Source organism: Populus nigra, chromosome 11, assembly GCF_951802175.1.
Source record: "Populus nigra chromosome 11, ddPopNigr1.1, whole genome shotgun sequence".
Classification (NCBI taxonomy): Eukaryota; Viridiplantae; Streptophyta; class Magnoliopsida; order Malpighiales; family Salicaceae; genus Populus; species Populus nigra.
The window spans coordinates 3,880,561-4,002,802 of NC_084862.1; the positions used below are offsets into that span (position 1 = coordinate 3,880,561).

At 32.4% G+C, this 122,242-nt stretch overlaps 16 protein-coding genes and 2 long non-coding RNA genes across 36 annotated transcripts; 8 read left to right on the forward strand and 10 right to left on the reverse strand.

Annotated features, from left to right (window-relative positions):
• Positions 1-716: 716 nt before the first annotated feature.
• LOC133706297 (agamous-like MADS-box protein AGL11) lies at positions 717-6,491 on the reverse strand. The gene is made up of 7 exons (XM_062131804.1): positions 6,310-6,491; positions 2,196-2,277; positions 2,010-2,071; positions 1,512-1,611; positions 1,151-1,192; positions 1,015-1,056; positions 717-878 (listed from the first exon to the last, which is right to left on the reverse strand). Exons 1-7 carry the CDS (start codon positions 6,489-6,491, stop codon positions 717-719), a joined length of 672 nt encoding a protein of 223 aa, XP_061987788.1.
• A 14,616-nt stretch (positions 6,492-21,107) lies between these two features.
• Positions 21,108-22,345, reverse strand: LOC133668053 (uncharacterized). Its single transcript, XM_062087794.1, has 2 exons — positions 22,158-22,345; positions 21,108-21,613 (listed from the first exon to the last, which is right to left on the reverse strand). The coding sequence occupies exons 1-2, from the start codon at positions 22,234-22,236 to the stop codon at positions 21,378-21,380; spliced, it is 315 nt and encodes a 104-aa protein (XP_061943778.1). The 5' UTR covers positions 22,237-22,345; the 3' UTR covers positions 21,108-21,377.
• A 2,934-nt stretch (positions 22,346-25,279) lies between these two features.
• On the reverse strand, positions 25,280-29,128 carry LOC133668610 (elongation factor 1-gamma-like). 2 transcript variants are annotated; one of them, XM_062088566.1, is made up of 8 exons: positions 28,969-29,128; positions 28,799-28,862; positions 27,696-27,845; positions 27,551-27,611; positions 27,410-27,462; positions 27,196-27,297; positions 26,551-27,076; positions 25,280-25,912 (listed from the first exon to the last, which is right to left on the reverse strand). In XM_062088566.1, exons 2-8 carry the CDS (start codon positions 28,805-28,807, stop codon positions 25,533-25,535), a joined length of 1,281 nt encoding a protein of 426 aa, XP_061944550.1. In that variant the 5' UTR covers positions 28,808-28,862; positions 28,969-29,128; the 3' UTR covers positions 25,280-25,532. The 2 variants fall into 2 exon arrangements, with proteins under 2 accessions (XP_061944550.1, XP_061944551.1); XM_062088567.1 differs by having other exon boundaries at positions 28,799-28,888; positions 28,969-29,119.
• A 2,872-nt stretch (positions 29,129-32,000) lies between these two features.
• On the reverse strand, positions 32,001-35,886 carry LOC133668582 (uncharacterized). Of its 3 annotated transcripts, XM_062088526.1 has the most exons (5): positions 35,566-35,886; positions 35,303-35,482; positions 33,624-34,255; positions 32,904-33,419; positions 32,001-32,342 (listed from the first exon to the last, which is right to left on the reverse strand). In XM_062088526.1, exons 2-5 carry the CDS (start codon positions 35,430-35,432, stop codon positions 32,184-32,186), a joined length of 1,437 nt encoding a protein of 478 aa, XP_061944510.1. In that variant the 5' UTR covers positions 35,433-35,482; positions 35,566-35,886; the 3' UTR covers positions 32,001-32,183. The 3 variants fall into 3 exon arrangements, with proteins under 3 accessions (XP_061944510.1, XP_061944508.1, XP_061944507.1); XM_062088524.1 differs by having other exon boundaries at positions 33,624-34,246; positions 35,303-35,886; XM_062088523.1 differs by having other exon boundaries at positions 35,303-35,886.
• Positions 35,887-49,783: 13,897 nt separating this feature from the next.
• Positions 49,784-53,790, forward strand: LOC133668791 (agamous-like MADS-box protein AGL12). Its single transcript, XM_062088798.1, has 7 exons — positions 49,784-50,206; positions 50,486-50,579; positions 52,403-52,464; positions 52,657-52,759; positions 52,886-52,927; positions 53,338-53,379; positions 53,473-53,790. Exons 1-7 carry the CDS (start codon positions 50,025-50,027, stop codon positions 53,563-53,565), a joined length of 618 nt encoding a protein of 205 aa, XP_061944782.1. The 5' UTR covers positions 49,784-50,024; the 3' UTR covers positions 53,566-53,790.
• A 6,376-nt stretch (positions 53,791-60,166) lies between these two features.
• LOC133706331 (GDSL esterase/lipase At1g71691-like) lies at positions 60,167-62,641 on the forward strand. Its single transcript, XM_062131837.1, has 4 exons — positions 60,167-60,506; positions 61,096-61,217; positions 61,626-62,118; positions 62,216-62,641. Exons 1-4 carry the CDS (start codon positions 60,236-60,238, stop codon positions 62,449-62,451), a joined length of 1,122 nt encoding a protein of 373 aa, XP_061987821.1. The 5' UTR covers positions 60,167-60,235; the 3' UTR covers positions 62,452-62,641.
• A 6,151-nt stretch (positions 62,642-68,792) lies between these two features.
• LOC133667871 (B3 domain-containing protein At2g31720-like) lies at positions 68,793-69,860 on the reverse strand. Its single transcript, XM_062087557.1, has one exon. It carries the CDS (start codon positions 69,853-69,855, stop codon positions 69,088-69,090), a length of 768 nt encoding a protein of 255 aa, XP_061943541.1. The 5' UTR covers positions 69,856-69,860; the 3' UTR covers positions 68,793-69,087.
• Positions 69,861-70,841: 981 nt separating this feature from the next.
• Positions 70,842-74,316, forward strand: LOC133667927 (uncharacterized). Its single transcript, XR_009833592.1, has 3 exons — positions 70,842-72,802; positions 72,936-73,054; positions 74,078-74,316. It is a non-coding gene; the product is annotated as an uncharacterized LOC133667927 (long non-coding RNA).
• A 444-nt stretch (positions 74,317-74,760) lies between these two features.
• LOC133667925 (uncharacterized) lies at positions 74,761-76,475 on the reverse strand. The gene is made up of 3 exons (XM_062087637.1): positions 76,069-76,475; positions 75,836-75,950; positions 74,761-74,952 (listed from the first exon to the last, which is right to left on the reverse strand). Exons 1-3 carry the CDS (start codon positions 76,297-76,299, stop codon positions 74,879-74,881), a joined length of 420 nt encoding a protein of 139 aa, XP_061943621.1. The 5' UTR covers positions 76,300-76,475; the 3' UTR covers positions 74,761-74,878.
• Positions 76,476-78,995: 2,520 nt separating this feature from the next.
• LOC133668830 (glucuronoxylan 4-O-methyltransferase 3) lies at positions 78,996-80,118 on the reverse strand. The gene has a single exon (XM_062088845.1). The coding sequence runs from the start codon at positions 79,996-79,998 to the stop codon at positions 79,093-79,095; it is 906 nt and encodes a 301-aa protein (XP_061944829.1). The 5' UTR covers positions 79,999-80,118; the 3' UTR covers positions 78,996-79,092.
• A 5,352-nt stretch (positions 80,119-85,470) lies between these two features.
• LOC133668186 (uncharacterized) lies at positions 85,471-91,510 on the forward strand. Its single transcript, XM_062087933.1, has 10 exons — positions 85,471-85,760; positions 86,503-86,677; positions 86,787-86,945; positions 88,059-88,152; positions 88,812-88,882; positions 89,311-89,362; positions 90,068-90,116; positions 90,213-90,347; positions 91,060-91,179; positions 91,265-91,510. The coding sequence occupies exons 1-10, from the start codon at positions 85,552-85,554 to the stop codon at positions 91,398-91,400; spliced, it is 1,200 nt and encodes a 399-aa protein (XP_061943917.1). The 5' UTR covers positions 85,471-85,551; the 3' UTR covers positions 91,401-91,510.
• Positions 91,511-93,130: 1,620 nt separating this feature from the next.
• LOC133668719 (uncharacterized) lies at positions 93,131-93,825 on the forward strand. Its single transcript, XR_009833774.1, has 2 exons — positions 93,131-93,313; positions 93,407-93,825. It is a non-coding gene; the product is annotated as an uncharacterized LOC133668719 (long non-coding RNA).
• A 606-nt stretch (positions 93,826-94,431) lies between these two features.
• Positions 94,432-96,063, reverse strand: LOC133668718 (cytochrome c-like). The gene is made up of 3 exons (XM_062088665.1): positions 95,852-96,063; positions 95,275-95,408; positions 94,432-94,753 (listed from the first exon to the last, which is right to left on the reverse strand). The coding sequence occupies exons 1-3, from the start codon at positions 95,961-95,963 to the stop codon at positions 94,658-94,660; spliced, it is 342 nt and encodes a 113-aa protein (XP_061944649.1). The 5' UTR covers positions 95,964-96,063; the 3' UTR covers positions 94,432-94,657.
• A 3,009-nt stretch (positions 96,064-99,072) lies between these two features.
• Positions 99,073-100,763, reverse strand: LOC133668717 (cytochrome c). Its single transcript, XM_062088664.1, has 3 exons — positions 100,520-100,763; positions 99,942-100,075; positions 99,073-99,384 (listed from the first exon to the last, which is right to left on the reverse strand). Exons 1-3 carry the CDS (start codon positions 100,629-100,631, stop codon positions 99,289-99,291), a joined length of 342 nt encoding a protein of 113 aa, XP_061944648.1. The 5' UTR covers positions 100,632-100,763; the 3' UTR covers positions 99,073-99,288.
• An 8,178-nt stretch (positions 100,764-108,941) lies between these two features.
• On the forward strand, positions 108,942-112,955 carry LOC133668573 (putative pentatricopeptide repeat-containing protein At1g53330). 13 transcript variants are annotated; one of them, XR_009833757.1, is made up of 4 exons: positions 108,942-110,528; positions 110,633-110,686; positions 112,118-112,229; positions 112,333-112,955. XR_009833757.1 is itself a non-coding variant. In XM_062088506.1 (3 exons), the coding sequence occupies exons 1-2, from the start codon at positions 109,048-109,050 to the stop codon at positions 110,637-110,639; spliced, it is 1,488 nt and encodes a 495-aa protein (XP_061944490.1). In that variant the 5' UTR covers positions 108,942-109,047; the 3' UTR covers positions 110,640-110,686; positions 112,118-112,955. The 13 variants fall into 13 exon arrangements, 8 of the variants coding, with proteins under 8 accessions (XP_061944490.1, XP_061944495.1, XP_061944491.1 ...); XR_009833758.1 differs by having other exon boundaries at positions 108,942-110,533; positions 112,118-112,955; XR_009833759.1 differs by having other exon boundaries at positions 108,942-110,533; positions 110,640-110,686; positions 112,118-112,955.
• A 319-nt stretch (positions 112,956-113,274) lies between these two features.
• LOC133668667 (protein DETOXIFICATION 14-like) lies at positions 113,275-115,439 on the forward strand. The gene is made up of 5 exons (XM_062088622.1): positions 113,275-113,472; positions 114,113-114,657; positions 114,770-114,856; positions 114,940-114,996; positions 115,106-115,439. The coding sequence occupies exons 1-5, from the start codon at positions 113,275-113,277 to the stop codon at positions 115,413-115,415; spliced, it is 1,197 nt and encodes a 398-aa protein (XP_061944606.1). The 3' UTR covers positions 115,416-115,439.
• Positions 115,440-115,454: 15 nt separating this feature from the next.
• Positions 115,455-116,095, forward strand: LOC133667932 (protein DETOXIFICATION 8-like). Its single transcript, XM_062087646.1, has 2 exons — positions 115,455-115,757; positions 115,993-116,095. The coding sequence occupies exons 1-2, from the start codon at positions 115,507-115,509 to the stop codon at positions 116,042-116,044; spliced, it is 303 nt and encodes a 100-aa protein (XP_061943630.1). The 5' UTR covers positions 115,455-115,506; the 3' UTR covers positions 116,045-116,095.
• A 69-nt stretch (positions 116,096-116,164) lies between these two features.
• On the reverse strand, positions 116,165-121,308 carry LOC133667931 (protein WVD2-like 7). Of its 4 annotated transcripts, none has more exons than XM_062087642.1 (11): positions 121,167-121,308; positions 120,793-120,894; positions 120,433-120,595; positions 119,064-119,768; positions 118,025-118,396; positions 117,873-117,931; positions 117,704-117,799; positions 117,464-117,557; positions 117,010-117,105; positions 116,755-116,804; positions 116,165-116,510 (listed from the first exon to the last, which is right to left on the reverse strand). In XM_062087642.1, the coding sequence occupies exons 3-11, from the start codon at positions 120,532-120,534 to the stop codon at positions 116,465-116,467; spliced, it is 1,620 nt and encodes a 539-aa protein (XP_061943626.1). In that variant the 5' UTR covers positions 120,535-120,595; positions 120,793-120,894; positions 121,167-121,308; the 3' UTR covers positions 116,165-116,464. The 4 variants fall into 4 exon arrangements, with proteins under 4 accessions (XP_061943626.1, XP_061943627.1, XP_061943629.1 ...); XM_062087643.1 differs by having other exon boundaries at positions 120,793-120,889; positions 121,167-121,300; XM_062087645.1 differs by lacking the exon at positions 121,167-121,308 and having other exon boundaries at positions 119,064-119,765; positions 120,793-121,145.
• Positions 121,309-122,242: the final 934 nt, after the last annotated feature.

The following is a 122,242-nucleotide window of genomic DNA, read 5'->3' on the forward strand; positions in this document are numbered from 1 at the left end:
AATTTATAATCCGGTTAAAATCTAATATGATTTTTTTCGTAGATTTTATTGAAGTCATTTAAATTAATTTAAATAAACACATTAATCAAGTTACCCTAATCATGGATTAATCTGGGTGTAATTACAATGGAATTGACTATGATATAGGCAGGTATTAAGATTGGATGTTCCCATTTCAGATTGACCTGAACTTTTTCTGCGGCAGTATCATCCCTCAAAGAGCTTCCTAGATAGTTTTATATGACTGAAAACCTTCAAACAAAACAAGATAAAACTAGCATAATCAATAGCCTTTCAGCAGTGATTAATATTGAGCTAGCTGTTTATTAGTAGATTTCATAAAAAACCACACAAATTAAAGCAAGTACCAGTAATGTTCACATCTTATCTAGGCAGATAATAAATCCAGTTGACAATGATCAGGTAATTAAGGACTCTTAAACATCAATTCCAAATTAAGCAGGGCACACATGACCACAATATTACCAGATAATATCGTAGTATCTTTATTTTCTGGATTGAATTACATATATATATCAAAATACCACTTGCACACCAGTTCTCCAATATTTCTTTTTTTACCTGCATGAATAAAGCAAAAAAAACAAGTCAATACTGAACATTTAGTCCTCTTACTTGAAGGAGCATGCCTCTTCAGCATTCAGTAATAGATAACATGCAATGCAAAACAAAGAGAAGATAAAATGGAAAGATGATTACCCAAGATGGAGAATCTTCTTGTCATTGTGTGGGTATGCAGTTCCACCCTCAAGCAAATGTGGAGCAAAGAAATTGCGAGAGGCTGCTAATGCCTGGATTGCATTCAGCTCTGCTCCAGTCACCATGTTGGCTTGTTGAAGCCTCTCAACTTCTGCTATCTGAGATTGTTAAGAATAAAGATCAAGTTAACCATTTAAGTCAAATACGTGGTGTTATATTTGTTAAGGATATGGAAATATCAAGAAGAGCCTCATCAACATTTGATACGTAAGAGAATTTGGTGTTCTTCATTACCTTGGTCCTAAGACAAACACTTTCATTTTCCAGCTCAATCTCCTAAAAAGAAGTGTTTAAATCAATTTGGACATGAATTAGACAAAAGAGAGGTTCCTATAGTATAAAATGAAAGTGATAGCAAGCTAGAAATTACCCTTTTCTGCAAGTACTCAATTTCGGCTAGCAGCAACTCATGCTGTTGCAAAAGACAAGTAGAGGAACAAAAATAATTGAGGACATATAAAGAACTGTGATACAGCAAAAAATTTGAGATCCATTACAGTGATGTACATGATTAATTCTATATGCATGTATAAAACAATGGAAAGATATAATTGTTGAAGCAACAAAGACAAGAAATTAAGATCATAAGCAAGCCCTATTCATATAGGTTAAACTGTGGCTTAAAATACTACTACTGCAAATTGCAAATGATCATATCAAGAGGTGATGATATATTAATTAAACGTGACTGAACATTTACATAATTGCTTCCAGTTGTATGATCTTTTTACCTTCTTTGACCTGATTCTAGTAATGCCTCTCTCAAGCCTATTCTCCAGCTGCTTAAGCTCTTTCACAGATAAATTACTTACAGCATCGCCCATTAAGTGCCTACAAGCAAGAAGGGAAAGCATGAGCAGCACCGAACTGTGATGAAGAGTGTGTAAAAGAAAGGACCATTCAAGGCATGTATGAGTTTCAAAGTCTTAGTAGAGTCATTCAGTACTTTTTTAGAGGTCATGGATGATGGATCAAATCTCATTACACCTAGAACGAGAGGGGCTATGGAAGGGGATCATAGTCTGACAAAATTATTTAAGCTAAACTTTGCATCACAAATTCACATGTTCAGCTAATATTGTGCAGATTAAGTTAGATATTTGTACACAAATCTGCATTAATTTTCTAAGAACAAAATCAAGAGGACGGAAACGTCCCATAGTTTAATAGTTTAATAGTTTTTCCATTATTAGGTTATAACCTTAAAAAGGATACAATGGAGATCGTACCTGTTAGAATTCTGTAGCATTTGAATTTGTTGCCGCAGCTTTGCTGATTCTTGTTGATAATACTATATTTCATAATACAGGAAAAGTAAGCTAGCTAATGAATCGAGAGAAATTCAAGCACCTGAAACTTAAAACAACTTGGTATAAATTGATAAAGATTAAAATTTAGAGGAAGAAAAAGCATACCTGGGCATTGATTTCTGTGATAGAGGATGCATTTGAACTATCTGAACTGGCCTTTTTATACCTATCTATAGTGGATCTTATGCTGCTACAAAAAATAAACAAAAGTTCTAAGTTCAAACAACAATGGAACAGGAAAGGATCAATGCAAAAGGATCTGAGATCCATATTTAATTTTTACCGTTTCAAACATTTTTGTAAGCAGCATTAGGGTTTCATAAACATAATGTTTGATATACATTTGAAAATCAATTAACATGAAAAAAAATCGAGATATAATGTAAAGATGTTAGTCGAATGAAAACAAGTGCATGAAAAAGTTGCTTTTACAGCATTTCCTTGGCAACCCACCTAAACCTAGTATATATCAATATCATAGTACTGTGTCGTGTGAGATTTTTATATGGAGAAGATACATCAAAAGAACATAACAATGAAACATCGACCACTGCAGTTGTCAACTTTTCAGGACAGCTAAGTTCATTTGTATAGAGAACAAGATACTTTCTTGCACCTCGCGCGCCCAGTTAACAATAGCAGAACCTTTCCTTGACTTTCCACTTGCCATTACTACAAATGAAGAAACCATTGCAAAATCTCTCTCTCTCTCTCTCTCTCTCTCTCTCTCTCTCTCTCTCTCTATATATATATATATATATATATATATATATATATATATATTCATTTATTACACCAACATAAGAATGGAAACACAAAAGACAACTATGGAGAGTAAAACATGCTTTTAGGGCGAAGAGAACTCAGAGTAAAGGAGATTTTAGATTTGCTATGGGAAACAAGCAAAGGATGGGGAGATTTCCAAAGCTGAAAATGGAAACAGGAAGATCAAAAGAAGATGGGATATATAAGCCATGAAAGAGTAAAAGATCAAGATTAAAGAATGTGCTGTGTGAAGAATAGATATTGTAATCAATCACACCATTAAAAGAAGAGAAAGGAGTTACCTGTACGTGAACTGGACACCAAATTAACCAATCCTGCATCAGTACTTGGCATCTTTTTCTAAGTTGCAAGTCCGGTTGTGAGTTGAAATTTAGAATTTTTGATCATAGCTAGTTCAGCAGAATTATTATTTTTTAATCATTGAGAGAGGATAGGCTCTCAAACCCAGCATCTCGATCGTGGGTATAAAGCTGGATTGATTGGCTAAAGAATGATCAAGGGAACTTGTTGTTAAGATTTATTTAGTGCCTAATTAATTAGTAATCATCATTATCAAGATTATTAATTAATGTTCAACCAATTGTATTTGAATTTTTAGAATTTAGAAGAATTTAAAACGTTTATCTACTTATAAGAAACATAGGACATGCACTTATTTATTTATTTGTTGAATTGTTAATGCATCTTATTCACAAATATTCTTTGAGAACTCCATAGTTAATAAGAACTTAAGCTGTTGTTGAGCTTAGATCAAAAGAGAGCTTACAGTTTTTTTGTAGTTGAATAATTATTGAAAAGACAATTACAACACAATTCAAAAAGAAGTATAACAAAATGACGACCAAACCACCAGCACTTGGAGCACACCAAAACCAAAGCTAGGAGCAACAAAAGCAACAAGGTAACAAGTAAGAAGATGTCGAAAAACATGAAGAGGGAAAAGTAGGGATGCTTTTTTAATCCGAGCCGGAAAAATACTGATTTAATCTGAATAAATTGATAATAAATAAAATATAAATATTATCAAACTTGATTTGAAATCTATCTGAACCTAACTCAAAATATATATTTATATTATATAAATATATTTATCAAATATTTAGATTTTGTTTAATACAATATGATAAATACATATTTTAATATTGATATAAAACACAGACACACATGTATATGAATTTTTTTGTATGTATATTAATTATTTTATTTTTTATTGATTAATTAATAATATCAGGTAATGGACACTCAAAACCCAATGAATAATTTATAGATATTTAAATTTTTTATCCGATAAATAATGAGTAGGGTATGAATATCAAGAAATCCATCCATTTTCATCCCTAAAGAGAAGAGCTATTTGTAATTTCTAGATCATGTGAAAAGTTAAAAATTTTTATTTTTATTTTTATTTTTTTATGATTAGCTTTTTTTTAGGTAGAAAATTAAAAATTAAGTTGGATAGAAGTGAATTTGGGATTGAACATAAGCTTATTATTAAAAATTAAATTTTTATTATGATATGATATGAGCTTGAGGTTAATTGCATTTCAATTTCAATAGTTTTTTTTTCTCAAAAAAAGTTTTAATAGATTCTGTATAACACATAGAGCTTTTTCAAACTTTGGAGCTATGATCAACAAAGATACTAAAAAAGATTGAACAAAAAGGTTATCATGGGACTGATCATGGAAATTCAGTTCATGTTCTTTGGAGGAAAGACAATGGCAAATGAATCTCCCCATGTGCCTTTTCACAAGGACTTGAAATAGATTTGCTCTACTTTCTACTTCGTTGATAACCTTTTCCTTGCTAGAGCATTCAATCCGTAAATAAAGTTAAGAGGGAGGAAGAGAAAGGACCATTAATGAAGCTTTTGAAAAGAGTTAGAAAACTAAAGAATACGTCTAGGTTTGTCTCCAGTACCTTGAGCTTTCATTTTTAACTTGTTCGTCTTCTCTGACTTGTTTTAAAATCTCTGATCTTATGGAATGAATAAGAGCTAGCAAAAGATAAAAGTCTAAACTGTTGTCAGTGAAAGCTCGAAGTGGAAACAGAAGGTACTGAAAACCGAGCACCCATATTAGCAATGGAATGGGAAAAGGGCCAGGCTTAATCACTCGGAGTGCCGAGTCCCAGCTACACAGTATGGATCCTCAAATATTGCAGCACCAAAAAGGTAAAAATGAGAATCAAGACGATAGCTAGGGCTTGCTTTACAATCCGAGGTCTTAATGGAGGGAAGAAGATCAGTTCTGTTGAGAGATCAGAAAGAACTTGTTGCTTTCTTTGCAACTGTTACTGTGATAATTATTACTATCATTACTGTACTCTAAATGTTTTTTGTTATTGATGTTGATAAATCTGTAACTCTTCCTCAACAGGATAGCTAATATTTTAATTGAATTAAACAAAATTTTTGTTGTTAAATTTATCTTATTAATTACTTAGAAATATCTAATCTACTTAGAACTTATTTGTTTTTACATTTTAAAAATATATTTTTTATTTGTTTTAAATTAATTTATTGTTGGTGTTTTTATAATGTTTTTGTATGTTAATATTAAAAATAAAATTTTAAAAAATATAAAAAATATTATTTTAATGTATTTAAAAAAAAAACTTCAAAAATTAACTATGGAATTCACTATACTTGTCTGTGGAAGCCCTAAATGCACTCTGATTTCTAGCTAGCATACCTATGTTTGCTTAATTAATTGCCTAGATGGGGAAGCCCTACAGTGTGTCTAGGCAAATCAATATCATCTTTAACACCTATAATGGTAGTGAATACTCACTATATAGGGCAAATCTAAAATCAGGAACACTTCAAATCTTTAAAGCATCTTTCTTATCGTGATTTATAATTAGATCCCATTAGACATGTTAATGAATGCATGGATACTAGAGGAAGAAAAAAATCATGAAATAAAAGCACTTCAGATCATATGAACCAGCAAAAGGATCAGCAAAAATAAGGAAAGAAAGCACACTGGAAGATGACAATGAGATCATGATTTCTTGATATGGTCAATTCTTATTTCACTTATAGAAGGCATGGCTTTATACTCTCGTTCCCGTGATAATTAGGAATTTAAAGAGATGGCTTTTATGCTGCCATTCCTCTGCTAAACTTCCAGTAAAGTCGAGATAATATCAGTATAAAGAAGAAACGAGCATATCAGTGTCGGTCAACTGAGATCCAAGTCAAATAGTCTGATCTGACAAACAACTCCTTGGAAAGCCAAAAATCATGGACAGTTTGCATAATTTAGGATATACTCTCCTAATATTTCACCCTTCACTGTCTCTTGTTCTATGAAAGAAGCACTTATTATGACAAAAGAAACATCAAACAAAGTCCTAGTGATCTGTGAGAAAGAAAAGGAGGTTCCATCAAGATCCAAAAGAAAAGACAATAAGGAGAAGGTAAAATTACTTGTTGTTGGCGTACTCATAGAGACGGCCACGGCTAGAGAAGACGATGAGAGCAACTTCAGCATCACATAGAACTGATAATTCATAAGCTTTCTTCAAGAGCCCATTTCTCCTCTTGCAGAAAGTAACCTGACGATTGGTGGTGTTCTCGATCCTCTTGATCTCAATCTTTCCTCTTCCCATGTCTACACAAAAGATCGTTTCTTTCATAACCCAAACAAGCTTATGTATTATATATGCGCCAGTTTTCTTAACTTAATAGCTAGCTGATCTGACCTTACATGTCATGCCAACCAAAAAAGCATGGAATAGCTAGGTAATTGCAACAGTCTGAGAAAGACTGTAGAGAAGTAAATGGTAAAAAAATCTTTTTTTAAAGAGTAAAATAGAAAATGGGAAAAAAATTAAGAACAAAAAAAAGTTTGTATTACTGAAGTTTAAGGGTGTGCAAATCTGTTTCTTTGCATTCTTCAGTGAAATATTTTTCCTTTTGGATGAATTAATTCAACAAGTTAAAGTTGAAACCTCCCCAGAAGACAAAGAAAGCAACTTAATTTCAAGAAAAAGGTGAGATGAGGAAAGAATGCTCGATAAAAGTGTCTATAAGAACTACGAAGAAGGATAGGTTGTTCAGAAAAAAATGATGGATCTGCAAAAATGATTAAGGAGAGAAAGAGATGGAAGGATATCGCTTTATCAATGAGGTTTAGCTCAAAAGATCTTGGTGTAGAAAGATGTAAACCACTAGGCAATATATGCATTAAGTGCTTAGACTAACAAAAATCTCCAAAAGAAGAAAGAAAGAAACTTGATTTCAAGAAGAAGATGATCATGAGGCGAGAAAAGATGTTCAAGAAGGTTGCCAAAAGAAACTACCAAGAAAGAAATACCAGAAGGACAGGTTGTCTTATATATTCAAGATCTGTAAGAATGATTAAGGGGAAGAAAAACAAATGGGAGGGGAGCTTGAGCATTGAGGTTTATCTCAAAAGATCCAGGTTTTGAAAGATGTAAACAACACTAAGAAAAATGGAGAAGGGCAACAAGAAAAATGGATATATATATGTATGTATGTATATTGTATACCCTTTGATCTGATGAAAATGAGAAGGGAATCTAGCATGAGTTAAACATGATTTATGTACTAATTATTTTACTACTATTGGGAGAGTGTCCCATTTTCTTGCACTTGTCTTTCTCTTCATGTCTCTCTTCTCAAATATCTATCCACAGTCTTGATGGGACAACAATAACTCAGATCAGCAGAAGTTGATGGTGATTATACATGTGGCTGAAGTGAAAACGACATGAACTGCCTCAAAAATAAACCTCAAGTGCATCATCTTAAGATCAGCTGATCAAACTGCTGTGCTGAAGAGAAAGAACTTCAAAACACATGAAAGAAGAAGAAGAAGAAGAAGAAGAAGAAGAAGAAACCCTTGTCTTTAAACTTTTCTCCCATTCATAACAGTGTATTTCTTCAAACCTTTTACATAAAAGAAAAACAAAAAAAGGGAAAAAATCAGATGAAGAAAGCTTGAAAACAAGCCTAAGTAAAAAAGAAGAGAAACACATGAATTTTGTACAGAAGAGAAGGAATAATGTTAAATGAAGGAAATCTAGGGAATGGGCACTGAAGCAAAGAAGATGAGAAAAAAAAAAAGAGAAAGAGAGAGAGATGTTCATGTGCAAGGCAAGGAAGAAGATTCTTTTCTTGTTTTTTCACGGGCAGCAAAATCTATGATAAAATCTTTGCTTATTTGTGCAAGAAACCATGCAATTATAACAACAAATGCATGTTTTTAGAAGAAAGGAGCACAGACCTGCAGGCTTAATTTGGTCACACTCCGACCTCTTCAGCTTTCGGAAAATTTATTTTGTAGAATTCTGAAAGAAATAGAAGTGCTTATTATGACTTCACTCTTCTTCCCTATTTATAGCCTTTACTTTCTTTGTCTATCTAGACAGAGAAGCAATGAAGAAGAGAGATTAAATGAATAATAATTTATTTTTCTTGTTACCTTTTTTTTTTAAAAAGGGAAGGTGGTGGTGAAAGAGTGAGAGATTGGGGTTATCGTAAAGAAAGGGACATGGGAATTGTTGTGTTTCCAAAAACCTACATGAGATGTTGCTGTTTTAGCTAAAATAAACAGCTTTTGCGGTGTAAATTCGTACCATATACTGCAATTTTTGTTTTTTATAATTAAATCACCATCTTCTTCCTGTGTTTTCCTTGATTTTTATGCCCTCCCAGAACCTGTCTACTGTGGTAGAATCTCAATCTAATGGTTGGAGATTGATCCAACGCATCATGTCAAAAGGAAAAATGTCTATTTACAGCTTGATAGATTAGGGTTCGGTGGTGCTTTTCCACGTCTTATGTGCACTAGGTAGGGCGTGCAGATGAAGACTATAATGGTGTAACCGAAAAACCAACAAGAACGTCTACAATTTTGATGCCTTATAAATTTTGTTCAGTCTACAATTTGATTGTTTCTCGTCCAAGAAACTGTGATCTAAGCTTTGTCAATTTGAGGTTTAATTTTCTTGACTCATAAATGATGGGGAAGGTCATTTAGCATACGGATGTTTAATTAATTATAGCTATTGGCTAATTTGAAATATTAGAGTTGTTGCAAGAAAACAATAATTTATTTATTTATTTATTTATATAAAGACATAAAGACACGATTAAAAAGAAATAAAATCGAATATAAATATATAGAATTAGCTTTAAAAAGGAATTGAATTTAGATTTATGAAAGTCTAGGATATAATATTTTGCTAAACAAAATTAAAGCAATAAAGAATTTAGATTCAAATTGTGTAATTGAGGGCCACAAAAATATTTAGCTATATATATCCAATTCAATTGAACAATGAAGAATAGATTGCCTTGGGAATCTAGAGCCCTTCTTGCCCGATAGAAGTGGTGCAGCTCAATCCACCTCCCCTGGGCTGCTTTGCTTAGCAGGGGGAGCTAGCTATAATTGTTCCCTAGTTTGGTTGTGGCCCTCCATTTTAAAGTTGCAAAGACGATCTCAGATTGTATTCTATCGAAGCTCATGGTGATATATAGTTGCTTTAACTTCTCTTACAAATACGGGTCCATATTTATTAGGTTAACTGAATATAGTTTTCTCACATCTGTGTCCTGTTTGTCAAAGAAGTATCTTATTTCATAGTTTAAACTTTTAGATAAAATTTTAAAATATAATTTATATTATTTTCTAATATATCCTCTCAAATGAAAAGCTTTTGGGTTTGAAACTTACACAGATCCACATTACATGTGCTTTATTTTTATCAAATAAATGAGGATGATGAGATTTAAACTCGTAACCGCCTGGTCATCAAGACTCTGATATCATGTCAAAGAATCATCTTACCCAATAGCTTAAATTTTTAGGTAAGATTTCAAGGTATGATTTATATTATTCTCTAACATTGTTCGGGGATATTTACTTAGAGTTGATCACGTCTAATGTTTCGATAGTGGATTGGTAGTTGATCTTGATTGACCCTGGTCAATTTAAATATTAAATTATTTTTTGAAAAAACTCTTTAAACTATGTTATTTTAATAGAAAATCTAGTTTTTTCATTCCCTTAGTTTGGATTATATCTCTTCAATTCTTGAAAACGTATAATCATTAAATAGATTAATAATCAAGGTATTCAAATGAACAAGAATGCTATGAGAAATGAATCTACAAGATGTGAACATGGGATTAGAATATATTATCTTGGAATCATGAAAGGGGTGTTGTGCTAAGATTGAGATTGCTAGAAGGAAATAAAAATACTTGTTAAATTAAGAGAGGTGTAAGGATATTTTTTTTGTATCATGTAAAAAGTTGGTGCTGCCTAAATCTTGGGTTTCAGTCAACAGATTGTCTGCTTATCATGGGCATGGAAGCTGGCTGAGAATTCCAATTAAATATATCCCAAAGTCAAATGTACGTGGAAGTCTAATCGCATTGTTATTTACATGCATGTAAATCCACATGACCTGAAAAGGTCTATGAGGGCATGCTTAATTGTAATTAGAAAGCCTCTGCACAAGCATCAAACAAAATCCAATTTTCACATTCAATTCTGTAATTAGAACCCATCTGGCATGAGATATATAGATTTGTGTTTGTATATTCTGTAATTAGAACCCATCTGATGACATGAACAAGTTGTTGTGACTAAGAAACAAGAAAAAAAAACATAGAAAAAAAAAAGAAAGAGAGAAAGAAATCAAGGTTCTCTCATGGAAGAATGAAGACAAGGGGAGTCGGCAAAATGTGTCCTCAAACTCGGGAAAATTGATACCTAATTTCTGAGAGTTCAAGCACCAAACCGATTGTTGGCATGCTTGATTTGCTCTTGTAGTGAGAGCAGCTGGTTATTGCGTGCTGTTTGACGGTCGGTGGACGGAGGGCGGTCCTCCTCGATATCTTTCTTTTAGACATAAAAGATTGCCTTAGAAATAGTATGAACAATTGATAATTTTTCTTTTAAATATAAATGTTGTTAATATTTTTTTTAATAGAAAAAAATTTAAACAATGTGGGAATTAATTTGAAGTGACTCAATTCTCTTAGGGGTTCTAAAAACAACTCAGAAAACTGGTAAAAAGTAAAAATATAGGTTAATCTGTCAACTCAGAAGACTTAAAATAAATATTAAGATTAAATTTTTTTTAATAAACATTAAGATAATAACATATTAGATCAATGCGGGTTAACCTTGTTAATCTGTCATTTCAAATATCAAGTTATGAGATCATGATGATCTTATAAAAAGTAAATAAAAACAAATTATAAAACTCAATTTCCAATAAACTCAATGTTAAAGGATAAAATTAAAAAAAAAAAAAATGACCAAGTCAGTCAAGCCTAACCTACCAAATCCGAGATTAATTTGGGTTATAAGACCAAGATAATTCAATAGAAAACAAATTGTAACAAATTATAAAACTCAATTGTTAAACAATCCATTGCTGAGAATTGAAATTGAAAAATATATCGATTAAAAAAAGACATAAAAAATATTTGAGTTAACCAGGATTAACCTGACAAACCTGTGAACCACGTTATGAAATGGGAATAACCTCTTAGAAAATAGACTAAATTTTTTTCACGAAGTTTAATTTTCAATCAAATTAATGTTGAAAGATGAGTTTGAGCAAAAATAACAATTATAAAAAAAAAACTCGAGTCAACCAAGTTTACGTATTAAACCCGTGGTCCAGGTTATGAGTACATGATAACCTCATAAAAAATAAATTGAAAAAAAATTTATGAAACTAAATTCCTAATAAATATAATGTTGAAGGATGGAATTAAAAAAAACATAGATTAAAAAAAAACAACAACAAAGAAAAGAAGGGAAAAAAACTATTATTCTAGTAAATAGTATTATGTGAGGAGGAGTACAGTAAAAACCACTCTTCCTTTAGTTCAATTTTTTTAAAATAATAGGAATGCAATTGTCTACGCGATATAAAAAAAATATCATATATCAAACTATTTTTTTCTTTCTCAAGTGATTATAATGAATTCGATTATATTATAATCAATTTGATAAAGAGAGTAAGTGTTAAATTATTAATATAAAATTATTCTTGAAACTTTATTTAAAAAATTTTAGGTTGAAATAATTATTTTGATATGATATCAAAATATTTAACTAAACAATCATAAGTTTTAATTAATCTTACCATTTTTATTTTATTTAATTATTATTATTTTAAAAAAATAACATGAGATAGTGATTGGTGGTGCAAGTTTGGAGCTAAACAAACTTTTATTGAAAAAATATATTAAAAAATTCATATAAAACCATTTTTGAAAACTTACTTAACAATTTTTTTTAAAATTTAGATGGTTATTCAACCGTAAAAACAAGTAAATAAATTGGATGATTTATTTTTTTAAGCCTTTTCTTGTAGTAACTACAAATATGTAAAAGTATATAGCTATGTTATTTTGGAGGAAGGTACCCACAAAATTAAATATCTATGGATATTTTAGAATGGAAGGATTGTAATTGTCATAAATCAAAATCGTAAGAACCTCGAATTCCATTAATTAAACCCATTGTGCATGTATAATTTCATATGTTACTAGTGGTAAATAATATGGCTATGCTCTTGTTAAAAACAAGGAGTGAGGTCTTTGTTGCTCGGCTATGATGAGTTCCTTTTGAATTTCGGATTCTTCCTCATCTTCAATAATGGTCTGGCCAATTTCTGGTCCTGCTGAAGTCCTCTGATGTTTCTTTTGGCTGATATGAACTTCTAGCTCTTGCACCTGATGAATTCTTATGAGTTTTGGATTTTACTTCAGCTTGGGGTGATCAGGTTCCTATTTTTAGACTTATATGCCGGGTATGTGTACTGAAAGGAGCTCGGAGAAATTATAGGTATAGATGAATTCAAGAATATTTGGGATCTCTTTTTGTTATTTAACTTTTAACTTAAAGATAATTTATATTTGATTTTTAATTAGTGTTTGTGTAGATAAGAAATAACAAAAAAGATTAAAAAGAAAAACCATATTATTTCCTCATGTTTTGTACAAAATAAACTGATTGATAAACACTTAAATTAAGAAAATCACTTTATCTATATTGTAAAGCCCTTTGAACTTGAAATTTATATATAGACCCACATTACCTTGTACTTGATTTTTATCAAATAAATAGGATGGTGGGATTCGAACTTACGACCACTTGGTCATCAAAGCTCTAATACCATGACAAAGAATCATCTGAACCTAATAACTTAACCTATTAGGTGAGATCCCAACATATGATTTATATTATTCTCTAACATACATTAACTAACTAGATTTAATATTGACTAACTAAATTTAATATGAAAATGAAACCCTAATGCTTATGCTTACATTCACTCTTATGGTGAAGGGGGTATTTTTCCATGGGTTATCTGATGCAATTCGAACCTTAAAGAGATTGTAAGAAATTTTTTTTCTTCTTAAATACATCAATTCAAATGTTAATAATATATTCAAGACATAAGAGGAGAGCTTGTTTCCCTATTATCTTAACAAAAAAGAAAAAAAAAACTATGGACATTTTCAAAGGTGTGGATAAAATCAAATGCCACCGGTCAATCTGCTCAGATTTTAATACTTTATCAAATCGAGTCAATTAAATCTAACTATCGTAGCAGATTGGCTCCAAAATGATTTGGTGATCTTGCATGGAGATGGTGGTAATTACATTTTGAGCTGTTTGTCCTGTGGCTGCGAACGAAGTTCCTACAATGCCTAGGTTTTGGGCATCGACAATAGATTTAAATACGATATTAAAGACATTAGTAATCGATATAGATATTGACAACAACATCGATGTCCAAAACATATGCATAGACTTACCTCTTTTAGAAATGAAGAAGCACTATAGAAAGAACCGGAAAGGAGTGAAATAGTTATGAAAATACTTACAATTCGGAATTTAATGTATATATATTAACTTGATCCAAGAAAATGTAAGGATATCTTATGGTTTGTTCAGTTAAATTAATTCAAATTAACAAAAAAAAATACAAACATAAAAGAGAAGAGTCTAAAATTTTTATTAATCTATTTATTCACAAATACTTGAATCAACTTAAATATAAAGAGATTATATATAAATAAAATTGAAAATATTATTCTATTCTTAATAAATAAAACAAAAATAAATATATTATTTAACATGTTCCACACCCCTTGATTAAAATTAATCTCTTTTGTAGTATCGTCGGATACTTTAAAGCGGGTTTCACTATCCGTGATGATTCGAACCGGAGGACTAGCCCCTTACTGCTAGACTCAATCCTTTCGTTGCTACTACAAGTATTACTTGTTAAATAAATTTTATTGTAAAGAATGTGATTTGTAAGAGTCGTCATACAAATTATTATAGGAAACCAGCCAAAGTTCAAGAACATGGTTTAATCTTTTTGTCGCTAAATTAACATAAATTAAAGAAAATGGAAAAGTGAGGGAAAAAAGAATCAGATGAAGTAAAATTGAAAATTTGAAAATCATGATAGATAAGAGTTAACGATGACGATATCTAATTGAATACATGCTATAGAAGACAGTAGTTTTAATGGCATGAAAATGACGGCCATGTGGAAGTCAATTACAACCCATAACTTAGATTACATTTTAGGAAAACTTGCAGATCAACATGGAAGCTTTCTTTTTACTACTTCTGTACCAGGTTTCGTGTATGGTGTTTAGTGTGTGTATGGTGTTCTGTGTCTCCTCCTCCACTCTCGGTGAAAAGTACTGGGATTAAATACATGTCCATTTATGTACACTTGATGATAACTCAATATTTAATAGATTTATGCAAATCTTGTTGAACTTGGTTGGTCAAATTAGTTAAACAATTGATGTTCTTAACTGTATATGTGCGTTATAGGAAAAGGTTAAAAATATGGAAAGATTTGCTCTTTTTTTTGGTCAATTTCATATTCCCCAAAAATTTATATGGTCTCTCAGAGAGTTTCTACCATCCACTACCAAATCCTGACATTTCACCCACTTACAAATTTCGTCCACTTATAATTTCAATTATATACATGTATTAACCATTTAATAAGTAGACTAGTGATAAGAGTTTGGGATTAAGAGGTTTGTTTCCCTGTGGTTTAAAGTTCGAGTCCCTATGGTTGCTAATATGATGGTCACTGGAGGCTTACATGGTTATTAACTTCAGGGCCCGTGGGATTAGTAAAGGTGCATGCAAGTTAGTCCAGATACCCACATTAATAAAAAAAAATTATACACATGTATCATGTGTAAATTGTTTAGACAATTAATTAATGGATAAAATGGAATGTGGATAGATCTTCTACTGAAAACCTGTAATGCTAGTATTGGGGTGATTTTTCAAGAATATAAAGGTGTGGTGCACTGTTTGTTCCCTATACCAGTACGAATTAAAGATTTCAATGAAGCAAAGCTAATTGCAGTGATTAAAAGGCACTAGAACTATCATCTACTAGTGAAGAATGTATAGGGAAGAGAATTATAATTGAATCAGATTCTTCCAACGTGATCAACTGGATGATTAAAGAGTCTAATAGAAATTGTGAACTGGTGGCTTGGTTTTAACAATCCTTTCTTCAGATTGCTTATATATATGCTATAATCACCATGGAGATTTTCAGGTTTCTAGCTTTTTTGAAGCTCAGGCTGATATTTTGACTTCATTAGTTACTGAGAGATATAAAGTTCATGGTTTAAAAAAGTAGACTGTTGGTAGTTTGTAAGAGATAGAATTAGGCATGGGATGGATCTCTAAGTACAGTACTCGACCACTACTGCCATGGTTGATGCTTCCTTTGGCTTGTTCTTTTTGACTTATGATGTAATTGTTTGCATGTGTCTTTATGGGCTATGGTTTGTGCCTTTCTTAGGCTTTATTACTTAATTTTGCTTATATATATATATATATATATATATATATATATATATATATATATATATATATATATATAAAAGATAGTTAATTATACAGCAACAAAAGGCATATTTTGTTAGAAGGTAAAAGGAACTAATTGATACTTACTGCCCTTCACAAATATAAAAAGATATAAAAATATGGATTTTAGATGGTAAAGGCCACTACACTGTTAAGTTGTGTTCTACTATTCTTGATAAACTCTTTTACTCGAGTTTAAAGACATACAATGCAGTCATTTTGAAGGGTGTTTCTCTCCAAAACTTGAGTTTTTACTATGGTTAGCTATGCACAACAGGTTATGCATTCACTTCTTTTTAATTAAAAGAAAAATTATCATAATGCAGGAAGAGATATATGTCCATTTTGTATTTCTAGGGTTTTCTTTTAATAAGCACTATAGGTAAAGCCAAAGGTGGCAGGAAATAGGGACCCAAGTGGTCATCATATGAAACAGATCCAAAAAATGAAAACATTCAAAGAAAACAGAGTCAAAAGAATCAAAACCCAGATCTCCAGCCCTCGCCAATTCCTTTCCCAGAAAACTAGTAACAATCTGCTTCATTTATGCTTGAATTGTATGTATGCCATTAGCTTTCTGCATCATATAACCTCAATGATGTATCTAATGATGATCATTCCAACCCAACCAGAAGTGAGACTAGCAACAAGCAGATACAACATAGAGAATATATCTGAATTAGAGATTGTCATAGTCATGCCATAAACTCTTCTACTCTACGGACTGACTTCTTGGTTAGCAACAATATCTGCATAGTGATTACCGTCCTTCTTATTTTTTATAAGTAAAAGGTTACAATGTGAGCTTTCAATCAATCTGTTGTTACATGGGCTTTGGTGGCCTTCGGTTAATTTGCTGTGAATGTGGTATAAGTGGCGTGGCTGTTGCTAGTGAGAGGCTGGTCTTGGATGAGGGAGAGAGGAAAAACTGCTGTGTTCGGTGAAGATAAAGGAGATGGGTTGTATTTCGGCTGGAAAAAAGGGCAACTGTGGGGGTGTAAGAGGGGTCGGCGGTATAAGAGGGGTCGGCGGTAGTGAAACCGTCAGGGGAGATGGAGGAGAATGGTAGATAGGGGTAGCAAGGATTTCTTAGTGTCTTTTTTTTTAAGCTCAGCTAACAGTTTGTTTCTGGCTTTTTTTCCGTCTTTTTTATAATGTTCTCTACGTGTTTTAATGTGTTTGTCTCTTTTAACATCGACATATCATAATTATTGAAAAACATCTTAATATTTTTATAGATAAAATCACATTGAAAATCATGTTGGACACAAAAAACAAAACAATCTTTTCCTCTTTATAAAAAAGAACTTAAAAGTCATATTAGTTTAAAGTAATTTATTTTCTTTTTTTAAAATCATATTCTAGAGATTATAATGTCCTAATTAAGAGCTTCCAGTTAGAATTGGACTCCTAGATCGGTTATTATATATATATATCATTAAATGAGATCTTAAAATCAGTATATAAAAAGATTTTTCTTCATTAATTATATTTTTTTGGCCTGCCTTCGTATCACAATTTCAAGGAGAAACAAACATGGGCCAAGGTCAAATTTCAATGTAAATGTCAAGGTTTCCTATTTAATTTAAACATATATAATTGTTTAAAGCTCAATTTGAACAATCAATATGGCCTCCATGACTTGTTATTTAATTGAACATGGTTTGTTGCTTTTTTGAACTTTGTATTTTAATTTAAATGCAATGGTGTTACCTGAGACCCAAACAATATTTGTTTGTAATTTAATGGGTTATTAGTTTATGTTTGTTTGAATTGATGTAATTTTAACTAGAATGGTGTTTTGTGCTACTTCGCGCGGGCTGATTTAAATTTTTTTAATATTAAAAAATAATGTTCAAACAATGATAAATTAAAATAAATCAAGTTAAATTTACTAAAATACAACTCATAATATAAAACTGAAATAACCTACAGAAAAAAAAGCAAAAAGAAATCGCAAGCTTCAAGACCTAATAACCTAATGTCAAAGATAAAAAAAAAATTAAAAAATATAATGCTGAAGAAGTAAACCCAAGCCAACTTGGCCTGAATTGATAAATATTTCATAACCCGTGATATGAAATCGAGATAAAAAATAAAAAAAAAATTCAAAAAAAATATTTAGAAAAAAAAAATTCAACAAAAAAAACCTTTATAAAAAACCTGAGCTAATCCGGGTTAATTTTATCACCCTGCTAATTAATTTATGGTTGTTTGAACTGATTTAGTTTTAATTTTATGTAGAGCTCACACCGTGCATGCATGGGGCATATGTAACACAAGCTTGTCGAGAGAAAACATGGGCCAAAAAGATCAAATTAATCTCTTGTTCAATTGGTCGATCGATCATGAAAATGTTAATTACCATTCATTATGTTTGCGTGTAAATTTATAGGCGTTTACTTGTTCTTCATGGTTTCTCCATCGTTGTCATATCAGAGGACCACCCCTTCCTTACTTTTGGTGAGCTTTGGATGCTGAAATAGTCGGTTTACATGCATTTATACCTATTTAGCTAGTTAGTGGTGTTTATAATTGTACCCAGATATGGTATTAGTTTCCGTAGCAAGGTAGAATTGTTCATGTAGAATCTTCTTCTACAAATAGCATCCCGCTCTGTGGTCCAAAGGCTAAGTCATTTCCTGCAGGTGAAGCTTTACGCACAACCACCCCCTCACACACACAGTTAATTACATGGCACAGGTGTGATGATTTCTTTTTTCTTATGATAGATTTAGTTTCTGCGTAAGAAAACGGTTGGTTCTTGTTATGTTTAGTTAGAGTATATCAGTAGTTGGAGGGTTAGGCATAATTAGCCGTTAATGGGACAAAGGAATGGCTTCAGACGACTTATTAGACGCAACAGCATAAATAGGGAGTCAACTGCTACCACCATAGATGGAGTGCAGAGGCTGCTTAGGCTACAACTCATACCATGTAGAGATTCGAAGGCCGAAAATCTAGTTATGCTTTGATCAGGGCATTGATGCATCCTATCTTCCTCAAGCTCCCCATATACAGCGGTGATTCTAGCAGAACATATACAGCATGTAGTCATAGGCGTCTCTGTTTGAATACTCTAAGAGACTTTCGCTTCAAATCAAAGATTAGGGACTAGAATGGAAGAGGTTCGAAGTTTAGGTGCCAAGGATAGCGAACCGAGCGCTTAAAGATGTTCAGAACAACTTGAGCACAGAGGATTGCCAACTTTGCCAATCAGTTACCCTCGACACATTTACATTCAGATTGTATATATCATCAGAGGTGAAATGTTAGTTACACCAGATTGAAAGGTTGCGAGAAGAACCATTTAGAGTTCCTCGTGGATTGAGTTGCATATTAAGTAAAAAATAAGAGGTCAGATTAATAGTTGAACTACAAAGGTAGAACGCTTTGATAGAGAAAGAACATGGTTAAGAAATGGAATGTGAAAGGTCTAGTCAAACATAGAAGAAGCTTCTGAGCTCGCACAATGGCCAAACTTGCTCTTGCACGCATGGTCAACATAGGCACCTCGAGGAATTTTTCAAAGATTTTAGTCGTCTTGTTAGCTGCAACCGCTGAAACAATGCCCCCTTTAGTGCATCAGGTTTGTTTATATATATATAAAAATAAAAAAGTTGCATGATTCTTTTGCAGTGCATAAAAATATGCAGTATTTTCAATAGTCAAGGTTGTTGTGAGAACGGCCTTGATGCAGAACCTGCCAATTCGTATCGATCTGGTTCCAATCCAAATTCAACTTAATTAATTGAATTTCAGAAATGATTTATAAGATTCAGCGACATACACAAGATTATGCAATCTGTGACGGAGGAGCGATTCTAACTGGCATCATGCATTTTCGCCGGAGTTTTACTGGGACGAATCAAATCTTGGGAATGAATCCATAGGTCTCACCTTTTCGGCCAGAAGATCTGGCCTTTTCAAACTACAATAGCACCCTTCACTAATATAATAGATTGCTCCAACCACTATATACATGTCAAGGCACCATTTCTTGTTTTTCTTTTTTGAATTAATAGAGAAGTGAACGATCCAGAATGGGCTTGAAGGAAGAATGTTCGAAACACTAAAACAACATTATCAGAACCCTAAGAGTACGTCAGATCTGTAAGCATCCATAAAATAAAGTTCAGGGGAGAACTGCTGCCGACCGAGGCGACAAGACTTAAAATCTCCGCTTTAAATAAACCATTAAAAGGGTGTTTCTTGTTTTTTTATCAGAATTTGAAAAAAAAAATTGTTTTTAATTAAATTTTTTAATATTTGATGTGGTGATATTAAAAATAAATTTTAAAAAATAAAAATATATATATTATTTTAATATATTTGTAAATAAAAAAAAAAATATTTAAAAGATAATTATGTTTGCTTTCTATCCAGTCAAGAAATAAAGGCCATCTCCAAGGAAAAATATTAAAGAAAAAGGTCAATTTTGGCTTTCACCTCTCATTGAGCTCCAAGAGGCGAGCTATATTGAGAAGTAGTCAAAAATAACTTTCAGGTTGAAATGGTATTCCTATATATGGGTTAGAAAAGCCAAAAATTTATTTCATATATTTTTATACAAAAAAAAAATATGATTGAAATTGTATTAATTAGTTACAATTAATAAATAATTATATCAATATCAAATATATTATAATACAATTAGTTTTTTGAAATAGCTTTTTTCTATTAAAATGCATCTATATAAAAAAAATACTATATTTACACTGTTTAAAAAACTATATTACTAATTTAGCTCTTCTTAATAGCTTCTCCCCCAACATCCATTCCAGCTAACTGGATCTACACTCTAACCCTCATCTCTGAATGAAGCTGTCAAGACAAACTTGCTTCGAAATGCTAAATTTTGTATAGCAGTACTGGGCAGATAGTCACTTTTTAGGCTAACAAGTGGTCTGGATAATGAACCCTATCTTTAAAAAGGAAAATCATTTGCCTCAAAACAAGACGACATAAGGGTAAAGCATTTGCCATCACAACTTATCCAAACGAAGTTTTAAGAAGGAAAAACATTTGCCTCAAAACACGAGAAACCTTGCATCATCTTGAATGTATGAAATTTATTAAAAATATGACTACTAAAAGCCCAGCATCATCTTGCAGGTATTTTCTCCGATTACATTGTTGATAATATAATTACACCTATGTGAGTTCATCATTTTCAGGGCTGGCAACTGGATTTTCATGTTGTTACAAGGAGACTTACTAATGGGAAGCAACTACAAGATGAAGACCATTTACAAATAGAAAAGGGCAAGGTGGAGAACAAAATAAAATCACATAAACAAAGCACTTGGAAGGGGAAATGCTAAACCACTTTAGCTGAATCAAAACTGTTTGATTTGCAAAAAGGAAAAAATAATTCCATGGACTTTAAGATTGCCTATTAGCATAATCGGTATATATGACCTACAGTATAATACACAACAGGGAAAAGTTATGCACCACCAGACTAAAATTTTCCCGAACCTGTAATTATAAGATAACAAATTGTATAAGAGATCAAAGTTGCGATGCACACCTCAACTAGATACAGTCAAAGCACCAAAACAAGAAAGTGATCTCAATCCCTGATGCCAAGTTCAACCTCAAGCTCATCATCATCTTCGAAAAGCTTTAGAAGACGGGCATGCTGCTCTTCCCTCTTCTTCTTTTGCCAAATCTTAAACAATAACATGGTAAATCCAATGATCGCCACGACACTGAGACAGGCTATTACCACCTTAATTCCCACTGAGCTTTTTGAATGACTCGCAGGTTTATTTGTATCTTTAGGATTCGCCGGGTCACTCGCTAAACCTTGAAACAGACAAGAAAATTTTGAAACCCAACTTTAATTAGTGAAATAAATGTTGCCTGTCCTGACTAAATACAATACAAAACTCAAAATCAAGGTTCGTCATGCTTTAAGACAGCAAAAACTACACAAATAGAATCATGAGAATTACATCTTACGCAATTAAATTTCAGGTCAGGTCACAAATTGATAAATACAAGAAGAAAAATCGGGTCTTGAAACCATTGAACAAATATTATTCCTAAGAAATTGATTTTGTTAGCTACCCATTAGAGCTTAGATCCAAAATTCTCTAACTTTCTTGAAAGTGGGAAAAAAATGAACTAACCCCAACTAAAATTCATTATTTAGCATCTGTCTGTTGTCCTTCCTTAGTTTTCCCAGAAACCAAACAGATAGATTATCGAAAATTCAACAATTCAACAAGAAACAGAAACTAAAAACTAAAGAATCATAGCAATCCTGAAATTCCAAAGAGTGGGTATCGCATGTATCAAGTCAATACAAGTAAATCAAGAAAGAAAATGAAAAACAAAATGGAGGTACCTGAAAGAAGATGCAGAGAAATTGACAAGAAGAAAATAACAAAAATCTGTAGAGATCCAAACCCACAACAACTCCTCATTTTTTTCCTTTGTAAAATTAAGATTGTTGTGATAGAGAGGGGGGGAGAGACAGAGAGACAGTAGCAGCAGTTTGGTCGGAAGTTGAAAAAATGAATACTTGCGTTAGTTGGGGGAGACCTTTTATTACAATTTACACGTCTCTGGCATGCGACTGCTCTGATGCTTCCGGTTCGATGTTCACGTGAGCCTCACGTGACCAGTCATTGATTTTATTTTATTGTTATTGTTATTGTTATTTTTATTTTTAGTTTTTATTTTTTGATATTTAAGTGATTAATTTAATTGATCATATTATCAGGTGAGTTCCAATGGTCTACAGCCATCGAGCAAAAGAATATTATATAACAAAAAAAGTTAAAATGGAAGGTGAAAACAATGTAGTTATAGATTTATTTTATTATTTATTGTGATTGTATAATTAATTTTTTATACTTAAAAAAAAAAACAAAGATCTTGGTGTCAAGAGCATTAGTTTTCAGACCCGACCGGTTCAAGTTCCAAGTCTTAGGTTTTGACCTGGTTTCGGATCAATTCTTTTTTTTTTAAATCAAAACAATGTTGTTTTAGTAAAAACAAAAAAAAATAAAAGTCAACAGGTCGCAACCGGGTTTTTGACCGGGTCACGCTGGATTTTTCCTTCTCCTATTTTTTCTTCAACCCGATCCAGTTCCAGTCCTAGATCAACTCGTCAGGCTGGGTTTCAAAACTATGGTCAAGAGTGTACAAGGCTTTCTGCATAGTCTAACAGTTCTTATAAGAACGATCAGGAATAAATATATATATATATATATATATAACCTGTTATTTTGTATTTTGTTTTTTTGTTGTTTTATATGTTAAATAATAATATAAATTATATACTAAAATTTAATTTAAAATTTAATTTTATTTAATTAAAATAGTTATTTAACATAATAAAAATATTCACATTATAGGTTTGGTGTGGAGAATTCATAAGCTTGATTTAGAAATATATCTCGATTGAATCTTCAAACAAATCAACTCTTTGGAAATCAAGTTGTACCGATGGGATACAAGAGAAGACCAATGCCATAGATTGTTCATGAAGAATGAGTGAAGAAATCAAATTAACAATAATGAAAACAATGTGCATTGCGTCCTTAATATGTAGTCCTACGGAATGCCAAGCTTTATTCTTGGAATTAGGAAGTACTAATTTTGTGTTTCTAAATAGGTCAAAGTACTTCAAAATTAGAAAATTAAAATTGCAAATTTTTTCAATTAGTATTTTTTTTTAATATTTTTTCAACAATTCATTCTTCAAAACTAAATTGATTAAGAGTTAAGTTTTTTAATTGAATTCAAATCCTTTTTTAAGCTAATTTTTTCTTATTTTTTTTATTTTTTTTAGAAAGTTTTGCTTTGATATTTTTTACGATTTGTTTTTTATTAGGTTAGCTCCAGATTCATGATTATGATCACCGGTCTCAAAGGTTAGCATGGATTCATTTTTTTTAAAAATTAATTTATGTCAATTTCACCCATCAAACTTTTTTCCATGATTTTCTGTTATGAGATTATCACAATCTTATGTCCATTGTCATAAGGTTTCCAAACTCACTTGATTTGATAGGGCTTTAAAAAAAAAAAACTAACAATAAATCTAGTTAACAAAAAACTAAAAGGGGTGGTGTTTTTATTATACACCACCTCATAAAATATTATTCATTCCAATAATTTTTTTAATCTATGTGTTTTTTAATTTTATCATTCAATATTTGATTTATTGGAGATTGAGCTTCATAATTTATTGTGATTTGCTTTCTATATGGTTAGCTCATTCTTATGATCCTTGTCACAAGTTTGACAAGTTAATTTGATTGACTAGAGTTTTTTTCTTTTTTTTCCCTCATTGATCAACATTGGGTTGATTAAGAATTAGGCTTCGTGATTTATTTTAACTTTCTTTTAATGAAATTATCTCAGTCTCATGACTTGAGTTGCGGTTTGAAGGTTTGGCTAACTAACCCGATTGACTCAAGTTTTTTTTTGTCTTTTTTTAATTTGTAGTTTTTCAATTTTATCCTTCAACTTCAAGTTGGTTATGAATTAGCCTTCATGATTTATTTTGGTTTTCTTTTTGTGAAGTTATCTTAATCTCATGGCTTGAGTTACAATTTGCGGATTTGGCTGATTAACCCGATTGACTCAAGTTTTTTGTTTTTTTTATTTGGTAGTTTTTCAATTTCATTCTTTCAGCTTTGAGTTGATTAGAAATTAGATTTCATGATTTATTTTGGATTGTTTTCTATGAAGTTATCCTGGTTTCATTACTCGAGTCACGTGGTTTGCTGGTTAACTCAGGTAAACTCGGGTCGTTTTATTATGTCTTGTTTTTATATTGATTTTTTTTTAATTTCATCTTTTAACAATGAATTTATTGAAAATTAACCTTCATAATTTGTTTAAAATTTCTTTATATGAGGTTATCCTAGTTTCATAACTCGTGACAAGTTAACCTGGGTTGACTCAAGTTATTTTTTATGTGTATTTTCTAAAAAATTATCCCGACCTCATGACCTGAATCATGAATTTAATAAATTAACTCATGTCATTTTTTATTTATCTTTTCTTTAATTTTTTTAACTTTTTTTTCAAAACTAAATCAAAATTAAACTTCATAGTTTGTTTCAATGTTTTATTTAGAATTATCATGTCTCACGATCCAATTAAAAAATTTGATAAGTTAACTCAAAATTAATACAAATCAATCCAATATGTTTTTGTTTTAATATTTTTTTTTATATAAAAAAAGTTGTTTTCTTTATTCTTCAACACCAAGTCGATAAGAAATTAAACCTCATAATTTGTTTTATTTAAAATTTTAATGATCTCATAATCTGAGTTGTAAATTTAATAAATTAACCAAAATTAATATAAATCAATCCAATATATTTTTATTTCAATACTTAAATGTTTTCTTGAGTTTTTACAAGTTAAATTATATTTTTACCAGTCATTCAGGTTGTTTTTAAACTCATTAAATCAATCAAGTCAAGTCAAATCAAATAAACCTCTACATTATTTAAAAGATTTTTTTTTTAACTAAAATATATTGGCAACACCTGAATATTTCTTTTACATGTTAAAAAAAAATTTAATCTAACCAACGACAGCTTAATTATTCCAGACTACCATCACAAAGCTGCTATTGGTGTCACAAAAAGACCACTGCAAACAAAAATTGAAGACCAAAGACAGAATTTAGAAAAGTTTAAACAGCAATTTAGGAGAACCCTGAGCTTTGTAACTAACAGAGCAGGCAGAAACTTGATCACTTGAAGCATTTGGCATCCAATAGAGGCTCCCCCTCAAAAGGCTCATAATCTTCAATCATCTGACTGGCTCGCTCCTTCTGTTCTTCATCTGTGATGTCAACCTTCTTCCACTCATAAAGCTCCATGTCATAACACTCGTCGATCACAAACTGGGGAATCTCTTGTCCACGGAAGAGCCACAACCCCTTCACCTTGAACGGTGGTCCTGAGCCAACCACCAGCATCTTCCCAAAAGCATACTTACGAGCCAAGTCCATTCTCTGAAGGAAACCACCTACCTTGTTTAATGTCACAAATGACACTGTATTCTCATCATTGTACTTGTAATCACAAAACCAAAGGGAATAGCCCTCAGGATCATACATTTCCCAAAATCCTGCAAACAAAGGCAATAAAAAATCTTATTACCTAGAAAGTCCACTAAGAGAACCTGAGTTTCCTATTCTGAAAGGAGGATGAATTTTTTTTTTTCTTTTACAATGAAAAAGCAATCACAAAAACTTAATTTATGAACTTCTTTTCTTCCCGGGAAATTACAAAACCAACAAAGGGATTTTTAGGGGTTTTGTTATAACTTAATCATGAGGAAGCTACCCAGTCTAACAATAAAAACAGGACAACACCAACCCATGAACTGGAAATGACTCGGAAGAAAGCTAGATGGGATTCAATTGGGGAAAAAAAACCCCCATGTAGGTATGTAATTTATGGAGGAAAACAGAACAGAAGCATGGGCAATTAGTAAACATGAAAGATCTAAGGCATCTCTAAAGTGCATGCAATCATTAGCCAAACATTAACAGTCTTAATTTCTCATTTATCACAGGAGAGAATCATTAGCCAAACTGTGTATCTGCAATCGTCAAATAGTTTAACTACTAACGGGCCAGAAACACAGGCGAATTCAAAGGGCAAAGAATAGTGCTAGATTTTAATGAAATCTATATTATGTGAACAAACTTAATAATCATATTCATGCGAAGAAAAAGGGGGGGAAATGTTTTGCAGAGCTACCTTTAATTGCAACCTCACGGAAGTTGGTCTTTGTGTTAGAATAAAGCCTCTTCCATTCATCAAGGATCATCTTACTGGGAGGCAAAAGATCAAGAGGATTCTTAGGCTTGGGCTTGGGCGCCTCTTCTGCTTCACCAGCCTCTTCTGCTTTAGGCTTTGCTGATTCTTTCTTGGTTTCCTTCTTTGGCTCCTCCTTTGCCTTGGGAATTGCAGGTTCCTTAGGTTTTGCAGGTTCCTTTTGTTGTGAAGGCTTTTGCACAGGAGGAACAGACTCTGTTTGTTTCACTTCACCCAATATCTTGCGGAAATTCGGCTGATTAACCATAGTCCAGAAGTATCTCTCAACATGGGGAAATTCTGAAGTGAAGGTTTTTGTCAAAAGACGGCTAAATCCCAAAGTCAGGTTACAGGTCAAAACGATATCAGCCAATGTCAAAGAATGTCCAACCAGATAAGTGCTGGTGGAAAGATGGGTGTTCAAAGCTGTGAGTGCTCTCTTCAATGCAGCAATTGCAGCTTCCTCAGCCTTTGGTAGATTAAAAGTAAAATACAAGAATAATGAAACAATTGTTGCCAGTATATAAAAATATATTCCGAATAACAATATTCAACTCTAGTTCCATAGAGAAGAAGAATTTGACTAACCGGAGGAAGGTATACAGCAAAACCAATTCTTGGTATGAACCAGCGCAAAATATTGGCATCAATCTCCAATGTTGCAAAATCAATCCATTGCTCAATGCGAGCCTGCAAAGCCCAGTTTAGAGAGCAATTTTGGGAAACATTAAAGGTCTATTTGAATGGACAGCATGCCAAACACTTCTCGAGTATGAAAATCACCAACCCTAGCATCACTTACATATTCGATCAATGAAGAGCCATAGAGGGGATTATCAGCCTTCAGGCGAGTAACTGCACCAAGAAGTAGCTGACAACTGAGAACATATCATACTGCTGTGGTATATAAACAGAGAGAATATAATTTTTTATTCTGCCTCACCATAGCGTGCAATAGCATTACTCTCAAATATGGGACCATCTGGAGTTTCCAACACAGGAACCTACAGACAAAACAACCATATATGTAAAAATGAACACAACAATCATGGCACGCCTTAAATAATTTCTGATGGTACACAACAAACCTTTCCAATGGGGTTCATCTTAAGAAACTCTGGTGTCTTATTTGATACACCCATCTCAAAATTCTTGACCAGTTCAACTTGGACACCACTATACTCAGCAGCAATGAGTGTCTTCAAAGCATTTTTGTTTGTGCTGCCCGCATGTAATACCTTGAAGCAAATAAACAAGAATGTTTAAGATTCAGAAACAGATCTGTTAAAGAATTTTTAAGGAACGACAATTTCGAACACCTCAAACTGTTCCATGTGCTTTGGTCAAATAAATCATAGTGCCACCAACCAGTTAACCATAACAAAAACATCATTGCTAAAGTCCAAGAAAAAAAGAATAGTCTAATCTTGTCAGCATGAAGGATGTGTTGGAATACGGGTCTAAGCCCCTTCTAAATACAAAGGCTCAAACTTCATTACATTAGGCCAAAAACCCCACTTTGCATTTCCAACTTAGCACTCCATAAATCAACAAAGGAAAGGCACTAGTCATATGCACACATGAATAGGCATGTAAACCGTGACAAAGCCAACCAAAAACATCCAGACCTACTGTAAACATTACCTAAGAAATTAAAATCCAACAATTTGAATAAAATAAATAAATACCAACGTCAAAAAGTCCATTTCCACATCTAGATTGAAAAAGAAACACAAAAAGGGTCAATCCAGAAATTAACAGCAAGTTGATCATCTGAATTTCAACATTTTCGTTTCAAGAACTTTTCGAAGGATAATACTAAAGATAACCATCTAGTCCCTACATCTGTGCAGCAAAAATAAGTGCAATCCCTCATTTTCACCAATTTCGACACCTTTAGTTCATGTAGACATACGAAATGCATTATCCATATACATCCTAGCTTCAATTGAACGTATAATTGTAACTAATCATGATAACACACCATCTACAAGTAATCGACTTTACCATCAACTATACTACACAATAAATAAACATTAATAAATTCAAGTGTGATTTTCCTTTCCTTTCCATTCCTCGCTGTTTTTCTCAATTTTCAATGCAAGACAACCTGATCAGTACACCAGATCTAAACACTAAACTAAATAAAAAACAAACTAAATCCCAGAAAGTAAAAATGCTCATTACTTACCAGAGCCATGACTTAACAGAAGATTGTTCAGTTGCTCCAGAAAGATCAGATTAGCAATACAGAGCTAGGAAAACAGACCCCAAAAGAAAACTGTCATTACTATCTACAAAATTATTGCAGTAAACATTAAAAAACGTTAAGTTTGATCTGCAATGAAGAGTGGAAGTTACCTTTTGTAAGAATAAAGTCCAGCTCTTGTGATAAACAGAGAGCGAAGGTAAGGTGAGGAAGGGTAAGGCTCAGACAAGCAAGCAAGAAAGCGTGGGTTTAAGAAGTTAGCAGTAGGGTTGGAACTGTGACATGAGCGTGGTGTGCGGGTCCTAATCTTTAAGACCGGCTCAAGGCCGGGTTATAACTTGGACGGGTCAATACCTGGATTGCCAAGTTAAGTTATAGATATCACTAGATTTGTTAGTCCATGCCATGTTTTGGGTTTGATTGAAAAAAAATCATAAAAAGAAACATAGGTATAACTAACATTTTTTTATCAGGAAAAAAAAATACTCAAATCATACGGGAGTTAACTTGATGAGTCTAAAAAGAATTTGAATGATTGATAAAAATATAATTTGATTAAAAAATTCAATCTATAATTCAGGTCATGAAATTATGATAACTCCATATAAAACAAATCAAAATAAATTATGACGCTCAATTCTCAATTAAATCAATATTGAAAGATGAAATTTTAAAAAAACGATTCAAGTCAATCTGAGTTAATCTCCAAATCCACGACCCGGATCATGAGACCATGATAACCTTATAGAAAATAATTCAAAATAAATTATAAAATGTAATTCTCAATCCACGCAAAGTTAAAGGAAGAAATTGAAAAAAAATATATTTAAAAAAAGACACAAAAAAGCCGAGTCAACCCAAGTTAACTCAGCAAACTCATGACTCAAGTTATGAAAATAAAATAACCTCATAGAAAGTAAATAAAAAAAAAATCCAAGTCAACCAAAATTAAATTAACAATTTCATGACTCGAGTTATGAGACTATGATAAATTTATAGAAAGCAAATCAAATAAATTATGAAGTTTAACTCCCAATAAACTCATTGTTGAATGATGAAATTGAAAAATATCCAATCTAAAAAAAACACAATAAAACAGTCTGAGTTTATCCGGATTAACTCGCAAAACCCATGACCTAATTTATGAGATCGAAATAACCTTATGAAAAATGAACTAAAACAAATAACAAAGTTTAATTCTTAATCAACTTAATGTTAAAATATGTAACTTAAAAAAAAAAACTTGAGTCAACTAGATTAACTCATCAAAACCATGACATGTATCATAAAACTAAGATAACCACATAAAAAGAAAACTACAATAAATTATAAAGTTCAATAATTAATAAATCAAATATTAAAAGATAAAATTAAATAAAAAAATATTTTTTAAAAAAAACAACAAGTATCAATACCATTACAATAACTAGTGTTTTATAAGGTGGTGCTGGCATCTTTTAGTTTTTGTTATATATAAAAAAATTATTCTAATCTTATTAAAGTTTTCACTGAATTATTTAAATTACAAATTATTTATATTTAATTGGGTCAAATTTCTAAATAATTTAAAATTAAATTTAACCCGAATTAAATTTCAGATAAGCAAATCACTTAATCAACATCCTAGATTAGGTTAGGCTGACATGGGTTCGATTTAATATCCACAATTCAAATAACATATTCCTTAGCTTACGTTTGGATGTTTCTACATCTACTAGGCTTTTTGGCTTTAAAGTTTATTTATTTTTTTATTTTAAAAATATTTTTGATAAAAAAGATTTTTTTTTTTTTTTTAATTTCAGTTAATTTTAATGTGTTTCTGTTAAAAATAAATTTTTAAAAATAATAAAATATTATTTTAATATACTTTTAAACAAAAAAAACATTTTAAAAATTAACCACTATCATATTATCAATATTACCAATAACGTTATTACATATTAGTATAAAACAACACTCTGCACAAGCATAATTTGGTTTGTTTATTGAAATTAAATTAAAAAAAATATAAAAAATTCATTTTGAAAGATATGTAAATACCTATCAATAAGAACAAATATATTTACAATAAATAATACACACACACACATAAAATTCTAGTGCTATTAATGTAAATCAATTCTAAATTAAGTGATAGATAATTTGGTAATTTTATCAAAACAGTTATAAGTTTATTGCTTAATCAACATATTATCAAATGCTACAGTTCTTCCCATCCTTTTCAAATGGAATCAAATAAAAAAAGGCTTAATTAAAATAATATAAAAAGTTTGAGAATTTAAAGATGGATTTTTTAAAAAATAAAATAAAATAAAAATATGACCCTCATGGAAGTGGGAAGGATGCAAATCTAAGTTCCTCAACATCAAAATCATTTGTAAAATCAAAAGTATAGACAATGGAATATTGCTCTTCAGTCAACTCGAGTTTACTTCATGTTTTCTTCTCTTAGTTGAGCTCTTATTCGTCTGACTCACCTTTTGCTCTAATGTCCAGCCTTCAAGTTTGTAGCAAGAATCGTCTATGTACCTTCTATTTACAAGCAGAGGTTGTCTATTTTGATCTTTTAGGAATTCTGGCAAACATTCGGGGTTGACACTTTTTTGGATCTTGGAAAATGAAATGGATACTTCTATATGAAGGATTGAGCAATCGTTTGTAGTTTTGATTCACAACTATATATATAGAAATATCATGGTGATTTCTAGACTTTCATGTTATGAAATTGATGGAATAACAGTTCTTTTCAACTGTGATGGTATTCTCTTTTGTAATATAAATCTTATCTAAAAACTTATTAAATACTATGATACTTTAACATCATGAACTTTACGTTAGATGTTTGGTGTGGAGGATTCATTCGTTTGATTTAGAAATATGTCTCGACTGAATCTTCAAACAATAGGAAATTTCGACAATTGTTGTTGCTATTTTATACATTTCGGCCATGAAATCTGTTTATCATGATGTTCATGTTAGACATCAATTATGGTTGATCGAAGAATGATTTTCATAGAGATAATCTATTATCTTATATCCTGATTTATGTTGAACTATATGAAATTATCATCAATTATGCTGATGCCTACATATCCTAGTAATCTCAGAAATATGAGGTTGATACTTGATGGCAACATGGTTCTGTGACACTCAATTTCTCAGAACCAGATTCGATCCTTCCATCAAAGGCAAAAGGCTATCTTTCTTCATTTACTGAATAAAAGGGGACAAAACTTGAAGAAGTGAAAGCATAGTGTTCTGTAACATTTACCAAAAATATATCAAACGCAAATATACAACAAATAACCTTATAATGTATTCACTTGTGTTTCGCCTGAAGAAGAGTCAACATACTGGCTAGAAGAGATCAGTAAGAGCTATGACCATCATTCGCAATATCTTCTGGAACCAGCACATCGAAATCACTCACAGTCCACTCAGCAGTTTCCCCTGCCCGGCTAACGTATATCTCAGTCCCAACATTAATTGAAGACCATACCCGCCGTGCTGGTTTTGTTCCTGGATCCTGCAAAAAGAAATGGTCTTGGAGTGCCTTTTCCAAGTCTAAATAAAAGTTGTTCAATATTAGCAACCACTGCTTAATACTTTTGCTTGTGAATACTGCTAGCTATTAGGGACTATATCTTCAGTACAGACAGGGAACTAGTGTATAACAAACATGAAGAATCTTTCAAAAGATACAAGAATTGTCACGCTGTCAACTATAGCTCTCAAGATGCATAGGCCATGTTCAGAATTGCTGGACCTACTGTCCCTTCAACTTATTTAAGAATCACCAAACCTAAAAGGTCAAAGTGACTAAGAAAAATATATGAAATTCAATAAAATATATGAAATTCAATAGACCTTGAAACATCACAATGAATTTCCTGTAAGGACAAATTTTAATGTCTTGAGCACACCCAACCAACTAATGAAAAATGCCAAGTGGCAACCAAGAAAAATTTACCAGCAAAACACCAATTCCTCCTCCTGTTCTCAACCATATAAATATTCAAAGGGATAAATAAGATCACTTCCGTGTAACAAATTCAGTGCATTACATCGGGTAAGATCAGAAACATACCTGGTAGAAGTATAGACGACTAGAAAGGGCCCCCGTATCTAGCTCCCAAGTCCTAGGGTCCCCAATCCATCCATCTCCTTGCTTCTCTGGATAGCCATGCACAGACCATTCACGATGTGGAAGAATTTGCACCAATTCTTGTGCTTGTGGATTGCTATATGGGTCGCAGATATCATATGGCTTCTCCAGATATTTGGCATTTCCTGGGCTGCAGTACAGATGGTAAGCAGAATATGGAAATCGAGATGTCTCATTCCTATATATTTTTTCACCAGTCAGACTAACATGATAAGGTGGGCAAGAAACTTGGTTATCTGGGCGGCACCAGCTTGATGTCGCTGGGTTAATTATCATCTCACTGTATCTAGTCACATCTGTCAGAACATCACCATCACATGGATCTCCATTATTCTTCCAACAGCTACCTATATCAATTAGGTAAAATTGACTGTTCCCCCCTCCTCCCCGTGTAATGTTAAGTGTCAACTTTACTTTAAAGTTTGGAGAATCTGGCAACTGAGATAAGAAAATGATAGAAATATATCATGATTTGGTTTTTGCTTCAAACTGTGCAGACACAAAAACTATGACCGAAGAGAAACATATCTGTGATCCAACAAGGCAAAAAGCTTCTGTATTTCTAGAGGGTAATAAATAAGCATGTGTGTTTTCAGGTGAAATTTGCCGCTACCAATTCAGAAGGATGTCAAGTGAACAAACCTTTCGCATGATACCACTGCCGTTATAGTGATAGCCACCATTAAATCCCTCGGTAGCATCTGAACGTAGATACAACATAAGCCAGGGATACTTCGCAGATGTTGTCAGTTTGTGGGTGAAAATCCAACTCCCTGTGCTCAAATTCTTCTGCCAAAAGACTGAAAAGAAGGAGTTGTTTCCTACACCTTTGCTCAGGTCAGCATCAAGGTCATATGTCCCGAAATATCCTCCACTCAAAGACACCATTTGTTGCCCAGAAAAAACTAACTGCGAGTAGTTATGGTACACAAGTGGTTGATTCATACATCCTTTACCGAAACATGGAAAGTTTCTGCCTGTTATTATTTTACTGACTCTCTTTCCATTTTCAGGACAAAGAGTCGTGTTTTTATCAAAGTTTCCATTCTTGAGCATAACCATCCAAAATTGCCATGGTTTTGGGGGTTCATCAACTGCACATAAAGTAGCAAGATATAGTTCCTTTTGCACTGCAAACAAGTCAGGGTCTTCAGAGGATTCAAAATCTGATATAGGAAACTTATCACCAGCACTTAAGCTGTTGTCAGAATTCTTCACTTTATGATGTACTTCACACCTGCTCCTATTATCCAAAAGTTTGGCACCTAAAGAATCTGAAATTTGAGACATAAAGCTACAAGAGACAGTTGAAAAGCAAGAAATTTGTAACTGCTGCTATGTTACACCCAGCACAGTCATTCATGTGATTTAATGTATCCCAATTACATCAAGGGGCATAATTTGGTTAATTTGCATGTCATGTTCATGTGTCAAGGAGCTGATTATGCTGAACATCATTATCAGAAGCACAGTGAAGCAAGTTATGCATACAACATGGCAAAAATAAAGCCCTCTGACAGTGATTAAGGGTAGCAAGAAGTGAAAATTGGGAGTTTAATTGAGAAGCCTTCATTTGGACAAACTGGAACCAGAACGTGAAGACAGTTTGTGCAAATCTGTAAGGAGATTGAGCTCGGAGAAAAGGTGCTAGATTTGACAACAATTAAATACATTGATAGAACGTCATCGGATAAGATATCAGATATGAACTTAAGAATTAGGCCTGTTAAAATGCGAAATTAAAGTACGTATCCACAGACAGACATTGCAACCCCTTAAAGCCTAGAGAAGAAGAAAGTCCATTGCAATATAGATTGAACAAATACAGCACGGAAAGTAGATGAGGAGGTTGTTCAGCAATACTCCCCCATGAAAAGCTATAAATACACAAAAAAAAAGGAAAATAAAAAATAAAAAAGTGTAGGGAACTTGACAGGATTGATGCAACTAGAAAAGATGACCAAAGCAGGACATAGAAACGTACAAAGATGGAAACAATTTGCTGGAGTCAATCATAGCTAATCTTTCAAAGGACATTACCATAAGCAACCCCAGAAAAGAAAGTAAAATGAAATTTCATTTAGAATACAAAAACACCACAAGAAACACGAAAAGAAACGCCTGCCAATTGCAATTTACAAGCACATAACAATCGGTGTTACGATCGAGCAAGGATTCAACTTCATTTAATGACTAAACAATAAATGATTGACATGACCTTCTAATACCAAGAAAAAACGTTGAACATGGCATCATTCGACTAATCAATCTTTATGTAATAATTGAAAAGTAGGAATTGAAAAGAGAGTATATTTATATACCAGAGGTGACTGGACAGTACAAATCAGCACAATCAGCCAACCTTGGGCTGCCCATACTAGGAGCTTCAAAACCAACTTCATTGCAGAAGTTCCAAGCTTCCAATGCCACTCTCACATTCGGACTCTTCATTCCAGGGTCACCTATTGCCGATACATACTTCTTTGCTGCTGCTGCTGCTGCTGCTGTTGATGATGATGATAAAAATGAAAAAGACGACGATCCATTTGTCAATGTAAAACCCAAATTCAAGATCAGAACTAACAGTGACAGAGTAGAACCCAGAAAACAACAACAGCCCATGTTGTCTTGTTCCTTGAGAAATTAATTGCAGCGGTCTTCTCTTATAGTTTGAGGGAGGGAGGGAGTCTGTAGAATGGCAAACAAGGTAAGCGCGTAACAAGTACGCGGGAATATCAGTTTTACAGGAGCGTGGTAGAGGGTGACTAGGTTTTGTCAGCTTGAATTTCTGGTAAGTTAATCCATGAGAGATTTTTGGCTTTCATATTTGTCTTCTTCGTGCACGGCCGCTGCTGTTGCTTTGAAGCAATCTTTTAGATGTATGGGGGTTTACGGTAACTTGCTAACCAACTTCAGACTTCAGACACTTACCTTAAATTAATATTTTTTTTTTTTTTTTTGATATTCTAATATTAAAAATAAAAAAATATTATTTTGATATATTTTTTTTTAAAATAATCTTTAATATACTCTTAAACAAGCTATAAACCATCCCTTGAATTAAATCAATTTTGAATACTCTAATTGATTAAATCAATTTGCATATTGGTAAGTTGACTATGGCGTTTTGGTTTATTAATTATATCATATTTTGAATAAATTTTTTAACTAAAATTAAGTCCTCTAGATAAAATTAAACAAATTATTAATTGTGTCTTATATGAATAAATTTATCGAATCACTTGAATTTAATCAAATTAATTCTTTTTAAAGTCATTTTGGATAATTTTTTTAATCAAAATTGAGGCCTCTAGATAAAATTAAATAAATTATAGATTATCGTGTATCTTATATAAATAGATTTATAGAATCACTTGAATTTAATTAAATTAATTCTTTATAAGATCTAAAAGCAAATCTAGTTAGAATCAAAACTCGAATTAAGACAAATTCACATGACAGAGTTAATTGTTGAACAAAACAAATTGTTCAAGTGAAAAATGATCATGGGATCATTACAGAACTAGCCAGGGCTTCATTTTTCTTTAGCTTCGATCAAAAACCCAACAATCTCCTCTCTAATTCTTATTGGGTGCCTGTTGTTAAGTTTTGATTCTTCCAAAACTTCTCTAGTTTTTGTTTGTGTTTGTGTTCGAGCCCAGCTCTTAACATGCTCTGCCCCATAGAGATAAGATCGATTCACAGTAGACTAGCTTAGGTCAGGCTCTTCGGTCTCTTCTTCTCTGTCTGTGGGCTCATAGCCTAGCTCTACACAGTTAGTAGGTCAAGCTGGGCCTGTGGTGCTAACTGTCTCTTCGGCGGTGGTGTGGAGTTCTCTTTGGTCTCTTCTTCTCTGTCTGTGGGCTCGTAGCCTAGCTCTACACAGTTAGGCCTTTCAACTGCTGTTTTACAGCCTTTTCTTACTTTTTTTTTTTTAAAAAAAAAAAGTTTCAAAAGAAAGGCTGCAAGGGGTAAAAAACGATAGAACCCGTGAAGGCCTTAACTACATATTTATAACTTTGTGCTGGATTTTTTTTTTGAATAATGGTTGGTTTTAAAGTATATTTTATTAGAAAAAATATTAAAATAATATTTATTTTATTTTTAAAATATTATTTTTATATTAGCACATTAAAATAAAAAAAATATAAAATATTAATTTTAAATAAAAAATTAATTTTTTAGAAATACGATTTCAACTTTATTCCCAATCACTAAGATGAAAAAATAATAGTAAGAAAAAATAAAGCAAATAATTATCAAGTAATATTATTTTAAAAAACAAAAGAACACATGAAGGCCTTAACTGCACATTTATAATTTATAGAAGGTATTATCGATTGTTTTTAAAAGTATTTTTTATTTAAAAATATATTAAAATAATATTTATTTTATTTTAAAAAAATTATTTTTGATACCAACACATCAAAATGATAAAAAAATAATTTTAAATAAAAAAATAATTTTTTTTGAAAACATGATTCCAACCTCGATCCTAAACACCAAGCTAATATGCAATCAAGATGAAAATACAACAATAAGATAAAAATGAGGCAAATAATTATCATGTAATTTAAGATATTCTTTGTTCTTAAAAGTATAACCTAAATAAACTGATGTCAAATGCGGTCTTGCTATAAATTTACCACAAACTGTGCAAAGGTTCACCTGGTCGGTCTGACAATTAATGTCCTTAATTAAATGCTTCAATACCATATAGTATATAGATAAATATAAACAAATATAGATTTGTTGGAAATGAAGATTAATGGTATTGTTATACTATCAATGACAAAGAATCTAATCTATAAAGTCTATTCGCTAGATATGATAGTGCATGTAAAGCATGGATGCTTGTCTGAAAATTTGGTATCCCTTTGAGAGTTGAGTCTTCATGTTTTCCGATTTTCCTACCTGTTTCTGTTTCTCGATCCCCTGCTTTTGGTTCTGGTTGCTGAGGTAAGCTCTTCACATCCTTAAAGGATTACGATATTCTTCTCAATAATCATCTAAATCTCCTGAACTTATCCACAAATTTCCTAATTATTATTTGTGATATATATATGCTTGCTTTAGGCTAGTGAATTTGATGCTAAAAGCACTTCCATCCTCTGTTTTGATAACCAAAAGTTGAACGAGCATCATTAATTCATTTATGGTTGTAAAACTTGACCTAATTTAATAGGTTAACATGGAATTCAGTCAACTTGACTGTTAATCTAGATGGAGTTTAAAAAAAATCAACATGATTAGTTAACTCATGACTCAATCAAAACCTAGTTTAATATTTAAATTTTTTTCTAAAAATTTGATGTTGCTTTGATTTATCTTTTAAAAATTAAAAAAGTATTATTTTACCATTCAATAACCTTAGCATAACGAAGATGCATGGTGGCACTTGAGAGACAATATCCGTACTTATTAACTTTATTTTTTTTGTCATTTTAGATAGAGTGGAGGTATCGTCCATGGGGTCCTGGAGGTGATCTTCAATTTTCGTGATTGGTTCTTCATGAATATTAGTCATTTATTCGCATGTCTGTCCTTTGGATGATCTCAAATATCGACCTCCATCGATCGTTGTTTCAGAGGATCCAGAGGCTAGCTTTTCACGAGTAATCGATGACTAATATTCATGAAGAACGTCAAATCATCGAAATTTGATATCCTCTTAGAGCCATGCTCAATTCCATAGACGCATGGTCCCCGAGTGCTTAACCATGATTAGCTAGGGTTTCGAAGCACCCATGCTCAGAATATATATACCTTTGTGTGGTTTGCTACATTAAAGAAACGGTCACCGTCACACAGATTAACGATCGAAGTAAAGCCAGTTGACATGCATGAGTATGCACGAATCAAGTGCTGAGAATTGCAGGAAACAGTCCTAGCCATCATTTTTATACAAACTCCATTAAAACAGCATTACTTTCTTTAAAAAAACTGAAATCTAATTCTATATCGTGTAACTTTCTATTGCTTATGGGATAGGATTCTTGATATCATCAAGTTGAGTGTTTTAAAAGAGAAGCAACTCTTGGATGTGGTTGAGAATTGAGAAGGAAAACATTTTCTAAACCTGACGCTAGCTGCGGGATTCCAACCCGTACCAAGTTGGATTAATTAAAAGCTAAGCGACCAGGAATCCTATATATTTCCTTGACATAGTACTTCACTATTGGAACGTACCAAATTTGCTACTTAAAAATATTATGTTGCAGGAGATTAAAGCGGGTTCATATAGATAGAACGTCTTTGATTTAATTGGCTCATGGGTTCTTATGCCCTCACTTTCTTTTCTTTTCTGTAAAGGTTCTTATGCTTTAGGTTTTCTGTATTTTATAGTCAGAAGGGTTGGGAGAATCTAGATTAGTTGAAAAGCCTGATCGTGCTTTAATGAGTCTTAACATGCTCCTTTACTGAATTTACTTTTTGCCAACCACGCACCAGAGAACACAAAATATTATGGTGATGCTGTTGTTTCTTGTTAGAAGGAGAACCTCACAGTCTTCTTTCTGTTTTCTTTAGGTTTTAGTATGCTCAAACCGGCGAGACTATATATATTCTTTATTCCAATATTCTAGTAAAAAACAAGCTATCTTTGTCGTGATTAAGAAATTTATGAGAATTTAACATCCTCCAAAGTCAATTTTTACATTTTTAACAAATAAACACAAATAAAAAAGAAAAAATAAATTATCCTATTTGATCTAGATTCTTTTGTGTTAGTCTTAAGTGATAGAACTTTGCAACTTAAAATGGAAGTTTCAAGTTAACTAGTTCTAACTCTAGATTTAGTGCTAGATCTACTCACACAATTCTAAATTTGTATTGTAAAGTTACATGAGTATCAATATAATTAAATCTACTTTATACAAACAATAGCTCAACTAAAGAAGTAATCAAAGAATTAGAACAATTCGAATGTAAAGTAAATTCAATGACTTATAAAATGAATATTTACATTCATAGACTCTGATTACATCCACGAATTGGAACTCCTAGATAATGAAACATCTTTTTGATATTTTTGGTTTATGGAATTGAGATTGTAAGCCTACTTGATTATCACTTACAGAGTTATCGCCTATAAGCTATCGCTTACTGGTTTTAGGTTTGAAAGGTCCTAGGAATTTGATAAAACTGCAATGTAGTGATTTGAGTTTTTTGTTAAGTTGTATGTGTCCTTTTATTTTCCATGTCATCTACCTTATGAAGTCAAGTGATATCAATTACCAGTAACCTTTCATTTCCTGTATGGCAATTGCGAATAACTTTCATCTTTCAGAGTTATTTCCAAGATCTCATAGTGACAGGAGTTATTATTGCCTTTTAATTTATATGGTTTATTATAACTGCTCACGTTCTGCTTATGTACACGCTTTTTTTTTTTTATATAATTTTATTTTATAAATTTCTCTTGATTATCTAATTATCAGATAATTATCTTTAAACCTTATTTATATCTCATAAAATTTATGGTATAACATATCTTTCCACCTATAGTTTGAGCATAGTAATGCCTTATCCTTTGATTTTTTTTCACAAATCACATTCCACATGTATATCTTTTCATGTAAATCTTTATTTTCAATTCATAATACTTTTCACTTGATAGTGGTTTCCATCCAACTTAAATTATTTTTTAATTTTTTACAAAAATGACAAGGTTATAGTAAGAATAGATCCCCCCCCTTTAGATTAAGAAATTTAAAAGAAATCAAATCCTATTTTATCATATTATATTATATATCTAATCTTACAAGAAAATTGTATGAATAAAACAACCCAGAAACTAACCTTAAATCCAACCTAATTTTTTATATCTAAAACTCAAATTGAAACTAGCTGAGCCTCTGCATCCATTATGTGCTAGTAAATTGTCTCTAAAATAATAATAAAAAAAGTCTGTATAGGTTATAAAAGAATTGAAATTTTGAACTCAAAGGATCATTTCAAGTTTGACATCTCATATTGATATTTGGATCTTTATGGAGTTTGCAAAGAGTATGAAGAGTTGGCATATGGGTATGGAAGTTGACATTGGATTTGCTTAGTGTTTTTTTTTAAGGAATACCTAATGTTTTTTTAAAAGTGTATTATAGTAGTGGTTATTTTTCAAATTATTTTTTGCTTGGAAATGCAATATTGAAATTATTTTTTTATTTTTTAAAAATTATTTTTGACATTAACATATCAAAATGATCTGGAAACACCTAAAAAAATAAAATTTTTTCAAAAACACTTTTAAAATGCAAAAACAAATGAGCTCTTAACCAATTCCTTCTATGGCCTCTCACCCCTAATTCTTCCAACATTTCAATTACTATAAATCCATTTAACAAAATCCCACAATCAATTAATAAAATAAAATAAAATATTAAAATTATCATAACAATTTTTTGAGTAATAAAACTTGTTATGTAATTATCAATAAGTCTTATTTTTTAGGTAAATAGAAGAGCAATATATATAAAAGGTGAAAAACTATCTACATGAGCTTCACTTCTTCTTCAACCCCTAATAATTTTTACATATTTTGAGTGTAAAGTTCAAGAGAAAGCATTGTTGAGAGTGCGCCGCTGATGGAGACAACCTCATGATGACAACGCTACATTAACGATGATTGAGAATATTAATTTTATTAACTAGCTAGTTCTTCTTCTTAACCATAAAAAAACTTTACATAAAGGTCATTTGTCATAAAAGAAGAAGAAGTAAGAGTAATCAGACAAAACACGAAATTAATTTCACCAAAATTATCAATGGAGGGTTCGATCCTATGATTTTTAGCCCTTGAATAAAGGGTTCAAAAAGGATATAGATTAGGCCTTGAAGGTCTTCATAGGTCTTACATATGCTTGTATTTCTTTTTCTTCTTTCTAATTCAAGAAGGTTTTAGCTTTTCCACCAAGCATTTAAAGGTTCAAAGCAAAAAAAAAAAAAAAACAGGAGAAAAGGCTGTGCTTTGGAGTTGCAAAGCTAGTGGGATCACTTCTGTGATTTTGAATCTCTCCTGAAAGATTGAAAAAGTGAACACCATCCTCTTTAAAATGTGGTCCGAAATTGCAGTTACTCTAAACCAAAAAGGTTGTGTCCTCGATAGTGGAAGCCAGGAGGGAGAGAAAATAAGTTTCTTGTTTTATTTGAAACTCTCCACATACATGCCAGGAGGGACAATTTAATTTATTTTAGTTCTAGATTTTTATTTTAATTCTTGCGATTACATATGACCATTAACCAACATCAGCTAGCTCGTCCTCCTCTATACTCGCATCCATTAGTATAGATATATGTAGGCCTTTATGAAACAAACCTTTGTTGTCATTCCTAATTTAGTAATGTTTTATAATCACATTGTAAAGGAGAAGAGATACAAAAATCCATAAATGTAAAGCTTAGCGGATTATTCTCGTGAGGAAATCAACTTTGTTTGTATGTCCTTTATTTGAAAGACAACCATGTTTCTGTCATTTTAGCATCCCTTTGACCATAATCCCTTTTATGTTTGATGGATGAGAAAGGCAAGGAAAGATTTTCTACTTTTTTAATTCCTATTCAAGGTCATTAGTCATCGTTGAATGATTTGCAAGTATGGTTTAGACAATATTTCCCAATAAACATTTTGGTAAACTATTAAAACAAAAGGAGATAAAATTAGGAAAAAGTTGCCACCTAATAGATTCAAGAGGTTTCTAGGTTTTTAAAGATTCTAGATAAGAGGCTAATTATGTAATGTTATACCCTAAATAAAAAAAATAATCTTTTCGTATGACAACGCTGCATGCCTTATAGGCATGCAAAGTATCTAAACTCCAATTAAGAAATTATACTTAAAATAATACCCCGTTAAAAAAATACATTTATCTTGAATCATAAATTAATTAAATCATCTCACATCAAATAATTTAAGTTCAAAGTCAAATAAAATCAAATGTACTACAAGTCTAATATCATAAATCGATCTAGTTATTAAAACATTAAAGTCTATAAATCAACTATAAGTTTCCAAAATAACCACTTCACATTGTGTCATATACTCAATAAATAACAATTCATCTCTCTATTTGGATCAAGCATGCAAAAACTTATTGACACATATTGCTTACAATCAATTCATTTATTATACCAAAACTTCAATACTTTCAAAGACTCAAAAAGATCTAAAGCACATTTATAAATCATACATAAACTTAAATATTTCAAACCTATCATTTTGAACACAAACAAGGATTGTATACTCATATTCAAAGTCAAAGAACTATGATTACTCTAACCACAGTAACGATGGATCATATTTTGTCTAATGACTAGGCATCAAATTCTAAATAAAACATGTTTACAACTACAAGTGCCAATGTATAGCCTTAAAAAATCAGGTTCAAAGCGTGTAATTACTCTAACCATAATAATAATAGATCATATTTAACCCTATGACCAGGTATCAAATTCTAAATAAACATGTCTATAAGTGCTAATGTATAACCCCTAAAGGCTGAGTATAAAGAGTACAATTACTAAAACCACAATAATAATTGGTCATATTTTGCTATATGACTAAGCTTCAAATTCTAAATAACCATGTCTATAAATGTTAATGTATAGCCCTTAAAAGCTGAGTCTAAAGTGTATTCAATCAAATTCAAATTCATATTCAATCCATGAATGGGTTTAGAAAAAAATAATAATTTTAAAGTACTTTTGAAATCATAAACATACTTTCTCAAAACACTTAACATTATTTAAAAATTATTCATCATGTCCCATCCATCTAATTTATAAAACAATAAATATTTTAGTAAGAAAAGGTCATTTAGTATGTAAATATATATTTTCTAACTCAAAATAACTAACCAATAAGATGAATAGTTACTTATGTGATATGCAAATCCAAGATTAACGTTAGAGACAACCTAGCATTTCTAAAAACAACAATTATCATAAATTATATATTCACTAGTATCCAATGCAATACATGAGATTATTTCTAATTTATAGTTTAATCAAAGTTTAAATATATCACTAACTTAAATTACCCTAAAATTCTCTAAAACAATCACTCAACTAGAATCTTGTTACTATAGCCCCTTGTTTTACTTATAACATATCTATTTTTTCAATAACTAAATACCAAAAATAATTATAAAAAACATATGGCAATTATGGTTCAAAAATATTAACTTTATAAAATATGATTAGAAAAGGATAAGAAACATTTTTATTTTAAGTAAAGTAGTATTCTAAAAATAATTAAAGTGAAGCTGTTGAAAATTATTAACTGCATCTATTTTTAGAAAAATAGTTTATTATATAAATAAATTAATTCATATAGAAATAAAGTTCTATATGAAAAACATTCAACATATTCAAATTATACATAAACATCAATTAATTTTAGTATATTGAAACGTTTAAAACCAAATTATAAAAGTTGTTTACTCTCCAAAACAAATTTTAATTATTTACTATTAAATCTCAATAAATTCTTAAAAAAAATTTAAACACACTGAAAGTCTTTGATAACATATTAAATAGAAACAAGATACTTTGGACCCATAAAACATTTGAGGTGAATCACAGTACTCTCTAATTAACTAAGAGTGAGTTTCAAAAATTTATGTTCTTATAATTCTAGAAATTACATATTAAAGTGGCTTATTTTCAATGATCATAACTACTAATACACAACTTCTCTTTGAAAAAATAACCTATCAAATCTAATAATTCATGACATACTATATCTAGGTACCAAGTTTCAACCATTACGCTTATTGAAAGATCAATTCTGGTAGTCTAAAGTTACCAACTTATCATTTTTTTTTCAATTCCTTAATTTCACTATTACTTCAAATTAATCTACCAAAAAATATAAAGTCATTTCCATTGACTTTTTATCAATTTAAGACCCTGTTAGTATAACATTCACTTTTTAAAAGTGATTAAAAAAAATCAAATATAATAAAAAACCTTAATTCCTAAATCTTTCTCCATAACTCTAATATGCATGAAAAAAATTCAATTAATAGGTATGGATAAATAAAGATTTTGTCCCTAAATTAAATTTTCTCCTTTATATATATATCTGTAGACTTTGATTGTTTGACAAAATAAAATTTAAGTTACTCTAAGGTTTTATTTTCTTTTTATTCTCTAAATTATTATGTATTTACTAATATACCCACTATTACTTATAATACCTTAACTAATAAAAAGTGCATAATAGGAAACCTAATTAATTATATTATATTATATTATTATCACTATTTTTTCATATATATTAAATTGTGTAAAACTTCCTTATTGTCCTTCAACCATAGTCACCTATAATTACTTATCAAATGATAATGTTGTCATTTCCAATTCAATTTTTTTAGGGTATCATATGCAATAGAAAAGATATCAATCACCTGATGCATCGTAGGTAAAATACGACAATGATCTAAAAAAATAATTTGAAACTTAAACTGGATAACATGGCTCAACCGTCACTTTTAAAATACAAGTATTGGACCTAAAAGGAAGTGATTGATTGCTAAGCATAGACCTAATTAAGATTATGTTGATTGAAATGGGCTTGAAGGCCACCACTCAATTTCAATGGGTTTACGTGGGATTGTGTGTATCAAGCTTAAATTTGCTCGCCATATTAAGGAATGATATCTCAAAAAAAAAAATCACACATCAACATAAACATAGAAAATTCAAATAACAATAATTGTAGTTTAAAAGAGTATTGCCAATGGTACCTTTGAACCTACAGATTTCAGATTCATAAAAAAAAAACATCTTATTTTTTTTTTGTAAAATAAAGAGTTGCGTATTCATTGTTTTTATTGCCCATTAGGCAACATCCCAAGACAATAACCAATGACAGTTCATTAATTTTGGGTTGATTAATGAATAATAAAAACAATTAATATGAAACAAAATTGTGATGGAAAATATGATATCTTGAAAATACTTTGAATATAATAAAGTTATGTATTAAGAAATTTTATTGCCTAGTTATCAATATCCTAGGACATTTCCTAGCGATGTTTCATTCATCCTAGACAGATTTACAAATAATAAAATAATTAATACACAAAAAAATTATGAGAAATAATATCCTGAAAAAAAATCTAAATACAATAAAGTCATGTGTTAAGTAATCTTATTACGTACTCATCAATATCAACGTCTAGTGACTGTTCATTTATCGTAGGTGAATTTATGAATAATAAAATAATTCATACATAACAAGATTACAAGAAAAAAATATCTTGAAACATTTTTAATACTATATAAAGTTGTGTATTATGCAATTTTATTATTTACCCATCAATATCCTAGGACAACCCCTAGTGATGGTTTATTTATCCTAGATGAATTTATAAATAATAAAAATCCTTAATACATAGCATACATTTTAGAAAAACCAATTAATTGTTTCTATTTTTCAGTGGACTTGTTTATCAATTATTTTTATTAAAATTATAACTATTTGTATGGCACAAAATAATTTGATTGTTAATTGAGGAAAATATTTTTTTAAATCAAATGAAAAAAAATAAAACAAATATTAGTTAGTACCATAGTTTGAAACTGGACCAGCATGATTACCCTTTATTTTTATTCAACAAATGGAAATGCTCGTGAACTAATGTAATAGATGGAACATCATGCCATAAGAAATTCTTTTTTTCTGCTGCATTTTTTTTATTAAGCCGACTACATGTGATGTAGATATTGTTACAAATAATTTTTTACCCTCTATTTTTTAAAAATAAAAATTTCCAATTCAATCAATTTATGGTCATTTATTGATTTTTGACACTTTCTTTTATTTTACTTTTTGCTACAAGTTTTATATTTATTAAAAAATTTAGCTAGGAAGTGAAATGACAAGCAAGTAAGAAAAAAAGGACCAAAATAAACATTAAAGTTTTGAAAGATCAAATAAGATAATTGATAATCAAATAATATGATTCAAAAATAAAACAAATAAAAAAGAGAGATTATATTTCATAAAAGTAGAGATTCAAATAAAATTTAAAATATTTTAGTTCTAATAAAGATTTTTAAAGAATCATCAATTATAGATCTCATTGATGTCATAAAGGAAAGCAAGAGATCCTATATAGTTCAAAAAAGGAAAATAAATTAATCTTGTATTATGATTTTTAAATTTTGAAGTGATCATTTAAGAAGAAAAGAATACAACAATCTTCAAATATTTTGATTTTATTTTTCAAATTGATAGGATCCTCAACACTATAAATAAGGACCTAGAGCAGAGGGAAAGAAAACATGGGAAAATATACAGGAATCATACCAGAAAAAGAAATAAAAAAAACTCTTGGCAAAAAAGAAAAAGAAAAAAAATCATTCATATATATAAATAAAAAAAGCTTCTCCTTCATGTGCCTAACGAAGAAAAAAAGTTTCTAACTGCTAGTCATCCCCTTCATTTCTTAACCATAATCCGACAATAAACGATTACCATAACACTAGCCACCACAAACTCTTTCCTCCACCTAAAACACAACCAACATATCTTACCCAACAACGATATCCACACAACAACCTCTTTCTCCATTCATAGCCTTGACATAACTTATATTTTCCATTTTTTCTCTAATGTCGATCATCATTAGCAATCCCTAGTCGCTAACATATCTTCATTTTGAATTACTCCCCTCTTAATGATTCTAACAACCAACTCTCATATATTTTATGAACATTAAAAAAAAACCACCACTCATAACCTACTTATAGAAGTCAAAATCACCGGATTATGACCAACACTAGATTGAATCTATCTCACTAGACAACATCTTCACACCGAAACAACCAGTTCCTCTAATTAAATGACCAACCATTGAAACAACACACAACTTAACACAACAGCAACCTTCAACAGACTTGAAAATTCTAGCCACACTTCACTCATATTTTGTCTTTTTTATAGGTTTAGTGGACATGTCTGAGTTACACATGCCACTCCTTTTTATAAGTTTGAAAATGTTTATATTATAATACATATTTGAAGTGTTGGGGTTTATGTCATGCGGATTTGAAGTCATCAATGATTTATTTTTTAAAGTGAAATAAGATTGAAATCAATAACGCTCGTACCTTAAAAGTAATAATTAAGCCTTGTTATGGGGCGTAGATCTTGAATTGTACTAATTTTTTCACCTTTAAAATGCGAACAAACATATATTAGTTTAGGCAAATTTTTAGTAAATAAACACAATAGTAACCTTCTATTATTAAAAATAAATGCAAAACAACTTACTTTAGATATAATTTAAGGTGATTTTCATTTTTTTTTTTAGTATAATCAACTCTTTACCTATAACGTATGAAGACAACTAGACTAGTTAGATTTCTGATTATTATAAATAAAACTAGGTGATAATTTATTTCTCAATTTTACTTTTATTAATCCTATATATCAACTCATCAATTGTCTCTTGTGATAAATACAGTACATCTATGTGAGTTATTTATCTTCCTAAGATTTGGATAAATCCCTATCATATTTGAAAGGGAACGTATTCGAAGGAGGACGATGCTCATCATTTTGTTTCGATAATGGTACAAACAAGCCTCTGAAGAGTTAACTTGTGCTCGCACCCACCATATTGCTAAAATGCTCTATTTTTTTATAAACAGCAGCATGAATAATAACAATTATTTCTCTCTGATGATTTCTTCCCGGATGCGCACCATATAAATTAAAAATTGAGATCTTTAGACAAGAACATATTAATTCCAAGGAATTGAGTTATATTATATCAATGAAAATGTAGAACCTAAGCTTTACACCACTGATAGAATTTGTTAATGGCAGAAGATTGGTAAGAGAATATCCACGTGCCAACTGTTTAATCCTCTCTGAGCAGCCACAGAATTCAAAGTGAAGATCTCTTTATGGCTTCCGATTGAATGCATGCCAGTGATTTGACAAGATTCTTGTCTTCATCGCTAAGATGGATGAGTGGAGGGAGGGGACAATATATGTAGTATTTTTAGAGTTTTGTTTAATGCATGCTTGTTAAGCCACATCTCAATTCAAAAATTTTAATCTAGCTAATAATGCTTTAAAAATAATTTTATATTAGTTTTTTAATATGTAGCCTCGAGTAAAAATATTACCATTTGAAATTGAAAATTGCATAAATCTCCACTACTATTTTCTACTAATTAAAAGAGAAAATGAGGGTAATATTATTTGATAACTATTTAAACCGAGTTTATTTTTATATTTAAAAAGTATTTTAATGTATTTTTTAAAATTAAAATATTATTTTAATGTATTTTTAAATTTTTAAACAAAAAAATATTTTAAAGAAAGAATCGTCATCACAATAATACCAACCACTGCTTGAATTGTCAAAACTTCGATAAAAAGTTAAAGTCTTAACTGAAATTGTAAAAATAAGTCTATATAAATATTAGAAAAAAAAAGGGGTAAACTGTGTCTTAAGGTTAAAAAGCCCTAGAAACAGAGAAGGTATATTTTTGTTATAAAGGCAAAAGGTGGAAGGAATGACAAAGGCCAAAAAACAAGGAAAAGTGGTGGGGTGGGGGTGGTGCAAAGCCACCCACCATGGGTAGCTAAGCTAGCTCACTGATTCAAAAAAATGACCATGAGATAAAATGGGTCGCATGTGAAAAAGCAATTGCCTGCTGACTAGACTTGGCCTGCCCCACATGAAAACTTTGAGGCTAAATCTCTATCTATTTGGCCATGCCTCGCGCGCACCGACTCATGTGGGCGCGGAGTTCCAAGCAAATGAGGAAGCTGGGAAAGCATTACCAATCATATCATGGCAATAGTTAAAGAATCTGTAGACTGGTGAGTGAGATTAAATACATAATTTAGTAAAGAGGAAAGGCAGCTTCACAATGTTTTGATTCCCATTCTCTGGTGGGACTATTTAAGTTCCGAAGCTGTCTTGTGAAGCAATTGTAAGAAAAGCTTCTGAGGGGGAGGATTACGACAGCGACCGGCCTGAAGCTAGTTCAAACTAGTGGGAGGTTGTCTGGAGGAAAATGGCTCGTGGAAAGGTTCAGTTGAGACGTATTGAGAATCATGTGCACAGGCAGGTTACCTTCTGCAAGCGCCGAGCAGGGCTCCTTAAGAAGGCTAAGGAGCTCTCTGTGCTGTGTGATGCTGAAATTGGAGTTGTCATTTTCTCCGCCCATGGAAAGCTCTATGAACTAGCCACCAAAGGGTCTCTCTCCTCCCTAGCTCTCCCTTTCCATTCACATAAACAAATATGCATGCGTATACATGTGTGTGGGCTCACTCGTATATTGTTTTTTACACAAACAAAAAACATGTGTCGATTTATGCATGCATGTAACCATAAATGAAATTATGAACATTTTTCCTCACAAGGGACGTCGCGAAAATATCATCTAGCTAGTTTTCTTGTTAAGCTTTTTTTTATGCACATCATTGGAGAAAGTGTTATTTAGCTACTGAAAATTCTCTGTTCTTGTTGTTCAAGAACCATGCAAGGGCTCATTGAGAGGTACATGAAGTCCAGCCGCGGGGCTCAACCTGAACCAGCTGCCATGGAGACCCAGCCGGCGCCTGATCTGGTACGTTATCTAATTATACAACTAATTAAGTTTATTGAATGCATTTAAAAGTAGATAGCAAATATATAAACATAATATTCGTATTCTTATGCAAAAGCTTGCACAGCATCTGATGCTCGTTCTAACTACAGAAATATACCCATCTAATTTATGCGCAATGTTGGTGATGAATATATATATATATATATATATATATATATATATATATATATATATATATATATATATATATCATCGTAGCTTTGAGGACTCAACATCCGACTGATTTGCATTCGCGAAACTCCTTTTTTTTATAAGCTGAAACTGCAATAGATAAGCACCAAAAACCTGCTTAGGTTGAGCTAGTGGTTAATTACTTGTTCGAGTTGTGATAATTAGATGCATGTCTTGGTTTTGATTCCAGGATTTAATTATTAGATTAGATCAAATAGTTCAGTGTTCGAACTATAAGGCAAAATTTAATCCAAATTACCTGAAAAGGTGAGCTAAGCTTTAAACAAAACCAAGTTGAAGTTGATTTGATATGATTTGTTAGGCTAAGTTTGTTTAACTGTACACTATCGATCCATTTAAAACTGATCTGGTTTAAAAAATTAAATATGTTATTGTTTTAACTTTTTTTTTTAATTTTAAAATGATATTATTTTAGATCGATACAGATGAACTCATATTAACCCATCACATCTAACATGAAAACTTATTATGTTTAATAATTTTATTTTTTAAAATAATTTTTTGTTTAATTATATAATAATAAAAATAAACATGTATTGATGAATGAGATTTTAAAAACAATTAAAATAAATGTTATGAAGGGTTGTGGATAAAAAAGAGGTTGCAATATATATTAGAAAAGATGTTATATTCTCATTCAAAAACCAAGTAAAACCTAAATTATATTTTAATAAATTATATCTTATAAGTATTTTTAATTGATTTATTTTAATAAATTTAAATTGAAATTGAAAACCCATCGAGATGGTCATCGATCCAAATATATTTTTAAATAATTTAAATTCAAATTTTAAAAAATAAAGATTAAAAAAAGGAATGGTGTTTGGGCCTAGGTTGGAATGCACCTAACCCATTTAAAAGAAGATTTTTTCTTCCTATTTTTTAGAAACTTTCTATTAACTTACCTTAGGAACTTAACATAAAAAAAAAAAAAAAATCAAAACTGCATGGATCTAAAAAAAGGTTAGCAAAGAATATGAAGACTAACATAACTTTTCCACACAAATTTAAAATACTCTACCTAGGTTTTTTTATTTCTCAATTTGATATTTAGTTTTTTTAATTATATCTTAATAATACAAATTAAAATTATATCTCATTAAATTGATATATAATCAAGTACTCAAATCTTGCCAAAACCTTCATACTTCAAGGAAATGAAATAACATTCCCATTTACCGCAAAAAGCACACACACAATGACAAAAAAAAAGTTTGACAGATGAAAAAAAAATCCCTTTATATTATGATTCCTAGTTAAAGAAATGTATGGAGTGTACTAAAAGTTTGTGTTTGTTACCGTTTGGCATTATATATATATATATATATATATATATATATATATATATATATATATATATATATATATATAAAGGGGTGGATATGTGGGTGATGAACGCTGGATGTTTATGTAATACATCGACTATTTGGATATGTGGGTGATGAACGCTGGATGTTTATGTAATACATCGACTATTTGGATCATGGTTAAACAGTTTTCAAGAACTATTTCAATTTTCAAAAATGTTTAAGGTTTTAATCTAATGCTTATATATTTTCACTAATGGAGAAGTAATCTATGGCCTGCAGGATACAAAGGAGGAGATCAACATGTTGAAGCAAGAGATTGAAGTATTGCAAAAAGGACTAAGGTTTGTATCCATAATTAATAATTATAATTTAATTTGCTTAATTATATATTAATGGGTTATTGATATAACTTGTGCGTGCCTTATATTAGTTAGTGTTCGACATTGAAATTAGATGATATAATATCTAAATCACAAAAAAAATATGTAGCAAGATTTGTATTATAGAGATTTAAAATGCCTAATTAATTACAGGTACATGTTCGGAGCAAGAGCGGCAGCAGAAATGAGCTTAGATGAATTGCTTGTGCTCGAAAAACATCTTGAAATTTGGATTTATCAAATTCGTTCAACCAAGGTATCGAATTACTTCCAAGTCAACTTTACTTGCTTCAACTTATTATTATTATTATTATTATTATTATTATTATTATTATTGTTATTATTATTATTTGCGTAAATCTAACTAAGTAATGGCACACAGATGGACATCATGTTTAAAGAGATTCAGCAGTTGAGGAATAAGGTTCGTTTTCAATATTCAACTTTTATTATTATTATTATTAACTGTGGGTATTAAAAAAACAACATGCATACTCAATATATATATAATTCCATATATATGAGGACATAAATAGGTCCCAGTGATTTTCTAGTTAATTATTAATTTGCTATACATTCGGTATCACTTTGCTATACAAGGGAGAAAAATGATGATTTTATCACTAAAAGCCTTTATATATAGCTTCTTATACTCTAATAAAAACACATGTAATTAACATAAAGGAGATATTAAATAAATTGAATAGACTAAATGTCAGGAATTCAAACAGGTGGTAATATATGTTAGGATATATATAATTTATCCTTCAATATATTAATTAATATTTACATCCCATGTTTTTTCTAAGACTATATATGAATTTGATTGTATAGGAAGAAATATTGACGGCTGCAAACCAACACCTCCATAATAAGGTTAATAAAAGATCATTAACTCCTTTTTTCTTTCTTTTTTTATACAGATTTCGTTGAGATCTTTGATCTAATTATGAAACGTTTGCTGTGCAGGTGGAGGAGACTGCTGAGATTACTAACTTTGTGTCAGTAACCTCTGATTTTCCACACCCACTGACTATACAAAATGAAATAATATTTCAATAGTAGGAGTAGCTGGCTCTAAGTTTAGAGTGCAATTGCGAGGTTACGTTTGGTGTTGCAAGCAATGAACATTAGTGATTATATAATATTTGTGAGGTGTGTTGCATAAGTAACCAACTTCAGAAATTGTTACATATATACCTATTGCTAGCTATGCAATTGCTTCAATAACGTTTTTACACGAACACTAATGGCTGCCATTGATTGATGTATTTATGTTTTGCTTTATTCTCCTTCTTCCAAACTTATTAAATGCGATTGAATTTCCAAAAAAAAAAAAAAGAAGAAAATCAGAGACGAAGAAGAAGAAAAGTTTTTTTTTTTGGATAATGAAGAAGAAAAGTTTTAGTGGGAATAATGATAATATAGTAATAATCGAAGGAAACAATACAATATGGATTCTTTTAGATGTAGTAGATCTTTAGAGAGACAAGTGGGGTGGTGTTCAACAAGATCCTAGCTAGCCACCATTGAGAGAAGGGGAGAGAAGGGAGAAGAAGAAAAATCAAGAGGGAGAGAGGAGATTTTTAGAGAGATAAATAGAAAAAAAGAAATTGTGTAGAGAAAAGGAAAGAAAGAATGGAGTGAAAAGAAAAAAGAGAGAGAGAAGAAAAGGAAAAATGTAAAGAGGAAAGAAATGAAAACGGCCTAGACAACATCGTTCCATCTCTCCCTCTCATTTTTCTCCCCATTAAAGCCAACTGCCATCTCCAACGCAAGTCCACTTGATCGGCCACCACCATCACAACCCAGCCTCCAACATCATCGACGAAAGAGTTCCACTTTGAACTCGAACCAACCTAACAACAAATCGTCTCCCAGTTGCCATTAAAGATCGACCAGCGATGCCGAAAACACACATACACCTGCTGACAGTTGCACCATCAACAACTTTGTCAAAGACACTATAATAGTTGTCTGCAGTGAAAAGAGAGACTAAGAGAGAAGGTGTATGGGTCATAACAGCAATAACGCTTGGAGGATCGGGTTGCAACAGGTTTATCCGAGATAGTTTGGTGTTGATGAATTATGAAATTTATATGCTGATATTGGTTTCTCTTCCTTGTTATCATCAATTCGGCTCATGTATAGTGAAGACTTTGTTTTTCATGTGGGATTTTAGGTCATCAATAAACTCTTTGGAGTTGTTTGGAACCACGATCATGTCAATTCCAGCGCTGATTCAGGCTTGAAAAAAATAAAAGTAGTTAGAACGGGGTAGAGAAGTGATAGTATTAATACCCTCCCAATTTGAGATGACAAAATCTCTGAAACGAAGAATGTTTTTGAGAAAGCCGGTGACCATGTCACGGTTACATTCCATCTTAACTCCATTCCAGCTTGAGTAACCGCAAGAGATGACAAACCCTTGATAATTGATCAGTTACAGTGGCTTATCATGTGGGTGCTAAGAAAACCTTGTCTGCTTATTTGTGTACTGTTCTCGTTAATGCCATCTGCTGTCCCACCATCGATCACCCACATAGTGCTTGGCACATCTAGCAACCTTTGTTTTTCCAGCGACATATATCTTATCTGCATACTCTCCAATCTTTTGCCTTGCTGATCCCTTTGTCTCCTCTATTTTACGTACAACAGAATCTGCTGCCTCTTTCGCAGAGAAGAAAAAAATGTTGCTAGTGATATACCTGTACTCTGCGAGCTCTCCAGGACTTCTTCAGGTACCGATTTCTACCTTTCTCTTGATTCGTTTGACTCCGGGAATACACTTCTTCCTAGTCATTGGCTCTCCCTTATACGTGCTCTTTGTTACACGTCATTATATAAAATAATTATGTTAATCTAAAAACTTAATTTGTTTTATGATAAGTAAGGAATGAGATTTCAAGATATGATTTATATTAAATTTTAATGTATGTTTTTAAATAAAAACTTTTTAAATTTAAAACTTACACAGATCCATATTACCTTATATTATTAATTGATTTTGATTAGAAGAGACAATAGAGAATGAGAATGGCAAGATCTACCGTGTATTATTAATTAATTTTGATTAGAAAAGAGAATAAAGAATTAAAGTGATAAGATTCGAACTCGTTACTAGTTAGTCAGTAGGGTTTTAATATTATATTAATGAATCATCTCAACCTAAAAACTTAAGCAATTAGATGAAATCTAAAATAAAATTTATATAATTTTCTAACACATACACCTTAAATAAAAGCCTTTTGTCCTTAAAATTTAGATAGATTTACATTACTTTGTGTTTAATCTTATTAATTAAATTGTAGGTGGTAAGATTTGAACTCATTCTAATTAAAAAATAATTAAACATAAAATAGTATTAGCATGTGCAAGTTTCAAGTTCAATGAACTTTTACTTGAGATGATATATTAAAAAATAATATAAATTATATATTAAAATCTCACCTTACAATTTAAATTTTTAAATTGAGATGATTTTTTTTATATAAAGGATACAACAATCTGAATTTAGCTCTTATAAACTTATGTAGCCTTTCATTTGATGATAAGATTTTAATTAATTGAATAAGATAGGTATATTAACTCCTCGTATGTATGTCCATGAAAAAAATACATATATAAGAGATAGTTACTAATCTTTCATTCAATTACTTGTAAAACATTCCATTCCTTAAAGAAATAACTAAATTTTACTATTGGTATTTATACTCTAATAAAATGATTTATAAAGTATAAATACTTCATATCGTATTTATCTATCATATCAGTACATTTGCAATGGAAACTCCTAAAAATAATTGGTTGACTAGATTAAATAAAAAAAATAGTAAAATAGCAAAATACAATTGCTTAACATGCAATTATCCCCAAGTTAAAATAATTGAGACTTTCTGTGGCCACCAACTACAAATTTTTAAATGAAATCCACTATGCAACAAGAGTCGAACTATGAGCATGCAGAGATGGCCAAGCAAGTACCCAAACGCATGCATGCAAAGTGGACACTTTCTTACCATGAGTCACGACATTGTTATCTAGGGAACAGCAACACCGACAAAGGGAAGTTGAAAGTTGAAACCACAGAATACAGAAGACGGAAATTGAAAGAGCTGCTCTCGAACCTGCTGCAAAGGAACCAATCAGTTTGCTTTGCACATGCAGGCTTCATCTTGGTCTAAGAACACCAATCTCCTTTTAAAGACATGCGATCGCTCAGTATACATATTATAATTACCTTACCAAATCTCAACCAGAAGTTTTGAAGGAGTCGACTTTCGTTGTGTAAGAAACCTTCGTCGAGTGATAGTGGGAAGGAATTCTTTAATTTAATTATTCCCAGCCCCAAGAAATCTTGTATGTATGGAATTCCAAGGTCCCCATCAGTTACAAATTGACCTTTTGTTTTTGAGAAGAATTAAATTGACTTCGACAAAGTGATCCTCTTTTTCTTGTATCTGTAGAATATATATAGGAGGTGTCATTAAAGGAGACATAATTCACGTCAAAGATTTCCCCTTGAGCTTTTTCTTTAGTTTATAACCCTAGCTTTATTAAAGAAAAAAAAATATATTTTTTCAGCCATCAAGTTGTGAAATCAGGAATTAGGTTCCTTCTAGCTTACTGCAGAATCATTGAGCAAAGCCGGTGGATCATAAAACTAATCATAGGGTTTTTGCCCAAAAGGTATTTGTTAAGGATTATCAAATACCAAACGTGTACAACGGTATAATTAATGCACATCAAGTGCAAAGCTTGCACCATATCTTACTAGTTAAGCATTTAGTAGATTATTGGTTTGGTTGGCTTCAACTAAAATCCTGCAGAGAGCGATCGTTCTGTTTTCAGATTAGAGCATCCATTTGAGCTGGAAAGCAACCCTTACATGGCCTAAATTTGGAAACTTGGAGCTTAATGACTAATATTTCCTATATATTTCCTATGAGAAGACAGTTCTGCAGTTTGGAGAAGATGGTGAAGGAAGGAAAAACATAAATCTGTTTAGATAGATCAGCTCTGATACCAAGATAAAATAGTATTCATGATTAATTAAGAGAGTGACTTAATCAAATAGCCAATTCTACTATTTATATTATTATAGCATGCATGTTTTACGATATAGTATACTACACATGATAAATTTATATAGCAAATGTATAATATTTTGTATTCTGCAACATATATATTCCATAATAATGACTGGTGTATGAAACAAGCATGTATTAAGCAAACGGGGACCATGAAATTGCTAGCTACATCTATGAGAATGGATGAGTCATGCATGCAGGTATCATTTCAGTATGTATAATATTTCTTTCTTCATCGATCAGGCAAGTGCTCCTTTCCAACATTCTTGTTCTTGGCATCGAAATTATCACCTCCATGGACAGGGACGCATTTATTCCAAAAGCTTCAGGTCATGAAATTCTCATGATATTTGTATCATGAAGTTTGAAAGGCTTCTTTAATTTGTACCTCCTCAGTTAATTTTTATGAATCTCCTAATTGTATGGTTGACGATTACTTTGTTTAATTTTTAGATTGGACCGAAATATACATGAAATGTGCCTCAATCTATGGAAGTTTACCCTATAACTAATTAATTATATACAAATAATCCACAATATATGAGAAATTATTCTTACTCTTTTCTTTTCTTTTAAGTCAAAGATAGCAGTAGTAAACGGCATATCTAGAATTTCCCTTTCGATTTCAACCATGCATTAATCATTATTAAAAAAAACTTTAGTTTTTGTATTTTAAAAATATTTTAAAAAAATTTAAAGTTTTTTTAATTTTTTATTTTAAATTAATATTTTTTGATGTTTTCAAATTATTTTAATGTACTAAATTAAAAATAATTTTTTAAAAATTTAAAAAATATATTTTAAAAAATAATTAAAATGACAGTTTCAAACAGACAGTAAATAATAGCCAGTAAAGTGGTAGCTCATTAAATAGAGATGGGTGTAGTTTTCTCCTTTTTCCAATGAGCCTAGCTATCCGAATCACTTCCCTAATGGGCTCTAGCCATTTAAGAATTAGTGCTACACTCTCAGGTTGTGCTCGGATTGATGAACACAGAACGATAGTGGCAAGTGTTAGATAAAAAAAAAACATCATGCTTATTTTATGGAGATGGAAATAATTTTTTTCAAATTTTTTGTACTTTTTTTTCCTCATAGGACAAGCGACTAAGATGAGAAATTTACAGCCAGTTTTAACCAAATTATAAGTAAAATTAAATTATATATATATATATGTATATGTTATTTGAATTTAATTTATAATTTATTATAATTTTTATATTTGAAGTAAAATATTAAATTCAACACTAACAGTTTGTTAAGTCATTTTATCTTGGTTTAGTTGAGATTGAATTCAAAGGGAGCCTTTCCCTAGTTCATTACATCAGTTGATCACTTGTCTTCATATAAATGGTCATATGTAAATCTTTTTAATATTATTAATACTAGTATTTTGGCTATATTATATATTTTTTAATTAATTTTAGGATTTTTAAAATTAACGATATCTAAGCTGCTTGCAATAAAAAAAAATTTTCCCTTTTCAGGTTGGAGTATGAGCAAAACACAGGTCATGGAATCATGAATTAAAAAAACTAGAATCTTCTCTCAGTGCTTTAGAAAATGAATTAAAAACTATAGTAACAGATCCACCCTTCCAAATTTGTTCTTCTATGAGTTTGACATTTAAAAGTATTAATCTTCTGCAAGTCTAGCCCATGCAAATTTCAAGGGGGTTGGAAAAAGAAAAAGAAGGAGATAGTGGGGGACTTTGTAAAAAAATAGGATTTGTGTTGTTAAGGATATTTTTATAATATTGCTTTTAATGTTAATTTCAAAGGAAATTAATATGCTCTCTTCATCATTTTTTAGCATTCAAAAAATTTCAAACATATAAATTGATTTAATTCTAATAATTAAATTTAATTTCAAGAATTTCAAATGATTTGTTAATGTTTTTTTTTTCAACTTTCTCCTCATAAATGTTTTTTATATCCCAAGTCATGTTATCACCAATAAATCCTAACAACTAATTTTTTATATATTATTTTCTTACTATGGGATTTGATTAAAAATAAAAAATTGAAAATCATAAAATAAATATAAAAACAATAAAGAAAGGATAGAGAAATTCTTCATTAAATGAATCTAACCAAAACATTAATAAATTCATTTCTCATCGAATTAAATTTATACACACCAAAATTAAACCATTCCATCTTCATAATAAAGATATATGTCAATTTGAATTTATAAATTTAAAACAGTTAAAATCTATTTTTATGTTGATTTATTGTTTATAATAATTTATGTGCTTAATTAGATTTGTGTTTAGAATTTTTTAATAGAATTTTTTCTTCATGTTATTCTATTCCTATACTGTCATATTATTAAATCAATTTTGAAAAAAATTTATATATATATATATATGACAAGGGGAAAAAAGGGGATCAAGATGTGGAAAGACTGAAAATATGCCTGCATGTATTTGGGTGCCCTGCACATATCATAGTGTAATTACTGCAATGGAGAAAACAGATGACTACATTTACTAGATCTCAACTACCCACCATACATCCTCTCTATTAAAGCTCCTTCGCCTTTTCACAGTCATAAAAATCCTCAACTCTTACATTACAACACTTCGAAATCATATTTTACAGTCTCCCTTCCTCTCCCTCCCTCCCTCTCCCTCTCTCAAGATGGCTACCTTCAAGCTGCCTTGCATGCTGGTGATTTTCTTGGTGTTTGGTGTAGGTTTAGGCCAAAATGTGGATCCATTTGGGCCAGGAGTGGGAAGGAGAAGGGAGATGGTGCCTGCTATGTTTATATTTGGAGACTCGCTCATTGACAATGGCAATAACAATAACCTTCCTTCTTTTGCCAAGGCCAACTATTTCCCTTATGGTATTGACTTCAACGGTGGTCCTACTGGCCGTTTCTCCAATGGTTACACCATGGTTGACGAAATTGGTAAATCTCCACTGCCCTTTTCTTTGGTTGTCTTTGCTTGTATGTTAAGCTTGCATGCAGTACTTGAGTCCAGAATGCCATGAAGACATAAAATACACTTTTTGTCATGGTCATATCGGTTCCCTTTTATCTTCCTTGACAGTCAGAAAAGATTCAGACTTCAGAAGAGGCATCTTTCTTTAATTAAAGGAGTATTTTCCTTCTTTTCTTGCAAAAATTTCGTTTTTTAGGATTTGCGATATGTGGAGACAGGAGAACGATGTTTAGCAAGTTTGAGGAAATAGTCTTTCTAGACTTGAATTCTGTTTCATCTTCTTATGGTCACCTTTTGCTCCGCTTTTATATTATTTTCTGTTGGTTTCTTGAAAGGAAAAGCCTTTCCAGATAAGCAACCAAATCTCAAAATTAGCAACGATCGATGCCTGTTAAGTAATGCGATTACTTACATACATCTTCTAGGAAAACGAAATTCTATTGAAAAATGAAATGGAAAGGTGGCTATGCACACACATATGTGGAATTTGGCCAACAATTGGAATCCCTCCAATTTGTGATTATCATTTTTTTTTCCTTCCATTTTCTTTGGCAGCTGAACAACTAGGACTTCCTCTAATTCCTGCATACTCTGAGGCATCAGGAGATCAAGTGCTTAATGGAGTCAACTATGCCTCTGCAGCGGCAGGAATCCTTGATATCACAGGCAGAAATTTTGTAAGCATATCCACTCATACCTGTAGACTTAAGTAGAATTATGCATCATCATGCAGATTAATGAAATTAAAGCCTTAAGAGTTAAATTTTGCCTCCTTTTATAACAATTTTATGCTCCTTGAATACATGGATTTTGTAGACACGGTTCATTATACTTGCTCCGTTGATCTAGTTATTATGCAATTCACCTTCATGTGCATCTGCAGATGGTGCATTTAATGCAACTTAATTCCTCGCTGTTGACAAATCACGCTATTTAGAGTGACAATAAATGACCATTTTGAATTCACAGGAATTGAATATAATGCAGCATATATATGGTTGGCCTACACACATGATCAAATTAAACGTGCATGGCTGCACTAATGAAACATCAGCTGATGTTGTATGTATGGTTTTCTTGATCAGGTAGGTCGCATACCATTTGACCAACAGATAAGGAACTTCCAAAATACACTTGATCAGATTACAAATAATCTTGGAGCAGACGATGTGGCCAGGCAAGTTGGACGGAGCATCTTTTTTGTGGGGATGGGCAGTAATGACTACCTTAATAACTATCTCATGCCTAACTATCCAACTCGGAATCAGTATAATGGCAGACAATATGCAGATCTCTTGACTCAAGAATATAGTAGGCAACTCACTTCACTTTACAATCTTGGAGCACGGAAATTTGTTATTGCGGGATTAGGAGTCATGGGGTGTATCCCAAGTATCTTGGCCCAGAGCCCTGCAGGAATCTGCTCAGATTCAGTTAACCAGCTAGTTCAACCTTTCAATGAAAATGTGAAGGCTATGCTCAGTAACTTCAATGCCAATCAGTTGCCAGGTGCAAAATTCATTTTTATTGATGTCGCTCGTATGTTTCGAGAGATCCTCACTAACTCCCCAGCCTATGGTAAGTGCCCCATGAATCTAATTTTTAGTGTAAATATTGGTTCTTGAAAGTATTTTCAAATCCTTGCTAATGTTTGTTTCAACTATTTTTTATGTAGGATTTAGCGTTATAAACCGTGGATGCTGTGGCATCGGGCGAAATAGAGGTCAAATTACATGTCTTCCGTTCCAAACACCTTGTCCTAACAGAGAACAGTACGTGTTTTGGGATGCATTCCACCCAACAGAAGCTGTGAATGTTTTGATGGGGAGAAAGGCCTTCAATGGGGATTTGAGCATGGTCTATCCTATGAACATAGAACAACTTGCCAATCTTGATATTGAGTCCAATTAACAGAATCCTTGTTCAATCTTCCATGCCATCTTCATAATTTTTATTACGTTACTGATCTATGAGAGAGTAGTGGTTTATTTTATATTCAGAAATCAAAGAACTGTTCTGCATGAGTATGTTCTAACTGCTACCATTAATGATAATGCCTGGCAAAAAAGCCTCTATTTTGGATACTTTGCCTTTTTGGTTTGATTGTTTATACCGAGGCCTCGTATAAAAGTTTTTAGGTTCGTTTTTTTTTTATTATTATTATTATATATTATGTAATTTCAACTTTTCTTAAAAAAAAAATTTCATCGTCCTAGATTTACGAATTTAATCCAACTTATCACCTAGACTGTAGACCAAGTTATGAGCAGAGGAGTTTTATAACACCATTTTTAGGTGCGATGCTTTTCACATATCATGAAAATAATTCACCATTTTTAGGTGCGATGCTTTTCACATATCATGAAAATAATTCTACCTGAGGCATCAACATATGTTCGACCTTTGGAAAATTAATGCCATAAGGCCTGTAATTAATTTGCCCTAGCAAGTGTAACCAAACTATTGTTGTTTCCGTCATCTACCGATGAATCCACGAAAAAAAAAAGAGGACTCGGCCTTGTTGCCGCCGTGTAGCTAATAATAGTAATATTAAAGTGACTGACAAAACCAACTCTTTGAAACTCCTCATGTTTCTTCTCAACCCAGAGTTTATTATGATTTGAAGGCATGTTCATATAATGTATAGCATATGAATAGCATGGATAGAAACTATTGTCTTTTAAACTTTAAGGTTAGAACCCTAAAATACAGAGAAAAATGAAAAGAAAACTCTAATATTTTCTAAAATGTTTGTGATGAAGTCCTAGAAATCCAAGTAGTCTAAGAATAAAGTTTCTAGGTTAGATAATCGGTTAATCAATCGGTCCTAACAATTTCATTCATTCTTCTTAGTTAAGGTAGTTGATGGTTTGTACTTGGTGCTTGGTAAGTCAAGATAGTCGGTGACTAATACCTGTAAAAAATATCTTTGATAGAAGTGGGGACTCTCTGATGTTTAAATAAATATCTTTTTAGAGAAAAAAATATAATAATATACAGTTGAGAATAAAGATTGTGAACATTTATCTTAAAGGACTCATGGTGCATCTACAACTCATGAGTTTTATCCTTTTTGTGGAGAGAAGGGGCTAGAGTATAACTTTATTTTTGTGATATTGTGAGTTGTATTTCACTTATTTTATCTAGCTAAAAAATAAAGACATGGCGACCATGATAAACTTACACCTAATGGTGTTAGTGGAGTATAGACTTGTTTTATTAAGTCTATTTATTGAAAAATAATTCCTCTAAAATTTTACATAAAAATTTATAAAATTAATGGTGTTTAGACTCAATCATCTCTTGGGTCTGGTCAGCGCCAGAATCAATGCACCTAGGTCTGGTGCACTGCTAAGCCCAATCGTGGTTGGGCCTAGCTAGCACCAAACTTAACATGCATGAGCTTGACGCACTGCCAAGTCCAATCATGGCCAACAAGGTTTTGATCTAATCATCTGGTAGGTCTAACCAAAGCCAGACCCAGCATTTCTCCACTAGAGCTTGTTTGGTGATAGCACGTGTTAGCCCAATACACCTGAGAATTTAGAAAAATTATATCTGTATGTTTTTTTCTGGTTTTTTTTTAAGATATACTAATAAAATATTGGTTCATTAGTTTATAATTAATAATTTGAGGAGAGGACAATTAATTGTTTTTGCAAAGGTAAAAATAGATCTAACAAAAAATATAAAAATATAGATTCAACGATCAAATCTAAAGTTATTGATCAAATTTGATGAGCCAGTAGAAATTCTTGATTATATGTTTGATGTGTTCTAACTTTTTCACAAACTTTATCTTATTTATCTAGTCTATAAACAAAGTTTTGGATCTTGGCCAGTTACAACAAGGTAATCTCTTTATAGAATTGGATTTATAGAACTTCTTAATCAAATATGAACCGATTCAATGATCTAACCTAAAATCATGACTATTTTTGTCAGATTCTATGTTTAACATGTTAAAACTCTTTCACAAACTTTACCTTATTTATTAGTCTAAAAGTTGCACACATTAAAAGTAACATATATCCTTAAAGTGATGCATAATTTATAGTGCTCTAAGATGGGTTCGTTTAGCTATTAATGGAATCATATGTACTCTCTTTTTATTTTTTCAATAACGGGAATATATGTTGTTGCTTTAAGCTTTGTGACATAGCATATGATATGGGACAAAAATTAATGATCATACAAGAGCAATTGCAAGAACTCTAGTACTTGTGTTCATGTGTTGCGTACTATAGTATTAACTAATGAATTTGCGGTGATAGGGTGAGTAAGAATCTCGTGATCTGCTAGGGCTACAACATCCTTGTAATTTTCAACTAGATTTCTGTAGAATGTTTATACACTACGTTCATTAATAATTGTTATATAGGTGTAAGCAATAAGTTGAATTAAAAGACATTATAATCTATAGTTTTTTAGAAATTACATACTTATTGGCAATTATTTATGTTGTACGAAAATAGCAATGCCAAGGCAAGGTTACATGAAAAAAATACCATTTAGTTTTCTAACTAATAATCATAATATAATATTACTGTTTGCGAGAGTGGTTGCAGTTGCTTTTCAAAGTGTTTTTCGTACTGAAATATATCAAAATGATGTTTTTTAATTTTTAAAAAATTATTTTTTAGATCAGCGCATTAAAATGATCCAAAACGCACAAAAAAAAATAATTTTTTTATTTTTTTCACTTATATTATTCTTTATTATCCCAATTTAAGAGGATAATCACTGTGATGCAGTATATTAACTACCATTGTTATGGAATAAGCTTTGATGTTGTTCTATTACTACAAAAGTACCAATTTCCAAATCACCAATTACCAAAATAATACTAAGGAATTCACTGTAGCACTAAAGTGAATCGGATGACACTGTTAAAGAATAGGGTCGTTTTTGTAGTCATGAACTTTATTGCAATGCAATTTCATCCGTATATATTATATTATATTATATTATATTATATTAGTATATTTTTAATGTTGGGCTTCCCTTTTATTTGCATACAACAAGTATTGAGGAGTTTGAGAAAATTATGCAACTAAATTAAAGAAGAATTTTTTAAAAAATATAATCAAAGCTTATGGGTTAAAAAAGATAATAAAATAAAATAAAATAAAAACAAAGCCTTTTTTATTTTGATGCGAACAAATTCAATATGATTCTTGAAGCTTTTTTTCACGTATTAACTTGTTTCTGTTATTTTAAGGATGTTATATTTTGATTTTAAATTTTTTTTATTTTCACATTTAAGTCCATGAAAGCTAAGAGAGGGGTGAAAAACTTGCTAGAAAAAGAAAATAAAAGAGAAACTCTCATATGATAAATAACTTTGATTTTGATTTTAATGTTTATAAATTTTTCTTTAAAGTAAAACTCAATGAAAGTGATTTTTACTTTTAATAATACTAAAAAAAAGTAAATCAAGGTTTTAAAAGAATTTTTAATTTGATTTGATTTTGTGTTTTTAGACTAATTTTAATATATGCTAAGGTTATAAATTGAATTTTAGAAGTCTATATCATTTTGTTTTTAATTCTTTCTGTGAAAACAAGATTTAAATCTAGGTTTTTAAAATGTAAAAAGTTGAACCCTAATTTTCTAAATGATCTAGATGCTAGTCTAGATATAAAGGCTGAACCTTTAAAAAAATTGGTTTAGGCTACAAAGCCTAGGTGCTAGTCTAGATATAAAGGCTTAGGCATGCATAAGCCATCCTTCTAGGCCCGAGCGAATCATCCTTTTAGGCCCTATCACCATTGACTTTGAGTTCCAGATGCCCTTAGCTAGGATATATTTCTTAGAGTTTTTTTTTTAAAAAAAAAATTCTTTTATAATTTAAAAATAAAATTATAATTGAATAAATAAGTAAAATGACACTTAAAGAATTATTTTATTTTCCCATCCTTCTTAGATAGTATTTAATCTTTTATTGTTACATTTGCTTTTTTCAAAAAAATTATATATAAAATTAATTTATGCAAGTTTTAAAATAGTGCATGTAAATACTCAATAAGGATAAAATATATTTTTTTATTTTTAATTTATAGTCAATTTTTATATTAATTTTTAAAATTAATTATTCTTTTATTTTTTATTGGGGTCGCATAAAAATATTCAAGATATAATTTTTGTTATTTCTTGATTTAAAATTGCTTTACAAATAATGATAACTTCTTATTTGAAATCTTAGTAAAAAATATATTTCTTCCAAAATTAAAAAGAGATTGATGAATAATCAAAAGGAAGTTTTTGGCTAAAAATATATATATATTCCCCGCTTAATTTAAATCTTTAGTTTTTTAAGATATTGATTTTAACTACTTGAAGTTTGTGTTGAAATAAACATCTGATATAAGAAAAAAAAAATCATTGTTCAGCAATTAAAAAAATCATAAATAAGAAATAAGTGTTTTGATAGAAAAAATACATGTTCTTTACAAAATTTAAAAAATTAAATCTTTTATAAATATTTCTTTCAATTCCGCAAATGGTTTTGAGAATGGCCTCGCGATATTAAGGCTAGTTCTTGGCGAAATGGACTGTGCTGACAGGGTGTGTTATTTTAAGACTTTATGGTGGTGGGTCGTGATTATGAGACAATGAGTGGACAAATTATTGACGAGCGAGGATTTAAGAACGAGTGTTGCCAGTTGAACATGTTACAGAGAATCTAACCCAGAGGGGCATGAAGGAGCACCAGAGAAGAACAACAAAGAAGAAGAAGAAGAAATTGAATTTAATGAGAGAGATGTTGCAGAGGGAAAATATATTGCCTAATGACTCCATCTCTACAATCTGCAATTAGAACACAACAATACAACAACCGCTGTCAATGTTTTTCTTATGTTAGAACATATATATGTTATCAGTTGATCTTTGTTTGCTAGGTCCAAAAGCAAAGCTGACGAGATCAACATGGTTGATCTTGCTAGGTGGTCTATTTTTTGGACTAGAGAGGTACGTAGATCAACATCCCGGTGGCTCCAAGAAGAGATAAAAATGACCTAGATAATGGACTGTGAACAACTGAACAGCATACCAAGCTTCATTCTTGAAACGGATCCTTGTTATTCTACCATATGTACCTCTGCCAAAGTCATGTAAGGATCTGGTTGTTACAGCATTTTTATGTTGCAAAACAAGGGCATTAGTTACATTGATGAAGGGTCAAATCTAACTAATTAAGGATCAGAGGCTCAGAGAGCTAATCACCAACAAGGCAGCAATGCTTATGACTTATCCAGTGTGCGGTGCTGCTTGAAACGTCTGGTCTGTTGCAGAAAGACTCTGGTTCCAGGCCTAACATGGTAAAAGATGGCAATTAAGTTTGAGTCAATAAAATGCATCTATTGCTGCATTGGTAGTAGCGAATGGAGATTGAGAAAGGACATTTGGCCAACAACAGATGACATGAGTTTTCACCTTTCTAAACTTGGGCCAACAATGGTTAAATGTAGTCAAATGTGGTGGTAGTTAGTCATCAAGATTGCTATTACTATGGCGAGAGTAATTACACGATGCCTTTGAGTGAATCCAAAAGCATTGATGAATTCATGGCGTTTTTTTAAAACGGTTTCCATACTGTCTCTGAAAACACTGCAGTTTTTTCGGATAGTTTCACTTTTATAATATTATCATCCAAGGATTTCTTCAAAATCTCGAGTCACCAAATGTTGTATGACTTATTGATGAAATGGGATTCTCAGCATATATATCAACATTAACTTGGGATGTTATTAGATCTGGAATCTGATGATGAATTCACAGGGTCGATTTACGCGTGGAAGCTCTCAAGGTAGAAAAATGAAGCAGCTAAAGATTAAGAAGAGAGGGATTTTCTTCCATTAATGTTAAATGGGAAGATGGTGCCTGGCTAATAAGTTCTGCAATCTGATTTCCCAAATTAAATATCCCAAGCTCTATCAGGTAATAAGTTGCTAGAAATCTACCGTTTCAGCGTTTACATAAATATACACATACTATAATGGCTTCATGGGATCTCTACTGGTTTTATGAAACATGTATTCTTGCGGGGAGGCTAAGCAGATTACATTTGGTGAAGTCGTTTGATAGAAGGTTCAGGTGCTGACAGCAGATGATGGTTGCTTGAACACAGTTTCTTTTGCTTTTTCTCTTCTTATCATTTTCTTTTTCTAGTATGCCATGGATCAATAGGGGAGGTTGCTCAGAAATGCCTTTTCAATAATGATTCCACAGTCCTGATGGAACAATGTACATTATGCAGAAATCATAATTCAACATTCCACAGTAACATTACACGCATAAATTAAGAAGCACAGATCACAGTTACTTGAAAAGTCATCTAAATTCTTGAATAAACAATCAGAAACACGTAACAAGAGAGACAGGAAAACAAAACTGAAAGCTAAATACTTAATCCCAATACATCAAAAGAGACTTAAAGTCATAATGCTCAACCTAACTAACTTTTCAAGTACTAAAATTATCGATGCTAGCAGTTTTGTCCTCTCTATAGACGATGACATCTATGTGCGATCATGAGTACTTGTACTAGCTAGCCCCATCTTCGTTCTTTCCTTGAATACTGATCACGCTAGCACAATCCCCTTCATTAGCGTTGCTTCTGTTTCCAAATGCACCATCTCTGCAACCTTGTCCATCACTGACCTTAATCAGCACAAAACATAGGTTCTCATTGCGCCTAAAGGAATAAATCTGCACAAAGTCATTTTCCTTTAGCACTCCCTTATTCAGTACACTATTCCAGCTTGTATTTAATACGTAGCAGCTGCTGGTGTTCATGTTCCACTTCCTCAAACGCATTGTTTCAATCCTAATACTATTGACGTTTTGATCATCATGGCCAAGAGTAGTACTATGGCTGACGCTTGACAAATCAAACAGCTTCACCTCAATGCCCTGGGTTTCTGATTTGGGTTTGGCCAATTCCTTGTTCTCCTCATCATTCAGAAACCCTTCAAGATCCTTTATCTGATTCATAGGCATTGATAAACGATCATGGTAGTCGCTCATATCAGTTTGAAACAATTTTTTCGTTATTCTTAACTTGAAATCCTTGTCAGTACCCTCTTGCCATGATATCAGGGGTCTTATTTCATCAGAGAAATCTAGTTGATCAAAACCCAACTTCTTCAGGCTTACCTTTGCAACCTTCCTTTTATTCGCTGTCGACCTCTTAACACCCTCTCCTTTCCCAGCTATGCCTCTCATTTTGTTTTGCTTTCTCTGGGCTTCGATCTTATCTCCAGCACTGGTACTCCTATCAAATGGTGAGAAGAAGTAGGATCTTCTCTTCATATTGTTTGATCTCTTTTTCTTGGAAATAAATGGAATATGATCTCGGTTTCCTCTCATCCTCCAGGGTATAGATAAACCAAGTGGGTTTACGCATCGAACGTCATTCTTGTCTTTCAAGTAACCTTTTTGACGACTTGTAACATTGTACCGCACAAACTCCTCCGCAACTTTTTGTGTCAGCAACCTCAATGCCTCGTCTTCATCACTAGTTGCTTCTCGCATATGTTGAAGCATTCCATCAAAATCCTCACCATCACCATCATCATCAAATTCTCGATCAAAATCAAAATATAATGGATCATGATGATCATCACTGATGAGGCGGCCCAAATATTCCATCTTTGATCTCTTCTTGTAATTTTTTTTTTATAACCAAAAAGATTGAATAGTGTAGTATATACGGGCTCTAGCTTCAGGTTCTGGTGAAAGATACATATATAGAGAGAGGGGGGGGGGTGGCAGGGCAGGTAGCTGGGTAGTATGCGAATCCTTGCACAAACTGGAAGACTTTTGTTGCATTACATTGCCTGCTTTCTATTACTATTCCGACTCGGATTAGAACAGCAATCCTTTTCCGCTCCTGTCCTTGAATCCCATGTTTAATAGAATTTCAAACCAAATTATTGTTTCAATACTCAGCATAGTGGCTATACCTACTTAGTTAAATTCATGAGTTAAGCCTAATTATAATTTTATTTCCTAGGCGCATTTATATTCTTTTTTATTTATTAAAACTAATTAGAACTTAATTATTCCATGTATGTAAATGTAGATTGACCCCTTTTCTTTTCTTTTCTTTTTGAATAATGTATAAAAAATTAAGGAATAGGAATCCACAACATAAAAATTCCTCTCTTCATACGGAGTAAAAATTAAGCGATGCAAATTGCACTATTGTTGCGGTCAAATTAACATTAACAAAACTCATGGAATATGAACTGAAACAGTCCCTTGAGTCCACATACCCTTTCAGTTTTTTTTTTTTTTTTCATATTCAGTCTCTGCCTTTCACGCTCAGGCTCTCTCAATCTTCACACTGTTGGGTTGGCTGTTCTAGCTTTTGGGTTCTTTTAAGCATCGTGGAAGGTGTTGTTTGGCTCAGTTTATTGGAGATTGGCTTGGCTTCTCTGCTGTTTTTTTTCTGTCCTGCGTGAGGACTAGCAGCTTGGCTGGCCTTTCTTCAGATGTTTTCTTAGGCTTGTTAGGCTGTGAGCCTAGAATTGTTTGGCTCTGGCTCCACTTTTATTGTCAATTGAGAATCATTGTGCATTAAATGACTGGAACAGTGGCATCATTAATAACATTTGCCCTCACATTAGGTCTCTCTCCAACACTAGGAGAGCTGTTGTGGTTTGTTTGGGGAATAACATCATGTTTATTTAAGACTAGGATTTACACTCTCAGCATATGATTTCATTGTGCCTCAGGTTGTGCTCTCCTTTTGGTCTGACTAGAATTCAGATTTTTCATATTCTTTTTTAGTTTGCAGGCAAGGCTTTTCCTTTTAGTTTGCCTGTCGCTATCTAAGTGCATGTGATGGACTTTTGCTGGGTGGTGTTTTCAAATTTTTCTTTCTGCTGTTTCTTAGGTGATGACATGTCAGTTCTTGAGAATTATTGTGGCAAGGAGTTTTTATTTTTTTTGTTTCTCATACTTTCAAGTATGTGCATTACTCTTTGGCCATCGGTTGCTGCACCATCAGTTTAATCATCTTTTTTTCTCCATTGCCTCTTCTATTATCTCTGTTTAGTTAGTTTTCTGAAACATTTTTTTGTGTTGCTTCATTTGTTGCTGTTAAGGTTAGCTGATTTTAAACAGGCCTTCTGCTTGGTTGTTTTGAACATTCATGTCACAGTGCATTTGATGCACAACCTCTGCATTAACGTTTGTTCTTTCTGCAAGATTTAGCTGGGGTGCAATACCATTTTATGTTGGAATTTGCATCTATTTATTTTATTGCTTGCAGGGTGCCTGACTTTATTTTTTCCTTTCCTTGTGTTCCATCATGCTTTAAACTCTATATGTTGCTCTCTTGGCTTTGCTTTATTGGTTTGTTCTTTTTCCTCCCTTCATTGCATTTTCACCATAATTTGTGCTGTGCATCTATTGTCAAGAGCTTTGTTGAGCTCTTCTGGACTTATTTTCTGTTGGATAGCTGCTTTGTTGAGATTGCAACTTGCTTGCTTTACTCTGCTGCTGTGTGTAAGTCTTTATGGGCTGGAAGGGTTATTGTGTCTTTTTCTTGCTTTTGTTTTTCATGTGTTTATGGTGTATTTTTTTCTTTCTTTTCGATTGGCTTCAGGAAACTTAGCTTGTTCTGCTCTTGCTTTCTTGTACTCTTTATTTTTCCCTATACCTTTGAACCTTCTAGCAGTGGTGTTTGTCCTATGTTTTCTTCCCTTTGTGCTTTAAATTCTCATCTCTATTTCTATGGCTGATTCATGTTGCAATATGTGTATGTTCTTTTCATAGCTGACCCTTTTGATTCCAGTAATTTGTTAGTGCAACATGGAACATGTTTCAAGTTTAATGCATTGCTTGGAATATTTGGCTAGTCAGGTTAAACATGTTGTTATAGCTTTTCTCACCAAGTCACTTTGTTTTTTATCTGCTCATTTATTTGTTGACAGTGTGGAACATATTAACTGCTTTATAGACTTTCATTTGTTTTTTCCCCGTTATGTTAACAGCATGAAGCCCATAATCTGCCTGCTGAACTAGAGCTGCATGTTGTTGAGGTTGCTCTTGATGATCTAGCAGCTTTATCATCCTCTAAAGTTGCCTTTCCATTGGACCCAACAACTCCTATACTCGTTGCACCATCTAGAACTAATGTTGATTTCTCGCAGCAGTCACAAGTCTCCCCAAGGCAACCATCTATGGTTATTCTTCTGCCATCACAAACAAAAAGACAACAGTTGTTTGAAGATGAAACTCCTCTCCAAAGGTGACAGGCAGCTCCTTCTTCTCATCTAAAAGCTTTTGCTTTTCAGTTTCAACAATGTCAATTATTTTTTTTGTTTTATGAGTGGCAAATACATAACTTATTAATTTATTTTTGATTTACCACTCTGCAACAGCTGGTGCAGCTGATCCTCTAAGCGGATTTACATCATTAGACTGTGGTACATCAACCATCTCCGAGGCAAATGATCCACCAAGCAAACGCCAACGCCCTTCTAAACTTGACCGTGATTAGGTAATTTTAGGTGGCTTTGCTTTTAATTTATCTCATCGGACCTGCTATCATGCTTTGCTGGGAAACACTTTATTAGCACAAACTCTTGTCTTTTTAGCTTTTCCATGCAAGGACACTTAATAGCTTTTTCAGCAAACACTTTTGTTTACAAGCACCTTTATAATGTTTCAGCTCTTCATCCATTCACTCAAATCCAAATAACCACATGCTCAAAATCAGTTTTCCTGATTGTATTAACACTGTCAGATTAATTCAAAAGCTAAGTTAACATATGTGCAAGCCAAACATATCCTCTATCCATAAGCAATATCAATATGGTTTTGCATTTTGTCCACAACTGCACAACAAAACTTCTTGCACAGACTCTCCATTTAAAGCTTTTGTTTGTGTGCCCGACACAAGGTGTTTTTTTTTTAAGTTAATGAATACATGGTTTTTCTAATTTTTTTTGTTTTTGGATGGATATAACATTCTTGGACATGAGCATTTGACATGACAGAGCTTAACATTCTGGTGATGGTTGTTTATTCAGCTACTATCTCCTCTCTCCCTACCTGCAGATCCACAGGAGAGAGATAGCATTCAGGAATTCGGATAATGAAAACATTGTTATACTACATATAGATCATTCACTTTCTTTGGAGATGCCTGTTTCTTTTCAAACGAGATGCCTGAAATCTAGATTTTTAACTTGAGCTCTTATGCTTGCATTGAGTTTTGGTTTGTTACCTCTGTTCACTTGGGGAACTGCGGGAGTGATAGCACAGAAAAATCCATGATTGTGGAGTGTATTCTGCAACGAGTAATAGATACGACCTAATATTAGTAAAATGTTACTTAACTTATTATTTTATATTTATTTTCTTGATACTGTATTGAGATTCCTTTTTGTTTTTGTCATACTTCTCTTGATAATTGGACAGGCATGGAACTTAACAAGTCCTAAATGCCTCGTCAGATAGATCTTATTCTTCAAGCAGTCAATAGATTCTGTACTTACTAGATGGTTTGTATTTTGTGCAGGATGCTTCCACAGAACAAGATCGAAACTCATCTGAAGAAGTCTCTCATGCATACAACGAACTTGAAAATGAATATCAGAAATTTCTATCAGAATGTGGAGGGAGTAACTCGGGATACTGGCGGAGAGGTTCTGCTGACTAAATCATTACAGTTCTGTTCATCCTTCTTGGTATACAATTTTCCGGTAATCTGCATTTTGCAGTGATTGAATCCTTTGAACAGTTCTGTAAAGATTTTGCTTTTCATTTGATTTCCAGTATTTAAGAATGTAACGAGGCTAATAGATGGGTAATTAGCTGGGAACGTTAATTTGTTGCTGAAACAGAAAGGTAGAGAAATCCCAAACTGATCATCTTCAAAACGTCTTTCATCTCTTAAATCTAAATTTCAAGAGGGATTCAAGTAACTGTGTACTGATAAACCACCGCAAAAGGGTGCCCCTTTTGCAATAATTTTCCCTTGGTATCAGACTTTACTCTGAAAAGCGATTTGGGAAATTCTGATCAGCAGTTTCTGCTGTCATGCTTAGGGTAAATTTCTCTTGCAAAATTGATCCACGCACTTCTCTGCCTCAAACCTCCATATAAACATAAAGTGACTGGTTTTCCTTCAAGCAGGATTCAACACCAAAAAGATAGGCACTCTCACCATAGAAGTAAAATTTAAATTATCACCTAGAGATCTTGGACAAGATAGAAATTCTGATTTAGAAAAGGTAGGTCATGCATAACAATTCTTGACAAAACAAAGATCCAGATACAATCAAAATTACATAGCAAAAGTATGCTAGAATGTCAGTTCTCAACGGACACGCCGAGCTTTTTCTTCCTGTCCTAACCCAAGAGATTTCTGCGCATTTGCAATACCTTCAGGATCTGCAATACATCAAATCCCAACAAGCAATCAATACACCTGACAATGAATATTAACGTAGTATGAAAATCAACTGGATATTACAATCAATCATGACTTGGCCTAATTTACATGGAAGAAACTATAAACCAAAATAATGGGAGGATAAAATTTATTTAAATACAATAGCCAGGGCAGAATCAAAGTCGAGAACTCTTCCTGTGAAGCTGTGGTCTCCCACGATTCAGCTGTGGATTTACAAGACTTTTTATTTGTTAATTGATCTTGACTTATTCATGCTCGCACATGAAGCATTTGTGAGGTGCACAGATTCCTGCACCTATTTCTTATTCCATAAAAGGTGCATGCAGTTAAACACAATAACCAACCATCAAGTGCCATCAAAGATAAACAGAAATTTCTTTTAAGACAATAGCTAGGGCGGAATCAAAGTCAACAACTCCTTTCCTGTGAAGCTGCGGTTTCCTACAATTCAATTGTGGATCTACAAGACTTTGTATTTGTTAATTGATCTTGAGGTAATCATGCTCGCCCATTAAGCATTTACGTGGTAAACAGATTCCTGCACCTATTTCTTTTTGCATAGAAGATCCATGGAGTTAAGCACAATAACCAACCATTTCAAGTGTCGACATAGATTAACAGCCCCAAAATACATAGAAATGAAATATCAACTAGCTCTAGCAAATTATATAAACTGCAGAAACACCGAGACAGGCATGACGATTGCAGGAACAATTTTGTGTATGAAAGTGCGTGTGCATGTACAGTCTGATTACAACAAAATGAAATAAAAAGTAAAGCAATAACTAATAATACATGGGCTAGAAATGATGAATGATTCAATATGCAATCTCCCTAAAGAACAAAGGAAATCAAACTCACCAAAGAACTGCGTAAAGATACGCGTAAAAAAGCTCAAATTTCGAGAAACATTATACGCCATAGCCGGAGGAAGAGGCTTCACCACAGTATCAATACTAAACACCCTTTGAAGAAACTACAAGGAAAAAAAAACCCGTTTTTCATCTAGAAACTAATTCAAACTCAATAAAAAAAAAGTTCAAAATACGAAAGAAACCAATTATCAAAGATCTTGTGTGCAATGAGAGAAATACCTGAAAGTTGCGCTGGAAACTGTAACGAAGTTCTGGGTCGATTTCGAGGGCTTGATCATCGTCGTCTTCATCGTCAAAACGTTGGCTCTTCTTACGAGGGACGTGCATAGTAGGCGTGGAACCAGGTTGGCTGGTGACTTTGAGTTTTGCGTCTTTGAATTTATTGGATTCATCGTCGTCTTCGCCTCTCCATGGTGCTTTCGATAGCAATTCTTTCTTCGCCTTCGTCATCTGATTGATTTTTTTTCTTTACAATTTCTTTTCTTCTTTTTTTCCTTTTGAGGGATGAGTACTATTTGAGGCTGACTCTGCTCACGCTCTGTTTGAGATTGAAGAGGAGGGGTTAAGTGCTGGTGAAGATAAGATGGTGTTTGGTAGTCTGAATAAACTAAATCCTAGTTTGTTTAACTTGTCGATAGAGTGGGAGTTAAACTTGGATTTTCTCCCTATGGATTCATCAATGCTCCACTTTCATATCTGTTGGGGAGGTATTTTATCAGTTTTTAAAAAAAAATTATTTTTTTATATAAATATATTAATATAATATTTTTTATATTTAAAAAATTATTTTTAATATCAACACATTAAAATAATTTTAAAAAATAATTTAAACATAAAATATTTAAATTTTCTAAAAACACTGTGTAGAATGCAATCTCAAACAACTTTATCTCTAAAATTTCAAAGTTCTTAATCTCTTACTATAAAATTTATCATATATCTTTTGAATTTAACTTTTGATTTTTTATTTTAATAATTAAAATTCTAAAAACACAGATTGGTTCGATTTTTTTCAGTTTAGATTTGGTTTGTTTTTTTGATTTCATGATTATAAAACCAAAACCAAACCGGTTAGTTTTTAAAAAAATTCTAATATATATAATCAGATTTTTTTACAATTCAGTTTTTTTTGTTATTTTATTTTCTAGTTTTCTTGATTTAATTTATTTTTAGTTTTTTTCTCATTCATAAAAAAAAATTAAAAAGGAATTTTTTTTTGTTTTGTTTTTTTTTTTAAATCTAACTCCCTTTCATTTGTGATTTTCCTTTGGAATCGAACATTTTTGGAATCCACCTTGTTTACAAAGATTTGGAAGCAATCCACTTTATCAGATTTTACCATCGCATCTACTAATCATTACAAAAAGGTAAAAAAAAAAAAAGGAAGGGATGGTAAAAAGTAAAAACACTATACCCCATGTACATTGTACTTTGTACGGGAATAGTGTTTTCACTGTCTTACTCTTTTTTTAAAAAAAAAAAAAAAACCTCATTGGTTAATAGTTAAAGATGGAATTGTCTTTGCAATAGGATAAATAGGATCATTTCGGTATTTTTAAATTGATCGAGAGCCAGATATGTATTCTGCTTTTAATTTATACAGTAAAATGATTTCTATGTCCTTAAAAATAAGAAATCATAAGGTTGTTATAGAGGAGTTTTTTGGTATTTTCGTATAAAAATGCATAATAAAAAAACCTATTTATCTTTAAAAAAAAAAACTTCAACTGATAGTGAGGGTCGTTTAAGTCTTTCCCCTTTGGAAAGCATAGTAAAAAGACCTACTTACATTTGAAGTCCAAATTCTTACACCTTAGGTTCGAGGGTGTTTTTATCATTGCACAATTGTTTTTTTTTTTTGTGATTATTAGGTTTAGTTAGGGGTAATTTTGTATTTTGATAAATAAAAAATATTTAACAAAAATCACACTCACTTGTCAGTAGCTGCGTCGTCTGCGACTGATTGTGTAGGCTAAAAACATTATTTTAGGGTTGTGTTTGATTCATATCGGTCATGCCTTCATGGCCTGATAACACGTGCACCAAACAAACCTCTAATTTAGCACCATTAATTATTATTTTTTTTATCTTCTCTCTCTTTGTCGATCTCCGCGTCCTACCCATAACTTTTTCAAATCAGCCCTTGAATTTCTCTTTTCTTTTGATTTAATCATTGTTTTTTTTATTACTATTTATTTTATTTAAAATAATTTATAAAATTAAAATTTTGTTTCACTTTCATCCTCATTCAATTTTCTCATTGATCTTCAATCTTTTAATAACTATTTATATAATCTGAGATAAATTTTTGAATTGATTTTTTTTATATAATTTCATCTTTCTTTATTTTTTTTCCTATTAGATTTTATTTGTATTCTTTTGATTGTTTTTTTTTTACTTTAGCAAAATTTTTAAATTGATATTTGTTTTTCAATTTCATCATTTAATATTAAATTAGTTTGAATTTGAGCTTCTTAGTTATACCCGTATCTAGGATTTGACAGGTTACAACTAACTTTAAGATATTCACTTAGAATTGCTTGAGTTTTTTTTTTAATCATTTTTAAGTTATTTTATTTTTTTAATTTTATTTTTTAATATGAGATTTTTAACTCAAAAAAGTAGACATTGTTTACTATTTTGTTTTTCAATTTCTTTTTATTCTTGCAGCTCATTTTTAACTTAAAAATATATTCAACAATAGTTAACTAAAAAAATAAGTTAAAAATTGAAATTGAGAAAGAAATTCTTGCAACTCATTTTTTTTAGTTAACTATTGTCAAACGTTTTTTTTAACTGTTTGTCTAATGTTGTTGCTACTTTTTAAATAAGATTATTAGATTATATGATGTTGTTAAATATAGTTAAATTAATGATCCGAATATTGAGTTTTTTTAAAAAAGAAAATAAATATTTTGTTTACATTAAAAAAAACACTGAACTGACCCACTCTACAGCGCATGACACTGTCTAGTAACAGACAAATTGGGATGTTCAATCGCAATAATTTCAACATCTTCCTCCTTCCACCAAATAAATTAGTAAAAACAAATACTAAGGTCGTTAATTTAAACAGAATTCCAGTGTTCAAACATCCAGAGGAGAAATTAATTAGTAACAATATATATAAAAAAAAAAAAAAAAACTTTGCCTGGTAATTTATATTTTATATGACAAGAAACAAAGATCAAGATAAACAATTAATAACAGCAAATTTAAGCAGAAAAGAGAGATGAGAAACCTCTAAGGACAATAAGGTTTTCCCGAACTAGTTCTATGAGTGGGAATAATGAAGTGCCTTAACCTCCCTTCTTGCTCAGTCATGTATCCTTCACAAAGAAAAGCCTTGGAGAATTTATCCTCCACAACTCTATCAACATCATGCACAAACACATCAGTCACTCCATTTTCTCTGTTTCTAGCCATCAATCCAGCTGTGTAGATTGCATTCATTCTCCCTGGAGCCTCATCATGGTACCCAGTAGGTGCATCCACCATGATCAAGTCCCATTCTACATCATAGATATCACCAGGGAACCCTTTAAGGGCAAGCTGACACTTGGAGAATCTGGGATCGCCGACTACTTTGCATTCATCTCTCATTCCTGTCTCCATGAGCCCATCTGCCTGATGCACTCTGGTGTCGTATGTCACATGATAGGACTCCAAGGTGGGCAGTTTCTCTCTGATCTGCTCAATCCAGGCCTTGTCCTCTTCCAGGAAAACAGTGCGGCCGCCGTGATTCAGAGATGTCCACATTAGACTGTCATGGCCAAGGCCAAAGACTAGGAAGTTGCAAGGTGACTTTTTTTCGAGGACCCTTAATGAGACTGAGATTTCCTTGAGGGTTTGTTGTGGGGTGATGTTTGTTGTCACATAATGGACAAGAGCGTTGGCTAAAGAAGGTGGGATCTTGGTGCATGTCGGCGTCAATGGAAGAGAAGGACAGGCTGCTGTTGATGGTTTTGGTTCTTCTTCATCAGTGGACAGATTTGATGAATCTGATAGATCATCATTTTCTGCTTTGGGGGATGAATTTGGTCTGGGAGACGAGTAACTTGACCAAGCAATCACCAAAAGGAAGAGGAGAAAGAATAAACCGAGGATGATGATCTTGATGTTAATGGGAGATTGGTTTTTGGACCTCATGGTTCTTGATCAGGCGTTTGGTTTTTCTTCGGAGGGCGAGCTAGAGAGTGGGGGAAAGGGATGATGAACAGAGGTTGAATTTAGTCCATATTAATGAAAGAAAGTGGTGGGGGGGGGGGGGGGTGGCGGGGCTGTGGTTGCTCCTAGGAGACAAGAAATTATTTGTTTTTGTTTTCTTGGAGAGGTATATAAGATAAAAAAGAAATATAAGATGCTTTTTTTTTTTTGCTTGATTAATTCAATATATATATATATATATATATATATATATATATATATATTGTTTTTGGAGTGTAGAAATGAAAGGCTAACAACCCATGAGCTTTTGATATGGATATCTGGTGGCATTTCATTGGAGAAATAAAGAAGGAAGTGACATGAAAATAGATGGGTGGGGATTGTAGCAATCATGGGTCCAATTTTTTAAAAAAAATCTTATATATTTGGTAAAGTATATTTTTATATTTTAAAAGTATTTTTTTATATTTTTCAGATATTTTAATACGTTAATATTAAAATTATATTTTTAAAAATAAAAAATATTATTTTAATATATTTCTAAATAAAATATACTAATTCAAGACTTTCAAGCACCGTGTTCTTGAAGCAAACAATTTGATGTTGACAAGAGAGCAAATAACATGGTTGGTTGGTAGATCAGATGCATTGGTGTTGGTGTGATTGAATAATTTATGCTCATTTCTCTTCCTATCTTGTTATTTATAAGTTGATTTGTGAAGAGGCCTACGATACCAATTACCATGGATTTTTTTTTAATTATTTTTGAAGAGTTGAGAAACGGGCAAGGTAGTTAAAACGTTTCGCATAGATAAACTAAAGCTTTGACCTTTTTAAAAAATAAAATTAAAATGATTTTGTTTTGATAAAAAAAAATTAATTATTCTTTTAGTATTTCAATTTAAATCATATCATAGATCAACATATTATTAGTGGACGCCTTCTTCTAAGATTAGGATAAAATGCAGATAAAGTGATTATAACATAATCTTTTATTTCTATTAATGTACAAGCTGATAAAATGTAGATAAAGTGATTATAACATAATCTTTTATATATATATATATATATATAATATATATATATATAATGGTTGCCCATCGATACCGAACACTTGGATGGGAAAGCATTACCAACCAGGAGATTGAAGAAGCAGCGATCAACATCTACCGACAAGCTTGGCAAACACTAAAAGGAAATTGAACTTTTGAACAAAAAAAAAAAAACTAAAAGACCATGTCTTGTTAGAGAATTCGTTGTTGATTTATAAGGTATTTTTTTTTGTTTTTAATTGATTTTTTTATAATTTTATCCCTTCATAATTAATTAATTTAGAATTAAATTTTATAATTTATTTCAGCTTTTTTTATGGTATTAAAAAAAATATCATAATATTAAATTGGGTCTTAATTTTAAAAAGAGAAATTTAGTTGTTTAATTGTTTGTAAAAAAAAAGAGGGTCAAAATTGAAAGTTAGTGAAATAAAAGCCCTGAGTATAGTTAAATGATATTTTTCTTATTTGGTCCTTAATTGTTTTTTATTAGTTCACCATTGAGTTTTTTTAAAAATCATTTTTTTATATTGTGTTGATTAATAATTATGTTTGTATTACTTTTTTTTCAAGTTATTATAATCTGAACTAAATAAAATAAAACAAATAACTTTCAAGTTATTTGCAAACATCTAACTTTATTTTAGTATAATTAAATAAAATATAAATTTAATAAAACAAAGGAATTGAACTAAGTTGAATTCATAATTTGGATTACATATTTAACTAGTGAATTCAAATTAACTTGAATAAATTTAATTTATTATTATTTTAATATGTAATAAATAAAAACAAGTATGTTTTTATTTTTTTTACTGCTAGAAAATATATTAATAACTCTTGCACCTTTTTTTTTTATAATTTCAATCCGCATTTAGCGACTACCTTAACATAGCACGGACAACTTATTCTATTTAAAGTAGAGCCTTTTCTTCATTTATTTAAATTATATTTTATAAAAATTGATACTCTTACAACGAGGCAAGCCAACATGCATGGCAGTTGGCATTTATAACTGTTAATTACCTCTTTTTGTTTTTTTTTTTTTCTCTCTTTTACCGTTGACCAAAAATTATGGATGCCCTTTGTAGGTGAAACACTTTCACCGATATAAAGGTTAGAGCATGATTGGGTCGGGGTATAAATTATATTTTTTAATTTTTATATATTTTTATATTGTTTTGATGTATTAATATTAAAAAAATTATTATTTTAATATATTTTTAAATAAACAATACTTTAAACAAATAAAAGCAAAGTTCATGATTTATAATTATATCTTGTGTTTGGCAGTGTGATAGCGGTTGTTTTTCAAATAATTTTTTGTGCTGAAATGCATGCTACGATGTTTTTTTATTTTAAAAAATTATTTTTGATATCAGCACATTAAAACGATTCAAAACATATAAATTATATTAAATTTTAATAAAAAAATTAAATTTTTTAAAAACATAATTTACATCGTATTTCCAAATAATTTTAGATCCGAAGACTATAATCTAAAAGCCATTAAACAAGATTTCAGATTATGTTACTTTTGATTATTATTTTTTAAATAAAGCTATCCCAAGTCTTGATTCTTGCTGACGTGACAGTAAAGTATATGGTATTAATTTTTCACACGAGGATTAACTTTCTTAGATTTTTGTTCAATCTTGACGCAAAAATAAAAATATTTAGAGCCCCACGCGTTTCTGCATATTTTTTTAAATAATTTTTTTTAAAATTATTTATTATAAAAAATATTTTTTTATTATTTTTTTATTTTAAATTTTTTTATTGTTTTTTTTATAAAGAGTGACTCTCCACTATTCACTATTCACAACAATGAAGAGTGAATTTTTGTAAAGGATGAATTAATTCACTCTCCACGCAAATAAAGAGAGTACCTAAAAGACTAGGGGAAGAACAAAGAAAAAACAGAAGAGAAGAAAATGGTTTCATTAAGCCAGTCCTCTATCACCATCATCATCATCTTCAAGTGTAGCAACAATTACGAAGATTAGGGGAAGAACAAAAGGAAAACTGTTAAGAACAACCTTGTGGTTGAACAAAAGGAAAATAGTTTTAGCAGGCCAGCCCAGTTGTCTCCTTCGATGTTTCCAGCAGCGGCACGTCTAGTAAAAAACAGCCCTTATGGTTTTCTCATATAGATAAAATCTACCCATACCCAAAGCACTGGTCAAGGAAGGAAGATGGGAACAATTTTACTATGTTTATAAATACAGTTGCATGAACAGGAAACAGAAAGCATCTAATTTCTGCTTATGCAAAATTGAGTTTTGAACGCAAATAAAAGTGAGGTCTGTACATTAAAACTACAGCTCATTTTATAACCAAATAATATGTCGGAACTATTAAATAAAAACAGTGTCGTAAATACTTAGCCAAACGGTCTCGTAGACTAGCATCTAAAAGCTATTAAACAAGATTTCAGATTATGTTACTTTTGATTATTTTTTTTATAAATAAAGCTATCCTAAGTCTTGATTCTTGCTGACATGACAGTAAAGTATATGGTATTAATTTTTCACACGAGGATCAACTTTCTTAGATTTTTGTTCAATCCTGACGCAAAAATAAAAATATTTAGAGCCCCACGCGTGTCCGTGTTTTTTTTAAATGATTTTTTTATTTTAAATTATTTATTATCAAAAATTTTAATATATATATATATAATATTAATATGTTTTTAAATAAAAATATTTTAAAAAACAACCACCATCAAACAACATCAACAATACTATCTTAATTGTTGGTGAATAGATGATATTCAAGTAGTGGCATAGGACCACAAATATACTCTTTCCAGTCGAATAATTTGGTTCAGCCGTCAACGTCTCCCTCCCTCTGTCAGGAGCTGGGACTTAGCTCTCCAACTTATGGAAAAACTTTGAATATTTCCTAAATCAAAACCTAAATTCATTTCTGAAAGAGATGCTATATAACCCAACATTTTGAATTTTTCTTTGAAGCTCTCAAGCTTACATCCATGAAAATTGAAAAGTAGTGAGCTCATGGAGGCTAGGACTGACTACCTTCTACTACTCTATTTAATCAAGAAAGAAACGAAAGCTAAATTTAAAATTTAAAAGGGCAATAAGGCATTAAAGGCTTATATAACCGTTAATTTCAGCACCTATAAAATTAATTGAGGTACGTGCAAGTTAATCCGAACACTAACATTAATCTAAAAAAAAATTATACCTCCCAGTCTAAGACTCGAGTTATAAATTAAATGAATTAATTCAGTTTAATTAAAATGATCTATTTGGGAGTGGTAGCTTTCATTTTTAGATGACTTTTAAGTGTGTTTTTTTTATTATGATTTTGATGTATTAATATAAAAAATAAAAAAAATTATAATTCATAGTAATTATACCTTAGTCTAAGACTCGGGTTACATGTTAGACGAATTAAATCGGAACAATTAAAATGATTTTGTTTTAAAATCTATTTGAGAGTAAGGTAACTTTCGCTTTTAGATGATTTTTAAAAGTATATTTTTCTTGAAAAAACATAAAATATATATATTTTTAAATATATTTTTTTATGTTTTCGATGTGTTGATATAAAAAATAAAAAAAAAATTTAAAAAAATAATTTTAATAAATTTTCAAGCTAAAAATACTTTTGAAAGATATCTTACACTGCAACATTTAATACACTTATTTTTTCAAATAGGTTTGATCAAGTTGATCATATCAACTTTAAATTGATTTTTTTTACAGGTCAGTCAAGTCTCGAGTTGAGCAGTAAAACTCAATCGGGTTTAATAATCTTTTAAGAGGCCTCTGTGTTTCTTTTCCCTAGACTCGGCATCTTTAGCCCAGCTTAAATCAAAACAATCCAGCCCATATGTGAAACAAGAGGCTGCCTTAGGCTTTGCCTCAAGACTTTCTCCATCTCTATGGAAAATCCCGTACTCATATTTTCATTCCGGTCCTTAAACTTTTAATTTAAACAACGAACATTCATCTATCCAAGCTACGTAGTTCCAATTGCATGTTACTCTTAGAAACTCTGCACTCAGTTCATCACATGATTTTCAAAATTTTATTACCATACAAATTGTGGAATCATTGAATCAAGAAATAATTCCAATTACTGTTCAAAAAAAGAAAAACATACAATTAGAAAAATAAGAAAATATGGATATAATCTTCAAAATTTAATATCTTATTGTGTATTTCTTTTAATCATAAGATATATACTTTTTAATTTAAAACATTAATTAAAATATTGATTATTATAGTTAAATTATGGTAATTAGATCAAATTTTTAATTTCAATTTTCACTTAATAATATTAGGCACGTATGTTAGGCAAGAATTAGCTAAGTTCAGGGACCATAAATGTCTTAAAGCTATTTGGATTCCTATTTTGAACAATGTCCGTTCCGCGAAAACTTTGAAAACAGAGCTTGCCCTGTTGTCGAAAGACGAAGCCGGCGGAAGAAGCAAAAGAGAGGGGGGAAGAGAGCATGAAGTTCTCAGTGAAAGCATGGAGCACGAGCAAGGGCAATACCACTGCAAGGACTGGTGTATTTCAGCTGGGAAACTGCCCTCAAATAGAAACACCTGCTCTCCTCCTTTCTACACGTAAAGGGTTACCCCATTTTATTTCGCCTGACCTCCTCCCTTCTCTCCCTATCCCTGATTCTTCTCTCCTTCATGTTAGCCCTCTTCACTTGTAAGTTTTCTGTAAGAAAAACCTTTTTTTTTGTTTTTCAATTCTTTTGCCATAGCTTGCTCAGGTAACCATCAACAAGTAAGGTTTGGGCTTTTGGGATTGAAATGCATGGGAAATGTTTGTTGTTGTGACTGTGAGAGTGTAGAAACCGTAGCAAGTTTTCATGCAAGGTAGTGTATATGGACACCTAACTAAAGACCCACATTTATGAATAAAACTTTTATCTGCGAAGTGAAATATAATGCAAAGATGTTGAGAATTTGATATGCATTGTGCATAATTTGTGATAGTCAAGTGATGGCATGGATTTCATTTATCTACGTGAGATAAGAGTAATGAAGTGGTCCTTTTCTGTAGCAGGATTGAGGAGTCATCAAGAACATGAGAGTTAGGTTGTTTAATGTTTTTCTGCTCATAAAAATGTAGAAACTGTGGGATATTTTTGTAGCATCTTAAGGGACAGGAAGATGCTTTCATGGGGCTTGGTCTTTTTGCCGATGAGTTTATGGAACCTAAGTTTTTGTTCAAGTACAATAACTGATTTGTTGTGGATTATCTCCGTTTTTTCCCCAGGGATTTTTAATCTTTTTTTTCTTGTGTCGCTCCCCATTTTCTATTCCTTTTCTCTTTCAAGTACTAGAAAATGAGGAAAATCTGACAGTGTAACTTTGAAATCTCTACGGTAAGAAATTTTGTGCTTTATTTACTTGACTGGTCGATGTGACATTTTTTTTTCCTGCAGCATGGAAGGAATTTCATCAAAAACAATATCCTCAATTGGAGGACTCCATAAAATGATTGGATTGCATGATTTTGGACTTGCTGCTGTAGCAAGGGATTCCATTCAATGCCTTCCAGAAAGTAGTGCCACAAATAAACTTGGTGCATCTTTTGAAACTCCTTGTGGTCGCCTTTTGGTAATTTAGCTTGCTCAATTCATTTAACGTCAAATTCTATTGGCTGATTTTTCAAGTCCTTGTGCTGGATTACTTTTTGAATATTTCCAAACTGATAATTTGCTGGCAGATTAAACCTGCAGAATACATGGGAATAATTTCTTCTTTGAGGCCAAATCTTTGGGCCACTTTGGCTGATGAAGTACCTGCATGGGTATCAAAGAAGAGGAACAAGAATTCAGTTGATCGAACTGTAAAGTGGCTTGATGAATGCATTGCACTAAGCCCGGTAAAAAATATTTCTTTTTTTCAAGTTAAATTAGTATAATTATCTGAAATCCATCTTTGAATGTGCCAAACCATCCCGATGGTTGATTTGTTTGGTTGGTCATGGTGCTTTGTAGTCTTGGAATAAAACTAGATTTTGTAGCATATGCGGTACATGGAAAATTCAACACATGAAATATGATGGACTATTGAGGTGTCATTTAGTTCAGTTGTGTTAGATTTAAACTTCAAATCTTTAAACTTATTGAATGCACTTTCAATGCTCTAGGGAAATATGATAGTCTTGTATTGAAACTAGATTTTTGTAGGAGACACGGTACATGAACAATTCAATTCTTGAATTTGATGGATTATTGCGGTGCTGTTTAGTTCAGTTGTATCATCTCTAATATTCAAATCTTTAAACTTATGGAATGCGCTTTTGATGCTTATGGGGAATAGATGCTTTAATATCAATATCCTTGTTATGTTTAGCTTTTGGGATAGTTTCAGGTAAATAGTATTCAATTTTATACTATAGATTTGCACATTCACATGTACAAGCATCTCACAACTTAAATTTCTGCTCAGAAGTTGTGAAGTTTCAGTATCCGGTCATTCATTTTTCTTGCTCTCTCTTGAAGATGTCTTAAATGATTTTCAAATAAACTATTTTTACAAGGTAATAAAGTCATGTCCAAGGTCCATATATCTATTTAGAGTACTTGAATGGCATCCAAAATGCCCATTAGAAATGGAAAGCAACTAGAAGAAAATAAAACTAAATAACTGAATTTGTTGATTTCTACAATGAGACTACATGATAGAGATGGGACAAAAGAATATTGATGCATGTCGTTGATAAGATATTGATTGTGGATGCAACATTAGCTATATGTAGGCCAAAACTGATTATCAGGGAACAATTATTTAATTTCATCTACCATGCTTTGATGATGATGATGATGCATGATTGATTATTTTGTGGGATACCCCTTGAGCTTGAAGTAGCCTGTAACTAAAGTATCAAGTATATACTTAATTTTCATCATGGCATTACTTGTGTAACTTATTCTTTCATTCCTAGAAATGGAAAGAAGAAGTATTCATATCATGTATCAATTATTAAATTTAGGCAGGTGGAGTTGCTTTTGGAGCCATTGTTGGAGGGTCTGATGTCGAAGAACGGAGGCGATGTGCACAAGAAGTAGTGAAGCGCAATGTATCAGGTATTGTCTTTCTTTTCTGTTTGATTTAAGTTACATATCATTCATGATATTTAGGTTAGTGATGCTTTTTTCTATATCAAAATTCTAATATAGACAAGGAGCGGGGGTTGGGGGTGTAAATCTATGCAACTGTGCTCTTCTGCCTTGGTCACCTTTTATTTCTTTTTTCCCCATGATTTCAATGCAATGCCAATTTCTTCTGACCAATGACTATGATAAAATAGCTGAAAAAATTCTCTTAGCTCTTCTAAAGGTGGGATATATTTCCCCTTCAATTTTATCATCTTCTTGCCACTTTGAAATTTGATACCATAATTTTTCTCAATAAAAGAAAACGACATTAGATTTCATTGGGTAATGGATTCCAAGCTATTAGGTCAGAGAATTATGCTCTGCATCGAGTAGGGCTCTACATATAGTCTGAAGTTTGAATGCATTAAATTCCCTTTGTATGAGCTGCACTTTTATTCATGGAATGACTGCATACTAGATGGCTTTCTGCCTTTCCACTTCCTTTATCTGCTCTCTCATATGTTCCCCATTTGCTAGGATTTTTGCTTGTTTAGTTATATGTATTTATAAAAAGATTCTTATCTTGGTATGTAGAATTGCTTTGTTTAAATCTTCTTCTCAAATTGATCATAACATGCATTTTGCAGGTTATTGGATTGGAGGATTTGGATTTGGAGAGAGCACTGATGAGCGCCCTGCTTTGCTTAGTGCTGTAACTGTGAGATGCTTAAACTCTTAAGTTAGGAAGATTCACATTTCCCCTTGATTATAGATGCCATTAAGTGTGAAATAATGACAAATCATGAACATAGATCAATGAATTTGACTTGCCAGTCGGCTTTGCAGGACAAGGCCTCTTCCAAGTTTTGAGATTTCTGTGTTTGTTTATCAGTGCTATCTTTTATCTTCTCTGAATCTGGAAGTTAAACCGATTGCATTTTGTTAAATGGTTGTTTAAAATAAAGTTTCTTATGGTAAGGAAATATTACTTGACAGCTCTATCTAGGCCTTGGAGCTGTTGTATGAAAACATGACTTGAACACTGCATAAATGGTCCTGTGAATCTCATTGGGATTGTACAGAAGATGAATTATTTACAGGGTTTAAAAAAATGTCTGAGTTTTAATGCTTCTATGACATGATCAGGATAGTTTACCGAAGGATGGGCCATGTCTGATCAGTGGACTAGGACTACCAGGTATCTTGTGGACTGTTTAATAATTCTTTGATTTTGTTTGTTCAATTTTTTGCCTCGGATATACTTTCATCTTTGTTATAGAGAGTTTCTCATGAATTGTTGCTATATTTGAATATCTAGTGGTTAAAAATTGTTGGCCCCTTCCTCGGTAATTTAAGCATTTGATTCCAGTGGGGTACGGATTTTTGTATCTGAGCTGGCTCTTCAAAAGGTCCCCGGTTCAAGTTTTTTCAATTGAAATTTGCTATCAACATTTGCTTTGGGCCAAGTTATGCTTTGGGCTCCACATGCTATCATGGTATAGCACATAAGGAGGGAGGATGGGGGTGTTAAAAGAGTTAATAGGTTTCAAATACTTTGTTGAACTCTTTCCAGATATTTTAAGCCATTGGGACTAAATACATTCTAACAAAACAAGTCCACTATTTAATCCACGGAAAATATTAATTTTCATGGTTTTTTGGCAATGAAAATAATTGATGGGAATGTAGTTTAATGTGTTGTAGGATTTTCTTTTATTGTTTTGAAGTAACATGATGACCAAATTAGTCTTTAAATATATAAATGATAGAGGGTACCGTTTTCAGATTAAATGTTTCGACAAAGTTCATGCTTTTGTATGTAGTTATGGATATGGATATAAATATGGATTATGGGAGTGGTTTGTGGAATAACAAGTGAATTCTGTTTTCCAATGCTTGTTAGAGGAGGTGTTGCAGGGTGTTGCTGCTGGCATTGATCTTTTTGACTCATCGTATGCACTTCTGTTCTCAATTTAACCTTGGAAGCTTCTTTCTCCTCATTGTGACTGTCTCCAAAAATGATTTTGTTTTTTGGGCAACCATTGCAGGTATATTTATCATCTAACTATTGGAGGCTTTGCACTTACCTTTCCACTGGATAACAAAACATATGCTTCTGATTTGAAGTTGACTGGTATGGGAATTGACCAGACAAAGATTAATCTGAAAGCAACTGTTTACAGGTAATGGACTTATTCTTTGTATACCTCTAGCTATCTGGATATTTTTAATGATCTCATCTGTTGAATTGAAGAGTTTAAGCTCCATCAACATCTCATCCTTGTTGAACATATTATGAATTGGAGAGTAGTAGATGTTATGGATTCCATTTTCAGTCAAATGTTTTTACTGAAATATAAAAGCCTTATGTTTCTCTGGTGGGTTATCATTGAGATTTCAAATATAATGTCTGTTAATGCTGTACCTTTGAAGGTAAAATGAACCTTCGTTGTAGTGTTTTCCTTTCTACAAAATAAATTTCAAATGACGAACAAGTTCACAAATTCTGCGATTCATGACAGAACTGAGATCAGATGGTGACCTTTTAGTCATGAATTTGAAAAGTAGAGCTTACTTTTCTTAAGCTTATTTCTCTAATACGGAACCAATGCAGAAAATGCATCCAAATAAACAATGCTCTTTTCTGAAATGGCCCATCTAGCCGTGACTCAAAAGGTTTAAACTTTAGGAGTGCATGCAGAAAAAACTTCCACTGTATAAATTTTGTTTCTATTTTATCAAATTAGTGCAACGGACAACCACGCATTAATTTTCTTTAAAAAATGCAAAGAAAAGAAGAATGACAGCCATTTTATTATTTGAGGGAAAGTATTTCCTATTTCAACAACAGTGCATTCCTCTTGGTGGTTGTTTACATGGTCGGTCTCCTTTCAGGAAAGATGCGACGCCAATTGTTGAAAGCTGCAGCTGCTATACTTGTCAGAATCATACTAAAGCTTACATCAATCATTTACTCAATGTTCATGAAATGTTGGCCCAGACTCTTCTAGAAATGTACAGTATCATTGCTTACCTCTATTAGGACACTGACACTGACATTGACGATGATGATGTTGACGGTTTATCCCTTTCATTGCAGACATAATACACACCACTATCTGGGGTTCTTCCGGTCAATAAGAGAAGCAATAAAGGAAGGCAGATTTGAGCAATTTCGGGAGATGTTTGTTGAGAAAAGGCGTATTCATCTTGCTGAAGTTGCTGTATGTGCATGATGTGCTCCTTTCTTTATCCGTTTTTTATTTTCAATTTTTTGAACTCAAACATTTTTATGTCATAACCTAATTTTGGTTTCTCAAAAAAAATTTATTTTTCATGTAGAAAATGTTCTTTTAAGAAAAATATTCCTATTTTTTTCTTAAAAAAATCAAAATTCAAAAAAACAATAATAATATTTCAGATCACAATTAGGAAGGCATTTTATTTACAGCGGGTTAGAAGTTTGGTGGATGGATACTTTGGGGTCTTGTTAAAGAAATTTTGAAAAATGTATTGAAATTGGTCGAAGACCTCAAAGTTTGAGGATCAATATGGACAAAGTTGCAAAGTTTTGGCATTTCAATTTTGATAGATGAGCGCCTAATTAAGAATATAGTTGAAGATGATGGCAAAATCACAAAAAATGAAAAAGTTAAGTACATAATTGAAATTTGGAAGGGCTTGATCCCCTTCCGATTAACAATCTCTTCTTTCCATTATGAAGATTCATTTATGAATTCTGAACGTTCATCTCTCTTTTAGTAGTAGTCGGAGTACTGAGGAATATCTTATTGTCAGAGAAGTCAAAAAGGAAATGCCAACTTTCCTTTCCCTCCTAAGCTCCTCATTTCACACAAGAAACTCTTTTCTGACATTTCTTTTCTTTACTTCACTAGCTTTCGAGTCGATGAAGAATTGGCTTAACCAGGGGCTAAAATGAAAAAAAAATAAGTTTAGAAAGTCAATTCTGGTCAAGATTTCAAGAACTACAGGTTCAGGGTTTAAAATGAATAGGCATTGAAGTTCTGAGAGGCTAATTGATTTAATCACGGGTGAAATCAAAAGAATTAAAAGTTTAAAGGGCTAATTATGAACAAAATTGAAGAATATCAAGACCAAATACTATACTATAAAAGGCGCCAAAGTTTGAGGGCTCAATGGAAGAAGTCCAAGGGCATAATTGAAAGGAATCTCAAAGATTGAAACTAATTAAGGGTTTGATTGTGAAATTACAAGAAAATAGAGATCAAAATTGACTTGGAAAAGGTAAAACCTCTAATTAACACAGGTTACAAAAACAACACTGTTGGAAAAAAAGCTGTGTATTAGGGAGAGCTGAAGTCATTTTAATGTGTTCAAACCAAAAAAAAATAAAAAAGACCAATTTATATGTCATTTGGTATTATTTATTTTTTTCCTAAATATTCTTGGTAGATTTCATTTCTGATTTCAAATACATTATTCTCTTTTATTTAAATGAATTACTGGACTTATCATGTATGGTTGGAAAGTATAAAATGTCTAGTTTGACTCATCTTGAATAGCATTAAAATTTTACATATAGCTCTAGATACGTCCCAAACAGTACATGGAGGGTCTAGCTAGTAGATTTGACAAGATTTATCTAATAACTTTGATCCTCTAAAATAATATGTTCTGAATTCCATTTGACCTGGAAATTTACCACAATATAGTTCCATGTATCCAGTATCTTCTTATAAAAATTAAGTTCGATCCAATATACGGTTTGAGAGATGTGTCTAATTTTACAGAACTGGTTATAAATATTAAAGTTACATTTAGATCTAACTTGGTTCGTATAATGTATGAATTTAATCGAAGAATTGCCCAAGTTAAATGGAAAAAAGGTAATTTTAGGGGTGATAGATAGATTCAGCAAATATTCTTATTTTATGGCTCTAGTTCATCCTTATAGTGCTTATTCAGTGGCTAAGGTGTTTAATGTTTACAAATTACATGCCTCTCAGCTGCTATTGTGAGTGATAGGGATCCAATATTTGTCGGCCAATTCTATAAGCAATCGTTCAAGCATCCAGGAGTCCAACTTACATTACTCAACAATCTTGCAATGCATGACTAGTGATAGCCTTACTCCTTGGTTTAAATGCCTTTCCCTCGCTGAATGGTGGTATGACACTAATTTTTATTCTTCCACTAAGACCACCCCTTATGAAGTTCTTTATGGATTCCATCCACCTGCTCATTGGTTTATGGATTGTAGAATGGTTAAATGAGGAAATCAAGCAGCAACCCAAGTATTGATTCACTGGAAGGGTTTGTCTCGAGCGCAAGATTGAGAGGGAAGAGGGTAGCTGTTTGGGTGCGCGAGACACGGCGGTGGTGCTTTTGAGGTCAAGGTTTCTCAACTTTAGTTTTTTTATATCACATTTTCCTTATATACTCCATGTTTTTAGATTTTTTGGCCACTGGTGATGTTAAATAACTATCCATCATTAACCAGAAAGAAGGAAAAAGAGTGAAGAAGTAATTAACATCAGAATTACTGGCCGACATGAGAAGTAGGCTTGTAGACCGATCTGATCTGAAAACGTGTTCTGAAACTAAACATGAATAATCAAAGTATGAATGTACGTTTGTTTGTATAACGGGAAAAAGTAATCAATTTTTCTCACAACCTAACCATCGATCGTTCATATCATCCTCTCCCCTTTCTATTCAGTTCAGGATTTGAGGACGAGTTTCTCCCTCTATTACTCTTTCCCCACAAAGGGAGCAGAGATCAATTCCAGTTCACTGTGTCATGGCAACCTTTGATTACAAGGGATTATCATGGTTGCATGTAAGAAATATAGTACTCGACAGAAGAAAAAATAAAAATAAACTTGCATTTCCCGGACAAAGTCACTAGTAAAGGCCACTTTATCACATTTGCATCCCAGTTCTCAGACTGCTTACAAGCATAACAGAAGATCTAAGGTTACCAGAGCAGTAAAAAACAGGATTAATACCAATCACCCGCAACAGCATCGAGTGGAGCTCCCACCCCCATGTAAATGGAATTTGCCGGGAAATAGGCCAAACCATTGGAGATGGGTAGAAGGGGGAGTGATTCATTCAGTTGCATTTATCCAACACTAGAAAATGAAAGCATTCCAATGTTCGCCTGCTAGAGATGCCAATACACCATTTTGCATTTCATTCGAAAGTACATTACCGTAGACCTGCTGTGCATCAGAGTATATTGAAGGCAGGCGATAGCAACCATGGAAATGTTCATATGCAATATCATTAAAACCAAAAACTATCATTAACAAACTGTTCATTGGTAATCCACCAAATATTCACAAAATAGAGGCACAGTAAGCTAAATGAATCGAATGTTAAGTTCGCCACTTATGGCAACTCTTAGAAGGAGCTTCGACGCAATGCTCATTGTATAGGATGGTTATTTATTGGTAAAAAACAATATCTCCAACAACTGCAAAATGGGGAGGCCAGAAGTGTGAAATGCTTAAGATGCAGTGGACTGCTTCAAGTATGCAATGACATCAGCACGCTCCTGTGGCTTCTTCAATCCAGGGAAATCCTTCTTTGTTCCAGGGATGTACTGTGCAAACAATTTTCACTACGGGTCAGCATCGCAAACTAACAATCAAGACATGAGTTCTTCATCTGTATCTAAGATAGTCAGATGATTCTACCAACTATAAATGCTAGGCTATCTTATCACATTGAAATGAAATGTGGAAGTTCATTTCATACACCATAGGATAAATATCATCAATGATGGGTCGCTTTCCTTGATTATTCAACCTTGATCTCAGAGCAAAGCCTAAACATAATAATCTACATGCTCCATGTTCTCTGTTTGCAAGTCCTTCAATTTTTAACCCAGCCTTCCTAATTACTAGACCTAACATATTGTCCAGCATGTTTCTCTTCGGGACCTTAAGTTACCAAATGCTGAGTAACGATGTCATAAATTGATAGAAAACAACTAAGTTCAGCTATCATGACAGAATTATCACAAAACCTCAATGTATAAACCATACTTCTTAACCAGTTAAAGACGCGCTGTCGATGCAACAAGCATGCCAAGTCATACTATGCTTTAGAGTTGATTAATACCTTCTTGGGGTTGAGCAAGTAATCATACAAAGTCTTCTCCTCCCACGTGACGGCCATGTTCTTGTGAGCAGCAGAGTAAGAGTATCCAGCAGTTGTTCCTGACTGCCTTCCAAACAAGCCATTCAGATTGGGTCCTGAACATTTAAACAGTCGAAGCAAATTAAAACCTTAAAAACACAGGAACCAAGCAAATAAGTTTAACACAAATCTCAGAAGAAATTGACCATCTAAAATGTTCACTCATTAAATACCAGATCCCAAATCCCAATCCAAAATTATAAATATCATCCTAAAACTTAAAAAAAACACCGAAAGAAACCCACATAAATTTAATCTTTGCTTAATTAAATCCATTTCTAAACCCAGCTTCCACCTCTCACCAAAATCATGATTTTCTTGCAAAAACCTTAAACCCATCAGAGAGAGAGAAAGAGAAAAAAACTCCACAGTTCTGTCCATCTAAACAGATTAGATCTACGAATTATTGGGGCTGAAAACATAATAATCAACAAAATAAAAGACAATTTGACCTCGAAAATATAAGATCAAAACAAAAAGAGGGGGGCGATAAAGTTACCTTGCCTATGACCAGCACCCTTGTCGACGGTATGACACTGAGCACACTTGGTCTTAAAGATCTTCTCTCCGACTTTCGAATCGCCAGGTGTTGCTTCTGCAAACGAAGCCATTTCTTCATCTCTTTGAATTCTCTTTGCTTTTTGCTTTCTAGAAGGAGTTGGAGGGGGGGAGTTTTGGGCTTATTTTATTATTATTATTATTAACAATACTCTAAAAGGCGTGGGAAAGTACAGTAGCTTTCCCACGCCTTTTATTTTCATTCCTAGTTGCTATACCCGTGCGTTTTCGCGGGTTTATGTATTCTTGCACGTTCTCATGTATTTATAAAAACAATTATAAATTTTATTAAAAAACAAATTATAGAAAAAAAAATACTATTGCAATTCACAATATTTTTTTTTAAAAATAAACTACAAAACTAAATTTTTAATCAATTTAATATTAAAAAAATAAAATAGACAAAGATAATTTTAAAAACAAATCATAAAAAAATCATGTAGGGAAACACTACAACAATCTATAGTGTTTCGTGAGAAAATATACAATTTTAATTCTCAATCAAATCAATATTAAAAACCTAAAATCAATAAAGATAATTTTAGAAAAAATCATGAAAAAAACGAAAGGAAAAAAAACTATGCAAGAAAACACTATAGCAATCTATAGTGTTTCATGGGAAAATCTACAATTGTAATTTTAAACCAGCTCAATATTAAAAACAATAAAATCAATAAAGACAATTTAAAAAAATATTATAATAAAAAAAATCATGTGGGGGAACACTTTAGCAATCAACGGTGTTTTAAAGAAACAAACTACAAAGTTAAATTTTCAACCATCTCAGTATGAAAAATATAAATTCGACAAAGATAATTTTGAAAAAAAAATCGATAAAAAACATGTGGAGAAACACTGTATCAAAAAACAATCATGTGCAGAAACACTGTAACAATCCATAATGTTTTTTTTTCAAGAAAAAAATTATAAAGCTAAATTATCAACCAACTTAATATGAAAAAAATTAAAATTGACAAAGACAATTCTGGAAAAAAAAAAATCATATGGAAAAACACTGTAGCAATCAACAATATTTTAAAGAAAAAATTACAAAGCTAAATTCTCAACTAACTCAATATTAATAAAATAAAATTGACAAAAATAATTATGAAAAAAACACAAAAAAAGAGACAATTTTGGGGGGAAAACATTTGGGGAAAGCTAAAGCTGAATTCTCAATCAGCTCAATATTTAAAAAATATATATTCAACAAAGATAATTTTAAAAAAATATGGAGAAATATTGTACCAAAACAAAATCTATGTAGAGAAAATACTGTAGTAATCTACAATATTTTTTTTTATAAAAAACTACAAAGTTAAATTCTCAACAAGCTCAATGTGGAAAAAAAAACCGAAAAGGATCATTTTGGAAAAAAAGTTCATAAAAAAAAAGAAAAAAATCATATAGGAAAACATTGTAACAATTCATATTTTTTTTTTTAAATAACAGAACTAAATTCTCAACCAATTCAATATTAGAAAAAAATCAGCAAAAATAATTTTAAAAAATATATATAATTTTGTTTAAAAAAAAACAATCATGAGAAAAAAAACTAAATATATATAAAATAACAAATATATTAATATAAGAAAAATAAAAGGCGTGGGGAAAGCCCCATGCCTTTTAGAGTAGTGTTAGATACTACTATATATATATATATATATATATATATATATATATATATATATATATATATATTTTTCATTACATGTTTGTTTTGCTTGTTTGTCATACGTAGCGTTTTATCTGTTCCTTTCAGTTCTTTATTTGCCTTGGAACATTAACTTCCTGATAGCTATCAGCTAGAGTCTAGAAGGAATATCATGGCTAAATTACATGTAACTGAATTTGTCAGTGCATGAGAATATTATGAAATGATGAGCTTGAAATTCAGGAAATCTCCCTCTCTGATTTAACTATTTTTCTGCCATTTTTGCTCGTCTGTGAGCTTACTTTCCATTAGCACTCCTGGAGAGCATCCAAATTGGTGATGTTAGTATTCAACTCGCTTCACCCACTCATCTGACTCACTCCATAACTTACCCATAGTCATCGACGAGTCGCCTCGATTCCACTCCATTTCATTCGTTAATGTTTTGGTTATTGAACGATTTCGAAATGGTGGCTGTGTGGGGAGCGCAAGATTGAGAGGGAAGAGGGTGGCTGTTTAGGTGCGCGAGACACGGCGGCGGTGGTTTTGAGGTTAAGGTTTCTCAAATTTAGTTTTTTTATATCACATTTTCCTTATATACTCCATGTTTTCAGATTTTTTGGCCACTGGTGATGTTAAATAATTATCCATCATTAACCAGAGAAGGAAAAAGAGTGAAGGCGACAGAACATAGTATCGATCTCAGAGGGGGCATATATGGGGATAAAATAAGTAATTGACATCAGAATTACTGGCCGACATGAGAAGAAGGCTTGTAGACCGATCTGATCTGAAAACGTGTTCTGAAACTAAACATGGATAATCGAAGTATGAATGTACGTTTGTTTGTATAACAGGAAAAAGTAATCAATTTTTCTCACAACTTGACCATCGATCGTTCATATCATCCTCTCCCCTTTCTATTCAGTTCAGGATTTGAGGACAAGTTTCTCCCTCTAGTACTCTTTCCCCACGAAAGGAGCAGAAATCAATTCCAGTTCACTGTGTCATGGCAACCTTTGATTACTAGGGATTATCATGGTTGCATGTAAGAAATATAGTACTCGACAGGAAGAAAAAATAAAAATAAACTTGCATTTCCCGGACAAAGTCACTAGTAAAGGCCACTCTATCACATTTGCATCCCAGTTCTCAGACTGCTTACAAGCATAACAGAAGATCTAAGGTTACCAGAGCAGTAAAAAACAGGATTAATACCAATCACCCGCAACAGCATCGAGTGGAGCTCCCACCCCCACGTAAATGGAATTTGCCGGGCAATAGGCCAAACCATTGGAGATGGGTAGAAGGGGGAGTGATTCATTCAGTTGCATTTATCCAACACTAGAAAATGAAAGCATTCCAATGTTCGCCTGCTAGAGATGCCAATACACCATTTTGCATTTCATTCAAAAGTACTTTACCTTAGACCTGCTATGCATCAGAGTAGATTGAAGGCAAACAATAGCAACTATGGAAATGTGAAATGCAATATCAAAACCAAAAACTATCATTAACAAACTGTTTACTGGTAATCCACCAAATATTCGCAAAATAGAGGCACAGTAAGCTAAATGAATCGAATGTTTAGTTTGCCAATTATGGCAACTCTTCGAAGGAGCATTGACTAGCAATGCTCATTGTATAGGATGGTTACTTTATTGGTAAAAAAAAAAAATTATCTCCAACAACTGCAAAATGGGGAGGCCGGAAGTGTGAAATGCTTAAGATGCAGTGGACTGCTTCAAGTATGCAATGAGATCAGCACGCTCCTGTGGCTTCTTCAATCCAGGGAAAACCATCTTTGTTCCAGGGATGTACTGCATAAACAATTTTCACTATGGGTCAGCAACGCAAACTAACAAAAATAAACATGGTATAAGAGGCACAAACACCAGTGTCAAGACATGAGTTCTTCATCTGTATCTAAGATAGTCAGATGATTCTATCAACTATAAATGCTAGGTTATCTTATCACATTGAAAGGAAATGTGAAAGTTCATTTCATACACCATAGGATAAATATCATCAATGATGGGGTCGCTTTCCTTGATTATTCAACCTTGATCTCAGAGCAAAGCCTAAACATTATAATCTACACGCTCCATGTTCTCTGTTTGCAAGTCCTTCAATTTTTAACCCAGCCTTCCTAATTACTGGACCTAGCATATTGCCCAGCATGTTTCTCTTCGGGACCTTAAGTTACCAAATGCTGAGTAACAATTTCATAACTTGATAGAAAGCAACTAAGTTCAGCTATCATCACAGAATTATCACAAAACTTCAATGTATAAACCATACTTCTTAACCAGTTAAAGACGCGCTGTCGATGCAACAAACATGCCAAGTCATACTATGCTTCAGAGTTGATTAATACCTTCTTGGGGTTGAGCAAGTAATCATACAAAGTCTTCTCCTCCCACGTGACAGCCATGTTCTTGTTAGCAGTAGAGTAAGAGTATCCAGCAGTTGTTCCTGACTGCCTTCCAAACAAACCATTCAGATTGGGTCCTGAACATTTAAACAGTCGAAGCAAATTAAAACCTTAAAAACACAGGAACCAAGCAAATAAGTTTAACACAAATCTCAGAAGAAATTGACTATCTAAAATGTTCACTCATTAAATACCAGATCCCAAATCCCAATCCAAAATTATAAATATCATCCTAAAACTTAAAAAAAAACACTGAAAGAAACCCACATAAATTTAATCTTTGCTTAATTAAATCCATTTCTAAACCCAGTTCCACCTCTCACCAAAATCATGATTTTCTTGCAAAAACCTTAAACCCATCAGAGAGAGAGAGAGAAAAAAAAAACTCCACAGTTCTGTCCATCTAAACAGATTAGATCTACAAATTATTGGGGCTGAAAACATAATAATCAACAAAATAACAGACAATTTGACCTCGAAAATATAAGATCCAAACAAAAAGCGGGGGACGATAAAGTTACCTTGCTTATGACCGGCACCCTTGTCGACGGTATGACACTGAGCACACTTGGTCTTAAAGACCTTCTCTCCGACTTTTGAATCGCCAGGTGGTGCTTCTGCAAACGAAGCCATTTCTTCTCTTTGAATTCTCTTTGCTTTTTTCTTTCTGCTTTCTAGAAGGCGTTAGAGAGGGAGAGTTTTGGGCTTGCTTTATGGAAACTAGAAAGGAAAGGGGAGAGCTTTTGTTTTTGTGGGATACTGCTTCTTCTTTTTTAATTAAAAAAGAGAAGAATATTCGAGAGGGAGGGAGCGTGGTGTGCCAGCCACACACCATGAAGGAAAATTCAACCTTAACTTTCTTTCTTTACGTGGCGGCGTTTTAATGGTTGTTGTTAGGGTTGGTTTGGAACTGCATTTCAAATCCCCTATTTTGAAAATTAGTATCTTATAAATTAAATTTTTATTTATTTTTTAAAATTATTTTAATACGTTTTAATATATTTTAAAAAAAATTATTTTAAAAAATTACAAATACAACACTCCAAAACACCTGCTTAGTTGATTTTCCATAATGTTTTTTTCTTAATAAACTACATCTACCATTCATATGGAATGATGTTTAAACATTTGTGTTTCGTAACAAAAATTAGGTTCTTAGTTTTGGTAATATTTTCATTTTTTTAAAATTTTACTAACTATATTTAATGGAATTTATTTTTAAATACTATGAATGATGAAAAATGTTTTTTTGAAGTTAAATTACAAAGATTTTCATATGAAGAGGATTAATTTGAATAATATTCATTGTTTAAGAGATTAATTATAGCAAGTTTTTTTTTAAGTTTCATTTAACATATGATATGAGTATTTGTTGTGTTTTTTTTTTTTTATAAAGAAAAAGAGAATGAGTTTATTGTAACTTTGTTAAATTTGTTGTGATTCAAACAATTTATGAATTCATTGATCTAATACCTAACTCACATTACATCACATTAGATTTATAATTAAATTGTTGAAAAACTTGATATGATTAAAACTTGAGTTTGTTCAAATCAGACTTGCCCAAAAAAAAAAAACAAATTGACTTTGACTTAGACCAAAAGTCAACTTCAGCTTGGAATCAAATTACGATTATATTTGCTAGTAGAATTTTGATTAGAATTTTAAAATTTAATGTATTTGAAGTAACTTTTTATAGTTGTTAAAATGATAATATTTTTAGATGGATATAAACTATCTTGTCAAACTCTTAACTTGAATAAAAAAGAAACATGAACACATTAATATATTTATTTAATTAAGATTAAAAATTTAAAATGGCATTATTCAAATAATATTCATAAACTAAATTACTCCACTCAAATTTGAAAATCAATATATTTTGATTTTAATTTCTAGGTTCTAAATCAAATTTTAAATTCCACTTGAATCAAATAGAATTTAGAAATGAAGATATTTTGAATTTTTTTCTAAATTTCAAACCAAAATTTAAATTTTAAATAATAACTAAAATAAATTATTAATTAATTTAAGAATTCAATAAATTAATATAATTATAATGTGTTAAATAAATTAATTAAAAATTAAAAAAACATGGCAACGCATGCTTACGGTCCTAACCTAATTAAAAAATCATGTCACCCCCCTTGTTTTATTATTTTTTTCTTAATCAAGCAAACAATAGGTCGCTGTATTAGCAGGCGACTCATTGCCAGTTAAGAAACTAACTTAAACCACCACTGTGATAGTTGAGAAATCAAAAGAATGGAGTTTTTGCTCTAAAATCCATTTGCTAACCAATTTTCACAAAAAAAAAACTCAAAAACTTTTATACATTAAAAAAAAAACAATCCCTCAACTCAAAATACCTTTAAATTTGTTAAAAAAACACAAAATCAAATAAAAAAAATTGTTGATCTACCTTTTCAAGCAATAAGAAGGCAAAATATAACCACTATCAAATTTTTCTTGTCAAATGAAATTCTTTAACATCAACTTTGATCATTTTGATTGTTAGAATTGAGACAACCAATAACCTTTATCTTCTTATTATTTTCAAATAAGTTTCTCTCTTTTCTCTCTGCACCAGTGATTGAAAAATAAACAAAATAAACATTGAGATCAAAATGAAAATTGTTGTGAAGTTGTGATTATCTATATATTTCTCCGTGTTTTACATTTTAATCCACTATCTATTAATTTGATATATTTATCATAAATTTAAATCTAATTCCATCTAATTATGCTATAGAAATATCTAATTGAAAGAGAAAAAGTTTGAAGATAAAAAGAAAAAAACTGAGTAGCTTTATTATTCATATAAATAGTAAAACTACATCATTATAACCAAATCTTGTAGCTTATTAGTTAATAATATCTTTAAATTTAACTTTTATTCAAACTTAATTATGAGTAATAAAGTATTCAAAGCTCCATCATTAAACCCAAATCTTTTAGCTTATTAATTAATAATATCTTTAAATTTAACCTTTATTCAAACTTAATTATGAAAAATGGAAGCAGTCAAAATTGAACCTACACCCTCCCATTTTCATATAAGTGTGCCAAAAGTTATTTTCTTATATAACTATATGAAAATTGTATTTGTAATGAGTTAATGCATGTAACAGCACGACTTTTACAAGCCCAAAACAACAGTAAATTTTTTTTTTTTTTTGTACTTGACACACATCGTGTCGGTAATCGGCGAACATGTTCCCTTCACATCATCAATATATAATCCATACATCAACAACAATCAACATTTCATTTAAAAGTGAATCTTACATAAACTTATAATATTATGTTTGCATGATTAGAAGTTCGCATTTAAAATATACATGCATAGTCATGAGTTTGTATTCTATCCTACAAATAGTCATCACGAATTTAATCTAAAAGGATCTAATAATAGTTATACATTCAGTACATTGATTCATATAAAATACATCATGATTTAGAATGCAACTACATGATTCCTTGCAAAAGTAGGTTCCCATGTATCGGGTTTCCTAGGCACCTTGTTGGTATGACGTCCCTACTGCAGTACAAAATATTTACAAGAATGAAATTACTTAATAATAATAATAACAAGAAGAAGAAGAAAATGGTATGGCAGTTTAACGAAGCATTAATATTATCTCATGTTTGAAGCGTGACATTTGTAGTTCCTTCATGTTCTTGGTATACATAACTTGCAGTATATATATACACACCAATTCTTGCAATCAACTATAATCTTAAATCCAGCCATTCTTTTAAGACATCATTTATCGAGGTTAACTATTCACTCACCCCGGCCATCCTCTTCGAATTCCATCAGCCAAAACTAATCAACTGTTTGTCCTGGTCATCCCTTTGGATGCCATTAGCCGAAGCTAATCATTCATTTATTCCGGTCATCCATTTGGATGCTATTAGCCGAAGCTAATCAATCGTTTGTCCCGGTCATCCCTTCAGATGCCATTAACCAAAGTTAATCATTCATTTGTCCCGGTCATCCATTCGAATGCCATTAGTCGAAGCTAATCAATCGTTTGTCCCGGTCATCCCTTCGGATGCCATTAGCCGAAGCTAATCATTCGTTTGTCCCGATCATCCATTCGGATGCCATTAGCCGAAGCTAATCAATCGTTTGTCGCCGAAGCTAATCAATCATTTATCTCGGTCATCCCTTCGGATGCCATTAGCCGAAGCTAATCATTCGTTTGTCCCGGTCATCCATTCGGATGCCATTAGCCGAAGCTAATCAATCATTTATCCCGGTCATTCCTTCGGATGCCATTAGCCGAAGCTAATCAATCATTTGTCTCGGTCATCCATTCGGATGCCATTAGCCGAAGCTAATCAATCATTTGTCCCGGTTATCCCTTCGGATGCCATTAGCCGAAGCTAATCAATCATTTGTCCCCGTCATCCCTTCGGATGCTATTAGCCGAAGCTAATCAACCATTTATCAACATTTAAGCATTTGGCAATCTGATATCTGAATTAACACAATACGACAACGTTCATGATAAGGTATTTCAATGTTCAAGGTCATCTCTTCAGATGCCTTTAACTGAAGCTAATCGTTCATTTTTTAACATTTAAGCATTTGATAGTCTGGTATCTGAATTAACACAATACAATAATATTCATGATAAAGTATTTTCATTATTCAACATTATTTAAAAGGAAGGTGAAAGTCACCTACCTGCAGTAGAAGCTCTACTTGTGCTCCCCTGTTGCTGCTGTTGCAGCACACGGTGGTCCCTCCTACAGTCACAGACTCATCTCATAAATTCTTCTCATTCAAGGATATGTTTTATAATAATCATATCAATAGCTAATAAATCTTTCTTTCAATCATTTCTTTCTTTATATCTTACGTTTTTCTCATTACACCCATTAATGTTGTCATCCTTTATCCAACCATAGTTATCATTCCTTTAAGCCGATATTATAGAGAATCCATATTCATCCATTACTCATATGTTACTTTCTTATGCATGTTCATTTCCTCATAATAACATACATACATATATCATGTATATTTTCAAAGTTAGTATCTCAATGTGCAAGTGTTCGTATGACTCAATTCCTTTATATAGTATTCACGTGAAAGTCTACTGTTACTGTCTAACTTTGAACTGTTGTTGTCCACTTTCCAACTGTCACTGTCTAACTTTGAGCTGTTACTGTCCAATTTCCAACTGTTACTGTCTAACTTTGAGCTGTTACTGTTTGACTTTGAACTATTACTGTTTGACTTTTCCAACTGTTACTGTCTGACTTTGAACCGTTACTGTTTGACTTTTCCAACCGTTACTGTTTGACTTTGAACTGTTACTGTTTGACTTTTCCAACCGTTACTGTTTGACTTTTCCAACTGTTACTGTCTAGATATTTGAACTGTTACTGTCTAGACTTTGAACTGTTACTGTCTAGACATTTGAACTGTTACTGTCTACACTTTGAACTGTTACTGTCTAGACATTTGAACCGTTACTGTCTAGACATTTGAACTGTTACTGTCTACACTTTGAACTGTTACTGTCTAGACATTTGAACTGTTACTGTCTAGACATTTGAACTGTTATTGTTTACACATTGAACTATTACTGTCCAACTGTTACTATCTAGACATTGAACTGTTACTGTCTGAACATTCATCAGATTTTTAACTATATCTAGACTTATAGAACTCTATTTCAAGCAAGATTAGTCTCGTTGGAAAGCTAATACACGAGGCTACAAGTTCTTTGAAGGAAGGAGAACCCAGTTCTGCCTTTGAGATAGTCAAAATTGCTCATCAACAAACACTACCCTACAGGGTCTATCAAGACCCAATCTCGGTTGATGACCCATAGCTGGGGTTCTACAGCTCCATATTGAGCAAGACCAATTTCCTAGTTAGCTAACATCCAAAACTACAATTACTATGAGAAACTTGATCTTAATTCTCTCATCCTTCTACTCGAATTCTCTCCAAATGTTAGGAGACGAATTTGTCCAGATTCATCAACCTTTCCATTTACACACAACATCCACAATTTAACTCTTTCTCTATCATCTCAACCCCTGGTCATATCACATATCGTTTAAGACTGTAAAAAAAAGAATATCTTTATAAGAGCCAATTTATCTTATTTATTTCAATCTTCCCTCTTAACGTCAAAATAAAACATTCTTGTCGATTTTACAAACTTTCTGAACAATATTCTTTTAAACACATTCCTTGACACAGTTCCTATAAACCATAAATAACAAACGAATAATATTCCAAACAATCTATACTGTCAAGTTATAATGCATTATTATGAGTATAACATATCCAAATATTAACTTCATCAAATGGTGAAATTTCCATAAATATGGGTTTAACCGAACTGACCTCAAACTTGCAGACCTACTGTGCGAGATATACAACTTCTATACCAAATGTTTGTTTCAGATCTCCACCATTCAGAATCTAGTCAAAATCAGGAAGAACAACATATTCAAGTTATAGCCTAATCCAACGGTGGCCGAAGGAGAAAACAGACAACAAAGAAGACTGTCCAGAAGTGTATTTCCCAAATATTTTCCTCCCTCGATATCTCTCAAACGGGGACTGATATAGAAAATCCCTACGGTGACAATGTATACGACATGGATGAGAATAACATACCCGAATATCTTGCTGATCCAACGGTGGAAGGTGGAGTTATAGCTGTCGGTTGATTTACCATCAATATATCTTCTCTCCAGCCTCTCTCTAAACTCTCTCCTACTCTTGCCAGTCCCTCCAAGAGAGAAAATAGAATGATATTTATAGTTCTAACATCTTGTTAATTGCACATTTATCCCCACCCCTTTTTATCATTTATACATAAACTCCCAACCTTCTGTTATTTGAATATTGACCTCTCTTGATCTTACGTATTCATTTTGTCCTCACAAATGTTTTTCTTTTCAATGATTTAGTACTATATTCACTTTTCATTTCATTAATTTCACTATTTTTATCTTGATTAGGTTTCTTTAATTTAATTTAACCCATTTTACTATTGGTTAAATTTCTCATCTTTTAAATACCCAGAAAAATTATAACCGAGGGTTTACAATGCAACCTATAAATTGATTAGCTAAACTAATAATTTGATTAGTTGAATCAATAATTTTAATCCCTTGACGAGAGATCATAATCCAAGGTTAGATATGGCAATTATATTTCGTTGTAAATGTTTTTATAGAAAAGAGAAAAATAGTTTATTGGATTTGTTGTTATAGAAGAGAGAGTTAAGAGCTTTTAGGGTTTCTTTAATCTTATTATTCTTGTAATGGATAACATAAAATCCAATTCAAGATATTTTTAAACAAAGGGAATATTGAAATTGAAAGAAAAACTAATTTGAATAGATGTTTTACTCTTTCTTCTACCGTAGATTTACTTCTTTTTTTTCTTCATCTTTTTGATTTTTTTTTCAATTAGATTCTTTCACTTTCAATTGACTTGAGATCTAGAATTTGTAAAAAATCCAATCCTTTTTCATCCAAGAAAAAAAAATTCATGTGGAAAAATGAAGGAATGAGAGAGAAATAAAGAAAAAAATGATTATCACAATTACACCACATCTTCGTTTTCGACACATGCTATCTTGATGAAACGGTTCTGACTCGACGATACCAACAACATCAAAGAAGATCATATCTAGAGGTTGTATGTGTCTTCACGTGCCACCTAAAATCAATCGATGTCTTCTACTCGCTAGTGCATGTCTTGCACACTCTAACCTTTTCTCTCCCCCTTCGTTAACTTAGCCCTTAAATCTATAACAACTTCTCGATTGAATTCCATTGTCATTCAATTTAGTCCTTATTAGGTTCCAATTTTCATGCAATCTTGTTCACTTTTCTCTTATTTCAATTTTGTTCCATATTGAAGCAGAAGAAAGAGCCCTTGGCATATGCCTATAATTTCCCATCAATGTTTTTTTTGTCTTCCCGGCTCCGAGCTTTATCCAGGATCCGAGTCAGTCATATTAGATTTTTTGTTTACATTAAATTATCAAGTGCAATATATATTTTGTGATACATCACGCATAACTTATCTGGGAAATGAAAAGAAGAAAGAGATCAGAAAAATGGCAAACATCAGAAAGTTAGAAGCTCGGAAACGCCGCCTGACATTCTTATAACCCATCACCGGAATCTCAAATGTGAAATGATCTAGTTTTATACCGAGTGTTGCTGCTGGGTCTGCCAAGGCGTATAGTGTATATATGCATGTCGGATTGAATATTGTCTTCTTCATCCTGAGGTTGTTTTATATGGCCATTAAAAACTGTTGAAAAGACTCGAAAACGAAGCTAGAGCCCAGCATGCTCAATATTGTCTTCACATCGTGTTGGTTTTTCTCAGGCTCATTACCTTCTCCATTCCCAGGAACCAGTTTTTCTGTATCCTTTTCTACATCTTCTATGACTCCAGCACCTCTGTTTATTAACACTATCCCTTCTCCTTTCATTATCTCCACCTCTTCGTGCCCCTCTTGGTTTTTTTTTTAATTAACGTATCCGAACCAGTAACTCAATTAATTTTATAAGTTTTAAAATTAATAACCATATAAATTTTTAATGACTATAAAAAACTTGAACTCGTGACCATTAAAAAACAAACCCAAAATCTTATCAATTAAACTACCTTTCAGGGTTCTCTCTTGGCGTTTCTTGTTCCCTTCTTACAATCACATACACTTCTTATAAATTATTATTTTTTTAAAATTATTTTTGAATTAATGTAATTCAATTCTTTATATATTTAAATAATATAATTTAATTAAATTTTATAATTTGATATTTTATTATGTATGTAAAAATTATAATAAATAATTAATTAAATTCAAATTATACATAGAATTGAATTTCATATATAATTGGACTATAATATGTTCATGATACCACAAAAGAAACATTTTTTTTCGTAAGTAACCCTACAAAAACTCTGAAATAACTTTATTACACATAATTTTAACTGGTTTTGTCAGCTCTAGCCACAAGGAGGGAGCACTGCTCCTAGCAGTTCCATGGAGATCTCAAAGCTCCCCCACAAGAATTTCAGGTACCTCTCAAACCCTTATTATAATTTGATTTTCCCTCTCCTCTCCCAACAGTCCCAGCCACAACTCTTTCCAAAACCATCATACCGATCTTCAACTTCTCTATGTTTCTGTAACTATCCTAGTTTATCCTTGTTTTCCTCAAATGGGTCACCTTCTGTCTCAAAATTCATGGGTTTTACTGGATGTAATGGTCATAATAGTCAAAGTTTGAATCTTTATTTCTTCAAGTCAAGTATTTATGGTTATCTTCGAGGTTACAAGACATCATCCTTTGATGTTTATAAGGAAATGGGAACTGGTAGGGTCAGACCAAAGGCAATGCAAAAACAAGTAGCATATATTATTGATTTGATTAAGAGGGATGAGTATGATTTGGAGTACAAGTTGGGTTCTTTGAGTGTAAAGCTATCTATTGCTTCTGTGACTCTGGTTTTTCATGTCTTGAATAGTGAAAAGGTGTCTGCTTTGCGTTTCTTTCGTTGGATTAGACATTGGCAGCCTGAATTGAGATGTAATTCTGATATTTGTAGCTTGGTTATTGATAATTGTGGGCGTTTAGATGATTATGATGCTATGAGGAGTCTTCTGAATGAGTTTAACGAGAACCGGTTATGTCTAACCAAAAAGGCATTCGAGTTCTTACATGTTATGAATGTTACAAATGAGTCCTTGGTGGAATCCACACAGAGAGTGATTGGCTTGTTGCTTGAAGTTAGAGGGTCATGTTATGGTTGGGTTTCCTCATTGATCGAAATGTTCAGTGTTTTGGGATCCTTTGACATGGTTGAGTTTGTGATGAAGAAAACTGAGAGGAAGATTTCTTATTACTATATTTTTATCAGGGAAATGTGTCGGAGATGTGATTTTAAAGGGGTGAGAGATATTCAGGATGAGATGAGGAAAGAGGGCTTTGAACTGAATGCCCGAATTTACAATTATCTAATTAGCTGTTTGCTTAAGAACGGTGAATATGCTGATGCTTGCAAGGTATTGACGGAAATGCAGGACAAGGACTGCCCTCCTGATGCATTAACCTTTGAAATTTTTATATATTACTGTTGCAATAACGGCAAGACTGAAATTGCATGTCACTATTTTGATGAGATGGTGGCAAGGGGTCTTGAACCTCGGCTTTCAACACATGCTGCCTTTATCAAGGGTTTTTTCAACTCAGAGCAATATGAGGAGGCATATAAGTACGTGGTTGATTCAGATAAGAAGTACAAGTGCACAAGCTGCATGAATTACAGCTTGCTTGCGAGGCTTCATCAGAAAAGAGGAAATCTGGTGATTGCCCAAAATATTCTTTCTGAAATGATCAAGAAAGGTCTTAGACCATATTTTAAAGTGTACATGAAGGTTTTCAACTGCCTCAATAAATCCGGCAGGGAAACGCTAGCCACAGATTTGCAAGAGCAGTTTCATCAGCTTCATTCAAAGGCTTAGTAAGGTTACCGCAAGACTTTTTTTTGGGCTTTCCAATCCTTTTGTTTTCCTTTTAAACCTTCATTTTCTTTAGCAAATTGATGTTGATAGCATATTAAATTAGCATGTAGGGGCATCTTCAGCTGAAACAGCAAGGATTTTACTCTCAGATTTGACGGTAAGAGTTTATAGAAGTTTTTACTTTCGAACTTCTCTCCAGTTTTTTCCTATTCCTTTTGCAATTATATATAATTTCGAGAAACAGGGAAAAAGAAAATTTGTCACTTGGATGCTTCATTTGCTCTTCCCCTCCAGCTCTAGTGACCAAAAGTAGTAGGAAACGTGAGAAAACAAATCATATAACAAAAACCAGTTTGGCCCTTAGCCATGAATTCTGATGGGAAACTTCTTTCAATTTTTTCCTTCAAAATATACTTGTTTGTTGATCAAACATTTCAGTGACTCATTGAATAAGTGATTAGGTTATTTAAGGTTTTAGGCTCTTAAATAACTGCCACTGGATCATTGCCTTTTTTCCCCACCCTCATATTTTGTCTGCATTTCTTTCAAAGCATCACAAATTTTTAATAGTCATTCCTGTTGTTTGTTTCAGTCATTTTGGCCAGTCATTAATTCTTATGGCCGAGTAATATTTTTTACATGCACGCTGGTTCTCATTTCACTTATAGTTCTTTTTCATTGTATGCTGATGGAATTTTGGCTAGACCCAACCCTCTTCCCAACTGATTCACTGCTTCTGAAGTATCATGGAAACTGCTTTTATCCTCCATCAAATTTTATCTTTTAGCCGACCATACTTTTGAGATTGAGGGACTTTACTAAATTAGGATAATCACTCAGGTTATAAGCAATACTGAGGTTCATAATCACTTTTAAGGTTTATTTTCTGACACACCACTGTTTCAAATCAATGATTGTTGTTGTTCTGAGTCAATCCTTTGTTCCTATGTTATTAAGTTAAACGAATATCTTGTAGGGTGAACTAAATATGGCTGATTATTGTCATTCAGATGTTTTTTTTTGTCATGCTAAGACTGCTCTCGTGCTGCTCCTAGTAGAACTGTAGAAATATGCAACAGGACTTTCTTTGTTAGTGATTTAATGTATTGCTGCTCCAAACCCAACCCATCACCTGCTAAGATGAATTGTTAACGCATATTGGCTGAGGTCAATCATATCTTTTGAGTTGTATTAGTGGTATGTATCGCCTATTGGCTGAGGTCAGTCATCACCTGTTAAGATGAAGTGTTACCTCATACTGGCTGAGGTCAGTCATACCTTTTGAGTTGTTTTAGTTTCAGCAATGGCCTGCCAAGAGTCTTTACTAGCCTCAGTACTGCTGGCTAGCGTTCTGTTAGACTGGAAGTACCGAAGTCAGAAAAGGAAAATAGAAAACAAGTAAATGCTGTGAATGTGGGAGTCAATATGATTGTGTTTTTCTTTATCTGATGACATTGAGGTGATCACTGCTTCTGTGACTCTAATTATTGCTAGCTTGTTCTATACTTAAAGTTCCAGCAATTTTAATTTGCTCTTTAGCTCCATGTCTATATTAACTTTTAGAACATGGCTATTTTCTTGCTTGCAGGATTATTTATTTGTTTCCTTGTATTTGAAACTTTGGCCGAGGAAGAGCTGAAACAACTGGAGATCTAGGAGGATGAAAGATCTGCACCTATAATTCTTGTCAATCACCACTCGTAAGTTTCTCAAATGTGCCGACCAATTCATTTGCAATCTAAGGGAATATTCATGTTCCAGAGAGGAGCACTGAGAATGTGTAATGATTTTGATGTGGCTTAGAGGCAAAGAAGAATTCAAGCCTGGAGAAACATGAACCTCACATGATTGCATAGAGGAGTGCAGTGGTAAAGTGCAGTTTGTTGGGATAAAAGATCGAAGCTTCTTCCAACATCACATCCTTGCTCGAGGCTTGCCCTCAGTTGGTTTTCTCTAGACGCAGAATGCATGTCATGGACAAGATGGATGAGCACTAGTGGATATGTATGCTTCAAGAAAGTGACAAATGAGGTGTGTTTGATGCATGTTGTGGCCAACCTTTCACCATCTCACGTCCTGGCTGATAGGGACTAGTTGAAAACACTTGTCTTTTCTATGCCTTAACAAACATAGAGATCTCTCCCACTACGGATTTTGCTATTCTATTGTGGAGCACATAAAATGAATGGCTTACTCAATGCGGAAGCCATCTCAGCATTGTGGTCATTCTGTAGCAATATTTCTTTTACGACGAGGAAAAGTTGGTCGCGGTCAGATTTCCATATTTAGGATATCGAAGGCAGATGTGATTTCCCATCTCTTCTTATTTTTCCAGGAAACCTTTGTGTACCCAAGTATCATTTTTCGGACAGGACATGTGTAAGAAATCAAATTTCTATTTTATTTCATAATAGTTACAACTCTAATCTAACTTTCATCTCCTCTTTGATTTTCGTAGTAATTTAGTTGTAAAATAGTAAAAGCAATCGCTGTTGTTTCAAGTCACAGCTGAACCATTGAACATGTAGGAATCCTCATTTTTTTATGCAAAAAAAGTGAAAATTCGAAGAGGCAGTTAGGTGAGTGGAAGAAGCACTCATTAATTACAACAATGACAACCACATCTATTTACAGATAAACAATACGCATAAAAAACTTCTACCAACCTTCATTCCAACTTTTGCATTTTTAAGAGGCAGTAGTGGAAGAGAACGCAAGAGGCATTTGTGTAAAGAGCCGAGAACAATGAGTTGTAAATGGAAGCTCTCTTTGAAAGAGCTGAAGAAGGTGAGCTATGTAGCAGCGCCAATGGTCGCAGTCACAGTTTTGCAGTACCTGATGCAGGTTGTTTCAGTGATGATGGTTGGACATCTTGATGAGCTCTCACTATCTGGGATCGCTAGTGCCTCCTCTTTCACCAGTGTTACCGGCTTCAGTCTGCTTGTAACTACTTCTTTTCCTCTCTTAATTGGAAACTGCACCTAAGTACTAGTCTCAAATCTTTTGCAAATTTTTTCAATCAGTAAAGAACTTTTTCCGTGCAGAAGGGTTGATTTTAACCCAACTGATTTCCTATTTGAGCTTTGGTCTGAACTTAAATGGACCAAGTTCAAGCTTACATGTTTCAATGTAGCAACTGTAATATTATTCTATTTTTTTATTGTTAAAAATAAAGTTGAGATTTTATATGTTTTTATTAATATATATAATCTTCATTATATATTATTATATGTAAATATCGGATTTTTTGATACATTGTTATGGTTATACGTGGAAGAAAATGAGATGAGCTTTGGAAGGTGTAATGAGTTCTACTTTTATGCCCGCACCAGGCATAATTCTGCCTCAAGGCTTTCCTCATTGGCTCAATGACAACTATACAGATATTCAAACAAACTGAAAACAACAGGATTTGACAAGGTTTTCTTGTAGTTTATATGTTTTGAATCAGTTGAGAAGTCAAAACTGAACAAAATGTGATGTAATTCAGTTCAAATGATAATATAGGTTTCAGTGAGTTCTAAGTAAATTAAGGATAAACTTTTCAAGCTACACTTAACATGGTGCTATGACTGTCAAACAGTTCGGATTAGCTAGTGCCTTGGAAACTCTATGCGGGCAAGCTTACGGAGCAGAGCAATATCAAAAGCTTGGGACTTACACTTTCTGTGCCATCATTTCCTTGATTTTGGTCTGTCTCCCTATATCCTTTCTATGGATGTTCACAGACAAGCTTCTTATCCTTATAGGCCAAGACCCTTCAATCTCCCATGTCGCTCGCAAATGCTCTATTTGCCTCATTCCTAACTTGTTTTCATATGCTATACTTCAAGCGCTGATTCGCTACTTCCAAACTCAGAGTTTGATCCTTCCAATGCTGTTTAGTTCATTTGCCTCTCTGTGTTTCCACATACCTCTTTGTTGGGCTCTAGTGTTTAAAGCAGAAATGGGAATCATAGGAGCAGCATTAGCCATCAGCTTATCATATTGGTTGAATGTTATCTTGCTTGGGTTATACATGAAGTATTCTTCCGAATGCGAAAAAACTCGTTCTGTGTTCTCAAAGGATGTCTTCTTTGGCATAAGGGAGTTCTTTCGCTTTGCTGTTCCTTCTGCAGTAATGACTTGGTAATTTCTCTCCCAAATCTTCCAACAAAAGACATGGTTTTTTCCTCATCCTGTTGTTATTTCCATGCCAATCGAGTCCCTAATATCATCTTTGGTATGCCAATTTCTTCAGTCTTGAATGGTGGTCTTATGAGGTACTTATTTTACTATCTGGGCTGTTACCAAATCCTAAAGAGGAGACCTCTGTGCTTTCTATATGGTATGGTTCCTACCAAAAAATTATTCAGTTATGCAAAAGGTTTTAAATGGTACATTTTTAATTTCTCCAAGTATTGCTTGCAGCTTCACAATCACCTATCTGCATTACTTCATTCCTTACGGGTTTGGGGCCACAGCAAGGTGTTGTAAAAAAATTGTTCAAACTCTATTGCATATAGATCATGTAACTCAGTTTTTTTTCCCTATACTCGTCACTCTTCCTGAAGAAAAATGTTCAATCTTTTTGTAGCACCCGGGTTTCGAATGAGTTAGGAGCCGGGAATCCTCAGGCAGCTAAGACGGCTGTCTGGGCCATAATGGTTATTGCAATCACCGAGGCGATTATTATAACCACAACTCTCTTCTTTTGTCGCCACATTATGGGATATGCATTCAGCAGTGAGAAGGAAATTGTAAATTATGTTGCAGATATGGCTCCTTTCATTTGTCTGTCAGTTATCATGGACTGCTTACAATCAGTACTTTCAGGCAAGCGTCGTAGCTTTTTCTCATTTATCGATTTATTAGAGCAAGAAATTTCTTTTATCACTCTAATCTAAACTTTACAATAGTCAGCAACAGCTTTCTTCAAATATAGAAGAAAAGAACAGAAAGCTGCCTGCAATAGTCGATAATAGTTTTTCTTCCTTGATGTTGCTTCGAGATAAGATCAGAGTGTTGCTTTTCTGCTCTGCATCAGGGGTTGCTAGAGGAAGCGGGTGGCAGAAGTTTGGAGCCTACGTGAATCTTGGGGCGTATTATTTGGTTGGGACACCGGTAGCAGCTGTGTTGGCTTTTGTTTTACACTTAAGGGCGAAGGGCCTTTTGATTGGATTGACAACAGGATCATGTGTACAAGCTTCTCTGCTTGCTCTCAGGACAATTTTCACCAATTGGCAAGAGTATGGTTTTAATCCTAACAACTTTCTTCTTCAATTCGATTTATTGCTACGCTGAATTAGAATGTCCAGCATGTGAAAACTCATTGCTACAGTTCATAGTTCTGGACTTAACCAGAGAACTGTTATTCCTTTCTGAATTCCGTGTCATTTCTTCTTTTCATTTGTCAAACATCTCTATGCATGGCAGCCAAAACCTGCTCTAACTTCTGGCTTGAACTTCCCTTGGATCTTGCAGGCATCCAAATCAAGAGAGAGGATATTTGAGGGAAACTCACACAGTGGATTAGTCAATCGAGAAAAAAATCATCACCAAGTCATTCAACTAGATTTTGTTATTTACAAAGCTACTAAATTTTATTTGAGAGATCGCCAACACTTTTGAGCTATTATCTGTTCTTCATGATAGCTGCATAAAAAGAATTCATTCATGTGTAGAAGCACAATTTATATCGTGAAACTAATTCAACTTACATATATAAGCCTTTGAGAATGGAAAATTTCTTATTTACAGATCTGCTGTTTACTCGTCATGCAGTTATTCAACTTCCTGTATCAAGATTTCCTATCTAATAGCCTTCTGCCTAGCCATGTTGATTCAGTAAGCTGTGAACATCCTGTAATCTGCAGTTCAGCACATTCCCCCAAGACTTACGATTCAGTAAGCTGTGAACATCACATGACCTCAACTCCCTCCACCTGTTGAACTCTCAACGCCAAATTGGCATCCTCTGTCTGCGTGATGGCATCCTCTGTCTGCATGATGGCATTGTATTAGTCTAAGTCACAGAACAAAAACAATTTTCAGGACATAATAATCCATGCATGCCTGCATCAATGTGTCTGTGGAGATTGTGAAGAAACAAATTTAACATTTATCAATGTTTAATCAAATCTAGAAAAATCTCCGACTCCAGGTAGTCAATTTAAGAACAGGAAATCACCAAAGTTTCGGATTTAATAGACTAAGAAATAGAAAAGCAAAGTAGATGTTTCAAACCTTGAATCCCTTGGATTGCACGTCAGTTCGACAGACTGGGATGTAGCAATCTGAAATTATCAAAATTTAACATGCATCAATATTTCTGTTCACAATTGATGAAAGAAGGGTAAGATCTCATTAGAAATTAATTGAAGTGATCACACGGACACGTTGTAGCAAAAAAAGGGGGAAAAACTGATCTCAAACGTCCAAGTTCCAGGTGAAAAATTGAGAACTATAGGCAAATAAATGAGAAATGGGATAAAATCTGACCTTATTCATGGGCTTTAGATTAGAGGCCCTCTGAATACTAGTCCCCTTAGATAAGCCAGGTTTCGGTTCAAGTCCAGCAACGATTTCATCGATTCCCTGCAGATATCGGAAAATGTATGCGTCAAGTGGAAGTAAAACTTACACTAAATGGACGCAACAAAATGATGTTCATTAGCTGAAACAGACAAAAATATCAGATACCAGACAAACTTGAAAACCAGATACATGACAATCCAGAAGTGTCAGAAGAAATTATCATGCGAACATGGATCATGCAGATTCAACAAGAAAATAACAATTCAAATTGATAGAAAACAGAATAATCGTAAAATGATGCTAGCTGGTAGCTTAGAGGATGAGCCAGTCTAGCAATAAGCAAGGGTTCAGAATCAAAATGACTAGACTATAAGCTATGCATAGTTTCAGACTATATTAGGCACACAACTAGGTTTACCTTTTTCTGCCTCCGTCCTTCGACAGAACTGATGGGTCCACACTTAAGTCCAGTGTTCTGATTTGATTCATTCCGGTCAGAAAGATTTTTTAACCTGATATTTGTTGGAAAAATTGAATTCAGTTTCTAATATCTTGTTAGCAGAAGCTGAGAAGCAATTGGCAATAGCCATCTGCTATTCGCTCGGAATTGGAAACGCTATAAAGTTTGAGGAAGGGAGGTGCAATTATGATGCATTACATGACTTTTGGTCTCTGGTTTTCAGATTCTCTACTCTTTGGAAGACTATGGTGGTCACTCAACCCCAAAGACCTCTGACCAAATCCATCACAGCTCCTGAAAAATTATCCAAGTTAAAAACCTGATTGAGGGGTGGGGATGGGAAGAGATATCTTATGTAAAATCGAACCTGTTATCTACACTGATTTTTCTCAAACGACTAATGGTGGAGATCTCTTTTGAACTTCTCTGCATATATAAATGCAGATGAACAATCAGCGAAAATCATTAACAAGCAGACAAAACTGGGACGCCAAAGTGAACACAGACCAGACGATCTACCTGAGCAGATCGAGTGAGAACTGATGATGTTGCTGGGAGCCTGTATGCCATGCTTTTGGGAGTTGAACTTGTTTTAAGTGGACTGCCTCTTATATTAGAAGAAAGGGACACCATCTTGTCCTTTGTTAATGAAGCACGAAGAACAGTTGTACTGGATTGCACTTCGCTAAGTTGTCTATGTGATCGAACCCGGTCAGATTTTACGTTGGTTGCAATCTTAGAGGTAATTCTTTTGCCTGAAACAAGACTAACATCTGCCTTGCTCTTAATTTCCCTACAAACAGATGGATTTGGCTTCTGAGATCGCTTAACCATGTCTTTGCTAATTCTGCGGTCCAACTTTGTTCTGTTTGCAGCAGAAGAGACAGTCCCCTGGTTGAGAACACAAATTGATAGTTAGAACATTGCCATTGGTAATTGGCAGTGCAAACACAAAGCCCTAGCACAAATTGCAGAGAACAATAACATAAGCTCAATGTGTCCGGAGACCATTTCAGTATCATGGCAGGCTATGTTGATAGTGCAACAATCACAACTACTTGGAACGCAACATACTTACTCAAGCTTATTCAAGAAAATAAAAGCAAGGGGCTAATCAGACAGGCGAGGGGGACTTTTATTTTGTCCACAATTGCATGTAGTCACTCTCAGCCTCACTCATGGGTTGAAGGGCCCCCAATCCACCGTGATTGGGTAGCGAAATAGAGAAATGAGAAAATATAACCAACAGTATCGTTCCTTGTATCACGTTGTTTGTTCTCCTAATCTTCCAATCTCCAAATGATTCAAAGCATATGATCAACAGATCTTCCATAAACCAGGAACTAGCAACTGTGCATGTAGACAAAAAGCTCTTTTGGTATTTGCATACAAGATAGAGATACCTTCGGCCAGCGTAGATCAAAAGCTCATCTCTCAAAAAGGAAATAAATGGGCATGATATGCAGATTTAAGAAGAAGATTATTAACACCTGCATGAATTATCAGTTCTGGAAGTGGTAAAGGAGAGTTGACATGAAATGAAGCGTTAATTGTTTACCTTTGCCCTCATACTAGATGCCTGCTTCTTCAGTTGGCTTCCATTATGCTTGACTTCATTGCTGACTGGGCTCTCTTTCTGGGTAGTTTTGGAACTATCTTTGACTGATGGACTACATGACGAGGAACCACCTTCCATAGAATGTTTTGTTATTCTGGCAGATAAGCACAACCCCTTTTCATCTTCTTTGCTAGCCCTGCCACTGTTCCCATCAAAGTGATTTTCTTCTTCTGCTCCATCATTAATGCCTCTCGTAGATGGGTTAATAGTATGGGTGGCATGACTATCTAACACCTGAATTTTATAGCCATTGCTGTGCTTGTTTTCCTCTCTTGATCTGTGAACATCAACAACATTTTCTTCCGGACTACTATTGCTAGGTTTAATTTCCTCTTTCGACGCTTCAACACCAACACCAACACCATTTTCTTCTTGTGCAGTAATCTCCTGCCCATTTTGAGTGGGGTCAGTTTGAGTAGTTTCTTGCTCTGTTTGCAAACCTTTCATAGCTCTAATTTTTTTATAGTATTCCTCAAAATATGCCTTCTTCTGAGCAACTAATCCTGGTGCCTTGAATTTCTCCAACTCCTCCTGACATCTGTTGTGGGAGAAAACAGAATATTTTTCCCATGCAAGTGTGTCTGCAGTGTATCTTCCAAAAGTTATTGAACCGCAATCCATGATTTGGGAGACTGACGCATCCTGCTTTGGATTTTAAAGATAAATTATAGATTAAAAAAAAAACATTGAACAGTGATGGTCAAATTAACAGAACAACTTCTAACTTTCAATATTATCTGCAGTTCTACATCTCATTCAGTAACTCAACTCTTCATTTTCAAGAATCACAGCAATTCAGGTATGAAGTTTGCAAGTACTCTAGTTGAATCAGCTTAAATTTATGGTTTCATTGGTAAATGCCCAGGGTCGTGATGCAGCAAGTTTCGTGCTAATTACCCTCTTGATTAAACTACTTGTCACTAAAAACAATTGGTTTTGTTCTTATAATTCAAATTCCTCAGGATTCAAATAGTATTCTGAAAATCAATTAAACAATCAACTAAAATTACACAAATTGCGCTGTGTTCCATGAAGAAAGTTAATCTTCTCTAACTTTTTTTTTTGAAGTACTTTAGTTTTCTTTAAATCTTTTTTGAGAACATGCACAATTTGTTTGCAAGGAAAATCGACAGAAAACAACGTGGGGCTGCAAAAGTAAAGATAACTGATCCTAACAGAGGCTTTTATTTAATTAATAATTAAGTTTAACATTAAAAGAACCCTAATGGGACATGAAAAACAACTGTTTGCAGATAGATAGAAACAAAGTAAAATGAAAAAAGGTAGGCAAAACATTGGAATATTATACCTGGGATTCTTCTCTATCTGGTGATAGTTCTAGGCATGACCGATTGTCTCCATAGGTTTGATGAAGATGGTCTGTTTCAGTGGCCATTTCCACTCCCTCCATCCCTCCCTTTCTCTCTGGACTTAAGTGCTAATGTACAAATCTCCTCATACATGAAAAATAACTGCAAAAATGTATCAGAATTGGATTTAATACCGAAAATAAACTAAGCTGCCTTTAACTAAGATTAGAAAAACCCAGGTAACCCCGACTCATTACGCATCATAAGAATCCAAGAAATATCCAAAATAGGAAGTAAATCTTGAAAAAAAAACAATCATAGCTTCTTGAATCCAATAATTATACAAAGAACATGTATACCTGACTGTGTTGGCAACAAGACTTGATGTTGCTGGTTGCGATGACGCGTATGATGATGTTCAGTCTGATCACTCTCCATCTCCACAACTCAGATTCTCTTCACTTATAAAGACAACAGCAACAACATTAATGAAAGAAACATCAGAAATCAAAATCCAAAGTCCCCTCCCTTTTGTCTAAAACATAAACGAAGACCAGATAAGGCAATGCATTTAAGGCTCGAAACTCAGCACATGTTAATGATCACAACGAAGACTCAATGACCTATAACTAACGTTCTTGCTCAAGAAAAATAAATGGAGGAAAGATTAGCCAGAAAATAAGGAATCTCCGTGTGCATTTATTCATTTTATTAGCATCGGTTGGTACTATACCTTGCTTGTTACGGCTACAAGAGGGAACGTGGAGGGCCTCCCTGTTGTTTGTAGTCCTTAATTATTCGGTTACAACTGACACTTTAACTTGTTTCTGTTATTTCTATTGACTTCTTCTATTTGTTCTTGCTGTGTTTTAAAAAAAACTAGCTAATTATAGGAAAAACAGGGATAAACATGTTTCCCTTGTAATTCATTTTTATCCCTTAGGTTTGAGGTAATCAATTTGCTTTTTTATAAAGGCAAGATCTTCAGTAATCATTGCCATTGTTACAAGTTAGGTCCAAAGATGTTTAATTTATAAACATACATAGTAGGATATTCTAAATGTTATTTCATAATACAATGCAAGTAGTTTTATAAAAATGATTTTATATTAAAAAAAAATCATCAAATTTAATGTTTTGTAGGGAGATTTTAACATATCGAAATCATATACAAATACACCCTCGAGCATATTTGTTTATTTTCATGCGTCAATTAAAATTAAATCATCTTCTCCAACAATATTAATTAGAAGTGAACTTATGGTGCATAAAAAAAATTCCCTTAAAATTTGAACTTGAAACGTTAAGAGAAGAAATATACGTAGCTTGATGAGCACCATCTGAATCCTTTAGGTAATGTTTAGTATGATGAATAATATTGGACTTGAAAAATAATTGTCATGTATTGTATTTAATGTTTTGAACTGAATTAAATAATTTATCTTTTTTTGTATTTGATAGACACTAAATGAGATCTGGCCAACCCAAGGCTTGGACTAGTCTGAGTTTAAAAAAAATAGAGAAACGATTGATCCGACCTGATTCAATCAAAAGCTTAAGTCAATTTGCTCCAATCAACTCAAGTTGACTATCCCGATTCTTAACCTTACCCTGAGTCGGTTTCTAAGTTAAATTTTAAAATTATAATAATAATTATTTTTATCTATATATTGATTTAGATCAAATCCATATTGACCTTTCCAACTCGTAATTTAAAATATGGGTTGAGTTAAAACCTCTATGTTAGTTAAATGTTAGAATTACAAGGTATTTATCTTCGAGGACAAAACTTGATATTGAATTAAGAAA

Excerpts from the sequence above, each read along its gene's own strand:
- LOC133706297 (XM_062131804.1), bottom strand. The coding sequence starts at position 6,491 with ATGGGAAGAGGAAAGATTGAGATCAAGAGGATCGAGAACACCACCAAT. Across the intron at positions 1,193-1,511 it reads CTAGAATCAGGTCAAAGAAG|CATGAGTTGCTGCTAGCCGA; the intron begins GTAAAAAGATCA and ends CTTTTGCAACAG. Across the intron at positions 879-1,014 it reads GTGTTTGTCTTAGGACCAAG|ATAGCAGAAGTTGAGAGGCT; the intron begins GTAATGAAGAAC and ends TAACAATCTCAG.
- LOC133668053 (XM_062087794.1), bottom strand. The coding sequence starts at position 22,236 with ATGAGGAGTTGTTGTGGGTTTGGATCTCTACAGATTTTTGTTATTTTC. Across the intron at positions 21,614-22,157 it reads TTCTCTGCATCTTCTTTCAG|GTTTAGCGAGTGACCCGGCG; the intron begins GTACCTCCATTT and ends GTCTGTTTCAAG.
- LOC133668610 (XM_062088566.1), bottom strand. Across the intron at positions 27,612-27,695 it reads AGATGAACCCCATTGGAAAG|GTTCCTGTGTTGGAAACTCC; the intron begins GTTTGTTGTGTA and ends TTTTGTCTGTAG. Across the intron at positions 25,913-26,550 it reads CCGTGAGGTTGCAATTAAAG|GATTTTGGGAAATGTATGAT; the intron begins GTAGCTCTGCAA and ends CTTTGTTTGCAG.
- LOC133668582 (XM_062088523.1), bottom strand. The coding sequence starts at position 35,603 with ATGGGCTGTTGTTGTTTTCTGGGTTCTACTCTGTCACTGTTAGTTCTG. Across the intron at positions 34,256-35,302 it reads GTACTGTCCAGTCACCTCTG|ATTCTTTAGGTGCCAAACTT; the intron begins GTATATAAATAT and ends CTCAAATTTCAG. Across the intron at positions 32,343-32,903 it reads GTCGTCTATACTTCTACCAG|GATCCAGGAACAAAACCAGC; the intron begins GTATGTTTCTGA and ends TTCTTTTTGCAG.
- LOC133668791 (XM_062088798.1), top strand. The coding sequence starts at position 50,025 with ATGGCTCGTGGAAAGGTTCAGTTGAGACGTATTGAGAATCATGTGCAC. Across the intron at positions 50,207-50,485 it reads TATGAACTAGCCACCAAAGG|AACCATGCAAGGGCTCATTG; the intron begins GTCTCTCTCCTC and ends TTGTTGTTCAAG. Across the intron at positions 52,760-52,885 it reads ATCAAATTCGTTCAACCAAG|ATGGACATCATGTTTAAAGA; the intron begins GTATCGAATTAC and ends AATGGCACACAG.
- LOC133706331 (XM_062131837.1), top strand. The coding sequence starts at position 60,236 with ATGGCTACCTTCAAGCTGCCTTGCATGCTGGTGATTTTCTTGGTGTTT. Across the intron at positions 60,507-61,095 it reads CACCATGGTTGACGAAATTG|CTGAACAACTAGGACTTCCT; the intron begins GTAAATCTCCAC and ends TTTCTTTGGCAG. Across the intron at positions 62,119-62,215 it reads CACTAACTCCCCAGCCTATG|GATTTAGCGTTATAAACCGT; the intron begins GTAAGTGCCCCA and ends TTTTTTATGTAG.
- LOC133667871 (XM_062087557.1), bottom strand. The coding sequence starts at position 69,855 with ATGAAGAGAAGATCCTACTTCTTCTCACCATTTGATAGGAGTACCAGT.
- LOC133667925 (XM_062087637.1), bottom strand. The coding sequence starts at position 76,299 with ATGACGAAGGCGAAGAAAGAATTGCTATCGAAAGCACCATGGAGAGGC. Across the intron at positions 75,951-76,068 it reads GTTTCCAGCGCAACTTTCAG|TTTCTTCAAAGGGTGTTTAG; the intron begins GTATTTCTCTCA and ends TTTTCCTTGTAG. Across the intron at positions 74,953-75,835 it reads TATCTTTACGCAGTTCTTTG|ATCCTGAAGGTATTGCAAAT; the intron begins GTGAGTTTGATT and ends GATGTATTGCAG.
- LOC133668830 (XM_062088845.1), bottom strand. The coding sequence starts at position 79,998 with ATGAGGTCCAAAAACCAATCTCCCATTAACATCAAGATCATCATCCTC.
- LOC133668186 (XM_062087933.1), top strand. The coding sequence starts at position 85,552 with ATGAAGTTCTCAGTGAAAGCATGGAGCACGAGCAAGGGCAATACCACT. Across the intron at positions 85,761-86,502 it reads CATGTTAGCCCTCTTCACTT|CATGGAAGGAATTTCATCAA; the intron begins GTAAGTTTTCTG and ends TTTTTCCTGCAG. Across the intron at positions 91,180-91,264 it reads GCCCAGACTCTTCTAGAAAT|ACATAATACACACCACTATC; the intron begins GTACAGTATCAT and ends CTTTCATTGCAG.
- LOC133668718 (XM_062088665.1), bottom strand. The coding sequence starts at position 95,963 with ATGGCTTCGTTTGCAGAAGCAACACCTGGCGATTCGAAAGTCGGAGAG. Across the intron at positions 95,409-95,851 it reads GGGTGCTGGTCATAGGCAAG|GACCCAATCTGAATGGCTTG; the intron begins GTAACTTTATCG and ends TTAAATGTTCAG. Across the intron at positions 94,754-95,274 it reads ACTTGCTCAACCCCAAGAAG|TACATCCCTGGAACAAAGAA; the intron begins GTATTAATCAAC and ends TTGTTTGCACAG.
- LOC133668717 (XM_062088664.1), bottom strand. The coding sequence starts at position 100,631 with ATGGCTTCGTTTGCAGAAGCACCACCTGGCGATTCAAAAGTCGGAGAG. Across the intron at positions 100,076-100,519 it reads GGGTGCCGGTCATAAGCAAG|GACCCAATCTGAATGGTTTG; the intron begins GTAACTTTATCG and ends TTAAATGTTCAG. Across the intron at positions 99,385-99,941 it reads ACTTGCTCAACCCCAAGAAG|TACATCCCTGGAACAAAGAT; the intron begins GTATTAATCAAC and ends TTGTTTATGCAG.
- LOC133668573 (XM_062088505.1), top strand. The coding sequence starts at position 109,048 with ATGGAGATCTCAAAGCTCCCCCACAAGAATTTCAGGTACCTCTCAAAC.
- LOC133668667 (XM_062088622.1), top strand. The coding sequence starts at position 113,275 with ATGAGTTGTAAATGGAAGCTCTCTTTGAAAGAGCTGAAGAAGGTGAGC. Across the intron at positions 113,473-114,112 it reads TTACCGGCTTCAGTCTGCTT|TTCGGATTAGCTAGTGCCTT; the intron begins GTAACTACTTCT and ends ACTGTCAAACAG. Across the intron at positions 114,997-115,105 it reads GGGTTTGGGGCCACAGCAAG|CACCCGGGTTTCGAATGAGT; the intron begins GTGTTGTAAAAA and ends ATCTTTTTGTAG.
- LOC133667932 (XM_062087646.1), top strand. The coding sequence starts at position 115,507 with ATGTTGCTTCGAGATAAGATCAGAGTGTTGCTTTTCTGCTCTGCATCA. Across the intron at positions 115,758-115,992 it reads ATTTTCACCAATTGGCAAGA|GCATCCAAATCAAGAGAGAG; the intron begins GTATGGTTTTAA and ends TGGATCTTGCAG.
- LOC133667931 (XM_062087642.1), bottom strand. The coding sequence starts at position 120,534 with ATGGAGGGAGTGGAAATGGCCACTGAAACAGACCATCTTCATCAAACC. Across the intron at positions 119,769-120,432 it reads CAGATAGAGAAGAATCCCAG|CAGGATGCGTCAGTCTCCCA; the intron begins GTATAATATTCC and ends TAAAATCCAAAG. Across the intron at positions 117,932-118,024 it reads TTCTCACTCGATCTGCTCAG|AGAAGTTCAAAAGAGATCTC; the intron begins GTAGATCGTCTG and ends TTATATATGCAG.